The sequence below is a fragment of the Microcebus murinus genome, chromosome 16 (genome assembly GCF_040939455.1).
Source record: "Microcebus murinus isolate Inina chromosome 16, M.murinus_Inina_mat1.0, whole genome shotgun sequence".
Taxonomy (NCBI): Eukaryota; Metazoa; Chordata; class Mammalia; order Primates; family Cheirogaleidae; genus Microcebus; species Microcebus murinus.
In genome coordinates, this window is record NC_134119.1 from 40,312,237 (window position 1) to 40,416,187 (window position 103,951).

Here is a 103,951-nt window from a genome sequence, read left to right on the forward strand (position 1 = left end):
GTGCCCAGGGCCCAGCCGGGAACTGGGGTTACTTTTTTTGTTGTCCTCAAAGCTGACAACCTTGGAGCTCTGGAAGAAGAAAATCCAAGGCCTCATTGAGGGGTCACGGGTGCAACTCTGGCATGATGGGACAGAGGAAAATCACTAGGTCCCCTCAGGTCCCCAAAGGAAGAAGGAGGGGAGGTGGCAGAGGGAGGGTGAGCTGAAGGGGGTGCCTTGGGGGGTTGCTGTTTTTGGTGACTGCTCACTGACAGTTTTCCAAGCTGAGAAACACACATACACAACCTCTAACCTCCTCTGGCTTAAAATAGAGCTACCGCACCAAATATGCCAAGCACAGGGCAGAGTCACCTGCCTGGCAGGGCCAGACAGCTCCCCCATGGCCCCAATAACACCTAGACCCAGCAGGCACAATCTCCGCTGTGCCTCACGGCTGCTCACAGCCAACGGTCCTCGGCCCCACCTCAGAGGAGAGGAAAGCAAGGACCAGAGAGGTGACGAGGGGGGGGGACAATAAAGCCAGCGGCATCTTGCTTGGCAAGCATCGTGACCTCAGGGGCCAGCAGACCCTGAAGACAATCTTGGCTCAGCCACCACCTGGCTGGGAGGACTTGGCAGGTCTCTGTGCCTCTGTTTCTTGGGCTGTCAGGTGATTGTCCCATGAGTGATGCCTGTGACTACGCCTAGCACAGACAGCTTAGCTTTGCCCCTGCTTCTGAAAAAAGAATTCTTGACATCTGCAGCCAGACAGTTGTGAAAAGGAAGGAAAAATAGCTACTGGGTGAGGGGTGCCTGGATAGTGGCACAAAACAGCTTTTATAATCCTCGCCGTGGTCCTAGGAGGGGAACATTATTATCCCCCCCGTTTCTCAGATGGGCAAACTGAGGCACAGAGAGTGGAAGTGTTCTGTCCACAGACACCCAGCTAGAAAGTGGAGGAGCTGGAGTTCGAACCCAGGACTTATTGCCTCCAGCTGTGTCCATGACCGAGCCCTCATTAACTCGGCCATGAGCGGGCCCTGCCCTTCCCGCAAGAACAGGCTGTGCTCCCAATCCCACTGTCTCCCCACCTCTTCTCAGGCCCTTCCTGGGCTGCAGGTGCTTGGTGTCCCACCCACCCCCACTCTGAGACTCCAGCCCAGGTTTCTGTCCTCTGAAGTCTGAGCACAAATCAGAATATCAAACTTGCTGATGTCGTTGCCAAAAATAAGGCTGAAACCACAGCGCCAGCACCCTGCTTCTGGGCCACCAAGCTCCATCCTGATTATTGGGGAACGACAGGGTCCAAGGCCCCCTCTAGCAGGCACTGGGCTCCAATTCTGCCTGGTAACTGAGGCAGGGCAGGCACAGGGTCTGATGTCCCTAAAGGCCCTGGCACCCGCTCACTCGTGATATCTGCGATAGTGCCCGACACTTCTAGACAAGCCCCCAGGATAGTTACAAACAGCGGCTTAGCACGAATTTATTATCTTCCGGTTCTGCAGGACGCAGGTCTACACTGGCCTCACTGGGCTAAAGCCAAGGGGTTGGCAGGACTGCGTTCCTTTCTGGGGGCTCTAGGGAGGAATCTGTTTCTTTGCCTTTTCCAGATTCCAGAAGGCGCCCAATGTCCCCATCTTGTGGCTCCTTCCTCCACCTTCAACACCAGCATTGTCAGGCTGAGCCCCTCTCGGGCTGCCATCTCCCTCTTCCCATCATAAGGACGCTGTGATTACCCGGGGACCACTCAGAGAGTCCAGGAAAATGTCTCCTCTCAAGGTCAGCTGACTAGCCACCTCCATTCCACCTGCAGACTTAACCCCCTTTTGCAGGTAGCCTAACGTATTCACAGGTCGCAGAGGGCGTGGGCATCTTTTGGGGAGTGGCATTCTTCTGCCTCCCACAGCTCCTTATGAGATAGGATTTCTTTTTACCCCACTTTAATGATGGGGAAACTGAGGCATCCCATCCTTTACTAAGGCATGAGCTCTTTTTACAGCAGGAATGGCGTTTGCACCAGTAGGTGCTTGGTAAATACTTGTCGGGGTGACTGAGTGAAGGAATCAATGAAGGAAGGAAGGAATGACTTGGCCAAGGTCACAGGACTTCTGTGGCCCCAGGCTTTGGGCCTTTGCTCCAGTTGTCACTGCCTCCAGACAAACACTTTAGTCCCGGGACCCCAGCGGGTAAACTAAGGCAGACGTGCGGGAGGCGCCTCCCTGCCCCGCCCCCGCGCCGAGGCCCGCCCCCTATGCCCCGCCCCTCTTCCCAGTGCCCCGCCCCTCTTCCCAATGCCCCGCCCCTCTCCCCTGTGCCCCGCCCTTCTCCCCTGTGCCCCGCCCCTCTCCCCTGTGCCCCGCCCCTCTCCCCTGTGCCCGGCGGGCCGGGCGGGCTCAGCGAGCGGCGCAGGGGAGCAGACCGCCGTCGGGGCGCACGGGGCTGTGGGGCGCACGGGGCGGCGGGGCGGCGGGGCGCGCGGGGCTGCGGGGCGCGCGGGGCTGCGGGGCTGCGGGGCGCGCGGGGCTGCGGGGCGGCGGGGCGCACGGGGCTGCGGGGCGGCCGGGCAGGCGCGGCGCAGGGGAGCGGACCGCCGTCGGGGCGCACGGGGGGGCGCACCGGGCTGCGGGGCGCGCGGGGCGGCGGGGCGCGCGGGGCTGCGGGGCGCACGGGGCTGCGGGGCTGCGGGGCGGCCGGGCGGGCGCCGCGATGAGGGAGCAGAGCGCGCGCACGGCCGCGCTCGTCCTGTGCATCCTGTCCTACCTGCTGGTGGGCGCCGCCGTCTTCGACGCGCTCGAGTCGGACGCGGAGAGCGGCCGCCAGCGGCTGCTGGCGCGGAAGCGCGGCGAGTTCCGCAGGAAGTACGGCTTCTCGGCCGAGGACTACCGCGAGCTGGAGCGCCTGGCGCGGCAGGCGGAGCCGCACCGCGCCGGCCCGCAGTGGCAGTTCGCCGGCTCCTTCTACTTCGCCATCACCGTCGTCACCACCATCGGTGAGCCGCTCCGTCCCCAGCCGCCCGGGCGCCTCTGGCTCGCAGTCCCTCCTCTGCCCCCGGCCCGCCGAGTGACTTCGGGCGGGTCGTTGCGGCTCCCGAGCCTCACTGCCTCCCTCTGTCGAGAGGGGCCGCGAGCAGTCAGTGAGGCGAGTTTGGCGAGAGGCTGGCCCGGGAGTGCACAGACAACGTCCCAGGGGCTGGGAGACAGATAAAGGGGGGCTGGAAGACCAAGTGGCTGGAGTTGTTTCCTTACCTGCTTGCCTCCCCTTCGCGTTGTGACCTTAGACAGGTCGCTTAACCTCTCTGAGCCACAGTTTTCTCCTTCCATAAACTAGGAGTGCTGATAGGTCTTATCTCAGGGAGGTGGTGAGATGATTGTGATCAAGGAGATAGTAGATGCAGAAAGTCTTAGCGCCGGGCCTGACACGTAGAGAGCAGTACAAAAGAAGATTGATTTTTGCATTATAATGGTGATTATTCTGTTACCCCAGGAGAACGAGGACCTAGTCTGTCATAGTCACTGCTGTATGGCCAGTGCCTAGTGTGCAATAGATGCTCAATAAATATTTGTTAAAGGAATGACTGATTATCACAGCTTTGGACCTCACCCTCGGGGATCCAGAGCAGCTCCTCTGTAGCATCTGGACCGCCAGCTGTTGCCATGGCTACCGTCTGGCCGGCACCTGCTGAGCCTGCGCCTGGGGAACCCGGGCAGGAGAGAAGCAGGCTCTGCGGGGCTCTGAGCGTGGTGCCAGCCACACTCCTGGGCTCCAGCTGTGGACGTGCAGAAACCCTCTCGGGCTTGCACCACCAGCCAGGAAGCCCGAGCCTTGGGGGAGGTTTCTCCACAACACTCTTGCCACTGACTGTGAGCTGTGGGCTTTGCGGTAGAGTTAAGAGCACAAGTCCTACAGATACCTAGACTGGAGTTGCTTTTCCATCTCTGTTGCCACGTGCCTTCTCCAGCGATTGATTGTAGCTCTCTGAGCCCTGGTTTCCTCAAAGGCAAAATGCGGTTGTTTCTACCTCATTGGGTGGCTGCCAGGTTTAAATGAGGTCAAGCATGAAAAAGGCTTGGCACAGTGCCTGAGGCTAAGCAGGCACTATTCATTAGTAATAATAATTCATTATTGGTCAACTGTGGCCCCAGCTCTCATTCAGCCCTTTTGCCCTTCCTGTCCCCATGGGCACCCCTGCTTCCCTAGCTTGGCTTAGCCTGAGACGCTCCTTGTCACCATGCCCATTGGTATAGGACTCCATCCCCCTCTTCTGTCTGCCCTTCCCAAATGGGTTTGGCCTCTTCTCCTGGCTTTTCCCCTCTGACAAACATCTTGGGAGGCTGGATGGAGTAGGAGTAGAAACAAGAGTTTTGGCTTTTCTGGCCACTGGCGGGCGCCACCACCTGCTGTGTAGACCATCTGCTTAAGCCAGCCTTGCAGAGAGCCTGTGGCCAAGGGCCCAAGAGTCTGAATTCTGCTGGGCTAGAAGTGTGGCAGTCTCACCAATGAGGACAGTGGTTAATAGCTCAGGCCCTGTGACCTTTGGGAAGCTTCCTCCCTCTGAACTTAGTTTCCTTATCTGTAAAATGGGGATAATATCATCTTATATAGTCACTGAGAGTGTTAAATAAGATAATCCATGTAGAGTACCTAGCACATTTAGTTATTATCATTATTCATTTCACTCTCTGCCAAAACCTGTCATAGCCCCCAAACAGCTGGCAACAGCACTTCTTGGCCTCTTCTTTCTAAAGAGGCTCCTCTGTGTCACTAGCACGCCCTTCAACTTGGTTTGATTCAGGAAACTGTTGTTGAGCCTGTAGTCTGTGTCAGGCTCTGTGCCAGGCACTGGGGCCATAGACAAGTGACCACCATGGTCCCTGCCTCAAAGAGCTCAAAATCTGATGATGGGCAGATTCCCTGCCCCCCGCGCCCCCCCCCCATGCCCCACCAAATAATAGGGGCCCTGCGATCAAAATGTGGAAGTGGAGCCATAAGTCTTCCAATACATATATTTATTTGGTTGATGTCATGAATGTTATATAGCACATATACACACTTCACAGGGCACAAAAGGGTGTAAGATGAAAAGTAATTCTCCCTCCCATCCTGTCTCTCAGCTCATAAATTCCTCTCCCTGGATCAAATACAGTTACCATTTTCTCATCCTTCCAGATATATTCTCTGCCTGTATATTCTTTTTAAAACATACACATTATTTAGACATTATATTATATACACTGTTTTGCCTCTTGCTGGTTTTCACTTAATATATTTTGGTGATGTTTTTATACCATTCCCTAAAGAGCTGCATCATCTTTTTCGTGGCTGTATAGAATTGTTTCTCAACCTTGAACTACTGACATATTGGGCTGTGGGGGGCTGTCCTGTCATTGCAAGATGTTTAGGAGTGTCCCTGGCCCCTACCCTCTAGATTCCAGTAGAACACAGCACCACTCCCCACCCCCATTTGTGACAACCAGAATGTCTCAAGATACTGCCAAATGTCCCCTTGGGGCAAAACCACTCCCAGTTGAGAACTGCTACTGTGCAGTATTCCAGCATTTGGATGCATCATTTATTTAGCCAGGCCCCCACTGATGGACACTTAAGTTATTTCTGATATTTACTATGACCAACAACGCTGCAGTGATGACCCAGGTGCATAGACGTTCCACACATGCATGTATTTTGGAGGCTAACTTCCTAACTGTGGAACTGCATAGGTCAAAGGGTTTGTGTATTTTACTTTTTGGCAGATGAGGCCAATCTGCTAGAGGAGGCATATTCTGTTGGAGAATATCCACCTGCCCTTTCCTCGGGTGTGGGCCCCTTGGAGAATACCATGAAAGCTATTGCTCTTCTCTCCAAGAAAGGGCACATTCCCCGGTGATAGCATGATGCTCCAGGACCCCAGGAAGCCCAGTCATGTTTAGAGCCCCTGCAACAGTGGAGGGGACTCACTGAAATGTCACCACACCAGACTGAGCCAGAACCAACAGGTGTTTGTGAGGGCTGGCTGAGGTGTGGAAGGGCAGGCAGAGACCGGGGGTGGGGAGAACAGGACAATCCAGGGGAGGAAAAAAAAACTTAAGAAAAGGCATGTGGAGGTGGGACATGCTGGTTGGGGAAACAACTGGGGTGTAGCTGGAACATGCAGATGTGCAGAGAAGGGGGTGAAGCTGGAGAGGTGTGAGGGTGTTCAGGACGGAGCTTGGACACCATGTGAGAGCTGGGACTTTACCTGTGGGTACTGGGAAAACAGGAAAGGTTTTGCTTTTTTTTTTCCATCAAAGAATGATTTATATGCAGTAAAATTCACCTTTTTTTTTTTGAGTGTATGTTTCTGTGAGTTCTGACAAATGAATGCCTGTTGCATACAGGCAGCCATGATCAAGACGACGTTTGCATCACCCCCAAAATGCTGTCGTGCAATTGCATGTCATGCAACGAACAGGGAGGTAGTTAACCTCTCCCCCAACCGCAGTGACTGGCAACCACAGATTTGTTCTCTGTCCCTTTAGTTTTGCCGTTTCCAGAATGTCACTTAAATGGAACTATGCAGTAGTAGGCTTCTGAGTTTCAGCTCAACACATTTGAGATCTGTCCTTTGTTATGGCAGGTAACAGTAGTTCATTCCTTTCTGTTGCCGAAAACAATTCCATTGTTTGGATGTACCACAGGTTGTTTATGCGTTCCCCAGTGGAGGGGCATCTGGGTAGTTTGCAGTTTGGGGCGATGATGCATAACCACGCAAGGTTTTAAAGCTGGGGAATGGCCTAGATAGAACTAGTATTGGAAGACGCGCTGCGGGCCCTGAGGATGGGGAGGGACACCTGGTATGAGGTGGAGCTGCGCACTCACCGGCCGTCCCCTCCGCTCTCCCCGCACAGGGTACGGCCACGCCGCGCCGGGCACGGACTCGGGCAAGGTCTTCTGCATGTTCTACGCGCTGCTGGGCATCCCCCTGGCGCTGGTCACCTTCCAGAGCCTGGGCGAGCGGCTGAACACGCTGGCGCGGCGCCTCCTGCTGGCGGCCAAGCGCTGCCTGGGCCTGCGGCGGCCGCGCGTGTCCACCGAGAACATGGTGGTGGCCGGGCTGCTGGCGTGCGCCGCCACCCTGGCCCTCGGGGCCGCCGCCTTCGCGCACTTCGAGGGCTGGACCTTCTTCCACGCCTACTACTACTGCTTCATCACCCTCACCACCATCGGCTTCGGCGACTTCGTGGCGCTGCAGAACGACGGGGCGCTGCAGAGGAAGCCGCGCTACGTGGCCTTCAGCTTCCTCTACATCCTCCTGGGGCTCACGGTCATCGGCGCCTTCCTCAACCTCGTGGTCCTGCGCTTCCTCGCCGCCAGCGCCGGCGCCCCGCAGCGCGCTGCCCGCCGCGCCAGCGCGCGCCGCCCGGGGGCGCCCGACAGCAGCCGGCCCGGCCGCGCGCCCCGCCCCGGGGGCTCCGCCTCCGCCGCCCGCCGCGCGCACCGGCTGGAGACGTGCGCCCGCGACAATCTGGGCTTCTCGCCCCCCTCCAGCCCCGGCGCCGAGCGCCGCGGCGAGCCAGACAGGCCCCGGGCCCGGCGGAGGTCCATCTGACGGCGCCACCCGGGCCCGGTGGAACCCGGAATGGCAGGGTCGGCGTCACCTCCCAGGGCGCCCTCCCCGGGGCTTGGAGAGGGTGAAGGGCCCAGGGCTGTCTTCCGCCACGAGCAGCTTCTCAACGCCTTCTGCGGCTAGTCCCCTCCCTCCTCTCCAAAAATACACTGAAGTCGCATCACAAGCACGCGCTAGACGCTACAGCCACCCTGCAGGAGCAAATCCCTCCTGGTCCAATCCGTAGGAAGGCTTGGCCACAGCGGCACCTAGGAGAGGCTCTGCGCAGGTCCGTGTCACCAACGGGCCGCCCCTTGCGAGCAACTTCTGTATGTGAATAGCCTGGTTTTCCGTGTTGTAGGAGAAACGCGCGACTTTCCACCCCGAAATCCTCGTCGGAGTCGGTGAGGCCAGGTGCTCCCGCTTCCAGCAGCGCTGGGAACAGTGTGGCGTGAAACTGGCCCACGTGTGAACGATGCTTTGTCCCTGGCCAGCCCACTTCGGGATGAGGGGGCCCTTGCCGACATGACACCCACTGTCACTGGGCCTCCTGGACACAGCCCAATGCTGTGGTACAAGCTCTCAATCACCAGCAATGTGACCTTGGGGAATTGCATCCCCTCCCTGGGCCTCAGTTTCCACATCTTTAAAGTGGCTGGGCTCACCCAGAACCCTTGTCCCTCTTCTGCGTCTCTGGCAGGGCTTTCTGGAACAGGCCCCCCTCGCCACAGGGGGCATTAACAAAGCCCCTGGTGTGGTGTCCTGGCAGCCCATAGCACTCAGCCCCTTAACACACCAGCTTCCCTCCGCGTCCCAGATAGAACGGTTTCCACACAAAGCAAGAGCAAGCCAGGTTAGAAAAGCCAAAAACTTTAATTTTCAACATGAGCTACATGGTCATGAACACAATGCAGTGTGACCCACTCCAACCCAGGGGCCCTGGAAACCGTCCCTCCCCAAAGGCCTGGGCACTCGGCTCCTGGCGAGGGAATGAGGGAGAGGGGTGGATGGAGAGAGGCCCCCAGCCTGAGCACCCAGGGCCCTGCCTTCCCGCCACCCCAGTAGGAGGCAGCCGTAGAGTGAACCGGCTCCAGGGGCAATGCCCACGGCCCTGGGTTCAAGTCTCCACTCTGGCCTCACAGAAGCTCTGGGTAACATGGGCACGGCCAGCCCACTTCAGGGGGGCTGCGAGTCAGGGGAGCCGTGGACAATTTCTGTCCACTCCGACGTGCTGCTCTACAGACACGGGCCCTCCCAGAGGGCCTGGGAGTCACTACAGAGGAATGGGCTCGGTCCCCTGGGCCTGGAACGGCTGCTGCTCAATAAATAAATGCAGGTGACCTTGCCTGATGCAACAGCTGTACCTCCAAAGGGGGTGGGACTCAGTGCTGCTTCCGATGCCAAAACGCACCCAGGAGCTCAGGTTTAAGGAACTGGATGGTCAACAGCTTGTTAAATGCATAACCACCCGGAGCCTATCCCCTTCACCTCCCGGAGTAGAAGAGCTCTGAACTAGCGGGGACCGAGTTCCAGGCCTGGCTCCACCCCCAACCTGCCTAAGTGGGGCCTTGGGCAAGCACCTCCCCGGCCAGGACCTCAGCTCCCCTCTATAACATGGGGCTGGCAACACAGGCCCCCACCTACTAGCCAGGGGCTCTTGTGAGGGCCAAAGGGCACACTCAGGGTGAAAGCATTCGGAAAACAGAAAGTTTGAGAAGCACTGCAGGAGGGCCAGGTCGCATTACAGCTGAAGGTTTGGGAGATTTCCCTAAGCTGAGGGGCGCCACGCTGCCCCCACTGGCTCACAGCCCCAGGCAGGGGCAGGTGTTTCTCAACCTCCCTCCTTCTGGTCCCCGAGAGGTTCCAGCCCCTCAGCAGGAGCCCCCACCCAGACATCAAGGCCTGGACCAAATCCTGTGGCCCCTGGGCCACCCCAGCAGGGCCGAGTCTCCTTGGCTACCCTCCCCACAACCCACACCCAGACGTTCCTGCCCACAGGTGGAGCCAAGCAGGGCTGTGCAACCCTGGCGGACATGCTCCGGGGCAACGTCCTGTCACCTGAAGGAAGGGTGCACCATGGAGCCCTAGTTCTGCCCAGCCTGTTGCACACTTCCTGAGGGGTCTTGGGCGAGTCACTTCCTGTTTCCGGGCCTCAGTTTCCTAACCTCTCTGATGGGCTACAACGTGTCCTGCCCGTCTTCCCAGGGCCACTAGGAGGCTCCTAGAGAGCAGGGAGGAGGAAGGGAGGGTAAGGGGCGGCCCCACCTCATCCTGCCCTGCTCTGGCTCAGCCTCTGCTGGGAGGAGACTCAGGTGGGGGTGCCACTGAATGCACAGGTGACCCCAGGGGTGGCTCCTCCCTGTGCTGGGCCTTAGTGTCCTAGTCTGTAAAATGAAAATGGACTAATGGTCCCAAAGGCCCTTTCCCTTTAGTATGAAAGGGGATTCTGGAGACAGAAAGTGGAGATGGCTGCCTCCCATGGTGCCCCTGCCCCAGAGACTGAAAATAAAGTCACTCCCAGAGACTCCAGACCCCAAAGGCCCCCAAACTCCACCTCTTCACTGCTCTCCAAATGATGCAGTTCAAGCTGGCAAAGGATCAGACAGCAGCAGGGACAGGCTGGGCGGGGCTGGAAGCTTCCTTAAAGGTAATGGAAATGGCAATCCCCTCCCCAAACCTCCATCCCCTGGTGAGGACAGACGGTGGTGGTTCCCACACCTGATAGTCACAGCCCCGAACAAGAGGGGCATGTGCTCACAACGATGACACGAAGAAATAGGGCTCCAGCCCCCATCCACCCCACCCCTCCAGGAGGTGAGCGAGATTTCACAGAACAAACAAGAAAATCATTGAGGGGGCCCTCGCTGACCACCCCCAGGGTGTTGTTATTGCTTTGGAGCTCTCTCTCTTTCTCTCTCTCTCTCTCTCTCTTTATAAAGGCTGTGTGGCCACCAGAGGGAGGGCTCAGGCTGTCAGGCCGAGCTGCCTTGCCCTCTGGTTGGGACAGCCAGGCCCTGCCCCATCTTGGACAAGCTACCCCTGAACAACCACAGCAGTGCCGGCTGGAGAGAGAAGTCACTCTCCTGGCTCAAAGTATTCCAAATGGTGAGTAATAAACAAACAGCAGAGAAATCACACGGGTTAAAAACACAAATGGGGGTGGGGGGTGCTGATTCCACCCAGAGACCTGCTCCCACCTCCCACAGCCTTGGGATCTGTCTGACCTGCCAAGTCGCCAAGTCGCGGGAAGCTCTGAATCCCTCCCAGATAGAAGGGGCCTCCCCAGTCCCTCCTCCCAGAGCAGTGTAAGATGCTCCAAGGAGGCGCTGTAACTCCACGGAACTGTAACGGATACCCAGGGCTGAAACAGGCTGAGGAAACAGGCAGGGGAAAGTTTCCAGGTGGAAGGAATCGCCTGGCGGGACCAGGAACAGGGTGGGTCCAAAGACAGCCTGGGTGTCCTCAGTGGAAAATGACACCCTTTAGTGGAGACCAGGCCCCGCCGGCCAAGGCCCCACGATCCTCAGGAGTGCCTCGTAAAGAAAGTCGGGACCAAGGATAATAAATTGGAACGTGAGTCTAATGGGCAGCTCCAGCTATAACCCTATAGGGGACAGGGGCAGGAAGGGGGCGGGGGAGGAGGGGCTGGCCTCCTGCGAACCAGGCTGCCAGGCCAGCGAGGAGACGGTGGTCTCCTGGAATGTTCCTGTCTCCTCCCCACTGTCCTGGGGCTCTGTAAGGACTATGTATGAGCTAAGAACAGGCCCCAGGGCTTGAAACACTAACTCTACCCAGCTAACCTGGACTACGCCCTACACAGCAGGGACTAGGTAAAGAGGAGTGGTAGGCTGCTGGGTGCCTCCCAGGGGAGGTGGCAGAAATGTGCTTCTATAAAGAGGGACCAGCCTATGTCCTCCCTCGCATGCAAAAGGGCTCCCGCAGGCCCCAGGGAGGGCCAGGCTGGGAAGGCAGCAACCCAGGCCTGCTTGAGAAGGAATCTCCCAATTCTTACACTTGTGCCTCTTCATTCTCTCTCCTACCACCAGCTTTCCTTGAGCCAAGGTAATTGAGGCTGGGGCGCTGGGTTCTGCCCTTAGTACAGAATGGTTTGTTAAAAAAGACTAAAACAGGGGGGGCTCTATTGCCTCCCCAGACCCCTGGCCTGGAGGCAGAGGGGTAGACAAGATGACCTTTGACCTCATCCAACAAGGAGGGGTTCTCCTATGTGGGAAACCCTTACCTTGGCACCACCAGTCCCAATCCCAGCTTTCCTGAGCCTCCCTCTCCAATGCAACATCCCCCACATGAAGAGACGGTGAGCTCTAGGCTTGGAGTTATGAAAACTCAGGTTGCACAGCCTCTCCACCAAAACACAGATGACAATGTTCTTTCCAGGCCACAACAGTTCCCAAACTAGCCTGTTGCAATCCCATGGAACAAGGCGCCCTGGGGGTCTATGCCAGGCCCCGGGCACCCCCTCCTTTCCTTTGATCCCTGCTAGACCCCAATTTCCAGAGCCACCAGAAGAGGAGCAGGCAGGAGGGGACGGACAGATGGACTCGGACAGGCTGCGGCAAAGCTCCTTCCACGGGCAGGCAGAGGGAAGCCCGAGCTCCTCTTCAGTGGGGGGCTCTGGGCCCCCGGGAGCTGGCTCCGGATCCTTGCAAAGCTGCCCCGACGGCTCTGGGGCAGGAGTAGCTGCCTGAACCCGGTGCCGCAGGAAAGACACTTGCTGGTAATTGGCACCATGGAGATGGCCGGCCGGGTTCTGGACTTGGCTCCGGGCAGCGAGCTTCCGAGGAGGCAAAAAGGGGAAGTGGACAGGGTTTGGGGCAGGAGAGTGGTTTGCACTGCCACCTCAGTCTCTCCTTTCTCCGGATTGCAGCCACATCCACCAGGTCAAGAACCCGCCAAGTCAAAAGTGTAGCCAATCCCGTTGGGAGAGGGAAGGTCTCAGGGAGTAGGAGGCAAAGAAGGGGTGAGGAGGGGCCCAAGGGGGGCAGGTCTCCCCGTTCTACTTCCCCACTGTGGGGGAGAACCCCGTCCTCCTGTCCAGTGTGCCCATGGGCCTGGGGTCCCAGGTCAGGGCTGGGCGGTCCCCAGGCCCTCTAGGGGAGCCCCTCCCCAGCCCCAGCACTAAGATCGCTCTCCGCAGGGCCCCACGGTGCTCTCGAGGGACAACTGGGACGCCTGCCGGAGCAGGGGGCCCGCGGCCGGGTCCACCATGGAGGAGGTGGGGAAGAGCTTGTACCAGCCCACGGCCAGGGTGGTCAAGTCCAGCTCCTCCAGCAGAACGCGCGCCACGCCCATGAACTGCTTCCGCTCCATCCGCCCGTAGTTCCCCCACACGATCACCTGTGGGGCGAGAGACACAATGGTTCGAATCCTGCAATGCCACCACAGGCCCAGGCCCAGAGCCGGGGGCTGCCCCATGCTCCATTCACTGTGAATTCCACCTCCATAAGGCTGCTCAAGCCCGACCATATTTTCCCAGCTCCAGCGCCCATGACTGCTTGCCTGGGTGACCGGCTTCCTGCCCTGTCCACTCCATCCTCCACACGCCCCATCTTCCAACCCAGGCCTTGAGGGCTGGCCCTACATTGTGAGTCCCCTGACTGCTTCCCCCGTGGGCCCTCTGCTTCCAGATCCTCAGAAACCCTCCGTGTGAAACAGTTTTAAAAAGTGGCTGGTGCAGGCCGGGCTTGGTGGCTCACACCTGTAATCCTAGCACTCTGGGAAGGCCAAGGCTGGTGGATCGCTAAAGGTCAGGAGTTTGAAACCAGACTGAGCAAGGGTGAGACCCCCGTCTCTAATAAAAATAGAAAGAAATTAATTGGCCAACTAAAAATATATAGAAAAATTAGCCGGGCCTGGTGGCACATGCCTGTAGTCCCAGCTACTTGGGAGGCTGAGGCAAGAGGTTTACTTGAGCCCAGGTGTTTGAGGATGCTGTGAGCTAGGTTGATGGCATGGCACTCCAGCCTAGGCAACAGAGTGAGACTCTGACTCAGAAAAAAAAAAGCGGCTGGTGCAGAGCACACGCTAGCTTTCTTCCTACCAACTGTTTTCTGCAGGGCCTTCCCCCATCCTGGTCAACCGTTTCCTGGTCTTGGAGCTGCCAGCTGGACAGTCTCTGTGACTGCAAGACCCTCATTCGCCGTTCTGCCACCTCAGTCTCCCAACTCCACCCCGCTCTATGAAGGCAGGCTGGCTCGATGATTTTGTAGAGCCTGGTGGGTTAAAGCCTTTGGAGTCAGACATATGTAGGTTCAAATCCCAGCTCCGCCACTTTACTGGCTGTTTGGTACTGGGCAAGCCATTTAACCTCCCTGAGCCTCAGTGTCCTTGTTTGTAAACGGAACGATCCCTGTTCAGCTTACCTCGAGGGTGAGGATCAAAGGAGGTAACGGTTACAAAAGCTCGCTGCAAGCTGTCAGCTGCTCTGGAGCACACAGGGTGACATTAAAACAACAGGAGCCGACATCATCATTTGCTGTGTGTCAGGAACTGCTCTGAGGCTAAACTAGCCTTAGATGCAATCTTCCCAACAACCCTACAAAAAATGATCTGATTTCACAGCTGCTTAAACCGAGGCTCAGAGAAGTTAAATCATTAGCCCAGAGTCACTCAACTAAGTCGTAAGTGCCGCTTAGGCAGCTGATCGGAAGCCACTTCGAGTGCACGGATGGATTCATTTTCACTGGTATTATGGGCTGAACTGTGTTCCCCCAAAATGCATATGCTGAAGCCCTAAGCCCCAGTACCCCAGAATGTGGCTGAATTTGGAGACAGGGCCTTTAAGGAGATGATTAATTTAAAAGGAGGCTGTTAGGGTAGGCCCTAATCCAATTTGACTGGTGTCCTTGTATGACAAAAGGAGGAAGTTTAGACAAAGAGAGACACTTGGAACATCACTCACAGTAGGTCCGTCCGTCAGAGCACCCAGCAGCAGGGATGCCGTCTCAGCCTTCTGTTTCCCTGCCCCCTCCACACCCCAGACAGGGACAGGGACCAATGCTTCCCTAAAGATGCGGGGCCCAGAATGCACAAACCTTCATCTAGTGGGCCAGGTGTGGCCCCAGATGGCCTTCTGATTATTTTAAGTGGTATCTGAAATACCTCTAGATAAGTAGGGTCTTCCCAGACATTTCTGACAGCAATGTACAATAAGACATTAACCTACCACCCAGCGCACACATGGAAATGCATAATGAAGCAAGTACCTCAACAAAGAATATTCCCCTTACTAAGAGTGATAAATGTTTTCTTTCCTATTCCATTTCATTAAAAATAAAAGAGCTAGTTGAGACCCACTAAATAGATTTCACAACTCACTAATGGATCTCAACCTACAGGTTGAAAAACTCTGCCCTAGACAGGACCTGGGCTTCCTAGTTTGGCAAAAGTCCCCCACTGTCTCAGCAACTTGTAACACTCGAGCCCCGCCCTCAGTTGCTTTGCCTCTCAGGTTGGATGCAAGAATTAAGGTGCAAGCCACAGGTACCCAAGAGGCAGCTGAGAGAGGGGACATTCGACCCTGGCCCTGCCTGCTCCCAGGATAGGCAGCTGCTTCTAGCCCCAGGCTTGGGTGACCGCTAGGGTTTTCCCTAATGGCTGGAGCCAAACACCTCTCTGGGGTCCTCAACAGGCCTCCAGGCTGTTACCACTGTGCTCTAGGCCAAGCCTCTGACCTTCAGAGTAGGAGGAGGAGGATGATAATGGCCATCGGCAGAGCACTTACTACCGGCCAAACTTGCAAATACTTTTCCTGCACGCAGCACACATTCCACTGTCACAGCGATGTTACCGGGCAGGGACTATTAATATCCCCACTTTACTGATGAAGAAACTGAGGCTCAGAAGGGAACTTGTTCCAAGTTGAACAGTAAGCTGTGGAGCTTAGATCAACTGCAGTGTCTATTTCCTCCAGGTGAGGCCCTCCAGGGACCCCCCTCAAGGGCGCTCCCCCCCACTCTGGTACTGCACACACACACACACACACCAGCACTCCTCACCTGCAGGACTTTGCCCTGGGGACTCTCAGGAAACAGCAGCACCTGGTTATACAGTGGGTCCAGCGACTTGCGAGCAACTTTGGTCTTCTTCTTGGCAATGCAGACGCCATTCTCTAGCAGGTAGGCCTTGATGTAGGCCGCTGGGAGAGAGACCAGCAGGGGTGAGTTCTAGCCTGGCTCCTTGCTGGCAGACAAAAGGTACAACAGAGCAAGGCAGCCCTCCCACTGCTGGGGACAGGAGCGCCTCCTGGGGTCTGGGGAGGATGCAACAGGGGCAGGTGGGGGGGGGGTGGCAGGTGCAGCCAGGGTTAGGTGGGGCCTGCTCCACCTCCTCTGCTGGTCCAGACCGACGGGCTCCCCCTTCCTTTGCTCTCTCTGAGCTCACCTGCTTCCTCTCTCGGTCCCTGGCTCCTCCACCCCCTCACTGGCTTGTACGCTCACCTGCTGACCCACTCACTCCACAAGTGCCTGCTGAGCACCCACCTCGTGCCCCGTACCCTGTTTGGCACTGGGGTACAATGACAAACAGGAAAGGTGGCCCCTGCCCTCCAGCTCAGTCCCGTGGGGGAGAACACCACAGTCAACAGACAATCTCAACTGGGGCCCCGAACAAACCCTAAACCACCACCAGTTCCATGTAAGACACTGCAGTTGGGGCAGAGGGGTCCCCTAGAGTCGAGCTCAGTTTTCTCTTTTCTAGACCCGAAGTTCCCCTCAGGACATCTTCCCTGACCTCCAGCCCCCACACCTGGCAGTGTCTTGGAGCCTGGCTTGGCCGTCAGTCCCCTCGCCTGGATGATGTCCACTTCCAGCTGACCATTCCGTTCCTGCAAGCCGATCTCCACGTCCCCTGCAAGAGGCCCCGAGAGATGGGACTGGGAAGTGGCTCAGAAGCTCAAGCAAGGACTCAGCCCCTCCCTTCTGCTTGAGGATGAAAACTCCTTCCCCACGCCCAGCCCAAAACAAGACTAGAACCAGCTCCCACCCCTAGTGCCTGGGCTCTACTGAGAGCTTGGCGGTGTACACCAGGCTCCAGGCTGGGTGCTCAGAGGATGTACCAACAGGCAGAGGGAGAGACTCTGGGCCCTCCCCACCCCCCACTTCAGTCCCTTTGGAACAGGCCTTGGGGCACTCACCCATGGGCGTGGTGGCCAGGGTCTGGCGGCCCACAAACTGTGCTGGCCCCATGCTGCCCAGGAAGTCACTGAACTGTGCGTCTGATGCCAGGCAAACTCCCCCATAGTTAAGGCTGCAAGAAAGGATGAGACAAGACAAACAGGCTGAATGGCAACTCCAACGACTCAGGCGGGCAGGTCCAGAACACCCCTCATTCCATGGCATTCTGTCAACATCCGTCACCCTACCTCTCCTTGCTAAGCCTGAGACTCCAGTCCCATGAAATGGATATGCTGATACTTACCTCCTGGGGTGACTGCAAGAATCGGGGGAGATGAAGTCTGCAAGTCCCTGGCTCATGAGTTCAGGGCCCTGATACCCAAAGCATGGTCCAGAGACCAGCAGCATCAGCATCCCCTGGTAGCTAGACAGAAACACAGGCTTGCGCCCCACTCCACCCCCAGCTGCTGAATCAGAATCTGAATTTTAACAGGAGCCCTGGACGATCCATTTGTATGTGAGAGTTTGAAATGCAATGGCGGGTTTGGACTCTGCGGTGTGCGCTGGTTCCTGCTGCTTGGCTGCCCAACATCCGCTTCTTTGGTAACAAGACCTCAAATTCCCTTTGGGAACCTCCCTCCCCATAGCATGTGATTGCAACAGGAGGGAACAGATCCAGGTCCAGAGACTGGGCCTGCAGCTCAGCCTGGCCAGTCAGGGTATTTCTTCCCCGTGGCCACTGACTGGTTCAGAGACACGCGTGTGGCCCCTTTCTGCCAATGAGAATCTGGCCTGGAAGTTTTGTTTGAACTGCAAGGAGTAAGGAGCTCTCTTTTCCCACCAGACGAGTATATGACACAGGACTGGAGCTTCTGACAGCTGTCAAGCTACCACCTGAATCCCAAGAACGAAGCCATCAAAATGATGGCATTGTGTGATATCCTGGATCAAGCTCTACCTGAAGCAAGCTACTTCATCTTTTGGTTATATAAGTCGGTACCAACAACAATAACAAGAATAATTTTATTATTGCTTAAGCCTGTTTCAGTAAGATTCCCCCCTCCCTTCACCTCTTGAAGTGTTTCTTTCCCATCTCTGAAATGGGAATAACAATGTTCCTATCTCCTAGGTCTGTTGTGAGGTGAGGCACTAAGTACCATGCCTGATGTACCCGTTTTCTTGAGGAGCAAAGTGCTTGCAACCCATTTTCTTATCTGATCCTTACCACAACCACAGGAGGTTGGTTTACCTCTAACACCTTTATTCGGATAAGGAACACATTTGCCCAGCAAAAAGATGACACTGTTCCCTGGCCAGAGCTGGGATAGAGGCCTGACCCAAACTGGGCCAACCAAAAACTCTGTCTGGGAAATAAAAGAGAATCCCAGAGACTAAAAATCACGAGAACTGAGCCACACAAATGGCCTTCCCTTGCAAAGAGCCCATAAACTCTACCAGCCACCAGCCACTCAGTTCTTCCCTCAGCCCTGTGGGTGCCCCAGCGTAGGCAGCAGATTCTGTTTTTACTTGAGTTATCAGCAGAGTTCATGGCAAGACAATAATTTGACATTTTGGCCCGAATGTTTTTCCTTTTCATAATTTCCTATGCCCCCTCCCCCACCTGCTTGCCCCCACGCAGGCAGTAGCCAGGGCGTCCTGTGTCTGCCGCCTCCCAGTAGACACGGAGTCCACTCTGTGTAGACTCTTGTCTGCACAAGAGTAGACAGGAGACTCAGATTCTTGACTTTTCAGTTCCAAATCTTAAAGAAACAGACTTAGAATAGGTACGAAACTAGGCTGTCCTGCCCCTAAACAGACAAATCCCAGCCGTGGAGAGCAGAGGAAGTCAGGCGAGGAGGAATGACAGCGGAGATGCTGCAGGACCCTTGAGGAAGGGCTGTGGTCCCTGGGCTGAGCTGGTGGCCCTGAGGGATGGCGGGAGACTCCAGGCAGGTCTGGGAGAACTGAAAGTGGAGAGGACTGGCGCCCACCCTTCTTATTGGGTGGAGCCGAGCATGGGACACATGCTTTGCAGAAAAGGCTGCTTGGGTGTCTCGTCAAGTGACCCCCTGCACCCCTTGGGAGAGCCCCTGAAGCTCTCAGTACATCCCTGCACACCCCAGACAGGAACACATGACCCAGATGTACCCGAGAAAAAGGCAGATCCATAGCAGCCTGGTGGTCTGGGCAAAGAGAAGTGACTGAGACCAGTGTGAAACAATGACCAAGGAACAGACAGTACGATCATGTTCCAGAAGACACTGGAAGGATAGATGATGATTGAGGACCACATACTCTGTCCCCAACATCTCAGCTGCACAGAATGGCAGCCAATGTTACCGAATACTAACCAGCACTGAGGCTCAGCTGGGACACCAAGCATTACAGCCAGCATCCATTTGATCCATTTCATTCATTCAACATATGTTTACTGAGCATATACTATGTGCCAGGCACCGTTCTGGACACTTGGAATATACCAATGGACAGTGATTCCTGCCCTCAAGGTGCTTACCTCCTGGCGGAGGGAGACATATAGCAAATAATTAATATAAATAACACAGTATGTTACAGGTGGTAAATGCTATGAAAGAAATAGAAAAAGACAAGAGTCTCGCTCTGTCACCTGGGGCTAGAATGCAGTGGCAGCATCATAGCTCACTGCAACCTCAAACTCCTGGGATCAAGCAATCCTCCTGCCTCAGCCTCCTGAGTAGCTGGGACTACAGGTACATGCCACCACACCTGGCTAATTTTTCTATTTTTTTTTCTACTTTTTGTAGAGATGGGGTCAGGCTGGTCTCAAACTCCCAGTCTCAATCAATCTTCTTGCCTTGGCCTCCCAGATTGCTAGGATTACAGGTGTGAGCCACCACGCCTGGCCTATACCTCTTACTAAATACTTTAAATGTCATCCTGGGCCTGTTCTAGCAATTGGCATGGATTGTCTCTCTATAAACTTCCCTGGGACATAGGTATAACCCTTGGGAAAATCCTGAACTAAGTGAGACTAAGTTTCCAGCAAACAGGAAAAATGGGGACTTGATAGATCAGTCATAGCAAACTCACAGGCTCACTAAGCACCACTAATGTCTGAGTGCTCCACACTTGTTACTTCATTTCAGCCTTACAACACCCTGTGAGGCTGATTCTATTATTGGGCCTATTTTATAGATCAGCTGGAGAGTTAAGAAACCTGCCCAAGTCACACAGGCAGTGTGCCACCCACCCTGCCCTCTCGGCACTCCTGCACACACACAGGCTGCCGGCTCAGTCTCGGGAATGATTTTCTGGCTGCAAGAGCAAATTCAGCCAGGCTGGAAGTGCCTGAGGGCTAATGCCCCAGGGGCAGCCCCCAGCCGGTGACAAAGTGGGAGTGGTGTGTAGTGGAGATAGGAGGATGAATGTCCAGCCAGCCTCCTGGGGCTCCCCAGCAGGCCTGAGCTCCAGCTGCCCACAGTGGTAACAGCCTTGATCGAACATCCTTTACCTGCCAGTGTCGTTCCTCACAGATCCCCCACTGGGGTCCCTGGGAAGGCCTGACCAGTAATGGGTTCCCTCTTGAATCTCTGAGTCAGGGTCTGCTCTGGAAGAAGCCAACCAAAGACAGAAAAGCAGGGCGGTATTTGAACCCAGGCAGCTGGGCTTCTGAGTCTTATGCAATAGTGTTTGCTTTTTGTTAATAGAGAAAGTATGGAAAAAATAAAAATCACTTAAATGTCTGAGGCCTGAAATGTGTACCCACTATTCTTGCAAAACCAAAGACCCTTAACGAACAGCACTGAGGCTCCAACCCTAGACCCTCTCCCACTAGCACCAAAGCCTTTGCTCCATGCAAAGGGGTCTCTTTCCCACCCCGCCCTGCTGGCCATCTGGGGGTCCAGGCTCCAGATTATAAGAAGGGTCTGGGCTCCAAAAGCCTGAAAACTGGTGGCCTCATGGGTTCCAAGGCATGCGGGAGCCCAGCCTCCTAGGCAGAGCACGGCTTCCACAGCCTGAAATTGAAAGTTTCCTCCACCATCATCATTGTCTGCTCCTCAGTTCCTGGTGGGATTGTGAGCAGACAATGGGGAACTGGCAGGCCTGGTAATTAGCGGTAATTGTTTATAATATCTGGGCGGCTGCCTGATTTCCCATCCCAGGGAGCCTCGCTGGCTGCCAAGGAACCAGGCTGACGCCCCAGAAACCCTGAACGGGTTATCATATCCTCCAGGGACTGGAGGAAGGAGGAATAAAGTGCTGGCTGGTCCCTGCTGGCCAGATCCAACTGCACTGGAGACTCCACTCCATCTTGGGATCTTCCTTGGAACAGGAAGGTAGGTAGAGGCCACACAATCAGATCTGCTGGATAACAAACACCTGCCGTGTGAACGCTGACAAGGCGCTATTGTCTCTGCACTTCAATCAATGTTCTTATCTGCAAACCACAGGGCACTGCCTCACGGACAGGGGCTGTTTAGGTGGTAAGTGCCTATGCTGTGCCAGTTTTAAATGTTCCCCAAATCTCTGCTTATAGGATCCACTAGCAAAGGAGTAAAAGAGAGCTTGACAAATTAAGTGCCACATACATGCTACAACTTACACTTACAACTTGTGTGCAGCAGGAACTCAATAAATGTTCACTGCCAAACCCTACAGCTAGACTCAAACTGGGAAAATAAAGGGCAGCAGCGAAGACTGGACTTTGGCATAAGAGACAATGGGTTTCAATGCTGTGCAACCTGGGGCAAATTTTTTAACATCTCTGAGCTGCAGTTTCCTGGGATATAAAATGGGACTAAACAGTAATCACCTTGCTGAGTTGCTGGGGACAGTCAGGGAGATAGTGCAGGCAAGGTGCTTATTAGCACAGAGTATGTGCTGAATGCATCAAGGAATGAGAGACCACAGCCTGCTGGTCCCGCTGCCCCACCTCAGAGAGCCTCCTCTCCCTCCTCTCGGCATTTGCATGGCATTTCTGATTCCAGACCTGGTAAAAAGTGTAGGATCTGGACGCCTGAGACCCAGCCCGGGCCATCTGGGGGGCCGAGGAGGGAATGCTGCAGCAGCAGGCTCCTGCCAGGGACGAGTGCCACGCCACGTGGGCAAAGGCAGAGCCCTGAAACGGGATTACAACCTGTGTTGCGCTGGCCTTTTATTTTGTGTTAATGGTGAAATGAGATTTCCTGCATTTCAAATCCTGTTACTTTTGTTTGTGGAGCTGAAACCCATTTGTCTTTTATAATTAACCTCTGAGCTTGGTTTGGCCGCTGGATTTTCTGTGTTCTTGATGGTTAGAGAAGTAATTGGGTTATTCAGGGGTTTGATCCTATTCTCTTTTCCAGATGGATCACCCGTCTCAATGGCAGCAGAAATTAAAGGGTTGCACAGCCCTTGTGGTGATTATGGGTCATGTGGCTCTGAAAGGTTGTAGCAGCTTATGGGCTCCCTGTCCATCCATTCACTGCCCAGCCCCCAACACATCCATCCGTCCGTCTGTCCGTCCGTCCATCCATCCATCCATCCATCCACCCACCTTCCCACAAACTCGCTGAGCCTGCAACACAGTCGATTCTGGTGCAACGTGAAACATGCATTCCTAAAAATTACTGTGCAATGCAAAGTCCTGCTATAAAAATCACAGAGCTTATGGAGAAAATGGGGTCAGTATCACATCAAAAAAAAAAAAAGGAGGAGGAAAGACAGGAACACGATAAAAACGATAGCGGAGTTTTATACATGTCAAACGGTTAAGAAATGCATAAATATTACACTACAATAAAAGTGGCACTTGACCTTGAAAACAACCCGAAGTTGGCTTGTGCGAGTGGGCATCAGAAGGGCTAAAGCACGTGAGTGACGGTGAGTGGTGAGGGAAAGAGTGAAATGGGACAGAAGGTTGTGCCACCAGGTGTGAACAGGTGTGGCTTCCATAGCATAAGCTGGGAGAGTGCAGTAGGGGCGTGTGTTTTGTATATTCTAATGCAGGTGCCGTTTTCTGCATTCACCAAGTATTTCTCACAGACGAAAATGTGCCTGACCGAGCAAATGTGAAAATCGCGTAATGCTCAAATGGTTCCCTAATACTTCAATGGGGCTGGAACCAATTCTCATTTTGAAAACAAGCGCTGTAGCAAAATTGCCCGCGTGCCAGGATACACCGTATCACACAACTCTGATTCCGGCTTTTCAAGCATTCAAGACATTTCCAAACCTGCCCCCTCCACGAGGGTGTGGCTTGCGAGCACCAAGCCAGGGATTCAATTTATTTTGTTATTTATCAAAAATGTGCCGTGAGCCAAACACTGACAGTACTAAGTTATCAATGTTGACTTGTTTAATCCTCTTAACTCTATAAAAGCTAGGTTATTTATAATTGATACTCATTTTACAGAAGGGGAAAGCAAGGCACAGAACTGTTAAGTCATTCAATGAAATCACTCTGCTAGCAAGTGGCAGACCCGGGACTTGAACCCTGACAGTCTGGCTCCAGAGTTCACCTTCTTAAGCACTCTGTGAGACTGTCTCCGTGTGCCCTGAGGAGACCTTAGCCTTTCCCACAGCAGAGCAGAGCACAGGGATTTGCAGTCCAAGCTTTGGGGTCAGGCAGGCTTGGAACTGAATCCTCATTCCCCCACCTCATTAGAGACACATTCTTCACCTCTCAAAGCCTTGGTTTCCTTTCCTGTAAGATACAAATAAATAACAACAGGATAATTTTCAGTGCTGTTGTAAGTATTAAATGAGATAAATGCCTTAGAACAGAGTCGGGCACATTTAAATGCTCAAGAAATACTAGTGTTTATAAAACAAAACAAAACAAATCCCCTGTCCTAGCCCACGGCCACATCCAGTCCCACTCTGGCCTGCAGGCATGATGACTCTGCTAAATTGCAGAGGTAGGAAAGGAAAGAGGGTCCTGCCCACCCACCCCAGTCTCCTTTGGTGATCAGGAACAGCCTTCGGCAGGAATGGGACCAACGGTGACCCTGCACACACCCAGGGACTTAGATGCTGATGACCCAGACACTTTAGGACAACGAGGGGCAGGTGGAAGGAGCAGGTAGGCGCTGACAGCCAGCTCTGAGAGCTTCCAGATTGACCGAGAGGATGCTAAGGCCCCAGATTTTGTGAGACGATGGAGACTGGAATGTGTATATGCTTCTGCCAACACCAAACTCAGTGTCCAGTGGGACAGAGAAGCACACTGGTGACACTTAGGACAGAGAGTGGAGGGTGCTGTGGTGGGGGAGCTCAGGGGGCTGTGGAAGCTGCTGATGCAGCCAGAGGACCAGAAGACCCCTCCTGTTCCACTTCTCCTGCCCACGCCCAGGGCAGACATTGCTAATCAACCTCAGCACTCCTGCTGAGCCTGGAGGGGCTCCAGCATCCTTCTCAACACAGCACTCCAGGGGGCCACTATCAATTAAGTGGAGCTGGCACATGAGATACAGCTTATGTGCCAGTTCTCAGCTGAGATATCTGGAGAAGGAATGCGTCGGAGGGCGAAGAGGGAGCAGGGAGAAAAGGGAGAGCCAGGTAGAGGGAGCAATAGATGCAAAGCCCCAGAGGTGAGAGAGAGGGCAGCATGAAAGATTCAGGGTTGTGGAACAGGGGACAGATGGCTGGGGACTAAGAGAGGCTGGACGCGGTCAGAGCAGATAGGTGCTGGGTGACAGACTGCAAAGTTCAGATCAAAAAGGAGACTTGCAGGTATCCAGGCAAGAGTGATCGGTGACCTTGACTAGGGGGATGGAGATGGGGAGAAGTGAATGGATTCAAGAGATAATTAAGAGTAAGATGGTGGGGCCGAATATGGACTGGATATGGATTATGCATACAGGGGAGCTGTCTAGGAGTAGCCCAGGTTTCTGGCTTGGGCAGCTGGGAAATGGTGGTCCTATGCATTCTGGAAACACAGTAGGCTCTCCCGGTCTACTCCCTACCCCCTTACCACATCAGTGCTTGCCGACTTCTGCCAGCACCTGCATTCATTTGCCTACGTTTTTCAGCCCCTGAAGAACTCGAACCTCTAGAGCCCATTTAGCCACAGGAAGAGCCAGGGAGTTAATGAGGAGTGGGCATCAATCAGTAACTGGTGAGAGCTGGAGGGAGGGGTGACTCTCAGCGTGTGTTCTAGGCTGGCTCTGAGTTCCCCATCAGGATTAGGCTCTGGTTGCCCCCTGGGGTAGCAGCTTCTTACAGGCAGCCTTCCTGGATGCATCCCCACCTCTCTCTCTTACATGCTGCTCTGCCATTGTTTTCTAGAATCACCTCCTGAGTGAATCGCTTGCACTGGAATCCATGTCTCAGGTCTGGTTCTGGGAAAACCCAAACTAAAGCAGACAGTCAACAGGGAGTGTCTCAGGATGGGGTGAGGGGTATGGCTAGGGAGGCCCTGTTCTCGTGGCCCTTTCTCAGAGGCCTTGAACTTGATCCCCTGCCCTTTGTCTGACTGAGACAGTCCTGCTCTGGTGGCTTGGCTGGTTGACTCTCCGTCCTTAAGACACAGAACCCCAATTTTTGATCAAGCAGAAAAGGGCTCAGGGAAAGGAAGCCCTTCCCCTGCCCCAGGGGATAAACGTGACTGGCCCGACATGCTGAGCCCTGTAGAGGGGAGGGATGGGAGGACTCTTGGTGCTTGACAGCATCCTCGATCCACCGAACCATCCTCAAAGCTTCCACCTTCAGAAACCTTGACAGATTCGACATTAAATCAGAGAAAGAGCTGAGGGTAATCACCGAGGGAAGGCTCCAAATACCTGGAATAGAATCCTGGCTCTGCCACCTACTGGCCATGTGACCTTGGGTGAGTTACTTACCCTCTCTGAACTTACATTTCCTCATCTGTAAAATGGGGATATTAACACCAGGTTGTTGTGAGAATGGAGCGAGTCAACATACGTGAAGGCATTTAGCGCAGTGCCTGCACGTGGGCAGTGCCCTCTAGGCCTCTCTACCTTAACGTGCACACCAATCACCTGGGGACCTTGTTAAAATACAGATTCTGATTCGGTGGGTCTTTGGTGAGCCTGAGGTTCTACATTTCTAACCAGCTCCCCGGGGACACTGGTGCTGCCCAGCCATGGCCCAACTCTGAATAGCAAAGGCGGAAGCCACGGGCGGTTGGTCTCAGCAACCTGCAGCCCGGGACATCCTCACTGGCAGAGTGGCCCGACCCAGGCGCACTCCTTCTCCACCCCTCAGGCCTGGCTGGGGACACAGCATTTGCCAAGTTTTCTATACCTGTCCCTTGCAGGTCTCCCCCCACTGCTAGTTGGTTGGCCCGTGCCCTAGACTGAAAGCTCGTGGAGGGCAGGGCAGGGTCTCTGAGGTGCCCAGCTCAACTGCCTGGCACACTGTAGATGCTCAGTCGCATTTGCTGAAATGAACATCCACATGGGGGCATTCCTGTGCCCGCTTGCAGGGATACAGGTGCCCGGCGGTGCCTGGGCTGTGAAGGCAGGCCGCTCCCTCTAAGCCCCAGCTGGGCTGGCAGACGCCCAGGGGGTGGGGAGAGGGGAGGACAGTCACGTCCCTTCCTATATCAGAGCTTGGCACCTGGGTCCAACCAGAGCCCAAAATACCTGCAGAACAAGGAAGAGGCTGTCCCTTCTCAATGTCCCTACCTGTCCCTTCTATGCCCCTTCCTTGCCTAGGTGTTGGGCATGTGGCAGCACTTGGCTGGAATCCACCAAGACTCAGCCCCTCTCAGGAAGCCAAGCCCGTCCTCCTGTCTTGATTCCAACCCACCTGATTCTTCTTCAGTTGTGCTCAAAACACCCACCCCAAGCTTTTTAATAATCATAATCAACACAGCTAACATTTATTCAGGACTCACTCTGTGCTTGGCGATTTATAGATAGATACAATTGTATTTGGAGTGGCTCACTATATCCATTAGAACACAACTGAATGCAAGCAGCTAATAGTCACTTAATTAACAAACAATAATAACAGCTAATAATTATAGAGCCTGCTAGGTGCCAGTCACTGTTCAAAGTGCTTTTATGTATATTACCGCATTTAATCCCCACAATACTCTATGAGTATTGTGCACTATCACATATCTGTACTGTCACCAGTCCCTTTCTTTAGAAGAAGAAACTGGGCTCAGAGAGGTGAAGCCACACAGCCGCTAAGCAGCAGAAATGAGTCACAAACCAGGGTTATCTGACTCCTGAGTCCTGGCTTTGAACCTGTCTGTAACGTAATTGGACTCTCTGGTCCCTTACAGCCTGTTACAGCAAATGGCAACAAGTGCGTGCACCTGCCATGTGTGGTGGCACCTTGTTTCTTCCTCAAGACACAATCTTCGGAAGCACCCCTTGGGCAAGTCATGTGACCTCTCTGAGCCCTCGCCTCCACTTCTGTCAAACGGGAACACAGGTGTGACCTCCCTGCTGCACACTGAGCCACATGGGTCGCCCTCCCCTAATCTGGTCCTCCAGATCTGCCCATGAGGCCAACAAGATGCTTACTGGCCTCCCCAAAGCTCAGAGAGGCCCACGGATGTGCCCAAGGCCACTGAGCGGGTCGGCAGCAGAGCCAGGATTGGGACCCAAGCCTCCTGATCCCCCAAGACTCGCGTCTGTCAGCAGGGACCCACCGCCTCCCAAACACTGAGAATATCTTCCTCCAGGTTTTGCCGCCTTGCCATGTTTCTCAAGTTCAAGAAAACACTGGCTCCCTTCCTCCTGCTCCTCTCCCTTCCACTGTCCTCCTCTTTTCGACCTCCGGAAAGTCTCGCTAGGAGGTGGGTGGCACAGCAGCATCTGCCGAGGTGAGGCCATTCCTGTGGCTGGAGGTGCCCAGTGTAGGAGGGGGTGGGGGTGGGGAAGGCTTCTGACCAGGAGAAGCCCCCTGCTGAGAGGCAGGGCAGCAAAGGGTAGAGGCTGAGCCCAGCCCTCCCCCTCCCCGGCTGGGCGTCTGCCCTTGCACGAGCCACTCAGCCAGCACTGTCTGCAATGACAAAAATGTTCCGTGCCATCCAACAGGGCTGCCACTAGCCACGTGTTGCGATCAAGCCCTTGGAATATGGCTACTGCAACAGAGGAAGAGAATATTTCATCTTATTTAAACTAACTGACATTTAGGTAGCCTCGTATGTCTAGTGGCTGCTGGACTAGACTGTGTGGCGCTTAACTTTTCCAAGCCTCAGTCTCCTCATGTGCACAAGGATCGTGACACTGACCCTTGGCTCCCACCCCACCTCAGAGGACGGCCGGGGCCATGAAGCAATGTGATAGCATGGAATAACCCCCAGCTGGGAGTCAGGGCTCCCAGGTTCCAGCCCTATTAGCATGCTGTGTGATCCAGGGCAAGCTCCTTAACCTCTCTGAGTGCCCCAGTCACCTCTACAATAAGGAAGTTGCTTTGGATGAAACTTCCTTTGCCAGGGATCCACGGATGGTTTTAGGGGAATGTGGGAACCTCCTATAGTTAGGAGAAGAGTGTGTTTGTATGACCGTGTGTGTGAGAATGAGTGTGTATGTGTTAGAGTATGTGTGTGTGTGTGTGTGTGTGTGTGTCTGTGTGTTTTGGGGGAAAGCAGGCCCAAAGCTTTCCCAAAATTCTCAAAGGGGTCCATAAAGATAAGAAACCCTTAGTCTAGATTAATCCTTCTTTTTATTTTTTATTTTTTATTTTTTTTAGATTAATCCTTCTTTCAGAGAGCTTTACGGCGATGGAGTTCTTGGGCTCCACTCCCAGAGACGCTAATTCGGCAGCCCGGTGCGGCAGGGCCCTGCAATCTGCATCTGAACACGTTCCCAGGGACTCTGACATGCAGCCAGGGGAGGGAAACACAGGGAGCAGGCAGCACTCCTGTGTAATGATTTGGTGCATGGGAGACGCTTTCATTGAGCAATAATACATATGCTTAAAACCCAGCTGGAACTTAAGAAACTAAAGCGGGAAAATAAACCCCTCTGGAGCCCCTGCTGTGCTGCCTTACCAACACGCAGCACGTCCTTGCAAACACTGTCCCGTGCTCTGTAAGTACCAGCCCAGGATTAAATGGTTATAAATATCTAATCCTCATAGCACCCCTAGGAGTTTGGTACTATTATCCCCATTTTACAGGTGAGGAAACTGCGGCACAGAGATGTGACGTGCCCAGGGTCACACAGCAGGAAAGGGCTGGGGCAGGATTCGGATCCAGGCCCGTGCTCCGCTCACTCTCCCTCCTTTCTGAAGATGGGCACGGCCCGGAGCCCTGACCCAAGGGCCCCCCAGCCTGAGGCTGATCCAGGGCTCTGAGAGGTGCTGCCCAGGCAGGCCCACCCCCCGCCACAGGGGGCTGCAAGAGCCAGGAGGGCTGGCGGGCCCACACTCACTTGCCCTCTGAGCCGTAGCTGTTCATGCTGTCCTCGATGGATTCGTGGCTAGCCTGGCGCAGCGTCCGGCTGGGCATCTCCACTGCCAGGCCGGTCTCCGTGCTCCTCTGGATGGCCCCCTTCAGCCTCCGGCTGTCCCCTTCTGGGCAAAGGGGCCAAGAGACATGGGGAGAGAGATACAGGTGGGAGGGGGACAGAGAGACGAGCCATCTGGTTAATGCTTGAGTGGCTGGTGGCTGCTCAGCTTCAGCCCCCACCCCAGCCCCCACCAACCTCCTCAGGCCCGACCTCCCCTGCCACCCCCACCCCCACCCCCACCCTCTCATGAGTTCTGATTACTGGTGGATTCCATTACGTGGACTTTTTCTCCCCCTTGAGTTTATTTCTCCCCCGCAGCCTTCTCCAAATCACTTCTCCTCCTCTTCAGCTACCATGTGTTGAATGCCTACTACGTGTCACACTCTGTCGAGCGCTTTGCATGGATTTAACCAGGATCTCTGACTCCTCCACTCCATTCTGCCATTTGTTCTGTCCCTACCTTGCACCTGCAGCCTCCCTGCCCCCACTGTCTCTGCGTTTCTCTGTGCATAGCAGAGAAGCCTCAGAGTTGACACAGAGTGACACAGAAACAGGCACGCGCACATTCAGAATCACAGACTCACAGACACAGAGATGTCCCTATGCATACACACAAACACAAGTGCAGTCAAGTGTACAGGGACAACACCCCTCCCTGCTGGGGACACAGACATGGCAGAGCACCTGCAGGCAGGTGGTGGACACCTCCTGGGCTTCTCACCCCTCCCCCACCAGCCTTGCTCTCTGGGGCCTGACACGGCTCCATCTCCACCCACCTGGGTCTGACATGTTTCTCCCGGAAGAGGGAGGAGCAAAGCACGACAAAAGACTCGATCCCCCAGAGGTGTGCTTCACAGCTGTGGCACTCTGCAGCCCTCAAAGCACTTCCCCTCGAGTCCCCTGTTTGAGCCTCACAACATCCCTGCCTCCCCACAGGTGAGCCTGGCTTTGCAACCAGATGGCCCAGGTACAGAGACCTCAGGCAAGTGGATAGCACCTGCCCTGTGGAGGTGTCGAGAGGCCTAAATGCCAGAACGTTCACCACAGTGCCGGGCACGTAGTAGGTGCTAAACTAAAGGAGCCACGCCACTGCAGAGAGAGGGCTCCCCACATGCGCCCGAGCCAACTGTCCTGCTGGTACCCTCACAGATGCATCTTCCACTAGGACCAGAAACAGACCGTCGCTCAGCCCACCGCAGTAAACAATGAGATGCCCCACCCAGGTCCCCTTTTGAGAGCTCCCTTCCTGCTTTAGTTTGTGGTGGCTTCCGACAGTACCACAGTTGTTTTTGGAGGAGGGGGTCTTCCCTTGAGTCACTGAGCCCACTCCCACCCAGAGCTAGAAGCATCTGGAAATTGACGCTACCTATCCCCTGCCCCGCCCCTTCATCAAAGACTCACTGGACCCTCATTTCTTTTTTCTTTGTCTTTATTTTTTGAGACAGAGTCTCATTCTGTTGCCCTGGCTAGAGTGCTGTAGCAGCAGCCTAACTCACAGCAACCTCAGCCTCTGAATAGCTGGGACTATAGGCATGCACCACCATGCTCGGTTAATTTTTTCTATATATTTTTAGTTGGCCAATTAATTTCTTTCTATTTATAGTAGAGACGGGGTCTTGCTCTTGCTCAGGCTGGTTTCAAACTCCTGACCTTGAGCAATCCGCCCACCTCAGCCTTCCGGAGTGCTAGGATTACAGGAGTGAGCCACCGCGCTGGGACCCCTCATCTCTTTTGCCTCAGGTCAGAACAACTCTGAGGCTCAACATGGGCTCCGGGGCCACCTACACACAGGCTGGGCCACCTGCGTGAGATCTGCCTGAGAGCACACCCTCGCCTGCCTCTCTCCTTCCTTGTCTCCTGGGGGGGGGGGACTTTCCTCATACACTGCCCGCACACAGATCTCACCACACGGTCTGCCTTGGGGAAACCTGCCCTGAGACAGGCGGCTGACCCAGTCGGTGCCAGTGTTTCCAGAGCAAGCTCGTCCCTCCCTCGCGGCCATCCAGCACCAGGGACAGCGCCCGTGCTGCCCATCCCCACTAAAGTGTGATTAATCTAACTGGCTTTAGGACATATCGCCAAGAAAAATGCAAATTCTCCAATAAAGAAAACAAGTAAATCTTACTCTGTAGTTTATACCTGCATAGGAATGTGTTTGATGTGCCTTCTCCCAATAGCAAGTGTTCGTAAGGAACAGGATAATAAACTGATGATGCTAAATTATAAGAGCAGATACCATTATTTTTAGTACTTACCCTGCACCAACTATTATTATACATATAATTTAATCCACCACAGCTCCAAAAGTATTATTATCCTAATTTTACAATAAGGAAACGGGCTCAGCAACTTGTGCAAGGTTACACCAGGCAAGACTGAGCTAGGTTTGAAACCCAGGTCTGCTTGGAAACGGATCCTGCACTCTAAACCACCAGAGACCCTAGGAATGCGGTGGTGGGAGGGAGGAGAGAACACAGCCATTCCCCACTTCGACATTTCACTGAACATGGGCATGATCCACTTTGTCTTCCAGGTGAGACACCCAAAGCTAAGTAAGGGTCCATGACTTGCTCCAGGTCCTCAGGCTCCCTGACCATGTCACTGAGCAGCATCTAACCCCGTCCCTGTGAGTGCCCACTCCAAGTCCATACAGCAGCCTGTGAAGTACCCCCGGACACAAGAGCTCTGAGTTATACCAGGATGAGAAGCACCGAGGCCTGCGGCTCACTGCGGCTCACTGCGTCCCCTTCCCACAGCGGCTGCCATCCTTGTCCCTCTGAGATAAATACCCTGGAGACTGCTGCCTCTTCTTCCTCCACTGTCAGCCTCTCCCTGGCCTCCTTATGCCCAGTGACTTCAGCCTCACAGGCTCCCTTGCCTGGGTCTTTTTTTTTTTTTTTTTGAGACAGAGTCTCACTCTGTTGCCTGGGCTAGAGTGCCATGACGTCAGCCTAGTTCACAGTAACCTCAGACTCCTGAGCTCAGGTGATCCTCCTCCCCCAGCCTCCTGAGTAGCTGGGACTACAGGCATGCGTCACCATGCCTGTCTAATTTTTTCTATATATATTTTTTAGTTGTCCAGCTAATTTCTTTCTATTTTTAGTAGAGACAGCGTCTCACTCTTGATCAGGCTGGTCTTGAACTCCTGAGCTCAAGCGATCCACCCGCCTTGGGCTCCCAGAGTGCTAGGATTACAGGCGTGAGCCACCACACCTGGCCTTGCCTGGGTATTGAAATCCATCTGAAAATCGAGGGCTGAGACACCTGCAGGCACTCAGGCCTCCAGAGTGCTAGTGTTGCCTCTGGCCGCGTGTGCAAGGACAGGCTGTGGCGGCACAAACCCTGACTACTTCTGTGGGGCCCTTACCTTCCCCATCTCCTCCCTAGAGCTATTTGCCTTCCCTTAAAATCAGAGATTCCACTTGGAGGGAACTTAGGGATCACCCAGACCAACACCTTCACTGTATAGAGAGCAACTGAAGCCCAAAGAGGGGCACGAGTCAATGGCCATGTTGGTATTAGAATTCAGGTCTCCTAACTCCAATGTCTCGCTCTTTCACAGTCCACAGCCATTCACTAATACTTCTAGAGCGTCTTCAGGAGGCAGCGTAGCCTAATGGTTAAAAGTATGGACGATGGGCCGGGCGCGGTGGCTCACGCCTGTAATCCTAGCACTCTGGGAGGCCGAAGCAGGCGGATCGCTCAAGGTCAGGAGTTCGAAACCAGCCTGAGCAAGAGCTAGACCCCGTCTCTACTATAAATACAAAGAAATTAATTGGCTAACTAAGAGATATATACAAAAAATTAGCTGGGCATGGTGGTGCATGCCTGTAGTCCCAGCTACTTGGGAGGCTGAGGCAGGAGGATCACTTGAGCCCAGGAGTTTGAGGTTGCTGTGAGCTAGGCTGACGCCTCGGCACTCACTCTAGCCTGGGCAACAAAGTGAGACTCTTGTCTCAAAAAAAAAAAAAAGTATGGACGATGGAGCCTGAATGCCCAAGTTACTCTATTTAATTGTGTGATCTTCAGCAAGTCACTTAACCTCTGTGACTCAGTTTCTTCCTCTATGCTGACTGGTGTTCCCACTACCCAAGTGTCCTCTTCTACCAGCTTCCTCTCCACCCCGTGGCCTGCATGAGCCTTCCAAACCTCAATCCTGTACACATCATCTCTTTGATCAGAAACCTTCAATGGCACTTCACTGCTTACAGAATAAACTCCAAAGGCTTAACACGCACTGCCTTTCTGCCCTGGTCCCAACTTACGTTTCCAGCCTCGTTTTCTTTTTACTTTTCCCCAGTATGCTCTGCATTCTACTCACACTGCGTTGTTCTAAATATCCCGTTGGACCAGCTACCCCCCCAATTTCTTACTCATCATTCTGCACACACACATCTCAGCGTTCTCTTCTGGAAAAAGATGCCTTTAAAACAACTACTCGTTGCAGTATAATATACACACAGAAAACTCTACGGTTATATAGCACACGTTGTAAGTATCTATACCTTGAAGAATATTACAAAGTGAACTCATCTATGGAGCCAACACTCAGATCAAGAAACAGAACATTACCAATGCCCCAGAAGCCCTCTGCACGCTTCCAGTTACTTCCTCTCCAAGAGTAGCACTATCCTAACAGCACAGACTGGTTTTGCCTATTTTGTACTTTTGTATACATAAAATCATCTCGTGTATATTCCTTAGTGTCTGGCTTCTTTTACTCAACATTATGTTTGTGAGGTTCATCCATGTTGATTGTTCCACTGCAGTTCATTCATTCTCATGGCTTTATTGTAGTACACTATGCAAATATATCAAAATAATTTTCATCCATTCTATAGCTGATGAACATCTGGGTAGTCTCCTTTATGGGATGTTACAAATAGCTCTGCCAAAAACATTTTTTATGTCTTTTGGTGACCATTTATTCACAGTTCTGGGTACATACCTAGGCATGCAAGTACTGAGTTGTAGAATATGTATTTGAAATGCTTTTTAAATGGGTTAACCATGAACTGGACTGTAAAGTTAATGCCTTAAGTTATCAATCAGCAGGAAGTAATGCTCTGAAGAAGTGAGGCTCAGGACTAGAATATTGTGGGAAGAAGATTTTGGAAAGACTGTTGGTTTACTGTATATCTGTCTCACATTTATATTCCCCAAATGTAATCTTTGTTAAGAGAATTATAGAGGGCAGACAGCACCTAGGCTAGGGGAGGAAGGAGTGAAAAAAGCCCGGAACACAGTTGGCATGCAATAAATGCAGGCTATTGTTTATTTCTTTGTTTGTTTTGAGACAGAGTCTCACTTTGTTGCGCAGGCTAGAGTGAGTGCCGTGGCGTCAGCCTAGCTCACAGCAACCTCAGACTCCTGGGCTCAAGCAATCCTCCTGCCTCAGCCTCCTGAGTAGCTGGGACTACAGGCATGTGCCACCACGCCCGGCTAATTATTTCTATATATATTAGTTGGCCAATTAATTTCTTTGTATTTATAGTAGAGATAGGGTCTCGCTCTTGCTCAGGCTGGTTTCGAACTTCTGACCTTGAGCAATCCACCTGCCTCGGCCTCCCAAATGCTGGCTATTACTATTAACTCTTCTAAGGGCCAAGATCAACTGCTCATTGATATCACCTCTAATAAACTGTCATTATTTCATAGGTTCTAAGACAAGCATTTTTCAACATCTCTGAAATTAAGATGTGAATGGCAACCATGGCATGTCAGAGTTAAATCCTGATATGTTTTATCTCCCTTGGTGGTACATAAAGTAAAGGTATGACTGGCAAGTGAAGGCCTCTTAGATGCGATTGAGTCTAGTAGCTGAAGAGCTGGAGGCTGCGGGAACTGTCCGTGGTGCTGACCAGGCGCAGAGGACTGAGCCTGCCTGGTGCAGAGGTGGGGCCCACAAGGGGAGATTTCAGAACAAATGGGTCTCCTCATCCTCTGTCTGTTTCAAACCACAATCTTTCCCACTGGCTTGCTGACGCCCGAAATCCCACCCTCAAAAAATCACCCTTTCCAGAAAGACAGGCACTCCCACTTACTGAGTTCAACCAGAGCCTATAAGAAGTGCTTAAGATGCACCCCTTTGTTTAATCCTCCAACACCAGCGAAGGTAAGTATTGTCTCCATTTCCGGAAGAGAAAGCTGCAGCTCAGGGGTTAATGAACCTGCCCAAGATGGCAAAGCCGTCAAGTGGGAACATGAGTTTGGTTCACTGCAAACCAGAGTGCAATTTTTGCACTTTAAGCTGCTTTACCCTTAGGGGTAAGGGAGTGGGGGTGGGATGAATGTCTCCAACAGTTTTCCAAGAGGACTTGAAGGAGGAAGAGGGAAAGATCATAAAGACACAGAGATGAAATGAGTGGAAGCAAGAGTGGCAAAGGGCAAATGATAAGGATCTGAGAACACTAGAGAGAGGGGGGGAAGATTTTGAGAGAATCAACTGGGTGATGTATACGAAGGTGCTCTGAAACTCTAAAGCAGGGGTCCTCAAACTTTTTAAACAGGGGGCCAGTTCATTGTCCCTCAGGCCATTGGAGGGCCATTGGAGAGTGCAGTGCACATTCCACACATGCCCACTGTAGGCCCCAGACAAGTCAGCTGCTAAGCAGGACGGGCAGCCACAGCGAAAACACCCAGCGGGCTGGATAAATGTCCTCGGCAGGCCACCTGTGGCCCACGGGCCGTAGTTGGAGGACGCCTGCTCTAAAGTGTTCTGTCCCTGGCGGGAAATGTTATTTTCACTTAGCCAACAAAATATACATTTACTGAGCTCATTTCCTATGCCATGCTTTTCCTGGCACTGGGGATTTGTATAAGACACAGTCTTTGTCCTTAAGGAGCTTACAGGTAGTGGAGGGGGGAGGGGAGATGAAACAGATAAGTAATTATTATTCATTCAACAAACTCTTACTAATTGCCTATTCAGTACCAGAACCTGTGCTGGAGACTCATAACACAGATGAATTAAGCCCAGACCTTGCCGAAACTCCCAGTCGAAGATACAGACAAGTAAAGGGGCAATTATAACACAAGGTGTTATAATTACAACATAGTCTAGTGTAAGGGCAGAGAGATACACAGAATTTTATGGGAGCAAGGAGAAGGGTAATTAATACAGCACTGGAGGCAGAGGCAGAGTCTTGTTGTAAGTAGAATGGTTTCGATGCTGAATTATACTTGATTGCAAACAAAATCCTACAATTTCATTGTACATGCAAGTGCTACTTTCCAGTACAACTGAAGGTGATGTTGACTAATGGAAAACATGTAGAGAGAGAAGGCAAAAGTGTGGAACCAAAGATTAAGGCCAAATTTTTCTGGATGTGGAGGAAATGCATTTGGGGTGGGGACAGGTCCTGCACTTAGCAGGGGTGCTCAGAGGAAAGTCATTCACTCTGTTCCAGCCAACACAGGAAGGCTTTCCAGGGAAGGGGCATTTCAGCAATCACTGGAAGGGAGACAATTCACTGTACCCGCAAATGGATGTCTTTCCCCAGGGAGCCATTGCCACTACTAGCACTAGGAACAAGCTGAACAAGCTTGGAAGGGGCTGGGTGTGGGCAAAAGGTTGAATCTATGGCTCCATCTGGCGCCGGGAAGCTTCACCATCCACACAGCATTCAAGACTTCCAGGATTTGCCCCAAACCTATACTACGAGTGTGACGTGATGCGCTCACCAGGTGTTCCATCCACACTGGATTACTCATCATTCACCAAACACAGCCCACGTACTTCCGCCTTCCTCAGAGAACAGGCTCTGGAGCCAGAATAACTGGGTTTGGGACTCGAAGCATCCCTCTGCCACTCTCTGAGTAAACTAAAGAAAGTTACTGAGCCCATCTGAGCCTAAGCTCCCTCCTTGTAAAATAGAAATAATAATAGAACCCACTACACGTATTGTTGTAGGGATTAAATGAGTTAGTTGGCTCTCACTAGGTGATGCTGCAATAACAAATGACCCCCAGATCTCAGGGGCTCCCAGAACAAAGGTCTAGTTCTTGCTCACATTAAACATCCTTTATAAGTTAGCTGTGGCTCTACTGCATGAATCCTTGTGGGATAAGGGTAAAAGAGAAAGCCCTATCAGAGACATGCTGTTCTCATGACAGAGGAAAGATGGAACCATGAGGGACTCTTCCAGCCACGGCACTTTCCTCCATGTACGTTTTTTTTAAATTTATTTTTAAGTAGAAAAGAAAAGGAAAAGAAAGAAATATGGCCTCTACTAATGAGGAAATGTCAAAGGTATAGGGGATCGTGGAGAGCTCCCTCCCCAGCACATACTGGAAAGAGAACTCTTCAAGCCACCAAATGACTTGTTATTACAAAGTAGCATGTTAGCCCCTTATAACACATATCCAAATTAACTGTGAAATAAATCCTATCATACCCCTTTTGGGGCCGAATTCAATGACATAACATTTGTACAGTGAATGTCAAGGTAAGATAAAGGTACTCCGTAAATTAGAGCCACTATTACCTCAATACTGAGATATATAGTAGTGTTCCCAATTCCCAGAAACTCTAAGAAAACTGAGGCTCTGAGAACTGAAGCAGCTTGCCCACGGTCCCAAAACAAGTGGTAGAGAGACAGAATGCAAAACAAATCCATCCTGTCCACACAAAGGGATGAACACAAATGTTTGCAGCAGCATTAATCATAATAATCAAAAAATGGAAACAGCCCAAATGTCCACTGACAGACGAACGGATAAACAAATTGTGGTATCTCCCCACAATGGATATTGTTCAGCCATAAAAAAGAATAAAGTACTGATACATGCTACAACATAGATGAACCTTGATATTATGCTATGCAAAAGAAGCTAGTCACAAAAGACCATATATATTTATGACTCTATTTATATTAAATACTCAAGGCAAGCAAATCCATAGAGATGGAAAGCAAACTAGTGGTTGCCAGGGGCCAGAGTAAGCAGGGAATGGGAAGTGACTGCTAACGGGTCCAGGGTTTCTTTTTGGGGTGGCAAAAATGTTCTACAGTTGATTGTGGTGATGGCTGCACAACTATGCAAATACACTAAAACCCACTTCAAACAGGTGAACTGCATGGTATGTGAATTAAATCTCCAAAAAGCTTACATTTACACACACACACACACACACACACACACACACACACACTTCCATCCTATCTCATCCCCCGGGTCTGGCTGTTAACCCCTATTCTACTCTGACCCCTAGAGAGCCAAGGAGCCCGCAGCGTGGGGACAAGCAGAGGCGGCACAGGAAGACTGCTGCAAAGACCAAACGAGGCCCGAGCTGTGCAGTTTGGACGCTAGGCATGTCATCTTCAGAACACACATGTGCACTCGTATCCCCAACAAAAGCTCATGGATGAAAACATACAGTAGGGACATGGGAAGCAGGGACGTGGGGGAAGGGGTGGGGTTGGGGTGATGGAATTCCTTCTTCCCAGGCCCACCAGGGCAAGCCTCAGGCTCCCCACCACCACCTTCTTCAATCGACGCACGGCCAGCTTCCTTCAGAGCCTACCAGACCCAGGAGAACGAGCCAGGATCAGTGGAGACCAGCTGGAACCAGCTGGAACCACCTGGCACCAGCACTCACCAGAACAAACCCACGTTAGTCAAGGCGTTCGCAGCACCAGAGGCTGCTAGTGACACTGGCCTGGAGCAGCACACTCCCTGTCACGCCAGCTCAGCTCATCCACAGCCCACAACTGCTTACAACCCAGTCCTCTCTGCAGGACGGCAGCTAACCCAGAGCCTATTCGGGCTTCCCAACAAGAACCTCCCGCTGACCTGCTCACCGCACACTGGGGTCTCACACTCCTTGGATAGGAAGCACTGCCCTTTATCTTCTGTTGAAACAAATGCCTGTCTTCACAGCGTTGCAGAGCAGCTGGGCCCCATGTTGGCTAAGGCAACTCAGCTCTTTCCACTCTCGCTAATGAAGGCAGGGACCATGACCATCCAGTAGACTGGCAGAGCACTTGCTGGTACCCAGCAGGTATGCCATGCAGAAATCAAAGGCCGAATAAAACCCAGCCCTGTACTTCTCAAACTTGGATGTGCAGATGACTCACCTGTGAATCTTGTTAAATGCAGATTGTGATCCAGTAGGTCCCGAGTGGGGCCTGAGATTCTGCATGTCTAACAGCTCCTAGCCGGGCGCGGTGGCTCACGCCTGTAATCCTAGCACTCTGGGAGGCTGAGGCGGGCGGATTGCTCGAGGTCAGGAGTTCGAAACCAATCTGAGCAAGAGCGAGACCCCGTCTCTACTATAAATAGAAAGAAATTAATTGGCCAACTAATATATATAAAAAAAAAATTAGCCGGGCATGGTGGCGCATGCCTGTAGTCCCAGCTACTTGGGAGGCTGAGGCAGCAGGATTGCTTGAGGCCAGGAGTTTGAGGTTGCTGTGAGCTAGGCTGACGCCACGGCACTCACTCTAGCCTGGGCAACAAGCGAGACTCTGTCTCAAAAAAAAAAAAAATAAAAAAATAACAGCTCCTGGGTGAGGCCAGCGCTGCTGGTCTGTGGCCTGCACACTGAGTAGCAAGACATCAGCACATTCTACTCATTGTCCTTTCTGATTTCTTTGCCGCCTTGGTTGCTCAAGGAGCCTCTTGAGAGCTGATGGAATCTATTTTCTCTTTCTTTAGAAAAGAATCTGCCAGCACATACACACAATATGGTGCATAAAAATGGGGGTGGGTCCTGCAGTCCATAGGTTAAAAGCCCTTCTTTTGCATATACAAACTTTAGTTCTGGTGGCAAGAGGATGCAACAGGGGGCAGAAAAAAAAGGCTTGCCAGGGAATCAGAACTCCTGGGTCTTGTCCCAGCTCCACTACTGCCTTCCTGTGTAACATCAGACATGTTTCTGCCTCTGTCTGAGCTTAAGTTTTCCTACCATGAGGCGAATGGACTAGATTGGGGATGATAAATTAGGTTTTCTCTTTTTTGCCAACTCTGGGAGCTGTTGCCTGAAATACCCTGTGTTAAGAATTCTTAGACTGTGTCTGGACTTGGCAGAAAAGGGTGTCATAATTGATTGGTGATGCCTGCCATGGTCCCAGGAAAGGGGGCCTTGATTGATTGGTGATGTCTGCCAAGGTCCCACGCCTGGAGGGTGATGGGCTTCCTGCCAGATGTCTATATACCCCAGGGAGCTCTTCCAGCTGTGAAGTTCCACAGCTCATTTAGAGCCCTGGCAGATTGGGGAAAGAGAAGTGTGGGCTTGTCCTCAAGGGGGGTAGGGAGAGATAATTCTTTAAGCTGTTGGCTTCTCAAACCTGCTGCCCTACAGCCCCCTTTGAGAAGAGGTAGCAGAATCACTGCTCAGTGCCAGAGAAGGACAGCATGTCCTTGTGCTCCCATCCTTGCCTATTTTTAACTCCAAGGACAGAAGCTCAGGCAGAAGCTGAAATATAGAAGGGCCACTCAGCCTCCTGAGGGTGGGGAAGCTACCACCCTCCCATCATTCCCAAGTGGCTTCGTGGTTGGCCAAGTGAGAGTGGCAAGCTGCCAAGGGACAGAAGGTTCCTCAACTCCCTTGCAAATCTCCCCCAAGCTCTGTCCCACCCTTCCCCAGGCAGGGCCAGGTGCCCCTTCCTGATACATCCACAGACCCCTCTGCTGGTCCCTATCCTGCTACACCCTGTATCTGTCATTCACACACCAGGTGCATGTGCCAGGCCCTGTACTAGTGCTGAGGATGCAAAACTGAACAAGACAGGGGTCCTCGAGCTCTTCCAGTCTCAGGGGAAAGACAGACAGCAGACAGGATGGCAGCACAATTCCATAGCTACAACTGCACTCAGTGCTCAGAAGAGAACCGTACCCCACATGCCTGTGAGTTCCACGAGAACTGAGATGTTCCCATTCATCTTTCTATCCCTAGAACCTGAGACCTAACCTGGCACAGAGGAAGGTACAGGGATTATTTGTTGACTGAAAATAGCACATAACAGATACTTTGCAGAGTTTGGGAACCCTATAGGAGCCTATCTCAGACCAAATGATATTCACTCATTCACCCATTTATTCACTCATTCATGACGGTTTGTTTTTGAGTACCTTCTATATGTCAAGCACTGTTCTAGGCACTGGACCTAGAGCAGGAAACAAAATAAGAAAAAAAACAACTGTCCTTCTGAAGCCCCATTCTAGGAGAGGCAAGCAAACATCAGGCCAGACAAATACATAAAGACAAAAGAGGATGCTAGAGAGCGGTGAGTGGAAGGATGCGTGTTTCTCTGAAACAGAGTGGTCCAGGAGGCCTCGCTACGGCACGTGGGTGAAGCCCTGAAGGAGGTAAAGGCAGCAGCCATGCGGCTGTCTGCAGGAAAGCATTCCCGACGAAGAGAACAGAAACACAGAGGGCCCGTGGCAGACTTAAGTCTGGCACATTCGATGAGCAACGAGGCCAGAGAGGCCGGAGGAGACGGAGTAAGGGTTAGCAATGTGAGATGAGGCTCGAGATGACGTGGCAGGTGGGGAGGGCAGACTTTGGGAGACAGACACACCTTGCACCAGGCCTGGCCTACGACGGGATGGAAACAATGGTGACGATGACGTGACGATAAAAGCATCCAACATTCACTGGGCACAGGGGCCAGGTGCTAAGCTACACATGTTACATGGATTCATTTACTTAATCCCCACAGCAGCCTGTGAAATACATCCTGTGTTATCCCTACTTTCCAGATGGGGAAGCTGAAGTTTAACAAACTTGGAGGAGGCAGGGTAGGGACAGGAACACTGGCAGTCCTGTTCCACATGCACCATGAATACCAGTTTCTTTCTCTCCCACAGTTCCTAAAGCTTTTGAACTTCTTTGAAAATCTCCTGGAAGCTGTTTTTTTCCCAGAGAAAAATTTTAGTTTTCCCCAGGAAAAAAATACAGATGCACAATGATATAACTTGTATATAATTTCAAGAGGTTCAAGGTTACAAACTCCAGCCCCGAAAGTAAGCATTTTAAAAACATTTGGAGCAAGAATGAGAATTGTCAGAGATTTCCAAAGAGGGTAACACAGGCAGGTATGATGGCTAAAACTACTTCTACAGTTTGTCAAGAGCCTACTGGCTCTGTGGAAAGCAATATGGAGATACCTTAAAGCGATACAAGTGAATCTACCATTTGATCCAGCAATCCCATTGCTGGGCATCTACCCAAATGATCCAGTGACACTCTACAAAAAAGACACCTGCACTCGAATGTTTATAGCAGCACAATTCATAATTGCAAGGCTGTGGAAACAGCCCAAGTGCCCATCAATCAAAGAATGGATTAATAAAATGTGGTATATGTACACCATGGAGTACTATTCAGCTCTAAGAAACAATGGTGATATAGCACACCTTATATTTTCCTGGTTAGAGCTGGAACCCATACTACTAAGTGAAGTATCCCAAGAATGGAAAAACAAGCACCAGATATATTCTCCAGCAAACTGGTATTAACTGAGTAGCACCTAAGTGGACACATAGGTGCTACAGTAATAGGGTATTGGGCAGGTGGGAGGGGGTGGGGGGCGGGTATATATATACATACATAGTGAGTGAGATGTGCACCATCTGGGGGATGGTCATGATGGAGACTCAGACTTTTGGGGGGAGGGGGGGAAATGGGCATTTATTGAAACCTTAAAATCTGTACCCCCATAATATACCAAAATAAAAAAAATAATTAAAAAAAAAAAAAAAAGAGCCTACTGGGAGTGGGGCATTTGTAGAATTGTATCTCATTTAAACCTCATTTTAACCCTGTGAGGTGACTGTAATGATGATCCCTTTACAAATGAGGAAACTGAGGCACAGAGCTGGTATCTGGCAGAGCTGCAATCTCCCAGACTGAAGTCTCTATTCCAGGCATCCTCTCTTGATTTCTCCAACGACATCCCTTCATCTTCCCAGGACAGGGAAGAAACTTGCTCAGGGCCTCACAGCTCAGCACATCCGGTGCTGCGTCTAGAGGTGTGTTGCCCACTACAGCAGCCACTAGCCACTTAAATTAATTAAACTTTAAGAAAAACAAAGAATTCGGTCCTCCGTTGCACCAACCACATTTCAAGTGCGGAACAGCCACAGGTGCTAGTGGCTGTAGCAGTGAACCTCGCAGGGACAGAACATCTCCAGCATTGCAGAAATTTCTAATTAGGCAGAGCTGGCCTAGAACTCTTGACTCCCAACTTAAGGTTTCTCCACTGTCAGGGGCTACTCGAAATTAGATTTGCCCGATACATGAGAAGGACCCCAAAGAGGAGATAGGGACAGAGCAGCTGAGGGTGTGCTAGAGAGCGCTCTGGCAGAGAAGACTTGTAGGAGGGAAGCATGACTTGACATCTCGTACAGGACAGAAGACACGAGAGCCATTGGCTGGCGACCCACCTTGCCAGCACCGAAGCTGTGTGTATGTCTGATAACAGGCACCCCCGTTAGTTACAACATTTCTTTCATTTCCTTGTTGATGCCTGAGGTTTCTTTACCCAGGGCAGGGCCTTTCACCCTGTGGAGAGAGATCAGGCTGAACGGCCATTTCCCCTGGGCGAGAAAACCAAAAACTGCTCACTTTCCAAGGATGGGAAGGGGGCCGAGAGCAGGGGACATTCAGGGGCCAGCCAGGGCCAGTCTTCGACCCAACAGATCTGATGAGGCCTCGACCTGGGGAAGCCACACTGTGGGCACTGGACAGTGACTCCGGGTGGAGTGGAGGCCGAGGACGGTAGACAAGGTATCGGCTGCACCTGCAGCTGCCAGGGCAAATCTGCGGACTCAGACCACAGTCAGGCCACAAACCCAACCCCAAAAGAGCTGGCAGAATAGCCAAGTCACACAATGCTCCCTGAGGACTCCGTTTTGCCTGCAAGATGCTCAAAAGCATCGTAACTTGATCTCTCTGGTAGAATACTGAGGGGGAGAAGAAAGGTCCTCACAGTTGTCCCTAAACTGCTTGGCACAGTGGGAACCACGGAGGCTAAGGCTGCAGGAGTCCCTTACCTCTGTGCATACTGGTCTACCCTTCCCTCCTCCCCTTCCTTCTTTCCTTTACATACAGGCTGTCGCAGAAGTCCGTGGAAGGTGGGAGAAAAGAAGAGTGTGAGATGGAAGGCATGGCTTAAATCCCCTTCCCATGGCTTGACCGCTGAGTGAGTGGGCTTTAGCAGCCCCCAACCTTTCTACCCTGTATCTTCCTATCAGCAAAACGTGTGATTTTACCACCCGCCCCCAAAGCATTATAAAGATCAAATGATACTAATAACACTGATGACAATGACTGTCATTAATGAACTTTTTCACTATGTACCCCAGCATCTGCAGTAGGGCTGGGCACACATTAAGCACTCAGTAAAAAGCCCTTGAATGTTGGCTTTACCATGCAAATGTCTTACTATTAGTAATAATAATAATAATAATAATAAATGACTATGAAGTGAGTGCCTTACTACTATACTGGGCCCATCTCACACTTAATGTCACAACTGTGACATACGTCAATCCTTTCAATGAGACACAGAGAGGTTGAGTCATCTGTTTAAGGACACAACTAATAGGGTAGCGCAAAAAAGAAAGGGGGTGTCTAAACCTAGGTCTATCTGAATTTTTTGCCTTCCAAATCAAATAAGTATTTTGTGGACAACAAAGGTCTGTGCAAATGTTGGTTGTCAGTATCATCATTGTGTTAGGATTAATGACGAAGGTGACTCCGGGCACAGGGGAAGGACTTTCTGCAGTCCAGCTTCCGTCGATGGAAGGAGGCGCCCCCCGAGAGGTCGTGAGCTCTTTTCCTGTCACTAGAGGCATCCAAGAGACTAAGCTCCCACTCAGCTGGGGGACAGGAACGTGGACTGGGGTGTGGGCCCCAGGCGGGGAACAGGATCAGCACAGCACATCCCAAATGTGGGTGAACATCAGAGTCACCCGGGAAGCCTGGGAAGCAGCAGACGTCCAGGCTCCACCCAGGCTTTGCAATCGGTTGGTCTGGCTTGGCGCTCAGGACCCCGGCTGTGGACAAGAAAGCATGTGCACAGCGGGGTGAGAATCACAGACCAGTGACATGCTGAGCACCTTCCTCAATTCCAGAAGCCACTAAAGGAACCCAGCACACACTCTCAAGAAACATAATGACGAAGGCTTGCTCTGGCCAGGCTCTGTGCTAAGTAGGACACCCGTGGTTCTATGGGACTCCTTCCCCCAGGCCACCTCCTCCCCAGGCTCCTTTCTCCTCCTTCCCTTTTTCACCTCCAGCATCCCCTCCTCCAGGAAGGCTTCCCTGATTCCCAGAGCTAGGGATCCCTCTTTGGGCTTCCACACCAGATAAAACTCTCATTTGTAGATGTCTGTGTCTACATCTGCCCTCTGCCACCCCAGGCTGTGACAGGGTTAGTGTCTCGCTCAAGTCTGCATGCCCAGTGCCTAGTGCCCGGCCCAGGGGAGGTGCCTGCTAAACATCTGCAGAGAGGGACTTGCTCTGCTCCACAAAGGATGGACAGAGGAGGTGGCGAGGAAAGCAGTCGCTGCAGGAAGGAAGTAATCCAGGTCACCAGGTTGGGAGGAGACAGAACCTACAAATTCTCTCCGCCACTGTTGAGAAGAGGCCTGTGGGCTATTTATAGCGTACAAGCCTTCTGCTTCTTGCATTTAAATGCAGGGCCAAGCATGGAATAAAATCCTGGGGAGGTCTGTCAGTTTTAAATTTCATTTATTTAATTTTTTTTTTACAGGAGCAGAAAGCAGGGACAAAAATGGACCGTGGCTATGAGGGTGAGCTGCCTTGTGCTGTTCCTGGGCCTTCCATGCCAAGCCGGTGAACCACAGACAAATCAGACCTGATCCTCGAAATCAGTGTCCCTGTGGAGAGCAGCCTGCGAAGGTCCTTTTAAGGTGATTCTTAAATGGTGGCTTCAGTTTACAGACTAGTATCAACGTACGACCTTGGTTCGGCTCAAACTTGTGTGTTCCTGTGTGTGTGAGTGTACACACACACACACACACATACACACTCTCTCTCTCTCTCTCTCTCTCTCTCTCTCTCATGGAGAGAAATAGCTCCGGTGGTTAAATAAACATTATGCCTTTGGATTACAGATTTGGAGTTGCTTTTAATTTCTTTCTGTGTGCTTTCTCTGCATTTTCAAAAAAAAAAAAATCCCACCATGGGTGCACATAGTGTATAGGATGTTATAAGGAAACCAGCTCTGCCACTTGCTAGCTGTGTGGCCTTGGGGGAGTTGCTTAATCGCCTCATCTGTAAAATGGGAACAGCAACAGGACCTTTCTCAGAGGTTTGCTCTGAGGACTGTACAAGGTACCATGCGTGAAATCTTAGCATGGCATCTGGACCATGGTATGCGCTCAGAAAATGTCAGTTTAACTGGGCAAGCATTTGGAACTTGTGAAAGCACAGTGTTGTTTTAAAAAATTAAAAGGATAAATAGTGACTCTCCCACTCACAGGTGTGGAAAGAGCCCTTCAAAGGGACTGGATCACGGCTGGGGAGGGCTCGGGAGCCTGAGTTCCAACTCAACCTGCCCCCAAATGCACGAGTGACCCCTCCTTCCTCTCCAGATCATCGGTTTTCTAACTTTGGAAAGGATAGTGGCAGGGGCTGGATATTAAGTCCCACCCCTCTCAGCAGAGGCCCAAGAGGACTGAAGATGATGTGGCAACTCAGATCTTCCAGAAGGGCCTGGTCCTACCTACCCCTCTTTCTTGGCCCCACCTCCTCCCTGCACCCACTCCTAACACACCTACTTTGCCCCCATGAGACATAAATTAACCACAGACAGCTCCTCTCTGACCATAAAAGAACCGTGGTGGCAAGGGGCACCTTCCCCCTGTCTAGCCTGGTACTTAGCACCCCTTGCTCAATGGAGTCCCCTGTGACCGTCTCTTTTTCTTTCTTTCTTTTTTTTTCTTTTTTTTTTTTTTGAGACAGAGTCTCACTTTCTTGCCCGTGCTAGAGTGCCCTGGTGTCAGCCTAGCTCACAGCAACTTCAAACTCCTGGGCTCAAGCGATCCTCCTGCCTCAGCCTCCCCAGTAGCTGGGACTACAGGCATGCACCACCATGTCCAGCCAATTTTTTCTATACTTTTTTAGTTGTCCAATTAATTTCTTTCTATTTTTAATAGAGACAGGGTATCACTCTTGCTCAGGCTGGTCTCGAACTCCTGAGCTCAAACGATCCACCCGCCTCAGCCTTCCAGAGTGCTAGGATTATAGGTGTGAGCCACCGCGCCTGGTCTCCCTGTGACCTTCCCCCTAGGCTGAGGGTGGTCTGGGTCCCACTCAGCACCATACCTGACTACCCAGCACACTGGAGCAGGGGCCAGTGAATATTTGTTGACTGCATAAAGAATGCTTTTAAAAATGACCAAAGGCAGTGCAGGGACGTGATCAGGCAACCAGCCTCCAAGGCCAGGCAGGCCTGTTTGAACTTACTACTAAATGGCCCTGGGAGAAAGATGGGACTATCCTCTCTGAGCCTCAGTTTCCTATCTGTACCCTCAATGGGTATGACAATTACGCACCCCTCCTAGTCTGATGTTTCAACAGGATAATCCAGGGAAAGTGCTCAGAGGACCTGGCATACGTGAAACACAATAAACATTACTATCCTGATGAGGATGATTATAAAAGATGTAAAATGACTTAATGAGTATCCCGGGATCCCAGAGCATCAGCACTTTCCCTTCAGATCTTGTCCCTGGCTGCTTTCTGGTTCAGGTCTGTGGGGTCTCGGGAACTCCTGGACAGACTGCTCCCTGCACGGAGGTGCCCACCTGAGAGGGGGCAGCGCGAGCAGAAACACGGCCCGTTTTCACTGGCCAGGCCATGCGCCCTGATGGCACTGAAGGAGGGAAGCCTCTTTCCAACGTAGGCTCCTAGAGGACGGAGCATGTTTTAAGTTCTGCCACCAGGCGTAGGGATAGAAGTGCCATCCCCTAGTTTGCAGCCACACGTGTGTGCCAGGGCCCAGAGTCCGGGACCCTGAGGGGAAGGGCCACGCTGGGCTGTGCTCACTTGAAGTTCAAAGGATGACACAAAGGCCCCTCTAAGATTGTGGGGCCCAGGACAAGAGTACAAAGGAAGGCCCTCATACTTATTCCAAATATTTAAAAGCCATAAATCAGGATATTAAATAAAATATGTCCTACCCTTCCATTCTGACAAACGTCTTCATAATGACCTTGAAGGCCAGGACAGGTTCAAATTCAGAATCCTCAGTGTTCCACGGCTGACTGTGGAGTGAGGAGGGGAGTGGCCCTCAGCCGTGGCCCACCCTGTCTCCCCCCCAACCCTCATATCAAGGGGTCCCACTCTGCTCATCTGTCCTCTGTCCCTACCTGTACACGCAGCACCTCCAGAGACACCCCTCGGGACACCAGCAGTGACGTCATCCGTCCACCCCCCCCAGGAAGATGGACCAGGGAAGCGGTCCAGACAGACCCCAAAGGCTGACTCAGGGCCACGTGGGCAGGGAATCCCAGGGCCCCCACACCTGGAGCAGGCCCAGAAAGAAGAGTCCAGGTAGGCACTTCCCCTTCATCCCACAGGCTCCTCACCCTCCCTAGCCCCCGAGGAGGGACGTGGCTGGCGACCCCAGACCAGGGCCCTCCCTGCCCAGGTCTAAAGGCAGGAACTGAGGCAGCAGCCAATTCTCCCACCAGCCAGGCCTAACATTCACCAAACAAGTCATGAGAAAACTCACAGGACCCTGACACGGGGTTCGTGCTACGATATTTACCAGATCATTCACAAACCAACAGATCTGCCAACCTGCTGGGGGCGAGCTGGGCATGAGGCTTCTCCCACTTTCTTCCTCGGCAAGGCCCAGATTTGGGAGTTTAAGTTTCCTGCAGACCCGGTCCACCGTGGACCCTTTTCTGGGGCTGGAGACAGACCCTTCCTCCTATTCCCGGCCAGGGTTGAGGTCGAAACCCTTCACACCCAATCTTTAACTAAAGAGTGGTTTTCCTTTATTTTTTTATTTTAATTTTTTTTTTTTTTTAAGACTTAGACATTCACCTCTGGAGAGAAATTATGGGTTTCAAGAGTTCTTGACAAAGAGCTTCCTTCCAGAAATGTAAAGCCGGCATTTTAAATTTGGTTCTTATTCACTGCTGGAAAGTATTAGAATGAAGATTACAAATTTAATAATGTAGCACGGCAGGAACTGGCCCAGCCTTGTCTCCAGGAGAGTAATTTGTTCCTGCCTTCAAAGCCCCACTTCCCAGCATCACCAGACCAGGCTGCTGACACGCTCCTGCTTTTTTGTCTCTTGCGCTCTAGCCCACGCAGCCGGCCCAGACGCCAGGTCACCAGCCTGGTCTGAGGACTCGGGGCTAAGCCGGTCGCGTCTGTCTAGAGAGAGCTGCTACAACCAGAGAGAGCCAACTGCGGCCCTCTTGGCTCCGTTCTTCCCTCCTGCAACCAGAGAGGTCTTCAAAGATCTGCAAACTCCAAATCGGAGTCTGTCTCATCCCTGCTAAAAACCCAGCAGGGACTCCAATTGTCCTTACACTCAAGCCCAAGGTCTTTAACTTTAAAGACCTGGTACGACCCAGTCCTGCTAACTCGCCCGACCACATGCTCCTTTCCCTCAGCTTTCAAAAGACCATGTCCCTTTCCGACCTCAGGGCCTTTGCACGGCCGCTAATAACAACAAGAGCTGAGGTTTACTGAGCACTAACAATGTGCCAGGCACTGTGCTAAGGGCTTGACAGGTGTCCTCTCGCCCCCACCCTGTGAGGTAGGCAGCAGAGCCAAGGGGTTCAGCTCAGACTTCCCAGCGGGAAAGCTGGATCTGAACCTTCCCATTCCCTCTCCCTCTCCCCCTCCCCCTCCCTCTCACTGTGTGATTGGGGCAACCTACTCAGCCTCTCTGTGTCTCTATTTCCTCCTCTATAATATAGGGATAGTGACAGCACCTGCCTCACAGAGCAGTTGTGGGGCTCAAATGAGTCAATGGAAGTGAAGCGTCAGAATGTGACGGGTGCCACGTAAGTCCTGCCGTCACCATCCCCCTTTTACGGGGGGGAAACAGAGGCAGCACCGAGTGGTAAATAATGTGGTAAAGGTCACACGACTACCAGGCGGAGTGTGGTCTCCAACTCTGAAGCCGTCAATGTTCACCATGCCATGTCCATTGTAGAAAATTTGGAAAATATTTTTAAGAAGCACAAATGAGAAAGCAAAAACCACCCATGCAGAAGCAATGATAGTTAATATTTCCATCTGCGATGGGGGAGGGAGAGAGAGTGGGAGAGAGGCAGGGGGGGAGACAGCCACACAGGCAGAGAACCTGGGATTCAACCTCCACTTCCGTCACTGGCTCCCAAGTCTGTGCCCCCAGCGTTGTGGCATCCTGTCTCACTCTCCTTCCCGCCCAGCCTTCGCCGGCCAACTCCACTGTCCCTCGGGCCTCAGCTTAGCTGTCCGCCGCCCCCCCTCCGACCACAGGCCAGTCCTCCCTGCTGTGGCCTTTCCCGGCACCTTGGACTTGCCTTACCTGACTCTCACCACAGTAGGGACTGGATTATTAGTTTGTCCTTTGGGTTGTCTAATGTCCAATCCCTTCCCCCAGAACCAGAATGTAAACCCCATGAGGGCAAAGACTGGGCTTTTCTTAGGTCACCAGAATGGGGCCTGGCTGTCAACAAGTACTGGAGGGAAAAAGGGAGGAAGAATAGGAAGGAAGGGAGGGAGGGAGCAAAGAAGGAAGGGAAGGAGAAAAGGAGGAAGAGAGGGGATTCAGCTCTGCCTGTCCCAAATCAGCTTCCCCTGGGTGGGATGCAGACAGGAATCACACAGTCCCTGACCCGGGGGCCTCATGGTGTGGCAGTGGAAAAGTGACAGAAGCCAGACTGCTCAAGTGCCAGACAGCAAGAAAAGCAAAGTGCCATGGGAATGCCCAAGAGGAATGATCGACTCCACTGTGGGGAAGAGAGGTGTGCTTCCTGGAGGAGGTGGCAGTGGAGGCCTGGAGGAGGAAGGGTAGGGCATCCTAGCCGAGAAGATGGCCCAAGCAGAGGCGTGGAGGTAGAAAACTCAAACAAGACGACCAAATACAGAGAAGCTGATTTTTGCCTGGAAGAAAAAAATGGCTGGAAAGATCGGAAATATGATCTGGCCCGATGCAAAACTTGTTTTCCCTGTTGGTCATGCCACCTTCTCTCCAGTACCCCTCCAAACACACAGGCCATGCTCTAGAGCTGGAGTGAGCAATGCTGTCATTCCCCTGTCCCACACCCCTATCCTGGCCCAACAGCCTACTGCTGGCACTTGCATTTCTTTGCCTGAGGGCTACCAACCATGACAGGCTGGAAATGACAGGCAGTACCAACTCTCTGACCTGCCCCAGCAGCCCTCAGCCACTAACCGATAGGAGTTGGTGTATAAATACCCCAGCTCCCTCGTTCCTGGGTGGGATAATTAAAGTACGTGTTCTACCCCAGGAGTCCAAAAATTATGGCTTTTGGGCTAACTCCATCTTGCTGCCTGTTTTTGTAAATAAAGTTTTATTAGAACACAGCCTCGCCCATCCATTTACATACCGTCTGTGGCAGCCTTCTCACTACAACTGTGTGACTGAGCAGTTGCAAGAGAGACCGTATGGCCTACAGTAACTAAAATATCTACTGTCTGTCCCTGTGCAGAAGTTTGCGAGTTGTGTGCTACACTGTACCTCCCAAGTCACCAGCAAGATTAAACTCCAGCTGTCCCTACTTGGGGGTAACCTTCCTGACAAAAGACAGCGTCCTGACTTCTTTTTTTCATTGCATCACATTCTCACTCCTGTCTGGGGTCTCAATGGTCACTTTGTGAACCACATCAATCATGTAAAATTGCTATCACACTGTTTCGACCTATAAAAATGGTTGTTGCATGTGGTTTGACCTAAGACTGGTACTTGAATCCTTGTTTAAGGGTCTGCTTCCAAAGTAGGACAGCAGGGCAAGTGTCACCATGCCCATTTTACAGATAAGCCCTGATCTGAGACAGCTCCGAGCACGCACATTGCCTCCTCAGCAAAGGAGAGGTCAGCCTTGGTTTGGGGCCCCCTTCCCACCCCTCAACCAGAGCCCTGTGATTTATCTTTGATATATGCAGTACCCTTGAAACACCTGCAGAATACCTGTTGCTTACAGCCATGGACTTGTTCATCCAATGAGGAAACCAAGGTCTGAAAAGGAGAATGACTTGCCCAGAGTCACCCAGCTGGCAAACTGGCAGAAATGGGATCTCAAATCCAGATTTCCTTATGACAAATCCAGGGCTCATTCTATGACAAATCAGTTTATCCCTTAAGCTTTTACCCCAGGTAGCCTGGTGGGGCTCCTGCCCACCTCTCTGGATATAGGGCCAACTTTCCATGTGGATCAGGTGAGATCTAATAGAGAAAAATGCTTTGTCAGACACAATGAACTTTATGTCCGCAAAGTAGAATGTCAGGAAAGACCATCCCTACCTTGAATGGATAGACACCCTTCAAAGAGGTACTTGGAAAGAGGCCCACTAAGAAGCACCAAATATACATCTATATACATGAAAAAAAATTAAATGCAGTACAGAATGCTGGAAAAGCCACAGGTGTTGGAGTCAGGCCTGGGTTTGAAGCCCTGCCCCAGCCCTTACTAGCTGTGTGACTTGCGCCAAGTCAGGAGTCCATCCGGACACTTGATTTCTCCATACTGCCTAATGGGATGATCGTGTCCACCTTGAGGGACTGGGGAGAGGGTGACCTGAAATAAGGGTTGGACATTGCTTAGCACAGAGCTGGGCACACCTGCTGGCCCCCTGGCCAAACCCCCTGTCCCAAGCAGATCACCCACCACACAGCTGCTATATTGGCTGGTGCTCACTAGCAGCTGCCCCATCTTTGGAGAACTGCCCTTAGCTCATGGGAGCTGTCTTGCCCCAAACGTTATGACCTCTGCCAAATTGGGTGACTTGTTGATATAGGAGTCCCAAAGGCTGGTCAGCCCGCAATGCCGTCCACTCTCTAGCAGGGGTCCTCAAACTACAGCCCACGGGCCACAAGAGGCCCGCTGAGGACATTTATCGGGCCCGCCGGGTGTTTTTGCCACTGCTGCCTGTCCTGCTTAGCAGCCGACTCGTCCTGGGCCCACAGCGCGCATGTGTGGAATGTGCACCGCACTCTCCAACGGTCTGAGGGACAGTGAACTGGCCCCCTGTTTAAAAAGTTTGAGGACCCCTGCTCTAGAGGTCCCCAGGGCCCAGGCTGAGGCAGAGAGGGGCCCAGGCTGGCTGCTCTTTTCCTGCGCAGGCTGCGTCCCTCTCTGTCTCTCAGGTTTCACCGGAGAGCGTCCCACGGTCTATCACCTGCACACGGATCCAGGCCAAGACGGTGCAAACGGGAGGGAAGAGTTCTCCCACCTTATGCATCCTTTCCAATTCCAAACAACTGCTGGGAGGAGTCCAGAGAATAATGTGCGTGTCAAACTCCCTTACTAGAGGCACTCGCCGGATTCCCCTCAGGGCTCGGCCGCCCAGTTTGGGGGTCCCTCTGCCTGGACTCAACAGGCCCAACAGAAGCTGGGCACGAGTGGCAGCTTCCTGAGGCCAGATGGCTCGGGGGTAGGCTGGCTCCGGCCGGGGTGGACCTCAGAGGCACCTGCTCCAGTCCTGGTGTTGGGCCCGGGCAGATGAAAGAGGTTTCTCAAGACATTTGCTGAGGACTAATTAATTTCCATTACAGGCCCCAGTTAGTGACATATCCTCCCACTCACTTGCAGGGCAACTCCAGGTGGCATTTACCAGGGACACCGAGTGCTGGAGATGCAGGGTACAGCCTTGAAGCAAAGTTAGGTGCCAGCAGAGTCCACAGCGGCCCCTGGGGGCACCTTGGGGGTCCGGAAAGGCCCTGAGCGGGGAATCGGAAACATGGGGGCTGGTCCCGGCTTTGCCGCAGACCTGCTGTGAGGCTTTGGGCAAACTGAGATCACTCTCTGGGCCTCACCTAAGACAGCCAGAGTAGATGACCTCAGAGGGACTTCTGGCTAAAATATCAGCTATCACTCTTAACACACTTTTACTGTGTACAAGCTCTCTGCAAAGCACAATGCAAATATTTACTCATTCAATCCTCCTGACACCTTCGAGGCAGGAAGGGGCTACTTTAAGCCCATTTTACAGATGAGGAAGCAGGCTCAGAGAGATCAAGTAACTAGCTCATGGTTACACAGCCAATAAGTGACAGAGCCAGGATTCAAGCCCAGGCTATGTGTCTGTGGAGCACGTCTTGTTACACCCACCATGCTCTACTGCCTAGTCTAAGCCAACTTCTCCGGGACCCTCATGGTGCCCATAAGAGCTTAATAAGAATCTGGCAACCAGAAAATAAGAAAAAACGGGTAGCTTGAAAGACTGCGATGGTGTTTTGTGGGAGAGGGGCTGGGAAGCCGAGGTGGGAGGGAGGCATTTCCTGGGGGTCCTTGGGTGCTGTTTGGCTTTTTGACCATGAACCTATGGTATCATCAGTGACAGCAGCGCAAGGGTCATGAGAACTGATAACAGAGTTTGTGCCAGGGATGGGGCAGGAGGATCAGAAGACAGGGGTGCCCAGGACACGTCCCACCACATATTTCTCATGTGTTTATAAAGTCGTAGCTGCTTCATAGATTACCTAACCCCCAAAAAAGCACTTATTTTAAAAATTACTCAATGGCCAATCAAACAAAGATCAGCTAGAGAGAAACCTGGGCAGGAGGGGACACTCTGGGGATGAAAAATGACCATACAGGGGCTGTAGCGGAGCGTGCAAAAACAGAGGACATGGGGGCCCTGGACAAGGGTCCCCCCCTTCTCTGGCAGACTGTGGTTGTATCTGAACCAAGCCCCCACCAGACTCTCACTCTACAGATGGGGATACTGAGGCACAGAGAGATGAAGGGAAACGGAGACACAGATTCAGCAGCTCAATGGAGCTCTCCTCTCTCGACTCCTAACGCAGCCTCTCGGGCTCTATCATGCACACGCGAAACCCCACGACCCCAGCGGCGCACGCCCCCACTCACGCCTCCCTCTACCCGGGTGTGTGTAGACTGCATTTTCAGTAAGCCCACAGCAACAGGAAAGGCAGCAGCTTCCATTTCTCGGATATGTGTTGTGCATACATTATCTCGAATTCTCACAAGGTGTCTCTCCTCTTCGTTTTGCAGAGGACAGACTGAGGCCCAGATTGGTTACATATCACAGTCAAGACACACAGCTCGCAAGGGGCAGGGATGCAAACCTATGTCTCTGGGCCTCCGTTCGTTTTTGCTATCCCAAGCCACCCCTCTCAGGGGGCATGTCCCATCAGTTTAGGATAAGCCCCACCTGGAAAGTATTCAGTGCCTTAATCTTCAGATAGTGAGTTTTAAGGGGCTGGGTGAGAATCTCATCACATCGTAAGGTCTATCCCCCACCTCCAACCTGAGCTAGATCCCAACCTTCCCCAGAAAACGATCAGCGACCCTTTCTTAGAAACGCCTAAATAAATTGACTCGGTAAACCCCCTTGGTAGCACTTCCCAGCATTTTGCCCCTTTGCACCAATGATTCCTTTGATTTACTTCTTCCCAGTAGAGGCTTGTCCTCAAATGAACCTCCTGGTTTTAACACACAGCCCTGCCTTTCCCCAGTGCAGAAAAGGGACTGCGTCCTGTTCCCTCTGGTGAAAGAAGCTAGACCTGAATCCTCCAAATTCTCAGAGCTGTCTGAGTCCGATGTCCCACGAAATGATATTATGGCCTGATGCATTATTCGTTTTGACTCATTTATCATTTATACAGATGACTTCCTAGAGGATTTATGGGGTCCTGCGCATTAAACCCAGTACAAAAGCAGGCAGCAGCTGAGACTCATTTAGATCCGAGACCATGTGACGGAAACAGGAGGGCCTGAAGACTATATCTAGGACTGAATGTGGTACCCAGTGTCCCAGCATCTCGCCCACGTGGACGAGACCCCTTCGTTTCTCTCCAGCCTCTTCCTTGAACCCAGTGGTTCTCAAAGTAGGGTCCCCAGATCAGCATCACCCGGGAACCTGTTAGAAATGAGAGTCTCAAGTCCTGCTGCAAACTAAACGAGAAACTCTGGGGGGCGGGGCAGCAGTCTATGTTTTAACAAGCCCTCCGGATTATTCTGAGGCACACTCAAGTTTGGTGGCCCTGCCCTAACCCACCACGACAACTGCAACAGCTACCACGGACTGAGCACTTACCGTGTGCCAGGCATGAAACACACGCCCATCTGTCCTCATGAGGGAGGACACCTTAACCCCGCACATCCGGCTCTGGGCACGGTGCGTTCTGTGCACTATGTCATTTCTTCCTCACAATAACCCTTTGAAGTATTTACTATTATTATGCCCCATTTTACAGATGAGGGCACTGAAGCCCAGGATCACATAATTTAGAAGTGGCAAAGGCAGGATGAAAATTCAGGTCTGCCAGATTCCAAAGCCATGTTCTTTCTGTCCCCCCAGGGACGGCCCACAGAATCTCTCACACCTGTCAGCCCGAGAAGCCACCACGCTGGGTCAGGCAGGGTGGGCAGAAACAGCCCAGCCCCGACTCCACAGCACCTTCCAGTGACACTGTGAAAGGAAACCACATTACACATTTAATGCCTTTAGCCATCTGTGCCTACAGGACACAAAAGACAGGGGTGCGGGAGACATGAGTTCTTGCCCTCTCTCTGGCTTTACCCAGCTGGGGGCCCTTTCTTTTCCCTCTTGGGACCTCAGTGTCCCCACTGGATAATTCTTATACCTACTAAGCTGAGATGATCTGTCCCCTGCTTACTTCTCTGACCTTGTCTCCCCACACCTGCTCTCTCTAACCGCGCTGGTCTGCTTTCTGTTCCCTAAAACCCAAACTCACACTGACCTCAGGGCTTTTGCACAGCTGTTCCTTCTGCCTGGAACACTCTTCACCCTCATATTCCCATTTCTGGCTCTTTGTCATTTAGGCTTCAACTCGAATGTCACCTCCTTAGTAAGCCTCCCTTGACTGCCTTCCTTAATGCTGTTGCCTATGCCATCACCGATTCATTTTCAGTCTACTTAACACAATCTGAAATTATTTTTTTTAATTGGTTACCTATTTATTGTGTCTCCCCAACCCCAGAACACAACTCCATGACAGCAAAAACCACATCTGACTTGTTGCCTGGTATATCCCTAGCACCTAGAATGCTGCTTAATGCAGAACAGCTAATGAAATATTAGTTGAATGAATAAAATACCAGAAAAGAAAACCTGGACTCAGAGGCCAGGGCTCTAGACCCTTAGCATGTGACCTTGGAAAGCCACTTTGCCTCTCTGAGCCTCAGTTTCCTTCCCTGCCTAAGGAGGAAAATGGACTAGATGCTCTCGAAGGGTCCTTGCAACACGGCCAGTCTTGGAAAGCCGGGCCTGGAACCTGCCCAGTTGGTCCGTCCAGAGGAGGCAGCTGGCCAGGGCCCCGGCAGCAGCTGCCCTCTCCCCACCCCCACCCCGTCCCTGCCCAGTCACACAGTCATCTCACTCCCCCATGGCAGAAACTGTTAATGAAGTGCGCACTGCTAAATGCAGTTACAATTACGGGGGCTAAGAATAAGGCGCTGACATCAGCCTCCTCAGTTTCCGAGTGAATCAGAAGGGGAGGGGGGAGGAAGGAGAAAAGGGGAGGGGGGATGGCGCTCCGGAGCTGTCAAGTGGAAATAGCACAGCGTTAAATATAATCCAGCACTGGCCTACATCAGTCTGGAGAGGCAGGTGATAGCTTGGTCCCCAGGGCCAGGGCAGACAACTGGATTCTTCAAGGAGGCCAGGCAGCCGCAGCAGCTGCTGACCCACTGCGACGGGCACCGTCCAGGAACTGATGGCCAGGAGGGCACTCCACCCGGCTGGTGTGAGCCACAGTGGGGTGGTAGACCCTGCTGGGGCACATCGCACCCCAGCCTTGTCACCAGCTGTATTGACAGCATAAGGACAGCCCCTGGAGCTTACGTAGCCCTTTCCCACCCGGGATCTCACTTCAAGCCCAGAGGCAGAAGACAGCCTGGAGTCAAACACACCTGGGCTTGAATCCTCACACAACCTGGGAAAGTCATTAAACTGCTCCAAGCTGCCTTGCTTTCCTCATCTGCAAAATGGGTACGTCTGCAACAGTGGCTTAGCCACCCCCTTCAGGTTATTACAGGATTCAGTGAGATCATGGCCAAGCAAGCCCCTCAATCATTTCATTTTTACAATCCCAAGAGATGCTCAAAATAATTAATCCTTTTTTTCCAGGTGAGGCTCAGGAAGGTTAAGGGACTTGCTGAAGGCCGCAGAGCCAGAGTGGAGTCAACTCCAAGCCCAGTTACTTTTCCACTACAAAAAGACGGTGGACCCCTGGGGGACAGGAGGATGGATTACAGTGGGGGAGATGTTGCACCCTTTTGAGTACATTCTCCCAAAGTGGCGCCTATCCAAGGATGTTTAAAAGACATGCTGAAGTGACAGTTGTTAAAGCCATAATGAAAAGACATAGAGAAAGCAACGTGAAGAAAGGCCCTGAGACAGGCTAGGGGTGAAGGCTCCTTTATGTTCTCATTCACGCTCTCCCCCGACCCTGCCTGTCCCCCACTCAGCCTTCAGCTGGAACTGGCTGTGCCTCGGGCTGAGTGGGGAGGGAGGCAGAGCCTCATCCTCAACGGGAAACAAGGTGTATGAGCCCCTCCTTCTCCCCTCCCACCAAAGAGCCAGGTGGGCCTCTGGCAGCTGCAAACCAAGGAAGCTAGAGCCTGGAGTCTGGGTGCTTGGGGATGGGGTGGTGGGTGCCTAAGGGAGACAGAATTTAAGGAAAGAGCTCTAACAGCATCAGAGCAGATCTGCAGCCCGTATCTGTATAATGGGGGAAGAAGTGAATCTTCACGTACCTGATTTTTCTGAGATAATTCTTTCAGGATAATTTGTTTTTTTTTTGTTTTTGCTTTTGTTTTGAGACAGAGTCTCACTCTTTGCCCAGGGTAGAGTGCCATGGCATCAGCCTAGCTCACAGCAACTTCAAACTCCTGGGCTCAAATGATCCTCCTGCCTCAGCCTCCCAAGTAGCTGGGACTACAGGCATGTGCCACCATGCCCGGCCAATTTTTTCTATATATATTTTTAGTTGGCCAATTAATTTCTTTCTATTTATAGTAGAGATGGGGTCTCGCTCTTGCTCAGGCTGGTTTCTAACTCCTGACCTTGAGTGATCCACCCACCTCAGCCTCCCAGAGTGCTAGGATTACAGGCGTGAGCCACTGCGCCCAGCTAGGATAATTTGATTAAAATAAAGTGGTTTGGGTCCACACTCTCACGTCAGTCCTCAACTCGGCTATGGAACAACTGATTCAATTCTCTACCATGTTTCAGTTATCCAAATCTAGAAGAATTCTGCTCAGCTCCCCAAACATAAAGAAGACCATAGTGCTCAGTGGTAAATCGGGGAGGGAGGGGGCAAGAAGGGGGACAGGAAGTGGCCTGTCCTGGGGGTGCAGGTGGGAGTGGAAGCTGCAAAGCCTCAACCTCATTCCTTCAAGTGATCGTGAAGGATATTCTGAGGCCTCTCCCCTCATGTACCCAGCAGCCTGGGTAGGGCTGCAGGATTCCGTTCCCACCATCTTGGGGGAGAGGGTAGGACAGCAGGACATTTTGTTTCCCAGAAAAAGCTCAGGTCAAATTTCAAGGACAAAAGTTAGCACTTGGCCTGGGAAAGAAAACTCTGCGAAAGGAATAAATGAGGGGGGGGGGGGAGAAGGGGAAGGGAGAATTTCAGTGCAGTCATTCCAGGTCCCTGGGGGTGGGTACAGGAATTGGAACTCTGAGTCCCTCTGCCAGGATTTGTCTGGCAGGATACGGGTATCACCGCCCCACAACCCAGAAGCGCTCAGACCACTCCCTCCGTTTCCCCTCTGTCCAAAAATAGGGGGGGCGGGTACTAGTTTGTGAGTCTCATCTACCATGCCCCCCCACCCCAGCCCACTAGATTTGGTCTGAGTGGAAGAGGGTGGTGCCACGAAGGGCTTTCCAGCCCAGAGATGTGGCCTGAACCGCGAGGAGAGGGACCGGTAGCCGGCCGGTGTTGCCATGGCAACTTCCTCCCTGCGCTGGATCGAAGCTTCCATCCTATGGGCAAATCAGAGCTGGCTGCTCCAGCTTCTCCGCCCTTCTCCTGAGCGGGTGGGGGAAAACTGGACGCCAAAACCACTTAATCAGGGCTCAGGAACAACATCCTCAATTCCAGACCCTGATGTAACAAACCCCTTTGACATCTGCTGGAAACTGGAGACACCCCAGCTCCCCAGTTATGCCCCAGGGCGGCCTGGCAGGGCTGGGACTGCAGACGAGACTGGTGCAAATGAAACAGTCAGGAAGCGCAGGGAAACAGCCAGCAGCCAGGATGCTCCCCACCCGCATGTTTGGCATGCAAGTCCCCCAAATCCCCACCTTTAAGCCACTTCAAAGGAGGGCCCGGCTCCACCTTAATAACGATAACAATGCAATAAAATTACCCTATTGAAATTATAAAGTTAACATTTTGAAAATCAGCCTTCTCCCCTCCCCAAAACCCACAGATTCTTTTTTATAGTCGTGCTCACAAACAACTCTTACTTGGTAATAAGGCAGATCATAGCTAACATGTACTGAGAGCCTACCTCGTGCCAGGAACTATACTAAGCCCTTTGCATACGGCACAAGTAGCATAACACTTGAAAGCACTGATGCTTGAGTCAGACTGCCCAAGTTCAAATCCTAACTCCCTCACTTCCTGGTTGAGTGACCTTGAACGAATTACTAATGTCTGTGCCTCAGTTTTCTCATCTGAAAATAGGGATGTTAACAGGAGGACAGTTTTACAGAGTTGCTATGAGGAATGAGTTAAGATGATATATTTAAAGTGCCGAGGAATATGTTCAGCAGAAGGTAATCATTTTAAAAACATTCACCCTATGCAGTCTATTTTCTTCCTCCTACAGATGAGAAAACTGAGGCCACATGTCTAACTCCTCCCAACCCCAAATTTCCCCAATTACAAGTCCAGTGCCAGCAAAGCTGAGCAACAGACACAAAGATGCCACCAAGTGCATGGCTCTCTAAAGCCCCGGTATCCTTGTCAAAAAGGGCAAAAGAAGAATCATACAAAATCAGTTCAGAACACACAAGGCAAAGTGCCCCTTGAGAGGTACTCCAGGAACCAGCAATGACCAGCATCCTGGGCCCAGGGGTGGCTAGAAAGGGTGGGAAGAAAGGGCAGCCTCCTCTGCCCACCCCAATGGCCAAGGATCCCAAGCCCAAAGCAGGAACCTGCTCTGCCCCAGTTAAGCCAATGAAAAAAAGTCTCCTCCTCACACCATTTCTCAGGAAACTAGCTGAAGGATGACACATAAGCCCTGAAGATGGCTCTGGCTCAATCTGGTGGATGAAAAAGATGCATTTGACATGAGTTGGAAGCAGCAACAAAGAGGAGGCTCTTAGACGAGCCAGAGGCCTGTCAAGGACACACTTCTGAGCCATCAGGGACAGACAGACATTAAGAGGGCCGGGGAGAGAGGGGGGGGGGAAGAGGCAGGTAGAACCCAGTCTGCTGACAGCCTCCTGTCAAAGGAGTCTCTGGCCAGTATCAGAGAGACCATTCCAACTGCTTTTAGAAATTAGTTCATCACGGTGCTGTTCTAAAACAATAAATCCAAAAGGCTTCTTTTAGGAAAAAAATTAATGACTTTAAGAACAAGAGAAATTAGAGCACCAAGACAACATTCCCTACTTCCGACTCTCACCAGACATTCGTTAGTCTTCCGGAAATCAAAGTTTACTTCCCCCTCCCCCTCCCAAACTCAAAGCATCCCTCAAGAAGAGCAGTGAGCAAAAGAAGCCCAAACCTAACTCTGGGCTGCCAGCTGCTCCCTGAGGCCTCCTCACCTAGGAACCATTTTCTACAGAGTGAGATCTGGCTTTTCAAAAAATCCTCTTTCAGAGGGAGGGCCACTGGTTTACTGGAAAGAAAATTGGAAACCTGATTTTAGTCTCAGGTCTGCGTCTGCCTCACCGGATACCCTTGGGTTATAGACACACACGTACACACACCCCCTACCCAGGGCTTCAGTCGCACACATGCGCCCAGGCTCACAGAAATACACACACCCTCCCATCCAATTGGTGTCAAAAAGGGGGTTGGACGAGATAATTTCTAGGTCCCCTCCAAGCCAAACACAAGAATTTCAAGAAATCCGCTAGAGAAAAAAAGGTCAGGTGGACCTTTACAAACATTGCTAATATTACATAAAGTTGTCTGTTCTGACTTAAGTGAACCAGAGCAAGTCACCTGCAGCCTGCAGTAACCATGACCCATGACACGGAGCATGGCTTTGGAGATAAACCAAACCGTCTCTGCCTCCCGTCCTCCTACAAACCCACGCTCCTGCCTGGCCTGGCTCTTGAGACCCAAGTGGCCCCCTGAACTTCAAGAGAGTATCCAGCCATCACGTGAGGGACGGGGCCAACTCATTTAGGCTGCTGCCAGTGTCCTGTCCCAGCTCCCTCTCTGCAGCTGCTCCCTCCCTCTGCAAGACCCCTGGGTAGCCTGCTTTCCTCTCTCTGTTTCCTCCTGTTGAGGCCCCTGGGTAGCCTGATTTCCTCTCTCTGATTTTCCTCCAGTTGAGGCCACTGTGTTAGGGACCCCCACCCCCACCCCACTCCTCCTCATCTCGCCCCATCCAGAGAAACAACACAACCTCCCTCAGCCACATCAAGGGGCAGGTTAATCCTGAGCCTCAGTTATTTTTTCTGTAAAATGGTGATTCTGTGAAATGGCTCTCTAGTAACCATCTTTACCCCCACCCCCACCTCCAGGTCGACAGGGAGTCAGGTCTGTTGGGGTCTGCCTCCTCCACCCCCATTCATTCCCTGGCCAACACATGCCTCGGGACAGCCTTCCCTCCTCCTCCCCACCTGCCTCCCGTGGGAGCAGGGTGTGAGCACCCATCACCTACAGCTCCATTCCAGATGGCCAAGTGGACCAGGCCAGGGTCCCCAAAGGCAGAAAGTCTAAACCTGGGTCCACAAACTCCCTAAAAGTGTAGGCTAAATGCTGTGGATGGTGCATATATATACACACACATACACATATGTATACATGCTTTGGGAGGGAGAGTCCATGTTTTCACCAGAGTCTTGAAAGTGGCCATGAAACCATTTTGCTCCTCCCTACCACATACGCTCCTCTCCGCTTTGTCCCCTCATTGAATTCAAATACTCTCAGATTTTCAACTCACAACGCACTTTGAACTCCACCCTTACACCAGATAGAGGCTTGGGTCTGAGCCAGTGTCATCCCCATTTCACAGATGAGGAAATCAAGGCTCTAGGGTGGCATGACTTGCCCAAGGTCACAGCTAACAAATAGAGAATGAAGACTGGAACCTGCTTCTGACTCCCAACCTGGCACACTGGGGAACTCTCACCGAAACCCTCCAGCTTCCCCACCTGTTGGATCCGCTCCCCTACCCCAGAACCAGATCTGGGACTCTCATGTTCCCTCTGCCTGGTCCCAGCGCCCCAAAGAGCAGGTTTCCCTACCCCTTCCCGCCCCTCGGGCTCTGGCTGAGCTTGCGCGCAGGCCCGGGAGGAGGAGGCTCCGGCCGCTGGATGGTGGCCGGGTTCAGCCCACCCAGGAGGGCTACTCAAAGGACAAGAGCACCTGAGGTGAGGGGCACACACCGGGCCGGGGCGCAAGTGTAGAGTTGGCGCCGCCCTACACCTCCCTCCAGGAGGAGCGGGGAGGAAGGGCCGTCACCTGGCCGGTCCCCCGCGATCCGCCCCAGTCGGATAAGAACCGGGAGTCCGGAGCCCCAGTGTGGGGGAAGGGGAGAAGAGACAAATGGGGGCGCTTAAGGCCTCGGGCGACAGCCGGGGGTCTTGGGCAGAGAGCCTTTGGATGCAGCCAAGACAAAGATGGAGAGGTGAGGTCTGCGCGCCACCTCCAATGGCGGTGGGCGCGACGGAGCCCCAGGGGTGAGGCGGCCAAGGCCCCGCGGTGTGAAGAGTGGGCACATATAGGCGACTCAGGGTGGGTGGCAGGTTGGATCCAGGGATGAGGCAGAGGACACCAGTAGGCGCAAGTGAGTAGGGAGGGCTGGGTCCAGGCGACCCGAAGGGCCCACCTGCGGATGATCTAGGAGTCCCTGGGGGAAGGAGGCTAGAAGAGAGCGCAGCCCAGGGACGCTGGGGTCCGGGGATGGGGGAGGAGACGCTGGGAGCGCCCCCCGAGCGGCGCTGGGGGTGGGGACGAGAGACTGGCCACCTCTAAGGGCGCACCGGGTCGGGAAGGGGCCTCGGGACCCGGATCCCAGGACACCCCCGGGGTCGGGGGGCGGGCCGCGCGCTTACCCGCGTCCTCGTCGTCGAAGGAGTTCATGCACGGGAAGTAGATGGCGAGCGCCTCGAAGGAGGCGGACAGGCTGAGGCGGCTCTGCGAGCGCTCCATGCCCGCGCCGGCGCCCGGCGCCTCGGCCGAGGCAGCGGCGGCGGCGGCGGGCGGCTTGGGCAGCTTGGCCGCCCCATTCTTGACGCGGAGTACTGCGCGCGGCGTGGTGGCGGCGGCCCGGAGCCGGGCCGGGGCTCCGCGGCGGGGCTGGCGGGCGCGGCGGGGCCGACAGGCGGGCGGCGGGCGGCGGGCGGGCCGGGAGCTGGCGGCGCGCGGAGCCCGAGGCGCGCTGTGCTCCCGGCGGTGGCGGCGGCGGCGGCGGCGGCGGCGGCGCAGCGCGCTCTGGCCCGCGGCGCCCCCCGCCGGCCGCGCGGGGCGGGCTCGGAGCGACGGGCCGCAGCCAATGGGCGCCGCCCGGGGGAGGGGGCGCCGCCGGCGGGGCGTGGGAGCCCGGAGGGCGCGGGCCGCGTCCCCTCCTCGCCGCCCCCAGCCGCGGCAGGTGTGAGCGCCCGGAGGAAGGCGCCGCGAGAGGCTGTCTGCGCCCCGGTCCGGGGCCCGCAACCCCCCGCCCCAGCCCTCACACTCGCCCCAATACAGGCGTCCAGTCCGCGACCCAGACAGGCCTCACCCAGCGACACGGGCGCGCTCAGAAGGGACGCAAGCACAGGCCGTCGGCACCCGGCCTCCCACAGAGACCCTCAGATTCACACATGCACCCACAGAGAAGCTCAAACAGGCACCCACACCCACACACGCACTCTGCAAGATGCACCGCAGGCACCGGGCAGATGCACCCACAGACTCCCTCCCTCCCGGACAGACGGGTCCACGGACACACACAGACTCGCACAGAGACCCGCACAGGTAGATACACTGAAAACCACACCCTCAGGCTCTCACACCCACAGAGACTCAGGGTGACACGCAGGACACCTTGGCACCTGGCCTCCCACGTAAGAAGACCCTCATGTCCCACAAAACCCCACAGAAGTTCACACAGGCACACACGCTTACTCACAGACAGCCTAGAGTCCAGACACACGGACACTCCTGAACCCAGACCAGCACACAGACACCCAGTCCGCCCCTCCTATGCCCCCTTCAGCACTGAGTGTCAGACACCCACACGCTCTCAGACACACTTCAGTAACGCACACACTCACACCAAGACAGGGCCACACACACTCGGTCACCGCAGTGATGGATGCATTCTGACGCACTGACACCCTAGAGCTCACACGGACGCTGAGACACACTTGCGCAGGCTGACACTCACATACAACCACCCCCAGCGACCCACAACCCTCAGACTCACACACACACACACACACACACACACACACACACACACAGGCTCAGACACTCAGAACCCCAGGATAAACAGAGCTGAGCATAATCGGAAACCCCTGCACCCCCTGCCCTTGACCCGGGACCTAAGGATCCCCATCCACCTAGTGAGGCCCCCGCTGCTCCCACACCCCCTTTATGAAGCAGCCTAAGAGTTCAGGCCTCAGAAAGAGACAGCCCAGAGCTTCAGTCTCAGCCACTAACTTTTGGGTGGCCTAGGGCAAAACCCTTACCTCACTGATCTATTTCCTCATCTGTACAATGGGAACAGGAATACTCCATTTGAGATGGTTGTGGGGATTCAATAAAATCCCATGGATATTGTTTTTCTATTACTGCATAACAAACTAAGTGACTTAAAACAACACTCATCTATTGGTTTACAATTCTGTATGTAGGTCAGAAGGCTGGGCAGCCTGAGCTGTCTTCTCTGCTTAGGGCCACCCAAGATATTGTCCAGACTGGACTCTCATTTATCTGCAGGCTCTGGAGAAGAATCTGCTTCCAGGATCATTCTGGTTGTTGGCGGGATTCAGTTCCTTGTGGCTGCAGGACTGAGGTCCCTGCTTTCTTGCTGGCTGTCAGTCAGGAGTCAACCTCAGCTCCTGGAAGTGGCTTTCTGGTCCTTGCATGTGGCCCCCTCCAGCTTCAAGGCCATCAGGATGTCTAACCTTTTTCATCCTTTGAATCTAACTTCCCATCTGTTTCCTGGCCTGAGAAAACTCTGCTTTTAAAGGGCTCGCATGATTATATTAGGTCCGCCCAGATAATCTCCCTTTGACATATAATGTAATGTCCTCACGGTGGTGGTATCTTTAATCATAGTCCAGTTTCTGCCCACACTCAAAAAGGAGGGGATTATACAAGGGCAAGCATCACAATTCTGCCCACCACTATCTGTCAAACACCTAGCACGGTGCCTGGCACAAGGTCGGTGCTCCTGGGCCCAGGAACCAGACCTAGAACTTGAAAGCAGCCTGGAGTAATAGTAAAGTGTGTTCCTGGTACAGTCATCCTTGTCTTGGGAAATGGCAGCTCCATTTCTTCCAGTTATTCAGACCATACATCTTGGAGTCGTCCTTGACTCCTATCTTTCACACACACCGCATTCAGTCCATCAGCAATTCCTGCCGATTCTGTACCCAAACGTATCCAGAAACGGATCACTTTTCTGCCCCAGACCCTCCCATGGTTCCCATCTCATTCATGTCAAAGTCCAAATTCTAGATGGTCCTAACGTCTTTGGCTCTGCCACCTCTCTGCCCTCATCTGCAGCACCCCTCCAGCTCACTGAGCTCTAGAACCCCTGAACTTGCAGTTCCCCCCGCCTGAGACACTCTGCCTTCCGGAGAGCTGTGTGGCTCACTCCCGCAGATCTCTACTCAAATGTCACTTTCTCTGTGAAGTCTTCCCTCACCACCCTTTGTAAAGTAGCAAAAACCCCTCCCTGAAATGCCAAATCCTCCATACCCTGCTTTATTTTCCTCCGTAGTCCTCTTCACCATCCCATATAGCCCTATATGTATAGGGGTACATATATACATGCACATACACAGAAATGTATGTGCATGTGTATATGTATGTGCAAATGCATATGTGTATATGTATATACATTTTTTGATGTTTATTTGCTAATTGTTTCTTTCTCCTTCTACCCAGAGCCTAGAAGAGTACCTGGCAAAAAGTTGGTGCTCAGTGCATAATCGTTGATTGGATGCATAAAGTCTCATACCAGCCTTAGGAAGCAGGTTCCCTTAGTGCCCCTCCCCCATTTTACAGAGGAAAAGGTCCACAGGCCCACCGTGTGCCTGTTTCTGTACCTAGCTCTGAGAATATAGGAATGAATAAACAGACCTGGTCTCTGCCTTCATGGAGTTGATAGTTTGGCAACATTAAATGATTATACCAATAATTATTTAATTACAACCTTACCTAATGGTTTCATTATAATAATAGTTTTAATTATAATTGGGGCCGGGCATGGTGGCTCACGCCTGTAATCCTAGCATTCTGGGAGGCGGGCGGATTGCTCGAGTTCGGGAGTTCAAAACCAGCCTGAGCAAGAGCAAGACCCCATCTCTACTATAAATAGAAAGAAATTAATTGGCCAACTAACATATATATAGAAAAAATTAGCCAGGCATGGTGGCGTATGCCTGTAGTCCCAGCTACTCGGGAGGCTGAGGCAGGAGGATTGCTTGAGCCCAGGAGTTTGAGGTTGCTGTGAGCTAGGCTGATGCCAGGGCACTCACTCTAGCCTGGGCAACAAAGTGAGACTCTGTCTCAAAAAAAAAAAAAAAACATTATAATTGGGATAAGTGCCATAAAAGACACATACAAACTTTATAGTGCACGTGCCTGTGCAGCCACGATGGCTGGTTGGGGCACCTAACCCAGGCTGGGGGGACCAAGGAAGGCTTCCCTGAGGAAGTGACGTTTAAGCTGCAAATGGCAACTCCTATGTGCCTGGCCCTGTTCTTGGCCCTGTTCTTGGTCAAACGTGTTCTTAGAATGCATTTGACTTACGTATACCAGTAAATAAATCAAATCACTGCCCTCGCATTTGCAGTTTAAAATAATCTGGGGCTGCTTCTGGGGAACGGGTTTGAGTTAACACAGAAGGGGTTGCCTTCCCCCTTCTCTTCAGGTGAGTCATGATGTGAACCAAAAGGCCTTTGACCATTTTTCTGCTTCCTCAGCAGAGGAAGCCGCTGAGAAAGACGCCTGGGTGGGAAGGTGTGGAGGAGGGGGGCCAGGGATCCTGAGGCCAGACGGGAGGCTGTGGGCACAACTTGGGCGGGAGGCAATGAGGTGTAGGCTAAGCAGAGGGCTGAGAATGTTCCAGAGATTGCTTCAGCAGGACTAGAGGACACACCGGACAGGGTGAGGGGAGGGGAGGACCAGGAGGGACAAAGACCCGCTGAGTGGCTTTCCCCAGAGAAAGTAAGAAGTGGCTGGAGGGTAGCCCAACCTCAGGGTGTCCCGTTTGCTGCTTTGTCAGAGAAGGAAGGACTGATCTTGTCTGTGTTCTGCCTGCTGGCGTAGATGTGCGTGTGCGTGTGCGTGTGTGCGTAACGTCTCTGCTTATGTGTGCACGTCTCTGAATACACTGGCCTCTGTGTCCTTGTCTCTGAGCATGTCCTTGCAAGGTCCGTGTCCTTGTGTTAAGTGTGTCCAGTCTGCCTTTGAACTCGACATGCATCCTGGTCTTTGTATGTGCCGATGTGTGTGTATGTGGGTGTGAGAGACACCCACACACATATACACACAGAGACAGAGCGAAGAGAGTCCCCGTCCTGCCTCTGTGTGCACGTGACTCTTATGTCCCTGTTTCTGTGTGGCTCCATGCAGTGCTTCTGTCTTCTATTGACGGCGTGTCCTTCTCTGTGCCTGCCTCGTCTCTAAGCGTATCAGGGTCTGTGTGTGGATGCCACTGGGTTATATTGTCCGTCTTGGCTGTCAGTGTAAGATTTCTGTGCTCATCCTCACGTGTGTGTGTTTGTCTCCACATCGGGGTGAACGTGTCTGTGACCGTGAGTGACTGCTGCCATGTGCGAGCTTGTCCACGTAAACTGGTAGCTTGAGAGGGCGTTCTTGTATTTTCCTTGGATTAATCTCAGCCTTTAAGTGACTAATACATGATGTGGAGCTGATGGGGATATAGATATTAAGATCTTTTATAAACTCCAAGTTCCCTAACTACTTACCTAACTGTTAATTTATTCTTTCATCTATCCATCCCTCCATCCACTCATCCATGCATCCATCTTGATTGCACTGGCATTTAGAAGCTAGGCCATTATAATATTCCTCTCAGGCATGAGTTTTCTCACCTATAAAATGGCTTTGGCTGGGTGGGGGGACGTGGGGAGGGGATTTAAGTGAGATCGTGCATATAAAACACCTAACGCCTTGCACAGCACGTGGCAAGTGCTCATTATATTAACGATTATTATCACATCATTGTGGTCAGCATATTTCAGTAAATTCTCATCAGCACTTTCTGAAGGGCCACCCCTGGGCTAGAAGCTGGTGAGGCCCTATCCACAGCAGGGGTCATTAAGTACATCTGCCATCACTTTCTTGTGTGACCTTGGACAAAGCCGATGCCCTGCTTGAGCCCATAGAATAATGGGTCAAGCCCCCTTGCCCTACCTTCTTATGGAGACTCTGGCTGTACCTACACTTCAAAACCTGCAAAGAGCTGCGCAGAGTTACGTATTAATACCAGGTCAGGGGCCTGGTGTGGTGGCTCACACCTGTAATCCTAGCACTCTGGGAGGCCGAGGTGGGCGGCCTCCCCACCTCAACCCATGGCTCAAGGTCAGGAGTTCGAAACCAGCCTGAGCAAGAGCAAGACCCTGTCTCTACTATAAATAGAAAGAAATTAATTGGCCAACTAAAAATATATAGAAAAAATTAGCCGGGCATGGTGGTGCATGCCTGTAGTCCCAGCTACTCAGGAGGCTGAGGCAGAAGGATCACTTTGAGCCCAGGAGTTTGAGGTTGCTGGGAGCTAGGCTGACACCACAGCCACTCTAGCCCAGGCAACAGAGTGACTCTGGCTCAGATAATAATAATAACAGGTCAGGGGACCCTCCAAAACTTCAGAATGGCAGAGGCCTGTCCTGGGTCACCCTGAGGATTAGGCAGAGCTAGGACAAAGCCAGACCTGCTGGCACTGCAGGGCTCAGCCCCTTCCCCCTGCTGCCTCCTTCCTGTCACTTCTAGCCCCTGTTCTCCCTCAGGGGAAGCACCTCATGGTGCTCCCACGGGGCAGGAGCACACCTTCCTCGCTTTCCACCAATAGCCGCTCACTTACTATTTGGCGAGGGGCCTTATGTTTAAAAGGAAAAGAAAAACAAGAACTGGGTAGGGAGTGTGATATCTGCCCCAGTAAACCACTGCTGTGGACAAAAGACGGAGACAGAGAAAGGAAGAAAAAAGGGGTGGAAAGAGACAGAGACTAGAATAGAAACAAGGGACGCCACAACACAGAGACAAAGAGACAAGGAAGGAAAGAGGCAGAGGCAGACACAGGAGAGAGGGAGGGAGGGAGCTGGAGACAGGAAGACAGCAGGATGAAGTCTGGCTTTCCTGCAGACTGCCCAGGGCAAGGCTGAAGCACACTCACACACAGTCACACACACCAGCTCACAAAGTCCAGGAAGAGGCAGGGGCCTCAAAGCCCGGGTGGACTCTGGCCCTAGAGGAACCCCCTGGATAGCCTCAGGCGATGCTTAGCCACATCCCATTTGCATCTCAGCTTCCTCATTCAGTGGTTTCAAGGCTACATGGGATAATGGATGCAAAAAGAGTTTTAGAAATAATGGAAAAATTTGGAAAAGGACCTTTGAAACTAAGCAAATTAATTGTACAGTTCATAAAGAAAAATTGTCAGGAATACGTGGAGTTTGGGAAAGTAGGGCAGGATAACAAGACCTATCAGATAGTGAAACATAAAACTACAGTAAGTTTTTTTTAAAGGCTAAGAAAAGATGAATTCCCTTAATATATAAAGAGCCCTTACAAAACAATATAACCAGGCCATCATTCCTTTTTATATTGGAAATGGAGATAGGACCTTAATGGGAAAATCACAGAAAAAGAAATGCAAAGGACATATAAATAGCAAAGTTATTTGACATTTCTCACAATTAACAGAATGTCAGTTAAAACAAAAGTGAGCCATCATTTTCCACCCATCAGTCTAACAAAGAAGAAATTGTTGAAAATAAACTGTATGGAGAAGGAATGGGGAAATAGACACAGTCACACATTGTTGGTGGGAGTATATATTAATTGATGGAAACTTTGGAGATTAATTTGTTAGTATCTATCAAAATATTTAAATCCACAAACCATTTAACTTAGCATTCACCAACTCTGGAACTCCCCATTTAACACAGCAATTTCACTTCCAGAAATGTATTCTACATTCTATGTATATACTTGTACATATCCATGAAGATAATATACTCAAGAATGTTTCGTAAGGCTGGGTGAGGTGGCTCGTGCCTGTAGTCCTAGCACTCATAGAGGCTGAGGCGGGAGGATCTCTTGAGGTCCAGAGTTTGAGACCAGCCTGAGTAAGAGTGAGACCAGATCTCTACTAAAAATGGAAAAATTAGCCATGCATGGTGGCGCATGCCTGTAGTCTCAGCTACTCGGGAGGCTAAGGGAGGAAGATGCTTGAGCCCAGGAGTTGGAGGTTGCTGTGAACTAGGCTAATGCCACGACACTCTAGCCCAGATGACAGAGTGAGATTCTGTCTCAAAAAAAAAAAAAAAAAGAAAGAAAGAAAGAAAAGAATGTATTGTATCATCATTTGTAACAGCAAGAGAACAAGAGATTGAAAAAAAGCTAAATGCCCATCCAATAAACTATAGTATACACGGGAATTCTGTAGTGATTAAAAAGAACAAGGTAGATCGGTATAGCACTGAGCCTAGATGTATAACAAAATAAAAAAGCAGGCCAGGCGCAGTGGCTCACGCCTGTAATTCTAGCACTCTGGGAGGCCGAGGCAAGCGGATCGCTCAAGGTCAGGAGTTTGAGACCAGCCTGAGCAAGAGCGAGACCCCGTGTCTACAAAAAATAGAAAGAAATTAATTGGTCAACTAAAAATATATAGAAAAAATTAGCCGGGCATGATGGCGCATGCCTGTAGTCCCAGCTACTCGGGAGGCTGAGGCAGGAGGATTGTTTGAGCCCAGGAGTTTGAGGTTGCTGTGAGCTAGGCTGACGCCACGGCACTCACTCTAGCCTGGGCAACAGAGTGAGACTTTGTCTCCAAAAAGAATTTAAAAAAAAAAAGCAATGTCTGAACAGTATGCACAGTATGATCCCATCTGTGTTCAAAAATACATATGTATATAGATATTCAAATGTAACTCTTTGCGCACAAAACTTCAGGAGCAATACGGTGGAAGCTGTAATATTAACAGCGATTTCCTTAGGGAAATACGGTTGAAAACTTCTAGGTGGGAGTCAACCTCTCTTGTTTTAAGCCCATCTCTATTGTGTGATTTTTTTTTACCATGCGTATGTATTGTTTCGAATAAAATAATATTCAGTACATTTTTCACCTAAAAGGGAGTCAGTATCAATGGCTAGTAAATAACCAAGGTGTAAATGTGTTACTTGGGTCAGGTGTACACACTATTTTCTTGTTCTCTGTGAATTCAGTAACATGGCTTAAGTTCAGAATCATAAATTGGTGGCAGATTGAAGGCAGGTGGAGAACCCCCCCCCTTGTAGCCCCCCTGGGGCGGGGGCATGCTTTGCTGTACAGTCTCCTGGGAGTGGGGAAGTAGGCTAGGCTGCCCAGAATAGCCACCTGCCATTTCCCAAGCTATTTCTTCCTTTCCTGAGCCAAGGGAGGTCCCAGCTGGGTAGGAAAGGTAGATCCTTCCTTCCAGAACCCAGAACCTTGTCTCCTACACCCCATCCCTAACCAGGCAACCCTGTCGTTTAAACTTGTCCCTTGCTGCCACCTAGACCAAAAGAAGATAGCTGGGGTCTAGAAGCCTACTGTAGGTCTGCTCAGCCATAAGTTTGTGGTGTGACCGTGGGGAAGCCATTCTCTCCCTCTGAGCCTCAGCCTCCCCACATGGAAGAAGGGGGATGGGATAGGATGATTGCTAAGAGCTCTCCCATCTCTGACCCATCTTCTTGAGTCTGATTTGATCTGGGCATTCCTTCCACTTCTGTGACTGACTCCCTTGAGTTAGAGAGTCATGGGTTCAAATTCGGGCTCTGAAAGTCACTAGCTGTGTAACACTGGGCAGGTCACTTCACCTCTCTGAGCTTTAATTTGCTCACCTGTAAAACAAGGAAAATAATATACTTCATAAGGTGGCTGAGAGGCAAGTATGTGGAGCATTAGAACTGTACATGGCACATAACTCAATAAATATTAGCCATCATCATCCAGAGTCTCACTTGGACCTGTCCCTCTCAAAAGTAGCCCTTGTGAAGGACCTGTCCCACCTGCCTCTCACCCTGTACCCAACAGTTCTCCTGCCCCAGGAGGACCACGTGCTTTGACCTAGGAAATCAGTGAGCATAGGACCTTATTGCTACTGGATTCATACAGAATCATAGATCAATGTGTGGCCCCATCCAAACCCCCTATGCATATTATAATTAATTAATAAAAACTGAGCATCTAGGAATGTCAGCAAAGGCTGATAGGTCGCCATCCTTTGGACGGGGGCCTCTTGGGATTCATATGGACTTCATTTGTAGTATCTTTTCCAGGAGTAACAGGTTCCCTCCAGGTACTGTGACAAGCCCTTAAGATTCATGGAAGGTGTGCGTAAAGAGACCTTTTGGTGCCAAAAAATTATGCCACCTGGGTAGGCTCCAAACACCTTCACATGGAATTGTCCCCAGGAGAAAAGTTGGATATCTCTTCACATCTCTGTATCTCTACCTTGATAGACCCATCCCAACTTTTACCAATCGAGTGGCTCTCTCTCCTTGCTGTGCCATGTGCCCTTCTTTAATGATGGCTTTAGGGTCCCCTTTAGCCTCAGTTTCCCCAGCTTTACAAAAAAGGCAGTTTTCAAACTGCTTTTCCATCCATGATTTCATTTTATCCTTGAAACAATCATTACTGATTAAAGAAGTACATGAGACATAGTAGGAGTGAGAGTCCACTCACTTGGGTTCAGAGTAATATTGGCTTCATAGAATGAGTTGAGATGTTCCTTCCTCCTCTATTTGTATTTTATGGAAGACCAATATTATTTCTTTCTTAAATATTTGGTAGAATTCAGCAGCCTGGTGGCTCCCACCTATAATTCCAGCACTTTGGGAGGCCAAGGTGGGAGGATCACTTGAGGCCAGAAGTTGGAGACCAGCCTGAGCTACATACCCTTCTCTAGGTTGCCTTCTGTGGTGGGCCAGCTCTAAGATGATCCTTGCCTCCTGGTGTCGTGCTCTTGTGTAATCCCCTCCCCTTGAGAGGGGTGAGACCCGTGACTTGCTTCTAACCAATAAAACATTACAACATATGGGATGTCACTTCCATGATGAGATTCCTCATAAGATGGTGACTTCCACATTGCTGACATACTCTCTCCATTGCCTTCTCAGTCTGCATGCTTGGATGAAGCAAGTGGCCACCTTGTGGGGATCCACGGGCAACCTCTGGCCAACAGCCAGCTCTCAGTCCACGGGCCCTTGAGGAACCGAACATCGCCTATGACCATGTGAGCTTGGAAGCAGATTCTTCCCTCATCAAGCCTTCAGATGAGAGCCAAGCCCTGGGTGACACATTGATTGCAGCCTCCTGAGAGATCCGGAAACAGAAGATCCAGCTAAGCTGTGCCCAGAATCCCAACCCACAGAAACTGTGAGATAATAAATGTGTGTGTGTGTGTGTGTGTGTGTGTTTAAGCCACTAAGTCTGTGGTCATTTGATAATCAGTAATTACTAATAAATTGAGCTTCTCTTTATGTGTTTATTCACTAATTGAGTTTTTCAGCAGGTGAGTTTGCTTATTTTTCATATTGGGTTGCCAGATTTTTTCTTGCATATTTACTGCTGAGTTTCTTACATAATTTAGATTTTAACCATTTGATTGTTGTTGCAAATATACAGCAAATATCTTTACTCAGTATGTTGATCATTTGTTAACTTTGTGATGTCATTTACTGAGCAGAAAACCATCAGTTGTTCTCTTTAGGGTTTGGACTTTTGATATCTTATTTAAATGTTTTCCTAACCCAATATCATAAAGATTTGCCCTTAAATGTGTTATAGCTTCTTAAACTATCAGAAACTTGTTTTCCTATAGTATGAGATAGGATCAAATTTTATTTTTTTCCATACATTGAGCCATTTCTCCCAACACTGTTAAAATAATCTGTCATTTCCCCACTGACTTCTGTTGTCAACTCTGACACATACCAAATATCTACATACATGGGTTTGTTTCTGGATTCTTCTCTTCTGTCCCCTTTGTCTATGTTTTTGCATTAATAGCACACTTTGAAATATCAAATGACTTTATAATATATCTTACTATTTGGTACAATGATCCCTCAATTTTGCTATTATTTTTGATAATACTTGTCTTAGCTACTCATGGAAACTTATTCCTTCATGCAAGTCTTATAATTTGTTTATCCAATTCCTCTCCCCCAAATATTTAGTAAGAATTACATGAACTGACACCATTACAATGCTATTTTTTCCAGTCTACAAATATAGAGCATGTCTTTATTTATCCAGGTTTTCTTTTTATCTTCTTTAATAGGCCTCCTCTGACATGCTTAGTTAATTTCTAGATAATTCATTTTCTTGCCTTTTCTTTAAAAAAAAATTCTCCAATTTAACAAGTAGGAATGGTATCTTCTTGTGAAACAGCCAGGTTTTCACTATCCTTCCCCTCATGACCCTGTATCCTGAATCACCTCTTTAGCAAGAGATGACCTCCAAAGACCTCAGAAATCCGGACCTTACAAGGACCAGGCAGAACCAGTGAGGCACTAGTCGGATGGGCAGTTGCCAAAAGTGTCAGTCTATAGAACGTGTGACTGCATCTCTGGGACTCTAAGAGAACTTTAGAAATAAAATAAGATGGAGAAAATCATATTGACCTAAATCATCCTCAAGGATATTACTATATGTATTTGAAGGTAATACAGTTGAACCTTGAACAACTTGGGAATTGGGGGTGCTGACCCCTGTGCAGTTGAAAATCCATGTATAGCTTTTGACTCCCCCAAAACTTAATTACGTATAGCCTACTGTTGACCCAAAGCCTTACTGATAACATAGTCAATTAGCACATATTCTGTATGTTATATGTATTATATACTGTATTCTTTTTGGAGGGGGGAGGGCCCAAATTGTGAGTCTTTATTTACTGGCCAGGACTACTCCTTCCTGCAGACAGGCAGGCACAGAAAGTAGTGATGAGAAGGGAAAAACGGTCCCTTTTTAAAGGCAAAAAAACACACTCTAAAAATCTAATTAGCAAGAACTTTTACAAAAGCGAGAGAAAGCATTAATGTTTTAGCACAATCAGGAGGGTTTTGGAGCCTTGAGATGGGTTTTGTAGGAGTCACCAGCTGCAGCTAAGATTCAGCCGAGAGGACGCCTCTGAAGTATCCTAATTACGGACAACATCAATCTTAGTTGAAGTACATCCTGCATCCTGTCATCTAAGCCCGAGCACATTTTACTAGGTACATAAAGCATGTCAGGTGCCTTAGGGGTCCAGGGAGTTTTGACCCTGGACTAGCGGCTATATTTTGTGGGCAGTTGTGCCATGCACCACCACTCTTCTCCTTAGTTTCTTTTTTTTTTTTTTTTTTGAGACCGAGTCTCACTTTTGTTGCTTGGGCTAGAGTGCTATGGTGTCATATACTATATTTTTATAATGAAGTAAACTAAAGAAAGGAAAATGTTATTAAGAAAATCACAAGGAAGAGAAAATACATTATGATACTGTACTGTATTTATCAATACTGTAAGTTTCCGCCATCTGTTTACAAGATGAATTGTCTATCAGACATGGCAGGCAACCATTTCAGACCTCAATCTATAGTACATACCAAGCAATCCCACTCTTTCTTATAATGTCATGACTTTTCTCTGCTTCTTGGGAGCACTTCCAGCATCACTAGTGGCACTTCCTATGGGTCCCCTGGTGTCATTCAAGGTTTATGATATTGCACTAAACACGATGAAAAATACGTGAGAACCTCGAGAGATCACTTTTTACTATTATGCGAAATTTACTAGAGAGACAACTGCTCACAGGAAGATGATTAGTGTCTAATCGGATACTTACAACACTTGAGCTCACCATGATACCAAGAGGAGGTGACTACAAAATTATTATAGTAATATAGTATGTCCTACAGCTTTTTTAAATGCAATTGTGATTTAATACTGTATCTTCATGTTTGTTTACATTTCTCTCAATTACAAATGACACTATGGGTATGATCTGTGTGAGCATAAGTTTTGATAAATTTTAACATTTTATAATAGATTTGTGCATATTTTATGGTAGTTAATGATAAAATAGACTAGTATCTACATATGAATACCTAACTTTTTCTTAATTTTTTTGAAAACTAAGAAAATTTCCAGGCTACATATTTCATATGTAAGTTATTTCAAATTATCAGAGATCTCCAAAATATTTTCCAATATATTTATTGAAAAGACTCTACATACAAATGGACCCATGCAGCTCAAACTCATGTTATTTAAAGGTCAACCATACTTTAAAAATAACTACTTCCAGTGTTGGGAGAGGGGGAGATGATGTTAAACTGCCTTCTAAGGAAGATGGGTGTGCTTAACTACAGGGCTATGACTTCTTTAAGCCAGTAATGCAAGTTTGGGGCCAGAGAGGAATTGATTGTAATGGGTGTGCAAAGTTTTGTCACAAGAGGTCTTCCTTCTGAGTTGTTCCTTCATGCATCACCCAACCTCTCTTCTAAACAAATGTTGAACACAAATCTATTTAAACAAGGAAGGAGACACTGATTTCTTAGTTGCTCTAGACACCTACATATCTCTGGCTGGCAAGGTATGGGGAAAAAAGAGACAGAGAGCAAGCGGTCGTGGCGAGACACAGAACTGGCAGGTATTGGTTTGGACACTGCTTTGAGCATTGTTTTAGGCATTGCTTTGGGTATTGCTGCAGCATGGCCTGAGTTAGGAAGTCTCAAAATAAAGTTTTGAACTACCCTGATCAAAACAGGATGGGGGCAGGGCAAGTTCCAACTGGTTAGAACCAAGATGGTGGAGAAATTGACCACCTCTTGACTCACAGCTTCATTATACACTTCATTACCATAAAAGTTTCTAAGAAAACCTCCCACGCTCATCATGTACCTGATGCCATGATACTTCCTATTTGACCATATTTAGTCAAAAGGAGGTGTCACCCCAATTCCAGGAAAACATCACCCATGCTATGAATATTCCTTCCCTTGTTTAGCCTATAGTTAAGTAATTGCTTAAATACAGGGGCAATAGGAGCCATGGAGCCGGGTCTCTTCTGCAGGGAAAACTAGCCTCTGCTCTGTCTGTGGAGTAGACTTTCTATAGTTTCTGAATAAATCTTGCTTACACTTTACATTGCCAGCTCACTTCTGAATTCTTTCTTGCTCGAAGCCAAGGACCCACTTGGACTTCAAGTGGCTCCCAGCATCATTGGGAGTCACTTTCCGGTGTCACTATCAAAAATGAAGCAGAAGCCCAAACCTAGAGGAACCATGAAATCAGGTAAACCATCAAGGTGGCAACTTGGGGAGAGGGATGAAGGTCAAAGCCCTAACACAGGAAATGTGTGGCCCATGCCAGATGGAACAGCCTTCTTTTCGAATTCGGTAGTGGTCCTGCTATTGGAACACCAGCCCATGTTCCAACAGAAAAAAATGGCAGAAGATCTGACTAAGCAAATTTCCAAATGAAGCAAAACAAATGGCCATTATGAAAAAATAAAATGTTTAGCCTCACTAGAAAGCAAAACAATAATAAGGGATGTTAGTTTTCCTTGTCTGATTGCCAAGTTTTCTTTTTTTTCTTCTTCTTCTTTCTTTTCTCTTTCCTTCCTTCCTTGTTTCCTTCCTCCCTTCCTCCCATCCTTCCTTCCTTCCTTTCTCTCTCTCTCACCCTCTTTCTTTCCTTCTCGTGGGACTCATCGTGGGGGGAGTGGCGAATGGGCACCCAGGCCCAGCTGGGAGCTCTGTGAACTGGCACGGCTTTTCTGAAGGGCAATTTGGCAGACTATATTTAAAAATCCTAAAGACAAGCACTCATTTTGATCCAGCAATCCTACTTCTAGGAATTTCTTCTAAGGAAATAATTAGAAGTGAACACAAAGATGAATAAGAGCAGCTTAACATTTACTGGGTGTTCACGCCGTGCCAGGCAATATGCTAAGCACTTTACACTTAACTCAATTTAGTCCTTATGGCGACATGCCATGTCGTGAGTATTATTGAGGCTATTTTTAGGTGGGGAAACTGAGAGTCGCAGAGGTGTTGTAAGTTGTTTAAGTTCAAGGAGCTGGTAAGTGACAAGATGAGGCTCAAACCCTGATCTCTTTAACTCTAAAACCCATGCTCTGAACTGCGTTGCTATCCCACCTTCTGGAAACTGTGTGTAAAAAATATGCTCCACATGGTACTATTTAAAATAGCAAAAATTCACAAATAACTTAAATGTGCAAGAATTGAGGAATAACTTAAATCAACGATGTAGAATCATATGATAAAATACATAGTACTTAAAAATAAGTTCTGAAAGAACAATGACATGGGAAATAGTCATAACATAGTAAGTGAAAAAAACATGATGTGTAACAGTTATGACCCATTTTAATTTTAAAACTGCAAATATACCATTTTTATGAAGTTCAAAAATAGGAAAGACTGGTCTGTAGTGATCAAGGGGAAAGGGAAGGTCAATCAAGGTCGGTTGGGAACCTGCCGGGGTGCTGCGACGAATGTTCTCTATCTCGGGCACATGGGTGCAAACATACATAAAGATTAATCCAGTTGTAGAGTTAAAATTTGCGTGCTTTATTTAAGTTCATATAAGTCATATCTCATTGAAAAATACTTACATTAAAAATTCATTTTTAAATGAAAAAGCTGGAAAACAAGAACAGAAAAATGTTAGCAATAATTGTTTTTTGTTTGTTTGCTTGTTTAATTAAAGAAGCCAGAAAAGAAATCATTGCTAAGCATAGTTTTCATTTTATGCTTTATGCTATTCTTTCCTTTCTTCCTTTCTTCCTTTCTTCCTTTCTTCCTTTCTTCCTTTCTTCCTTTCTTCCTTTCTTCCTTTCTTTCTTTCTTTCTTTCTTTCTTTCTTTCTTTCTTTCTTTCTTTCTTTCTTTCTTTCTTTCTTTCTTTCTTACAATGAACCTGGATAATCTTTATAATTAGAAAAAAAAATAGGCCGGGCATGGTGGCCTATAATCCTAGCAGTCTGGGAGGTTGAGGCAGGCAGATTACTCAAGGTCAGGAGTTCGAAACCAGCCTGAGCAAGAGTGAGATCCCGTCTCTACTACAAATAGAAAGAAATTAATTGGCCAACTAATATATATAGAAAAAATTAGCCGGGCATGGTGGCCTCCTCAGCTACCCAGGAGGCTGAGGCAGCAGGATTGCTTGAGCCCAGGAGTTTGAGGTTGCTGTGAGCTAGGCTGATGCCACCGCACTCACTCTAGCCTGGGCAGCAAAGTGAGACTCTGTCTCAAAAAGAAAAAAAATAATGTCGAGGTCTTTGGCAAGGCAGTGGGGGCAGGGGGCGGAGGAAAGAACATGCATGTAAGAGCCAAGCTGTAGTCCACACCTGAAGCCTAGAGGTGCATAGAGCTATTCAAGCTCTCCAGTCCTGGGCGCTGACCTAAGTCTGGTCTTGTAGGCAGGACGTCAGGGTTCCAAAGATAGAGAGAATGGAGAAGAGAAGCCCAGTGCTCAGCCCTGCTTGGAAGGTAGAAAGGTGAATGAGAGGCCCTGAGTAGCCTTAGATGGACCGGAAGCCACCCACCCAAGACAAATTCCTCCGACTTTAAAATCTAGCTGGGCAAATGCTGCACAGAGCCATGCTGGTCACAGCAACAACTCATTGTTAAGCTGCCAGTTGGATGCCTTGTTGCTCACTGGTGATGACATCAGGCCTCCAGGGAGCGCACTGGCTGTCAATCAAAAGCCCTTTCTGGCAGCAATGAGCCATCTCTGCCACCTCTCTCTTTTAAAGGGACAGCTTCTGCCTGGGGATAGGAGCCAGGATTGGGCCACCTTGGTTCTTTCTTTCCACTTAGAGTCTAATTCCAGGGCAGTGCAGAAATTAGGGAGATGCAGGGCAGGTTACTGTGGGTGCTTTCTGAGATCCCAGCTTCAGCTCACTTATGGTAATAAAATCTTGCCAATCAAGAAGTGGATGGAAATAAAGAATTTATGGTAGATGTGAAAAAGCTTTGGTATATAAAATCATTGGTAATTAGTAAATAGGTTTAAATATACAAAGTGGAAAAATAACAGAATTAGCTGATTCTTTCCATCTTTCTTACTAAGAAACACCAGTTTTATTGGGGCCATCAAATGTGCCTAGCTAAAAAAATAATTCCACATTTCCTAGCTTCTTTTGCAGCTAAGGGTGGCATATAACACAGTTATGGCCCTTGATTATAGACTAGAAATCTGTAGAAAACTTTCCTTTCCTGCGATAGTCATTTTCTCCTTTTTCCTGGGTGGAACACGAGCATGACAGCTGGAGCTGCAGCAACTGTTTGCAATCATGAGGTAAATCCCAGGAGAATTACACAGAGCCCAAACCTGACATCTTTGAAACACTGAACCAGTGATTGCAACTGCCTAACTTTTCACTACTTGTTTATTTCAGCCACTGACTGCTGAGGCTTTCTGTAAGTCATGGGTAAAAGCAGTCTTTAACTGATTCACCCAACAATGTAAAAATCAAATGACTAATACAAAATGGGAAGTTTGGGGAGGAAAGATGGAAAACATGTAACAGTTTCACTGTATGTAGTCATCATCCAAAATTGATATATATATGGTTAAAAACAAGGATGGTTACAACTTCAATGTTTTCCAGAGGGATCTTCTTAAAGAGCTATCTTTCTTTTGGTAGAAAAATAGCTATCTAAAATTCACAAATTCTTTCTTTACTTTCATTTTTAAAATTCCATCAAATCCAGGTAAAATAAATAAAATACCCTGCAAAAATTAAGAAGAGTATTATAACAGGGAATGATTCTTATAAAAATTATTTTTGATCTATCTGTATACACGCATGGAAAGATGTTTGGAATAATGTTCATCTCATTTGAATTATGCTCATTTCAGGATTTTTGTTTTTGTTTTTAAACTTTTCATTTTGAAATGACTGTAGATTTACAGAAGAGTTGCAGAGATAGTACAGAAAGTTCCCATTTGCCCTTCACTCAACTTCTTCTAATTTAACATCTTACATAATCATGCTACATTTATAAAAATTAAGAAATTAACTTGGTAATTGGTGTGATACTATTAACTACACTACATGTTTCATTCACATTTTCCAGTTCTTCCACTGATGTCCTTTTTCTGTTCCAGTTTCCAAACCAGGCTCCTACATTGCATTTAGACGTCACGTCTTCTTAGTCTCCTCTGACTTGTGACAGTTTCTTAGTTTTTCCTTGTCTTTCATAGCCCTGACACTTTTGAAGAGTAGTGGTCAGGTATTTTATAGAATGTCTTTCCATTTGGGCGCGTCTGGTATTTTCTCATGATCCGAGTGAGGTTGTGGGTTTGGGGAAGAATACCACAGAAGTGGTGTACCCTCCTTTTCACATTATGTTAGGGGGTACGTGATGTCTATATCACTTCTCACTGGTGAGGTTGACCTTGATCATCTGACTTTTTTTTACTTTATTCTTTGTACTTTTCCAGATTGCTTTAATTCTTTATAATGAGCATGTGGAAAGAGTGAACTCCATAAATGTGGGGGTTAAATTTTTTATTTGAAAGACAGAATTGATGTCCAAGGCTTGGCTGGAAGAGGGGAGAGAAGATAAGTATAGCTGCGACATCAATGTTTAATTGGCCTGGAGGCTGGCCAGGGGGGCAGGGAAAGATGGAGAGGACTACAAGATTTATGTAACTGCTAGCGGCACAAAGAACGAGGGCCTCATACAGATATTTTTAATAGATTTCCCTGAAGCCTATAGCCCTGGGTGAGAGTAGATGCTATTCCACTAGCCTGGTTGGAAATAGAGTAACAGAGGAGAGCTGATTCTGCTGGAAAAGTGAGTGGGTACCGGAGCTAACATTTGACTAAGCACCATTGATGTTCCAGGTGCTTCACCTCATTCATTTAACCTCCACAACTCTGCTAGCTAAGTAGCATGAGCGTCTCCATTTTATGGGGAAATTGAGACACAGAGAAGGGAAGTGACTTGCCCAAAGCCACAGTGCCAGTTACCCATGAACTATCTATCAGCCAATGTACTGGGTAGGCACAGGAAAGCCACTGTTTGAATCTAGATCTCTGTGACATCAAACCTATACTGTTTCTCTTTCAGTTTACACTGCCTGCTTCCCAGGAAGGACAGTGAGCAGGCACAGGGATTCCAGTCCCGGGGAAAGATGCTGAGTTCCCCGCAACTGCACTCTCATGAGATTTTTCATATTCTTTATGATCTCTCTGTCTCCTCGTGGATCAGAGAGTCACCCAGCATGAATCCCAGGGTCAGGATCCCACTACCCTCTGGATGACTTGGGCAACTACCCTCTGTAATCAGACAGGGACGGGGGATTGGGCTAGCTGGGACAGCCTTTCTCCAGCCCCTTCTTGGCAGGATGCTGGGATGCAGGGAGAAAGAACAAAAGAGATGGAGAAGGGAGAGAGGAAAATAGGGAGGGGGGAGAGAGAAACTGCTTGGTTTTAGATTTCTTCTTCCTGTTACCCCTAAGGCCAGCTTCCATTTTGCCTCTCCTAGGGATGGACTTGAGCCAAAGAAAAACCCCTTTTTATTAAAGCTAATTCAAGTGTGGTTTCTGTGACTTGAAACCAGCGTGGGCATCATTTACTATTGAGTGGTAACCATGCGGATGAAGATTTCTATGGTGAAAGTGACAGAGATGGAGACGTTAGAAGTAGTAAAGGTCATGGTGATGCTGCTGCTGCTGCCAACATCAGCCTTGATTGAACTGGTGGTAGCCGAGGCAGCAGTGATGGAGATTGGTGGTGGCGGCAGCGGTGGTGCTTTTGAGAGTGATGATGAATATGGCAAAGGTGCTAGTTACTGGAGACACTAAAGATCAAAATCCCCATTTCTTCAAAGTTTGTCTCTCTCTTTTATGCATTGTGTTTCTACAATGTCCCTGGGGAGTGTAAAGACTTAGAATTTCATCTTGTCAAGCCCCGTGGATGAAAGCCTGACTGAAGAGTCAAAATACATTCATTGCACCGGGAAGTCCTGCTGTGTGTATTTTTTTTTTTTTAAACAATGCACACACCCCTGGGGCTGTCATTTTTTCTGTTTGCCACGATATGTCATGGTTCTCTGCGCAGTGTAGGAGCACGATGACTTCAGACTTCTCAACACATCAAAACGGTGAGCAGAGTTTAACACGCCAACGTGGTGCCAGGAAGCCCCGAAGACTGCTGGGATGATCCACCCCGCATGCACGAGGGCTTGTTGCTTTCAGCAAAAGCGTGGAGTGTGAGGGCAGAGCGCATGCGCCTGCGAGTAAGCAGGCAGCGCCGGCGGGGCGGGGCGGGTGAAGAGCCCGCAGCGTGCGCGTCTGGTTCTCTCTCCCAGTGTCCGCCTGGATCTCCTCCTTTTCCTCTCTTTCTCGTGAGGCAGTGAGGCAGGAGCGATGCTCACATTTCACTCCAAGCACCCGCCGCGTTATAGTTTCAACAAAATACCTCTTAACCCAGAGGTATTCTCGGACGAATGCAAAGTCCATCCATTCATTCAGTAAACATGTCTTCAGCATCAATAATGAGCCATGCACTCATTTGGGCGCTAGCGACATAAGGTGGGGGGGAGACAAAAATCCCTGACTTCCCACAGCTGACATTCTAGTGGGTTCAAACTTGTCTCGTTCTTATCACGTGGATGTGGATAAGAAGGTTCCGTGTCATCACTGCTTCTCTCTGTGACAAAATTATTAACTTTCACTAACATGTGGTATTGGGCCTGAGTGGTAGGATAAAGTAACTGGTTTAGAATTTGATGTATGTATTTATTTATTTAGAGATAGAGTCTCGCTTTGTTGCCCAGGCTAGAGTGAGTGCCGTGGCATCAGCCTAGCTCACAGCAACCTCAAACTCCTGGGCTCGAGCGATCCTTCTGCCTCAGCCTCCCGAGTAGCTGGGACTACAGGCATACGCCACCATGCCCGGCTAATTTTTTCTATATATATTAGTTGGCCAATTAATTTCTTTCTATTTATAGTAGAGACGGGGTCTCGCTCTTGCTCAGGCTGGTTTCGAACTCCTGACCTCAGGCAATCCTCCCGCCTTGGCCTCCCAGAGTGCTAGGATTACAGGAATGAGCCACCGCGCCCGGCCTAAAATTTTATTTAAGAAACCAAACTGTGAACAAAGTGCTTTCAGAGGCTGAGGATGCCACGCGTTAAGCAGAAAAGGCACAGGTATCCTGGTGTACCCCTTCTGGTGGCTTCTAGCTGTTGTTATGATTGTGGTCAGCATTGAGGAAACTGAGGCTTAAAGAGGCTAATTGACTTGACCAAGGACAGATTGAAAAGGGCAGAGCTAAGATTTTGCCTAAGGTTAGCCTGATCCCAGAACCTGTGTCCCTGGCCAGTTCTATACCCTCTGCACGGAACAGTTTTTTTCATTTCTTTTTCTTTTTTTTTAACCCCCCAACATCCTCTCACCATTATTCAGGTACTAGAAGCCTCGGTTGCTTCCAGTAAACTACTCTTCCCAATGTCATCTAGAAACTGCCAGTCAAGGCATCCTGTCCTCCTTTAAATGAGGAATAGGTTCATGACCCAAACTATGTCATTCCAATGCTTGTTTCTGCTACCCTGACCTCCTGGAACTATGGCTCCTTTTGCTTCCAAGTTTGTTTTCAGTTTTGCCTATGATTCTGTGAGCCTTCCCATATTCTTCCAACAAACGATCTTTTCCTCCGGTTATACACTTTTGTTGCATGCAACCAAATAACTGAACTGATGCACAGTTAAACCCTCTGAGTCTCAGTTTGGACCCCAAGCGAGTTTTGTCATCTGCTAACTAGAAAGAATAGCACCCACCTCACAGGAAGGAGATCTTGTGTACTTGCACCAAGCCTTGCCAACATCCCTGGTTTCCAGCCCCTTCTGCAGACCCTGACCTTCTGGGAGAAGCTTCCCGGTTCTGCACCGGGGCTGCCAGACATGCAGATGCTGCACACTCAGCAAAAGCAGTGGAGGAGCCTGAGCTATATTGAGCTTCCCTGAGAACACATGGAAGCAGCCTCCTGTGCTCTGGCTGCCCAAGGTAATTAACAGCATTCTTGTTCAGAGCATGGATAGAACAGGTGATGGCTCAGCAAGTTCAGAATCACAGCCACAGCCAATCCCTCCACCCCCAGGTCTATTTTTGAGTCACCACAGATGCTTATTAAGGCCACATGTCAGGACTACAGGGCAGAGACTTTTCTTGGAGAACTTATCAGTCAGGATTGCACTGAGTTGCATAGAACAAATCTGACCAAATAAAGCTTCATTTTCTCACCTAACAAGAAGCCTGGAGGTAGGCAGGCCAGGCTGGTACAGTGGCTCAAAGAAATCCTTAAGGACTGAAGCTCTTTCTGTCTTCCTGCCTTGCTATTCTTAGCAGCTGGCTCTCACCCTCATAGTCACAAGATGGCTGCCTCACTTCCAGAAATCTTGCCTACATTCCAGGCAGGATTGAAAACAAAGGCAAAGAGGAAAAGGCTCTTGCCTGCTGAGTTTTCCCACCCTTTTGCATGAGGAAGACAAGAGATTCCCAGGAAGCCCCATCCAGATTTCCATTTACATCTCATTGGTCAAAACTGGGTAGGAGGACCACCCCCAGCTGCAAGGGAGTGTGGGAAGTATTTTCAACTGGGCACATTGTCATTCAAACAAAATTAGGATTCTGTTACTGAGTAAGAAGGGGAGGGGAGACACTGGTTAAGTAACTAGTAGTCTGTGTCACAGAAAGTGAGATGGAGAATGGGTCACCCTTTGAGGACTGCCTCAGGGGGGCTGAGTCACAGATTCTCAGGAACACAAGAGATGGACCCATTTCCAGAGCTCCTAGTGTAGAAAGTTAATTCCTTTTGCCATGTAACCTAACATATTTACACGTTTGGGATGATGACACTGACATTTTTCGGGGGCTGTTATTGTGCCTACCACATAAGCCAAAGACCAAGAGAGGCTAAATAATTTGTCCACAGTTATATGGCCAGGAAATGGCAGAGCCAGACTCTGAATCGGTCTGGCTACAGCACTCATGCACTGTGTTTCCTTATCTCATTATCCCTTCTCAGCAACCCTACAGTGAGGTAGGTATTAGTGTGACTACCATGTGCACTTCACAGTTGAAGACATTACGACTCTTAGGGATCATGTGGCCTGCCCCAAATATACACAGCTCATGGAAAGCAGAGGAACCAAGTTAGTCGGGCTCGGATAAGAGATATAACCAAAACAAAAGAAACGGGCTGATGTTGAGGGTGAGACTGCCATCGTTAAACCACGATTTCTAAAATTTTTATTCAACCAACAGCTCTTCCCCATGAATCCCTCAGTACTAGACAACTTCCCTCCCTTTCTTCAGACCTCTTCTCAAATGTCAGCTGCCCAGGGACACCCTGACTGCTCTATTCAAAATGGAGGGTTCTCATGTCCTTCTATCCTCTTGTCTCACCTTCTCTTATGGCTTGCCATGACTGTGCAATGTTTGGTTTATTTCTGGCCTCCGTGCTAGAATGAATGCTTCGTGAGAGCAAGGGGCTGTGTTTGTTTTGTGTGCTGCCATATTCCCACATGCCAGGCCCCTATAAGTACTTTGAGTCTGAAAGGAATCACGACTTAATCCAGCCCCAACAGGCTCATCGATGTACTTTAGAATAAGCAAATGTTATTAGCTTATCTACTTTAGGTATTGGGGCTCTTGATTTTTCAGTTGAAAAAGGGGCTTGCACAGATATAAAGGCTGGAAGACATGAGATTCTCCATGCTCTCTAGACTTGGTTCATCACCAAAATTTTAAGGGAAGCTTGTTTAAAATGCCAATACCCAGTGCCTAGTGAAACAAAAATTTCTCATTTATTAGATCAGGGGAGGGGTCCAGACACCAGCATTTTTTTCAAAGCTCTTCAGGTGATGTCACTGTGCCTCCCATGTTTCAGGTTCACAGCCCTGGACCTCCTAAAACAGAATCCCTGGGACAGAGGTTTTCAACCTTGACAGAGCTCTGGAAAATACTGATGTTGGAGTTGCACCCCTAGAGATTTTGATGTAGACTGGGTGAAGCCTGAGCATTAGATTTTTCATTTTAGTTATAGTTCTGAGCTCCAGAATTTCTATGTGGTTCCATACATTGTTTTCCTTATTTCCTTCCATTCCTTGTCCATGGTTTCCTTTAGCTCTTTGAGCATATTAAGCTGATTTAAAGTTTTTGGCTCGTAAGTCCAATGTCTGGGATTCCTCAGAGATAATTTCTGTCAATTTATTTTGCTCCTTTGGACTACACTTTTCTGTCTCTTTGTATGTCCAGTGATTTGTTCTGTTTTGTTTTCCTTTTTTTGCTGAAAATTAGACATTTGAATATAGTAGTCCCCCTTTATCCATGGTTTTGCTTCCTGAGGTTTTAGTTACCTGCAGACCACTGTGGTCTGAAAATATTAAATGGAAAATTCCAGAAATAAACAATTCATAAGTTTTAAATTGTACACCATTCTGAGTAGTATGATGAAACCTTATGTCATCCTGCCCTGCCCCATACAGGACATGAGTCATCCCTTTGTCTAGTGTATTCATGCTGTATATACTACTTGCCTGTTAGTCACTTAGTAGCTGCCTTGGTTATCAGATTGACTTGCAGTATTGCAGTGTTTGTGTTCAAGTTACCCTTATTTTACTTAACAATGGCCCCAAAGTACAAAATTAGTGATGCTGGCAATTCAGATATGCCAAAGAGAAGGGAGAAGGTGAAAGTTCTTGACCTAATAAGGAAAGAAAAAAAAATCATATGCTGAAGTTGCTATGATTTAGGATAAGAACAAATCTTCTATCCATGAAATTGTGAAGGAAAAAGAAATTCATGCCAAATTTGCTGTTGCACCTCAAACTGCAAAAGTTATGGTGAAAAGTGCTTAGTTAAGATGGAAAAGGCATTACATTTGCGAGTGGAAGACATGAACAGAAACATGTTCCAATTGATAGCAGTCAGGTTCTGTACTATCTGAGGTTTCATATATCCACTGGGGTCTTGGAACATATCCTCTGTGGATAATGGGGGGACTACTGTATTATAATGTGGTAACTCTGAAAATAAGATTCTCTCCCTTCCCCAGAGTTTGCTGATTTTGATTGTTAAGGCTGTAGTTACCCATTTGATTCGTGACTCTGCTAAATATTTTGCAAAGACTGTATTCCTTGTCGCAATATGGTCAGTGAAGTCTCTGTTCCTTTAGCTCATTCATGTTCAGCTAGTGTTTTTTTTTTTTTTTTTTTGAGACAGAGTCTCCCTTTGTTGCCCAGGCTAGAGTGAGTGCCGTGGCGTCAGCCTAGCTCACAGCAACCTCAAACTCCTGGGCTCGAGTGATCCTTCTGCCTCAGCCTCCCGGGTAGCTGGGACTACAGGCATGCGCCACCATGCCCGGCTAATTTTTATATATATATATATCAGTTGGCCAATTAATTTCTTTCTATTTATAGTAGAGACGGGGTCTCACTCTTGCTCAGGCTGGTTTTGAACTCCTGACCTTGAGCAATCCGCCCGCCTCGGCCTCCCAAGAGCTAGGATTACAGGCGTGAGCCACCGCGCCCGGCCTCAGCTAGTGTTTTGATGGAGATTTCCTTGAACCTCAGGTGGCAAAAACAAACGACAAAACAAAACAAAACACACCTCTTTCAGTCTTTGTAGATTGGCTCTGTGCCAGGGTGCTCCTTCAACACTAAGCCAAGCTGTTCACAACTCTGCCTTAGACATCACTTCCTGCTTGCACAGAGCTGATTTTAAGTTGCTTTTTCTCAATTCAGCATTCACTTGGTTGCTGTACACCTCAGACAGTTTTCCAGAGTTCTGACAAAGTTGGTTCTGATACTTTCTGCTTATTTCTTCAGTGTTTCTGTGGAAGGGCTTGAAGAGCCTACTCTGTTATTTTGTTCCTGCGGGGCATAGGATTACTAAAAGCTTCTCTGTGGTTCTAACATGCAGCCACAGTTGACACCCACTGTCTTCAGTGAAATCTTGGCATCCCTGCTTTCAACAAGCTCATCAGGTGATTCTGATGTAGCCAGTCCAAGCTTTGGGAGCCTGCAGATTAACTAAACCCTGGATCTGACCTTAGGGAGTCCACCTTCCATGGACTTGCATTTGAATTCTCTCATCTTCCATTGGTTCCTGGGAGCAGGACAGGATTAAGAGGTCAACCTTCCCATGAATGGTTTTCCACCCCCACTCATCGCTCCACACATGGTCCCTCCCTATGGAGACACCTAGTGGTGAGTGGCTGCATTTGCGGTTTAAGGAGAAGAAGTGGTTCATTTCTCCTCTTTGCTTCACAAAGCAATCAGGATGGAAATAAAGCAGGAGCAGGATGCACTAGATTCCTGCCTTCGAGTGTGATAGTTCAGTTGAAGTTTTTCAGCAGTAAATGTCTGTTGAGACTTCGTATATGAGCCGCATGCACCTGAGCTAGAGTATCCCCAAATTACCAAGACTTCCAGCTAGACAAGCTTTCAGATAAATAAATGCAGCTAAGAGGGTGAAGGCTGCTCAGTGCAGCTAAACTCCAAGGGTTGCCCCCTCACAGAGATGACATTTTTGAAAAGTAAGTAGTTCTGGTTTGACCAAGAAATGTCTTCCTTTCTCACAATGTGTGATCATGGACAAGGTTTTTATTATCTGTTTCCTTACCTGTAGGATGAAAATAATTAACCTGCCTCAATTACTATTAGTGATATAGAAAATAACCACAATGTATTGTTTAGTAACAAAATAATAAAAATAAATGTGTAGTTTGATCCTGTTTTGTTTAAAATTATTTATCTATATATCTTTATACATATCCTTATATAAGTTATATGTGTGTATATATAGATTTATGTCTATATGCATAGGCTGCTGTCTGGAATGGTGTCCGCCAAACAGGTAGTGGGGTTGGGGACGATTTCTGTGTCCTCTTTGCTCTTCTCTAACTTGCTTATGATGTGCACACGCTATTTTTACAAAAGAAAACTGGACTTTTGGGTCAAGAGGGCTGATTAAGCACATCTATTCATCTCTCCTGCCTCTAAATATCCCACCAAAATGATGAAGTAAGCATTTCATAATTCTAATGAAAGCTATCAAAATAATTATAAGACCTACCTCTTAGAATTATGAGGTTTAAAATCCGCACACAGTGCTTGATAATTATTATCTGCATTCCCCATCCTCTTATAGCTCTAAAAAGAACATTATTGTAGACGTTCTTAACTCTTCTTGTGCCATGGGCCCTTCTGCAATCCGATGGAGCCTGAGGATGCCTTCTCAGCATAATATTTTTAAAATAATAAAATTCTATACCTAGAATTACAAAAGAAATCATTTATATTGAAATATAATTATCAAAATATTTAAAAGGCAAATCCATCATAGAGTAACATGTATGCTTCCATGTCACAAGATTTTGCAGCATGTCTAATAAGGACCATAATTTCAAAGTTATGATGAACATAAATGATATTTTGAAATAACTTCAACAATAGCAGTGGGATAGGAAAATGCCTGATTTCTATTGGTGATGAAGTCACGATACTCACTATGGTTTGTTGCTTATGTTCACAATTGAAGGAAATGCTCAATTTAAGTTGAACTTTGTGAAAATAGACTGGTTTTTCTCATCCAACTTCATGAATATCCTAATTTAGTAAAATATATGTTAGCATCCATCTTTGCCTAAGTCTGTTTATCTGTTTGTTCCCTTTCTTATGTGTTATAGGATTTCCCCAAATCTACGATGATCCTTAGACTAGAATGTATTGGCAGCTGTATACATGTGAGAAAGGTTTATCAACTGTGAGCTTTGGTGTGACTATTTATTAGGGAGCCCCCAATGTCAGGATCTTTAGGTCTTTCCCTCTGAGCCGGTCAAATTCTCAGGAAAGACTCTCCCACCTTATATTCAGGAGAAGATAATGGTCCCTTAGTATAATCCTGTGCAGTTTTTTGTTTTATTTTTAATTATTTATTTTTTTGAGACAGAGTCTCGCTTTGTTGCCCAGGCTAGAGTGAGTGCCGTGGCATCAGCCTAGCTCACAGCAACCTCAAACTCCTGGGCTCAAGCAATCCTCCTGCCTCAGCCTCCCAAGTAGCTGGGACTACAGGCATACGCCACCATGCCCGGCTAACTTTTTCTATATATATTAGTTGGCCAATTAATTTCTTTCTATTTATAATAGAGACAGGGTCTCACGTTTGCTCAAGCTGGTTTTGAACTCCTGACCTCGAGCAATCTGCCCACCTCGGCCTCCCAGAGTGCTAGGATTACAGGTGTGAGCCACCTCGCCTGGCCTGTTTTATGTTTTTTTTAACCTACAAGTCTCATTATTTGTTCTGGCCTATTCAAGCTCAGCCTCCTGCAGTCTGGGTTAGGAAAGAAGCCTGAGAAGACGGGGCTGAGCACGGCACCTCCACCTTCCTTACGTGAACTTCCCTCTGCTTTCAGCGTGGCGCCCCCACCTGGTGTGGTGCTTAGTGTCTCCCAATCCAGATACCCTTTCTCTTGCTCTCTACAGCTGCAATGTCCAATATAGTAGCTTCAGGTCACATGTTGCTATTTAAATGTAATTAAAATGAAATAAAATTTCAGTTGCACTAGTCACATTTCAAGTGCTTAATAGCCACACAAGTGGCCATGAAGTGGTTGGCTACTGCACTGGACAGCGTATAACATTCCCATCATTGTAAAGAGTTCTATTGAACAGTGTTGCTTTAGAGCAGGGGTTGGCAAATTTTTTCAGTAAAGGGCCAGATAGCAAATATTTTTGGCTCTACACGCCATATGGACTTCACTGCATCTATTCCACTATGTCATTGTAGCACAAAAGCAGCCTCAGACAATACATAGAACACATGGCTGTGTTCCAGCAAAACTTTATTTATGGACACTGAAATCTGAATCTCATATCATTTTCATGTATCATAAAATATCATTCCTTTTTTGATTTTTTCGAACCACTTAAGAATGTGAAACTATTCTTAGCTTGCAGGCTGTATAGGCAGCAGGCTGGATTTGGCCCATGGACCATAGTTTGCTGACCCTTGTCCTAGTGCATTCATTGCTTTTTAAAAAAAAATCCCTGTGCTGTTATTTTAGTGGATTCAGAGAAGAAGCAGAGGCTAAGGTGTGCAATCTTCTTTTTTTATTTTTTCAACCTAGAAATCTGATTATCTGTTCAGGGCTTGTCTTCTCCCTGCACTTTTGGATCCGTGAACACAGAACCTCATCTTTCTTATTCACTTTCCTCCTCCTGTGTCCAGCACAATGCTTGCAGATCATGCTGAATGGTCAAATGCTCACCAAACCACCTTCTGTGCATAATTTGACTTTTCACTTAGATCTGCCTTCAGGAAGGAATGTGCTGGTCATGTTGCTGATGAGAATATTCCTGTCTGCTTAACAATTATATTTCTTGTCATTAACGAGCACATTGACATTCCGATTTTCCACCTGAGTCCCATGAGCTCAGTAAATGTAATTCCACCTCTGAGCAGACATCAGCTCCTAAGCCTATGTAGAATCAAACAAATCTTGGTTACAGAACTGTACGTTGCACTTGAATTTGATAAGAAGACTTGTAAGAGAGGGGAATTAATCTGGAGGACATAAGTACTTGTAGAATTTTAAATGCTTCACTGAAATCGCCCTCTCAGCAAGATAAGGAAGAGAAGGTTGCACAGAATGTTAACATTGCCGTGGCTGGAGAACACTGTGCAAGGGCACTGTTGGAAACAGGCTGGGTGGGGCAAAAGCCATAGGTTAGATTAAAACTACACATGTTCCTGAAGAGTGGTTACCTCTGGGGGTTACTGACTGGGAGGGGACATGAGGGAGCCTTCTGACATATTAGGAATGTTCTATATCTTGATCTGGTGGTATCACAGGTATGTACACATGCACAAGTTTATTCAGCTGTGCTTACAAGATATGGCACTTTACTGTATGTAAGCTCTTCCTTAACTTAAAAAAAAAGAAGAAATTAATCATTAGGGAAATGCAAATCAAACCACAATGAGCTATCACCTCACACGCATTAGGATGGCTACTATCAAAAAAACAAAAAATTGGCTGGATGTGGTGACTCGTACCTGTCATTCCAGCACTTTGGCAGGCTGAGTTGGGAGGATCACTTGAGACCAGGAGTTTGAGACCAGTCTGGGCAACAGAGTGAGACCTCATCTCTACAAAAAATTAGCCCAGTATAGTGGTGAGCTCCTGTAGCTACTTGGGAGGCTGAGGCAGGAGGATTGCTTGTGCTCAGGAGTTTGAGGCTGCAGTGACCTATGATCATGCCACTGTACTCCAGCCTGGGCAACAGAGTGAGACTCCATCTCTAAAAACTAAAGGATAAAAATAAAAAAATAAGTGTTGTAGAGGATGTAGAGAAAGTAAAAACCTTTGGACACTGCTGGGAATGTAAAGTGATGCAACCACTATGGAAAACAGAATAGTGGTTCCTAATACCATATGATACAGAAATTCCACTTCTGGGTATATACTCAAAAGAATTGAAAATGGAGTTTCAAAGAGATATTTATACACCAATGTTCACAGCAGCATTATTCATAATAGCCAAAGGTGGCTATTATGTGTGCATCTATGTGTGCATAGAGCAATGTGTGCATCTATGAATGAATGGATAAACAAAGTGTAATACATACATACAATAGATTATTATTCAGCCTTAAAAAGAAAGCAAATTCTGGCACATACTACAACATGGATGAACCTTAAGCACATTATGCTAAGTGAAATAAACCAGTCACAAAAAGACAAATACTGTATGATTCAACTTATATATGAAATACCTAGAGTAATCAAATTCATAGAGACAGAAAGTAGAATGGGGCTTGCCAGGAGCTGGGGAGACAAGAATGGGGAGACATTGTTTAATAAGTACAAAGTTTCAGTTTTGCAAGATGAAAGAGGTTTTTGGACAGATGGTGGTGCTGGTAGCACAACAATGCAAATACACCTAATACCACTGAACTGTATACTTTAAAATGGTTAAGATGGCATTTTTTTTTTTTTGAGACAGAGTCTCGCTTTGTTGCCCAGGCTAGAGTGAGTGCCGTGGCATCAGCCTAGCTCACAGCAACCTCAAACTCCTGGGCTCAAGCAATCCTCCTGCTTCAGCCTCCCGAGTAGCTGGGACTACAGACATGCGCCACCATGCCCGGCTAATTTTTTCTATATATATTAGTTGGCCAATTAGTTTCTTTCTATTTATAGTAGAGATGGGGTCTCACTGTTGCTCAGGCTGGTTTCGAACTCCTGACCTCAAGCAATCCGCCCGCCTTAGCCTCCCAGAGTGCTAGGATTACAGGCATAAGCCACTGCACCGGGCCGTTAAGAGGTATTATGTGTAATTTTACTACAATTTTTAAAAAGTAAGAAACAACAAATATATAAATTTTTCCTGATATTGCAGTTACTGATTCCTTCCCCATGTTTAATAATATTTAACAAGAAGACACTTGGCTTTCTGAGACATGTAACTGTGGAACTGTACTGACTGTATATATAATCTTTCAACCATAAGACTAGTAGCAGTTTAACTGGTTAAGTTCTAAAACATGTTTGTTACAGAAAATATTATTTGGCCACTTAAATTGTAAAACGCAGAGACTGACCAGTTTTGTGTGGTTATTTTTGCCCAATAAAAAAATGTGTAAATTCTTCACTGGGCAGAGAGCATTTCTGAATACACAGTCATGCTGGGGCCTCACAGTGGTTGGTACTATAGAGATGTAAGTTGTCTTTGATAGATCTGATCCAACCACCACTGCAAGCTTGGTTTCTCCCACACCTGCAAGATTGAGAGCGAGGCTTGAGCAAACACACTTTATTAAGGAAGTTCAACCTAAGAGGTGTCTTGGGAGAAAAGCACACAGCCATAGCCATAATCCTCCACCCTGTTGAACTTCTGTGTCTACAGTAAATATGGATTACTTTTTTTTTGAGACAGGTTCTTGCTCTGTCACCCAGGCCAGAATGCAGTAGCATCATCATAACTCACTGCAACCTCAAATTCCTGGGCTTACGCTATCCTCCTGCCTCAGCCTCCCAAGTAGTTGGGACTACAGGTATGTGCTACCATGCCCAGCTAATTTTTCTATTTTTTATAGAGACAAGGGTCTCACTCTTCCTCAGGCTGGTCCTGAACTCCTGGCCTCAAGTGATCCTCCCACCTCAGCCTCCCAGGGTGCTAGGATTATAGGTGTGAGACCACCATGCTCGGCCTGGAAACACTTCTTAACCTACCAGGCATCAAGTGGAGTCCCCATAAGGGGACCCACCCAAGCAATGATGCTAAATTCACCCTAGATTACCAGCTATTCTGAATTTGCCTTTAAAAAATATCTTAAAGGCAAGATTAAAGTGAACCCAAATGATTCCAAGTAACTTAACTGTGTCTCAAAACAAAGTTCAACTTTTTTTTTTTTTTGAGACAGAGTCTCACTTTGTTGCCCAGGCTAGAGTGAGTGCCGTGTCATCAGCCTAGCTCACAGCAACCTCAATCTCCTGGGCTCAAGCAATCCTACCGCCTCAGCCTCCCAAGTAGCTGGGACTAACAGGCATGTGCCACCATGCCTGGCTAATATTTTGTATATATATTTTTAGTTGGTCAATTAATTTCTTTCTATTTTTAGTAGAGATGGGGTCTCACTCAGGCTGGTTTCAAACTCCTGACCTCGAGCAATCCGCCCACCTCTGCCTTCCAGAGTGCTAGGATTACAGGCGTGAGCCACCATGCCCGGCCTAGTTCAACATTATTTAAAGAATACAACAAAATCCAGCATCCAACAACATAAAATTTACAATGTTCCGGGCCATGAATTGTATTGTACCCCTCCTAAAAGTCACATGCTGAGGTCCTAACCCAGAAGGTGATGGTAATTGGCGGTGGGGCCTTTGGGAGGTAATTGGGTCATGAGGATAGAGCCCTCATGATGAGATTAGTGTTCTCATAAGAAGAGACATAAGCAAGATCTCTCTCTTTCTATTCCCCCCTCCCCCGCCATGTGAAGATACAGCGAGAAGAAAGCCATCGGCAAGACAGGAAGAGAGCCTTCATCAGAACCCAACTATTTTGGCACCCTGATTTTGGACTCCCCAGTCTCTACAACTGTGGGAAATATTAATAAATGTCTGTTGCTTAAGCTACACAGGTTACAGCATTTTCTTATAGCAGCCTGATTTCAACATATGAGTCTGGGAGGATTGCAAACATTCAGACCATCCATAGCACTATTGTTTATATTGAAGGAGAAAATCAAAATGATGAACAGGTGGCATCAGATAGTGGGACTGGAGCTATGAAATGGGGGTGGCAGGATGACTCCATTTTCACAGCTCTCCTATGCTATTTAATGTTCATCATGTATATACACTACTTGGATGAAAGTTTTTAACATTATGTTTCAAATAATGTAGTCTTTGAGGTCACACACACAAGCTTTACCACATCGGGCAAGCTGCCAGCGCTTAACTTCCCTGGGCTTCAGCTTCCTTTTCTATAAAGGAGGGTGATCTCTCCACTCCCTGGCCTTTTATGAGTGAGGATTAAGTGGAATCGTGTCTGGAGAGAGTTTGGCAGAGCGCCGGGCACACAGCACATGCTGCCGAGATGGACGAGACCCAAACTGACGTCAGGTCCAGATCCATCCTGTGCAGGAGAGATTCAGGCCCTGAGTCCTGATGGAGAAGCAGAGAGCCCAGGTTCTCAGAGACCCTCTAACCTACCTGCTGGCGACTGATGGGCGTGTGTGGCCCAGTCTTACCCGCTGATTCTTCCAGAATCAGTCTGCAAGGCCAGGCCTACAACCAGCTCCTGACTTCCAGCCCAGGGCCCTGCCGGCCACCCCTGCCATCTCTGAATCATCAACTGCACTTGGCTCTGGACGTAGAGAAAAGAGAGCAATTGCAAAGAATTGAAACATTTCCTCCTGTGCAAGTTGTTTCTTTTTATGCTGGCAAGTCCAAGGTGTTCTGATAAAGGTCAAAAGTATTTATTTTCTTGAATACCCTGGAGGTGAGTCTGTGACACAGATGAGGGGAAGGGAGGGCGAGGAAGGGAGAAAGGGGGGGAGGAGTGTTGCCAACTTTGATAGCCAAAAGGGCTTCTTTCTATTACAGGAAATGTTTGGGGGGCATAGAAACAACATCTGGTTTACTATCAAAAACAGCAGAAATTATAATCAGGAAAATTAAGAAGTTGCTGAACAGACCAATGCTGTGGTCAAGGCCACTCTCCATCAGGCCTGCCCACCTCCCCACCTCTTCCTTATGCCCACCTGAGCTTTGCCAGCCCTCTGGGCCCCTGACCCACCCAACTCCTCTGTGCTGTTCCCTCTTACTGCACCGCCCAACCCTAGTGTCTTAGCCTGCCTGAGGCCTCCTCTGGGGCTCCTCCACAAAGACCCTCCAGCTCTTCTTCCATGCACCAAACCACATCTTTCTGTTTTTGCAATTATCAAGCTGTGTGGAAAATGCCCTACACTCCTCCATCTCTCCCAGTGGACTAGCGATCATACACAGGACCCTTGGGCTCAGGTCCGGCATTCAAATAGAATCACGATTTTTTTGGCCTGCACCGTTTGGGCCCACATGATATTTATTTATTTATTTATTGAGACAGAGTCTCACTCTGTTGCCCAGGCTAGAGTGCCGTGGCATCAGCCTAGCTCACAGCAACCTCAAACTCCTGGGCTCAAGCAATCCTGCCTCAGCCTCCTGAGTAGCTGGGACTATAGGCATGCGCCACCATGCCCGGCTAATTTTTTCTATATATTTTTAGTTGGCCAATTAATTTTTTTCTGTTTTTTAGTAGAGACAGGGTCTCTCTCTTGCTCAGGCTGCTTTTGAACTCCTGACCTTGAGCGATCCACCCGCCTTGGCCTCCCAGAGTACTAGGATTACAGGCGTGAGCCACCATGCCCAGCCAATATTTTTAAATTGCTAGCATTCATAGCCAAAACCTAAAAATCAAGAGATTTCACAAAAAAAGTCCAGATTTCTAAGGCTGGGTGCAGTGGCTCATGCTTGTAATCTTAGCACTCTGGGAGGCCAAGATGGGAGGATTGCTTGAGCTCAGGAGTTCGTGACCAGCCTGAGCAAGAGCAAGATCCGGTCTTTACAAAAAGTAGAAAAATTAGCTGGGTGTTGTGGCATGTGTCTGTAGTTCTGGCTCCTTGGGAAGCTGAAGCAGGAGTATCACCTGAGCCCAGTAGTTTGAGGTTACAGTGAACTGTGATGATGCCGCTGTACTCTACCCAGGGTGACAGACCAAGACTCTGTCTCAATAAATAAATAAATAAACTCTTAAGGCCGGGCGCGGTGGCTCACGCCTGTAATCTTAGCACTCTGGGAGGCCGAGATGGGCAGATTGCTCGAGGTCAGGAGTTCGAAACCATCCTGAGCAAGAGTAAGACCCCATCTCTACTAAAAAATAGAAAAAAATTAATTGGCCAACTAATATATCGAGAAAAAATTAGCCGAGCATGGTGGCGCATGCCTGTAGTCCCAGCTACTCGGGAGGCTGAGGCAGGAGGATCGCTTGAGCCCAGGAGTTTGAGGTTGCTGTGAGCTAGGCTGACGCCACGGCACTCACTCTAGCCTGGGCAACAAAGTGAGACTCTGTCTCAAAAAATAAATAAAAAATAAAAATAAAAAACTCTTGATTTCTGTATTCTCTTGACAAACGGGAAACCCAACATGGATCCACTTCTCAGCCCTCTTGGCAGCAGCCCTTTTTGCATAAAGCATGCCTTCTCCATTTATCCTCAGCCCCCACCACGCCCTATTGTCTCCCTTACATTACAGCCTCATGTCAAGAGCCATTTATCATTACTCTTGCAGTGTTGGTTTTTTTCTTACAATAGATTAAATAAGAAAGTGAAATATTCCTTTTACGCATGTCACTTCCTCACACCTGGCCCACTTCTGTCATTTACACGATCAGATTAGACCCTTGTAGGTACCTGGGAACTCTTTGAAAACAGATACAGTGCTATGTGTCATCTCTGTGGCTCCAATAGCCAGGATGGCACCTGGCTCAGAGTTGGTTTCCTGTAATGAATGAAACTCTTTTTGTTTTTTTGAAACAGAGTCTCGCCTTATTGCCTGGGCTAGAGTGCCGTGGAGTCAGCCCAACTCACAGCAACCTTAAACTCCTGGACTCAAGTGATCCTCCTGCCTCAGCCTCCCAAGTAGCTGGGACATACAGGCACATGCCATTGCACCAGGTTAATTTTTTTCTAGTTTTAGTTGCCCAGCTAATTTTTATTTTTAGTAGAGACAGGGTCTTGAACTCCTGACCTTAAGTGATCCTCCTGCCTTGGCCTCCCAGAGTGCTAGGATTAAAGGCATGAGCCACCGTACCCAGCTGAATGCAACTCTTGCTACTTGAAGAGAACCTCTTGATAAATTCTTTCATCTTCTTAATCGTCCATTCAACCAATATTGTTTGAATTTGTCTGTGTGTAGATTTTCCTTCCTCAGTATTCTCTTTCTTTGGTGTTCTGGATCCTCTTGAAACCCCAAATAACTAAAACCCCTCCCTAAATTGCCATTTCAGGTACCTGTTACAAAATCTTGCTCTTAGCAGTTATAAAAGACAGATCATAAAGAACCATTAATTGGCAGTGATAGTATTAATATTAGTAATATGTAGTTGTTGTTTATTGAGAACTTCCCATGTACAGGAACTTTACATAGACTTCCTCATTCAAGCTTTATAACAACCCTGTGTGTCATGAGTCCTCATATTAATCAGGGCTGTCAGTTGCAGGTTGCAAATAGGAAAAAACCCATAAACTCTCAAATGTCTTAAGCCAGAAAGTTCATAAAACTAAAAAATCAAATCTGGTATTCATTGAACCATCATGTGGCTGACATAATTCTAAGAATTTGATATTCCTTTAATCCTATAAATACTATTTTGAGGATGGTACTAATATTATTATCATTTTGCAGATAGGGTAACTTGGGTACTGAGATTTCAACAATTTTACTGTGGTCATTCCCATAATCAGTCATTGTTTTTCGCTTCCCAGGATCTGAATCCCCTTCCTATGTTTAAGGAAATTGGACTTCATGGAACCCAGAGTTCACTTCCCACAGAGGAGGCAGAAAATGCCATTTGATCACTTGCCCAGCCTCCCTTACATCAAGGAGGGAGTGACTTAGGCTCTGCCAATTAGGTGCCTCTGCCGTGGACTTGGATTTGCAAACTCACAGAGAATGTTCTCTGGCAGGTGTGGTGGGAGCAGCAAGATCCTGTGACAACAATGGCATTGGGGTTATGGGCAGTACTGGGTGTCCAGAGCTGGAGGGTCAGCAGTGTCCCCAGGCCAATTCTGGTTGTCAGTGGGAATGTAGACGCCATTCCTCACTGTTCATCCTCTGAGTTTGGCTCCTCAGTGATTTTATGATCTACCCCATATGCTTTCAACAAATTCCTTTGCTGCCCTACTTCCATCAGTCATTTTCTGTTGTTTGCTAATTATAGTAGCAAAATTAGAATTTGAACCTAAATAGGCTGCCCACTACAGTTTATACTTTTAATCAGTATGCTATGTTGTTTCTGGAAGTATACTTTACTTTCAGGCACAGTTGGATCTAGGGCCTTAAATGATATTATTGAGTCACTCTATCTTTTTCTCTCAATTCTCCTCTCCTGTATGTTGGCTCTACTTTTCTTTTTTTTTTTTTTTGAGACAGAGTCTCACTTTGTTGTCCAGGCTAGAGTGAGTGCCATGGCGTCAGCCTAGCTCACAGCAACCTCAAACTCCTGGGCTCAAGCAATCCTGCTGCCTCAGCCTCCCGAGTAGCTGGGACTACAGGCATGAGCCACCATGCCCGGCTAATTTTTTCTATATATTTTTAGTTGGCCAATTAATTTCTATTTATAGTAGGGTCTTGCTCTTGCTCAGGCTGGTTTCGAACTCCTGACCTTGAGCAATCCTCCCGCCTCGACTTCCCAGAGTGCTAGGATTACAGGCGTGAGCCACCGCGCCGGCCTGTTAGCTCTACTTTTAATCACACTTTCCTCTTATAAAGGCAAGATGGCCACCAGGAACTCTAAGCTTATATTCCCACCAGCTCAGAACCGGAGCAGAGGAAAAGGGCTTCTCTTTTCCAATAGTTTCAGGGAAAGTCTTGGGCCTGATTCTTATTGGCTCAGGTTGAGTTATTGACATATCTCTAAACCAATCACTGTGGAACGGGTGGGCAGTGAAATAAACTGATTGGCCAAGCCGATATCACCGGTCTACTATCATACCCAGGGTCGTTCTCTCCCAAATTAGATTGAGGTGGGCGTGGCATGGGGTGATTCCCTAGAGAGAAATCAGGGGAAAGGATGCTGGGCAGGCAAAAATAAAAACTACCTACTACATCTCTGCTTTTAAAGAGGAAGAAACTGAGACTCAGAGAGCTTAAGTAATTTGTTTAGAGTCACACAGCCAGGGGGAGGAGTTACAATTTGACTGGCTCAGGTTTTGTTATTGCTTTTCCCATATGGCTTGCAATAGTGTTCTTGATGTTTTCCCCCACTTTCCTGATTTAAATGCTCACTATAAAAAAATTTTAATATATAAAGTTATATGGAAGAACGTAAAATCCCTTGAAAACTTATCACCATATGATGGCTACTCCTAACATCCTTCATGCATGTCTTTACATACATGGGCAACAGAAGTAACCTTTTGCATAAATCAGAACAAATAACAAACATTCTTTTAATCATGGGCAACCTTTTAACATGATTTTTTTCCCCTTACCTATCCCTTTCCCATCCTCCATTAACCTCCCTCACTTACTCCACATTTTGTGGCTCAAGATAACCCATGTTAACAACCGAGGTGTATCTTTGCAGACTGTTCTCCAAACGGATACAATCTTACACACACACACCTACACTGAAATCTTGCTCTTCATTCCTGCAATAGTCATTTTAACACTGTTGCATTTTGGGCACCAGAGAGTGGTTGTTAAGAGAGAGAAATTTCACCCATGGGCGGAGCCCTTCTTGACACCCCTAAAATTTCACTGCTGAGGTGAACTTCAGGTGAGCTCATCCCCTCTCAGTCCTGGAGTG

The 103,951-nt window shown here is 49.4% G+C and overlaps 2 protein-coding genes and 1 long non-coding RNA gene across 3 annotated transcripts; 2 read left to right on the forward strand and 1 right to left on the reverse strand.

The window, feature by feature from the left end:
- Positions 1-2,685: 2,685 nt before the first annotated feature.
- On the forward strand, positions 2,686-7,840 carry KCNK15 (potassium two pore domain channel subfamily K member 15). Its single transcript, XM_012780590.2, has 2 exons — positions 2,686-2,968; positions 6,864-7,840. The coding sequence occupies exons 1-2, from the start codon at positions 2,686-2,688 to the stop codon at positions 7,562-7,564; spliced, it is 984 nt and encodes a 327-aa protein (XP_012636044.1). The 3' UTR covers positions 7,565-7,840.
- Positions 7,841-8,004: 164 nt separating this feature from the next.
- Positions 8,005-64,640, reverse strand: RIMS4 (regulating synaptic membrane exocytosis 4). Its single transcript, XM_012780628.2, has 6 exons — positions 64,489-64,640; positions 29,010-29,148; positions 16,713-16,825; positions 16,325-16,426; positions 15,577-15,716; positions 8,005-12,916 (listed from the first exon to the last, which is right to left on the reverse strand). Exons 1-6 carry the CDS (start codon positions 64,583-64,585, stop codon positions 12,698-12,700), a joined length of 810 nt encoding a protein of 269 aa, XP_012636082.1. The 5' UTR covers positions 64,586-64,640; the 3' UTR covers positions 8,005-12,697.
- A 14,359-nt stretch (positions 64,641-78,999) lies between these two features.
- LOC142876894 (uncharacterized) lies at positions 79,000-98,307 on the forward strand. Its single transcript, XR_012923748.1, has 3 exons — positions 79,000-79,133; positions 96,838-96,935; positions 97,881-98,307. It is a non-coding gene; the product is annotated as an uncharacterized LOC142876894 (long non-coding RNA).
- Positions 98,308-103,951: the final 5,644 nt, after the last annotated feature.

What these genes read in the sequence shown, in the direction of transcription:
- KCNK15 (XM_012780590.2), top strand. Translation starts at nt 2,686, where the DNA reads ATGAGGGAGCAGAGCGCGCGCACGGCCGCGCTCGTCCTGTGCATCCTG. An exon ending in CACCGTCGTCACCACCATCG is followed by an intron (nt 2,969 to 6,863) that starts GTGAGCCGCTCC and finishes CTCCCCGCACAG; the next exon opens with GGTACGGCCACGCCGCGCCG.
- RIMS4 (XM_012780628.2), bottom strand. Translation starts at nt 64,585, where the DNA reads ATGGAGCGCTCGCAGAGCCGCCTCAGCCTGTCCGCCTCCTTCGAGGCG. An exon ending in AGCTACGGCTCAGAGGGCAA is followed by an intron (nt 16,826 to 29,009) that starts GTGAGTGTGGGC and finishes CCTTTCTTGCAG; the next exon opens with CCTTAACTATGGGGGAGTTT. An exon ending in AGGCTCCAAGACACTGCCAG is followed by an intron (nt 15,717 to 16,324) that starts GTGTGGGGGCTG and finishes TCTCTCTCCCAG; the next exon opens with CGGCCTACATCAAGGCCTAC.